We start from the raw sequence: 144,179 nt of genomic DNA, 5'->3' as shown, positions 1-144,179 counted from the left end.
GTTCTTCTGGTGGTTAAGTGACCAAATGTTAAAGTTTTAAAATAATTGCAGTTACTTAATAGAAAAATGCCTTTTAGTGATTTAAAAATATTTATAGTTTTTTTTTTTTTTTTTTTTGCCAGTGGGTAACGGGTTTAACAGGTTTTTATGCAAGATGACTGTTTATATATTTTTATTTAGATTTTGAAGAATGTCACCCATTACTGAAACTGTCCTAAAACAAAACAATTTATTTAAAATGCAATATATTTAAAAGCAAATTTTTATGAGGATTTTCGTGCATACAAAAAAGAGAAACTATAATTTTCTTTGTTCTGTTTAAGACAAAAAAAATCACACATTTATGAATATAGGGCCCTTCATATGTGGATTATTTATTATTGTTTGTTTTAAATTTTATTCCAGAAAATCCATTCTTTTCTCATTAATTACGTCACATGCTACAGTTGTATTTTCGTTTTCTTTTACTCAAAAATCCTCTCAACATGATGCGGCTAAATGATATTTTTGCTGAAAATGTTGTGTCGGCTGCTTTAGAGAATCAGGACCAAAAGCCGGAGTAGATCAGGCCCTCTTCCCCCCCACAGCTCTGCATCAACGTGAAGAATGGTTGCCAAAGCACTACTTTTGCTCAAACCAGAGTATTGTTTTATGTATTTATTTCATGTTCGTAGAAACCTAACTTGCTCAGGCAGCCTGTATGGTAAAGGTTACCACGACTCGGTTCGGCTCTGAGTGCTGCTTGATCCCCTCTCTCCTCATGACCCGTGTGACCCAGCAGGATAAACTGCTAACTGGGCCTCAGTCATGCTCAAGAAGGCTGATGACCACATGATCATGTTGGGCCGCCTTTTATTTACCCAAGGCCTTCACTGCATATGCCCTCCAGCATCCACCGGTTCCTGTTTATGCACACCTTTCAGTTACACAGTCACAGAAATGTATACATTTTTGTTTTTTTTTTTATTGTTGTTCTTATCAAACTCTGCAGCCACTGCGTCGTATCTGTGCGTGAAGCACTTCCCACACACCCTCGCTGAAATTGTAACCACAAATAAGCGGAAAGAAAAAAAGCAAGAAGAACGAACTTTTGATGCACATAACCACCAACTTTTTAAAATAAATCAACGTATTAATCAAAGGGAAATCAGTGTGTACAGAGACTGTCGCGTTATGGTTGACGAGATTTTATACTTAATTTGCGGCTTCCTGTTTCTATATTTTGCGTCTTTCTTTTTCATTTTCTTTTTACCGCCTCTCCCCTCCGGACCGTTTTGCATTTTAAAAAAAACTCTTGCTCCTGGGTCGCAGGTCATTAGACCGATGGCTGAAAATTCTGGATTCGTGGAAATTTTCAAGTCATTTACGGGAGAGAAGTTTTTTTTTTTAAATTATTGTTATTATTAAGCTAATTTCACCGTTAGATGCCTGGGTTATAATAGACAAAAAAAAAAATGCAAACATGCAAGACCGAATTATTGCTCCAGTAATGCTTTACATGTCATGGAAATGCAGTTAAAACTGCCCAACGCACATTTCATACAAGAAATTAGACAACATGTAGGCTACTGCACTGCGTAACGTTCCCCCAAGTAATGCAGAAAAATATGGGATATTAAATACCGCAAAGAATTGCACAAACTCTGTTTTCTGCGTTTATTCTTGCCTTTTCTCTGCTCTGCTATTTGTAGCTAAACAAGCCTCTGACTGACCTCGTTCCCCGCTGCTCTCTCCCCCTCTCTCTCTCCTCGGCGTGTGTGTTTTCTGTGAGTGTGTGTATAAATGTGTGTGTGTGTGTTTTCTGTATGTGTGTGCGTGTGCACGTCTGTCTCTCATTGCGTGTTACATCATCACGCAATAGCTGTCCTCTCGTGGCCCACTGAACTGGCTCTAAGTGCTGGCTCTAACCAATTGGGCCATCTACTACGCGGTGCACGTTTCCGTGGATCAGCGCAGGCAGACACACGCAGGCGGCGGGCGCGCTGCACGTTCAGTCACGGAAGCGCTCTGACTGTAGCTACAGTAAAAAAAAAAAAAAAAAAAAAAAGGAAAAAAAAAAACAGGACAGCGCTGGGGGCTGATGAAAAATTTAAAGAAAGAAGTCTACCACACGCATGCATCATCTCAGGATGCTCCAGGACTTAGATGCTGAAGAACATGCTTTCAGATCATTCAAAGCTACTGACTCTATGCGTAAAAATGGCACAACTGGGTGACTTTTTGTGCAACTAAAAGAGCACACGGGAGCAGCTGACACGGGGCAGAGAACATCTAAAACAACCGTGAGCATAATATAATTTTCAAGCGGATTAAGGTGGTTCTAACCCCTGACACACCCATTTCTACGCGCTGAGCACGCTGCGGCTGTAGAGCCATTTATTCTTTCTGCGGGATTGGCACAGTAAGAGGGAATTTTGGAGGCCACTGAAACTACATCTCACATCAGTACCCCTATTACCCTGATTTAAACAAACATTTTATCAAATTATTGAACGAAGAAAATATCTGAAATCCATCAAAAGCGATATACACTGCAAAGTGTTTTAAGACGGTATTAAAAAGGATCCATTATTGACATTTTGCAAATGCATATTAGTTTGTACATTTAATGTTCAGTTAATGTTCAGTTAATGTTCAAATGTAACATCATTAAACACAAATTATGTAGGGAAAAAAATCTTATCACGTGTTGATTATGTCAGTGAACTTTAAGCTATTCTCATTCAGCAGAAAACAGTATAAAAAAGTTTACATTGTAGCTTTTGTGGATAAAGCAACTTGGTGAAAGTTTACAGTTGTGGTAAGGATTCTGGTTGAGAAAGCGTCTGCGCTAGCTCAGGACATTACGTTTGTCTCCAGTTGGACCTCATTTAGAGACAGAACCTTTGCCAAAGTTAAACTTACTGACAAGCTGCACTGTAAAACCGAGTTTTACAGAGTATTAAATATTTCACTAATAAATTTAAATGAAAAAATTCACTAGAAATTTCAGCAAGCACATAATGATATTGACACACACACACACACACACACAAAATTGACCAAAACATTTGGATGACAATTTAACTGAACATATTGTTTCAGTCAACTGCTAGCCTGACTGTTAGCTGTGCCTTTCCACCCAGTGGGACGTTTAGGAGAGACTGCTGAGCCTGAGGTGCTTATATGGGGTTTATTATGAATCAATAGATTTGTAAAAGCTTAAAAAATAGATATATATATAAAAACTATTTAGTTACAGCAAAGTTGTGCCTTTACTTGTGGTAAAGAAATGTTCTGTGATGGAAGAAGAATTTGAGTTTGTATTCAGCTTAAAAAGACTACAATTGTACTGCAGGGCGCTTCCAGACTTGCTTCCAGTACAGAAGCACTTCGGAGCATAAGCCCTACAACAGTTTTTAATATTTTACTTATAGTTTAGGGTTATTCCTTCCTAATACAACCTATATTAACGTATCAATCTGACTGTTTCCTGCTGGACGCCACACGTGATAAATGGGAACAGCAAAGGTTTGGACAAATCACGATTTTTTTTTTGTTAAATTCCAATCAAAATAGTTAGGTTTAATCAAAACAACACAAGTTAATATTATGTTATGTTATTATGTTATTCAGACAATCTACCATGCTTTAATAAAACTAAAAAATAAATAAAATAATGTCTAACATTTAATGCTCTCCATAATATATTTTTTAATAGTATAGGCATATAAGGTGTGAAGGGACTATTTAGAAGAAAACAGCAGGAACCTGCACAACCAATCAACTTCATTATTGTGAGTAAAATTATATTAAAAGCAGTTGAACTGTTACTGTTTGTCGAGGAAGTAGTGTTAAAATGTGGTTAGAATTGGCACACTTCCTGTAAAGTCTCGTCCGTCTGCCGCACAAATTTTTATCAGTCAATTTCGAACAGTTTGTTTTATTGAGGTGTGTCTAATGGGAGCAGATAATAAAAAAAAAATATGATTTACTTTTTTTTTCCCTCTCTCTCTCTTTCTCTCAAGTAGCTACCCAACTGTGGCCATCATGTGTAAATCTGTGACCCGGCGCAGGGAGAATGCAGCCCCCCTGCCTCACCCGGCTGACACCCTCCTGTCCGCTCACTGCAATTACGACGATGAGTGTGAGAGAGGTCAGATGGACACGCAAGGCCCGTTTGCGCATGTTCCACAGAGGAGTGCGCAGCATCTGAGCGTTTACACTTGGGCTGATACGCGCACACCAGCCACATATTCACCTTCCTGGTTTCAGGGCTCCGCCACAACTGCCCGATAAAAGGTTATTCTTGCTCTTTTGAGTTTCCACTTAAAGGCTACAGAGGCTCGAAAGCAATAAATACATTTAATTAAAAAAAGCTACGTTTCTTTCTTTTTTTTGTTTCTTTTGTTTTGCAAAAAGAAATTTATTCTTCTTAATAAACAACTCGTGTAAAAAATATCACAGCTCAGTTACACCATGATTGCCCCGCAAAACAAATTTACAATTCTTTTATCACTTCAAATAAAATAAAAAATAAAAAAACACACTGCAATATAATTAGAAATGTAATGACTTTGCTGCTTGCCTGTTGTTGTTTTTTTTCTTTCCTTTATTACAAACTTCATCAAATCAAAATCTTTAAAGTTTGCTCTGATTTGATCATATAATAAAAAAATAAAAAATAAAACATGGATGTGTTTGACACAATTTAAAACGTGTGATCGTTTAGAACCTGTCCTGAGACGCTCCTACAGAAAAAAAAAAACAGTGACTGAAATCACGTCTTGGAAAAAAATACAAGAAAAATTCCTGGTAAAAGAGAATATCCTTTTGATTCTCATGGAAATAAAACAAACGTACCATAAATATATAGATTCGTAAACAGCATGAATATAGGCACAAATAGTGTTTTTTTGTTATGTCCGTCATTCTGCCGCAAACAAACGTACAAAAATAATCCTACCTTCAAAGAGGGGCGTTTGTTTCTGTTTTTGATAAGTTTTTTTTTTTTTTTTTTTTTTTTGCAGTTTAGGACATTTCTGTTTAACAGGCGCTAGTGCCGCCGATAATTCTGCTCGGAAAGTTTTCGACTAAAACGGCCTCCGGGTGGACGGACGGCGGCTGGCCGGGCAGCCCCAGCGAGGTCGGTAAGACCGGGACAATGACGGGAGGAGTCCTGGAGGGGCTCAGCGACCCTCCGATGATGCTCTCTATGGAGAAGGGAGAGCGCTGCTGCTGCTGCTGCTGCTGCGGCTGCTGCTGCTGCGGCTGCTGCTGAGGCGGGGAGCTCGGTTTCGGCGCCGGGGACGCGGTGCCCATACCGGAACCGAGCTGCGCGTAAAACCTGCTCCTGCTAAGATCCGTGCTGGTGGGCATCAGCGACGGCGAGGGGATGTGCGTGTGAGAGTGTCTGGGCGGCTGCTGCTGCTGCTGCTGCTGCTGCTGGAAGGCGAACAGCGCGGAGTGCGTGTGGTAGGACTGCAGCTGGATGCCGTAGCCGCCGCAGCCGTACGGTCCGTATCCGTACGCGGCGGCCGCGGGGATGAAGCCGCCGTGCTCCCGCAGCAGGTCCTGCGTCTGCTGCCGCTTGAAGCGCTTCCTCCGCCTCAGAAAGCTCCCGTTGTCGAACATGTCGGCCGACTCCGGGTCCAGGGTCCAGTAGTTGCCCTTGCCCGGGTTGCCGGGCTCCCGCGGGATCTTCACGAAGCAGTCGTTCAGAGACAAGTTGTGCCGGATGGAGTTCTGCCAGGCCGGGAACTTCTCCCTGTAGTACGGGAAGCGGTTGCTGATGAAGTCGCAGATCTCGCTGAGGGTCAGCCTCTTCTTGGGGCTCTGCAGGATGGCCATGGTGATTAAGGCGATGTAGGAGTAAGGAGGCTTCACCAGGGCGTTCTTGCCCGCCGGCTTGAAGGCATCCCTGGAGGAGGAGGAGGTGGCCGTGGAGCCGTCCTGCAGGCACGGAGGTGGCGGAGGAGAGCCGGCCAGGAGGATGCCGTCGCGCATCTGCGCCACCTCGTCCACGTAGGAGCGCGTGTGGCCGTCCCCGTCCTCGCCCTCGCCGACCACGTCGATGTCAGTCTCTTCCGAAAGGAGGGAGGCATCCGACATCTCCGAGCTCAGAGTCATGGCTCAGTCTGCGCGGCTCCGAGCTGCCCCTGAACCTCCCACGTCAAAAACTCATATGATGAGAGGGAGAGGAGAGGCGCGGAGAAAATGCCCTCTGCTTTTGCGCTATTTCCATAGGGTTTGGGGTTATGTTGTGCTCAGAGCGAAGCGCGACCCCCGGGAGTTATAAGACGGAGTGTGTGTGTGGGGGGGGGGAACATGCAAAACGGGCAAACCTGGATCTCACAGGGGGCGGGTCCTCTCTCTGAATTTATCCCTTCGCCCTGATCACATGGGGAGGAAACGTCACAGAGGCAAACGAGAAGAATGAAAAAAAAGGGAACAATTAAAAATATAAAATGTAATGTTTCTTTTTCTTTTTTTATCTGCTGACGATAAAGAGGTTTTCTATTGCATTTTGATTAGTTTCAAACTATAGTCGAAAGTGTTTATCCCGTCCAATTCGGCAAATTATGATGTGACCTACAAGGGAACACATGCATTGTTTTTTTTTATTAGTACTATTTTATTTAAATACTAAATAAAAGTGCCATGAATACCTACCTAGATTTTATTGTTTACATACAATTTCGTGGAAGCTCTGTGATTGGCCATGTATTTCCCTTGTGCGCGCTTCCTGGGAGTGGCGCTGGGTTTGCGTGATCCCGCACTTCTCCAGATTATCCTGCGAGCCATTTGTAGTGAGAAAGAGTCAGCTGTTAACTCGAATCAGTCACGGGTCACGCAGAGCGTTGCAAGCCGCACACACACACATGCAGCCAGGGCCTGTGCCGTGCAGCCTCTGCAGCCATGGTGCATGGGGGAGAGTGGGGTGGACCTACCCCGCTGCTAGTTTTTATGGCGTAATCAATATTTTATTGTGTTTGTCTGGTTTATTAGAACAAGAAAAAATAATAATAATGACCCCAAAAATTATATAATAAGCACAGATAAATTACGGGAATTGTAGCCTGGCTTTTAATGAATGTCTGGCAAAGACTGCGAAAATGCCTGTTGTGTTGTATGATTTATATTCGCTTGTTTACGAGTCCCTTTAGCTATTCCCTTGAGGTGTGAGCTGTTGAGCGATAAAAACAAATAAATGAATAAATAAAGTAAGCAAGTAAATTTAAATAGTGACGTGTTCTCTCCTTTTAGTTGGGTCAGCTCGATTGGAAACACTTTCGACCCTTTTCCCCGTTCAGGACAGAACAAAGGGCCGTTTTAGCTGCTAAATAATTTTTTCCAAAGCAATATAAACACATCATAATTCCAAAGAGGATTAATAAATAATAAATAAATAAAAAAGTATGTGCAGTTAATTGCGTTTTGTTTTAATTAAGTTATTTGTTAAAAAGAAAAGTGAGGCGTTGTTAGTATTTTTTTGCGTATTTTTTATGCGCCCTTAAATGCGCCCTAAAACGCGCTTAGAATTTGACAGCTTCCTTTTCAAAGGCAACCTGTTTTGTTTGTTGTGTGGGCCCCTTACTTTTGAGACGTTCCCTTGTTGACACCGCCATCTAGCGGTGAGGGCGTGCGGGAACAGACGCCACCGGACGCAAAGATTTCACTACCAGTTTATTTCACAGTAAGAAACAGGCCACACAGTGCCTGACTAAAACTTTCACGCCTTCTTGAAAAATGCATAATGCTGGACTCATTATTTCGGCTGGGTAAATAATATTCTTAGGATGCCAGTATTTTCACATAGAGGAAACCATTAGTTATTACCTTCAATCATCCCTTTTTTAAAGGAAGAAGTCACCACATATCAGTGCAAACATGATAAAAACATAAAACAGTACATTTTTTATTTTATTTTTCAGGCCTGTAGTTAATAAAGACATATTGAGCAATCAGTGTTTAATAATTGAGTGAGCAGGTAGATTTTTAAACATATTTCAGTTCATCCTAAATATGTATAAATTCACTAAACTTAACACTTCATCCTAAAGCATAAACAAACTGGCCAATAATCAACTTTGTCGGGAGCAGACTCTGTAAATGATTTACAACAGCTAGATCTCTGTTCATCTTAAAATTTTGTGGATTGTGTTTCAGAGATCAAACAAAAATATTTGTTATTTTATTGATTTATTTGATTTGACTCAATTGATTAAAAATAAACTAAATATGTAGAAAAACACAACACAAGAAAAAGAAACCCAGTCACATTTGAACAAACTCTTGCTTCTAAGTCCTTTCCACCAAGTGGCATTCATCTAATTTTACCGATTTGTGCTATAATGTTTTGTTCTTTCTCTTAATAAATAGGGTACTGTCTATGGAGCCTGTCTGTCGCAGGTGAGCATCAGTTGCTAAAAAGCAAACCAGTGTGTGATTATAATGTCAATTAATCAGCTCAATGTATAAGAAACATCAAATACAACTCACGTTAAAATTTCTAAAATTACAAACTTCTAAAAATGAAGTTTGTAATTACGTTTGCAAAAGAAAAGTAGCAATAAAAAATAAGTAAAAAATAAAACAAGACCCAGAAAAATACATTTTGCAGGCCTTGTGCACCTGCCCACCTACCCGCCCCACTCTGCAAAGATAAAGCATAATAGATCCATTTTAGCCCTTATCTGCTTCTCAGGACATTTTACCTAAATAAAAGCGACAGGAAAAGGGGTTTTGTCTCATCACTTATAGGCGGACTTAAAAAGCAAGTGGAGGTTTTGTGATATAAGGCCTTTTGCCCATGGCAAAAAAAAAATATATATATATATAAGATCCACCATGTCATTACATTCAGATTTTTTCACATTGTCACATTACAACCGTAGACTTCAATTTAGGGCTGTTTGGTCCTGGTAAAGCACATTACAGGTCAAGTGAAAATTATTCATACCTGTGGCAGATTTTGGTTTAACCAAAATGTCACTTCAAACTCATGGTAGCGTTAATATGTTGGAGGGGCCCAGCCAGAGTCCTGAATTAAATCTGATGTAGAATCTGTGAAGGGAGCTAAAGATTAGGGTGATGGCCAGTTGGCCTTCCAACCTCAAAGAATGGGAGCTCATCGTTAAAGATGCAAATCTTCCAAATACCAACAGAAATATGTAAAAGCTGGTCACCAATCATAAGTTGGGGTGTAAATCACCAGCTTTATCACAATATGTTAAATTGATTAATTTGGATGACGATACGATATTTGCAGATATCACAAAGTCTGTTGTCATTTTTCATTGATGCTATCAATAAGATACAATATCATCTGGCTTTATTATTTACATTGATATCAACTCACAAAATAACAAAACGAAATGTGATTAGACCATTTTATTTCTAAACTGTTATATGTATCATGCATTTAAATCAAAACCAGCATTCTTCAAATGTATTATTATTATTATTATTATTAATAATAATAATAATAATAATAATAATAATAATAATAATAATAATAATAATAATAATAATAATAATAAAACATCACCTATTCTTCACCTATTATCTCAAGTCTGAATTTCAAAATTAAAGTGTATCTTAAAAATTATGATATGGATTTTCATTTTGCATGGATTGATTGGATCGTTGCTCTTTAAATCGATATATTAACGTGGATTGATTTATTGTTAGACCCGTAATCATAAGAGTGGCTTGATTGATAAAATTCTAATAAAGACTTTTCCATAAATAGTTTGAAACTATTAAATACTTCTGATTTGATATAAATGTGGAAATAAACAGATAAATACAGTTGTCAAAACTGGTAGGCCTACTCCTTTACTTTTTATTATTACCTATCTAATTTTCCAACTATAACAAAGTTATACTGCGATAGACTGGCGACCTGTCCAAAAAAAATGGCCCTGGCAAGGAAGCAGGACTTTGTTGGATGGACCCTGAACTAGGGGTGGGGCTTTGCAGTGGGAGGACCCCAAAGATTACTCACTAGCTGAATAGCTTTATTTCAGTCATCACCTTCTGTTCTGGTCAAAATTTTTGTTAAGTTAGAATTACACACAGGAACTCTGTATTTTTATTTGCAAACATATCATTTAGACCCAGCCACCCATGCTTAATACCAATGTGTCTGCATTCAAATACAGTGACGAAATCCATCGTCCATTATTGAATAAATATTTAATTAAAGAAAACGTGGACACTCAGCATCTCCACAGAGACGGAAAGAGTGAGCTATCCTCACATCAGTCTTAAAAAAAGGAATTTAACCAGAAATGAGAAATTATTATTTTCTGTGTTTATATCCTTAGATCCAGATTAGAGCAATAATAACTCAGATGACTGTCTATCATTAATAGATTTTAAAAAGAACTTGGTATGCAAAATTCACTTTTTGCCCTTTCTTGTCCTTCCATTCGGGTCCTGTAGAAGGAAAGTCAAACTGTAACTGACCTCCAAGACCTAAAGAATAAGGGAACGGTGGAGTGGTCAAGTTTCAGCACTTTATTTGAGAAACTGAGCAGAGATTACAAAGATGGAAGTAATCACACCCAACGGTCCGGCCGCAGCCTTTCTGCCCTGTTTCTGTCTCTCCTCTGCTTTCGCCTCTCACTAATACGTAACAAAACTGTGCTGCTGTGTGACAAAACAAAGGCGGTCATATCACTATCCCGCACAGCGAATACGGCGACATTGTACGCCAGCACGCTAGAGCGACCACATAAGGACGTATATCTGAGGAAATGTTCCGTGATCGACCATATGGACCCGTATGCCCTCCACGGTGCCTTGTTTAGCCGTAATCCAGATGATTGGCCAAATGTAGAGCACGGCGACATAGTGCATTACCTGGTGTTCGGTGAAAACCCTCTGCACACTCTTGAGGAAATGAGAGCTTACAAGGGTCTAGAGGCTCACAACCAGTTCACATCTGGTTATGTACATCAAGGAAATCGCCATCAAACGTGGACGGGTGAGTTTTAATAAGATGGTAAAAATGTAAACAATCCGACGCAAATGTGTCGCATGCTTCTGCGGTGGCTGACGGCCGGCGGCCGGCGGTGCGCGAAGGCGCTTGGCTGCAGGGCCGATCGACGCCGCTCGCGGCTTTAATTATTTAAGCAGAACAATGACCAGTGCAAAATTAAGTTGTATTTACCGTATTGGCGCCGGTAGGAGCTGCAGATCATAAAGCCAGCAAACAGTGGGAACACAGTAACTCGTTCAAAGGTAAGCTGCGCTCAGCCGGGCTCTGGCTCATGCTAACCGTTAGCGCTAACAACCACTCGCGCATGTAATGTACTTTTAACTAGCTGCTATGTGTTTCAAAGGTTTAGAACACACTCTCATTGACATTGGGATACTGTGGAAAGTTATGTTCGGTCGACTTACAGCCGCGATCCAAGCGAGCCGACGACTCTTTGTTATCTTATCTCTTGTTCTCCGTGGTTGCGCCTCCAGGCAGGAAAGCGGTGGAAAATTAATCTGTTTCTATGTTTTTCCCATGGCGATCATGTGTTGCGCTGTTACAGCCCACAATACAGCAACGGTTTACCATGGTTGAAATCAAGTTAAGGTGAAATTAATCAAATTAAAACATGGCTGAGAGAGGGAGTATAGTATGCGGTAGTAATAGGCAGTAGAGGCGGCGGAGGCAGTCAACATGACAGCCGCGGAAAGTAATAAGTCATAACGCCCAAGCCCTATTATTAATATATTCTTCTTACATGTTTTAAATACTTAACAGTTAATTACAAAGTGAGCACGCAGACTCTGGCGTATTCCAGCTTAACACCGTCCAAATCGGACCTGGATATCCGTGTCAGCCATAGGTGACGGCGTTGTTCAGAGAGCTGTTTTGTTTTTTCACACTGATTCACTATTACGGCTGGTAGGCGATAGAAAGAGCGTTGATCTCCACCTCCACGGGCCGTGCAACCAACCATTAAACACGTTTTCCCCATTGTTCACTTCCAATACTGCCTAAGGCGTCATACAATGCAGGTCAACGGTGCGAAACGACTGCCACCCAATATGGCGGATGCGCTGAGTAGTCACGTGAGCATGACGTCAGCTGAAAACCCCCTATTGGCGGGCACTGCCCTTCCCCTAGCAACCCCAGCCCAGACCAGCCCCTCGCATAGCAACCCAAGCAAAGCTGCGCCCACTTCATCAGCTGGTTTTACAGCTGTATGTGCTGTACAACACATGAACATGATCTGCCATGTAGCATAAGGTAATGCTACAAATAGCCCTGTGTCGGATTATAAGATAAGAATTCCTTTATTGTCCCTCAATTGAAAAATTTGGGTGCGTCAGTGGCAAACACACAGACAGTTACACGCAATTATTAGCAATGAAAAAGAGAAGAAAAAAGAACAAATCAGTCTAATCTAAAAATATCTCTAAAGAGACACCAAGAGTAGAAGATAAAACTAAATACCAGAATAAATATTGCAGTCTCATCATCTGAGAATGATTTTGTGCAAAAAGCACAATAAACACATTTTGCATAGACCTATCCTAACTTGTTTAAAAGGAAACATTATAGGTCCCTTTTAGTATAAATAAGAACCTGTGTGTGTGTGTGTGTGTGTGTGTGTGTGTGTGTGTGCGTGTGTGTGATTATTCTTCCTATGAGATTGGACAAGTTGGCTTAAAATCAAATAGCTACACAACATGTAAGCACTCTCACTGTGACAAACCATATAGGTGTCTACCAGTGTCTGGTGCATTTATGGTTAAAATTCATTTGGTCGTCACTCTGTCAACTAACTTGCGGTGGGTTGGGTACCAGACATTGTACATAAGTAAGAGTAGCGTTACTTCAAAAAGTTATTACACGAGTAAAAGTAAAAACAACGGTGTAGTAAAACTACTCATTTAAGAACTTTTTTCCCTCTAAAAGTCACTAAAAGTAAATGTAACTGGGCAAATGTAATTAGTAACTATCCGTCCCTGTGTGTAACATCATTTACATATCTCTCCCTTATTGTGTAACGATCAAAGGCAGGAGACCCAGAATTCAACCAGACCAGCAGAGGTTCAAAACAGGCTTTATATTAACAAAAATCTAAATTGGCAAAAAGCGAACATGACCATCGCACCAAAAAAGAAGACAGAAAAACAAACAGTCCAACAGGGCAGGAAAAAGCAGGTAACAGGCAAAACAGGATGGCTCAGATCACTGGAGGGAACAGGGTCAAAATCCATAAGCAAAAACAGAAGCAGAATATTTGCTGGAGAAGACATACCCGTAAACTCAACAAGACGACCTGGCACTGATGTCTGGTCTGAACGCAGCTTATATGGTGGTGGGAGCAGGTGAAACCGGAGAGAGGTGATTGCAGGTGGAGTTAGGCGGGTGTGCGGAGTAAGTAATCAGACCAGGCATCAGTGCCGAGACCCAAACAAACTCAGGAGCAGGCCAGAGACAGAATATACACAATAACTGGAACAAACAGGAAAAGAACTGAAAACAAGGAAAACTAAACAGTGGGCAGAACACAAGCTATTACATATTGTTGGGAATTTTAATTGTAGTAGATATTGGTATGAGATTCTGGATTCAATGGCACTATTAAGTCTCCGCTTTTAAGATCTACTGTATATAAAGCTATATGCAGTGTGAGATGCCAATGCTTGTCCCCACAGGGTAAGGATTACCAGAGTTCACCTACATAATTTTGGAGTGGGGAGGGCTGTAGTCCTGACCTCCACCCCACTGAACCTATAAAGGATCATCTTGAGCATGCTGTTTGTCCCAAAATAATCAGCTCAACCCATTCTGGTCGAGGAACCGAATGGCATCCAACATCAGTGCGTGACTAAGCTGGTGACCAGCATACAGAGGAGGTTTCAGGCAGGCACTACTGAGACCGCTGTTTGTAAGAATGGATAAATTCTTCAATTGCCAATACGTCTTTTTTCCACATACTTCAATCATCCACTTTATTTAACAACACCAAACAAGAGTCAAAAGTAAAAGAAGCTGTTTGGAGCTGGCAGAGATGATTTGGCAAGTTTTTCATGGGAACGCGCTTACTCACCCCAGCTACTCAAACCGCACATGCATTTCACTACAATTTCTAATGGGCTCGCTAGGAAGGCTTCCAGGCTTTATTTAGGGAAAGATAAACAAGCTTTCCAACAGTGTACAATTTAGTGCCAGGGTCTGTTACAACATAAACAACAAAAATTCTACCAAATGCAAATTCCTTTACTTCTTTATTTCTGTTTACTTTTTTTCATTTCAGTATTTATTTACTTCATGGGTCCTTTGCTGCAGTGCACATCTCATCTCAATATCTCCTATGTTGACAAGCTTTTTTTTTTCCAGTGAGGGAGATGTTTCCCCACACAATCATATTGCATCCACCAAATACTGTTTTGTATTTGCAGGAAGGATTTGGCAAGTGTTTCAGCAGCACAGCTGACTTACTCAACATTGTTGCTCAACCCACAAATGCATTTTCCTTAGAAGTGTGGCATAATTTAAAGGACAATAAACAGGCATTCCAACTGTTCAAGATATGTTGCAAGGAGGCATTGCAACAATAGAAAAAGATTTGACCAAATACAACTCACTTTTTCACAATAGAATCAGAATCAGAATCAAGTTTTTTGCCAATAAAGTAGGTTTGCACTTACAAGGAATTTGACTTGGTGTTGATAGTGCAGACAAAACACAATAAAATAGAATAGATATATATACAGAATATATATACACAGTAGACTGTGCGTTAATGTAACACAGAAGCTTGTTAGTACTGAACAGGGGAGAGGCAGTGTCCAGTGTCACAGGCGGCTCTTGGCCTTGTTAATAAGGCCGGTAGCAGATGGGAAGAAACTGTTCTTGTGGCGTGAGGTTTTGGTCCTGATGGACCGCAGCCTCCTGCCAGAGGGAAGTGTCTGAAATAGTCCATGACTGGGGTGTGAGGGATCAGCCACAATCTTCCCTGCATGCCTCAGAGTCGTGGAGGCGTACAGGTCCTGGAGATATGAAAGATTGCAGCCAATCACCTTCTCTGCAGACCGGATGACACGCTGCAGTCTGCTCTTGTCCTTGGCGGTGGCACCAGCGTACCAGATGGTGATGGAGGAGGTGAGGATGGACTCAGTGATGGAGGAGTAGAACTGCACCATCATAGTCCTTGGCAGGTTGAATTTCTTCGGTTGTTGCAGGAAATACATAACCTGACTCTAGCCATATGGATTTCGCTCCGCCTTGCTCCACTCACATCCATCTGGGACATCTCCCATAGAGAGTGATTTCTCCAACCAATTTTGTTGTCTAGCCAATCAGGACGCAGGGCTGGAGTTTCATAGATGTGACGTAGTGGAGAAGCGACCGTGACGTGAGACTGTTTTGATTCAGATAGCAATGGCGGCTCGCATCGAGGAAGCAAGCGTTAACATTGATGCTGCTATTTTTTCCGTGTTGTCCAATCTACCTAATATTGTTTCATTAAAAGAACATCAGGAAACACCTCTGAAGGCTTTTGTTGGTGGAAACAATGTTTTTGCCCTTCTCCCGACCGGATTTGGCAAGTTTTGTTTTCTGGGGCACGCCCGTGGCGGGCGCATCCACAGTGCAGACGTGCCCGCGGCGGAGCGGTTAGCGCAAACCATATTAGGAGGCCTTTAGTCCTTAACGCGGTCGGCCCGGGATCGACTCCGACCCGCGGCGCTTTGCCGCCTGTCTTCCCCCCTCTTCCTGTCAGCTCACTGTCAATAAAACGCGTGCCACTAGAGCTGCAAACACATTTTTTTTTTCCTGCGTCGCTCTCATCAGCGTCACGGGTTAGCTTCGGTGTGAGGGGTTGAAATAGCATGTCGATAAAGATGACAGACAAGTGGCTTATCCAATCATATGCAAGGATTTTTGATAAGGCCAAGCCTTCAAAACAGGCAATTCCTATGGAGAGGTCCCAGATGGATGTGAGTCAAGCTAGGCGGAGCGAAATACATCTGGCTAGAGTCAGGTTAGGAAGTACATCCTCTGTTTGTCTTTCTTGGTGAGGGAGTTGATGTTCAGCTCCCACTTTAGGTCCTGGGAGATGATAGTTCCCAGGAAGCGGAAAGACTCCACAGTGTCGATGGTGGAGTCACAGAGGGTGATGGGGGTAGCTGGGGCTGAGCTCTTCCTGAAGTCCACAACCATCTCCACTGTTTTTACAGCGTTGAGCTCCAGGTCTTTCTACCTGCACCAGGTCACCAGATGGTCAGCCTCCCACCTGGAGGCGGAGTCGTCACCATCAGAGATAAGTCCAATGAGAGTGGTATCGTCCGTGAACTTCAGGAGCTTGACAGACTGATGACTGGAGGTGCAGCTGTTGGTGTACAGGAAGAAGAGCAGAGGAGAAAGAACACAGCCCTGGGGGGAACCAGTGCTGATGAGCTGTGAGTTAGAGTCATGTTTTCCCAGCTTCACGTGCTGCTTCCTGTCAGACAGGAAGTCTGTGATCCACCTGCAGGTGAAGTCAGGCACATTCAGCTGAGAGAGCTTCTCCTGAAGCAGAGCTGGGATGATGTATTGAATCATTCTTACAATAATTATAATATATGTTATTATTTGTCACTTTTATAAATCATTTACTATATACAGTGCACAGTTGGTAGTATATTTGGTTTGCAGCAAAAAGGTGCTTGGGTCAAATCCCAGCCTGGTGTCTTTCTGTACAGTTTGCATGTTCTCCCTGGTCATGTCTGGGTTCTCTCCAGGTACTCCAGCTTCTTCCAACAGTGAACAACCATGACTGTTATGTTGATTGGTCTCTCCAGCTTGCCCTTAGTACGTGTAAATGGTCATTTGATCTATGTGTCTCTATTACCCCGCTTACACTACCCTTTTTTAACCGTGCCGAGACCAGTCTGAGCTCGGTAACTGAGATAACTTAAATCTAAACTATAAATGGATCGCAAACTGAACTGGATCGTGCCAGACACAACCGGACCGCGTTAAATCTAGACCAGTTCGATGAGTGGGCTCGGCCCGGTTTTTCCCTGGCTTGGTTCTAATAACAAAGAACGCATGAGCAGACCGCGTCATCTCCTTGCAGTCAGCTGACTAATTTTGCGGTTTCAGACATTCATAAATATACTAGCTTCCTTACCGTGCCACACGGTTTCCAGTGATGATTCTGCTTAGCAGTGTGATGAACCTCAACGTCTGTCGTTGTTTCCTGCGTTGAGCAGGCCAACGCGCTCAAGAGCACATTGGCACGGTATGTTTGTTAGTCACAGCTGGGTATATGAAGCATGGGCTGTAATTCTTTTTCATTCACCCTTTCTCACTCTTTGCACTTTCTTAATTCTCTGTCTTCATTTATCTTATTCCTCTGTTTCTTTCCTGCGGATCATACAATCAAAAGCACTTTATATGATGGCACCTGGGTCTATGTATCCATTTCTATAGGGACTTGCATTTTCCAGCTTCAGCTTCTCACTCACACCTATGGTGAATCTAAGGTTTGTGACATGGAATGTGGATGGATCTGGCACCAGAGAGAAAAGTTGAAGATTTTTAATCATCTTTAAAGATTAAAGGCAGATGCCTTATTGCAAGAAACCCATAAATCAGCTACAAGTGTAAACAACCTTAACTCACCTCAGTTGCCTTATGTTTTTGCTGCCTGCAATAAATCTAGACAGGGGAGTAGCAATTTTAATCCACTGTTATGCCATAATATGCCATGATGAATAATTGATCTCGGGTTTGATTCTGAACAGTGGAAGAGTTTAACAAAGGAATTCCACTCTGGCCACAACATGACACCCTCAAGGCTTGGACGGCCCCTTCTTCCCAGCAGGAGGTCAGCTGTGACCCCTGCTTGCTATAAAACCTTTTTTCCACAGACACAGAGCTCTCTTCTTCTTCTGTGACTCTTCTTCTCACCTCAAAACCCTCTGAGGACCAGCACTCAAGGAGAGGGGGGAGCCATGTGACTGAAGGCCTCCAGGAACCATTCATGGGGCCTGGAAGAGGCTGCGAGCTGAGTGAGAATGAGCCTTTCTGAAACGCAGTTCCTCCCTGGCATAGGGAGAAACTGCCAGCCGATTCAAAGATAAGTCTCTCACTTCTGCTTAAAACAGATGCTGAAGTGAAGGAATCCGTCTATGCCAGCTTTGTTCCGCTTTCTCAGCGCACCACAGACGGAGCTGGTTCCAGGCAACGCAGAGCTGAAAAGCCGGCACAGAAGCCAACTCCCCATGCCGAGGTGAAATCTGCTTAAATCGTGACTGCAACCAGGGTCAGAGAACGCGGCAGGGACAAGGCCTCCGACCCCGACAACACTGTTAGCTCATGCTACAGAGCTAACGCTAGCCTGCCAACAACTTCCCTCCTTCAATGCTCCTCCCGTGAATGGCCAAAGCTGGACAGAACTGACACGAGACAGAGGTTTGGGCAGCGGGCTGAGGGTGAAGTAAAAGGTTTATTGGGAAACGATTTGTAAACCGTTGTATACCTGGTGTTTTGAACAAAAGGCTAACAATATAGCATTGCTAGCATTTGGTACCATGTTAGCGCCGAGCGTCCGCTAGCCAACATGCTATTAGCCTTGCTAACATCCGGTTCCGGACATTTCAAAAGGAGTTTGTTTTAAAGCATAAAGCGTAACTGTTCTGCTCCGCCATCCTCCGATGGTGTTATATGCCTTATTGCCGCATCAATATGGTATATTAATGCCGGTTTTCAAGGCAATTTTGGCAACTTTATGTTATAACCTCTTAGCCACCGAGTTGCTGCAGCGACCCCATGCGCCCGGAGGGAGAATCGCATTAACAAACTCGGTTGTAAGGGTTTAAATGATTTTATAGGACAAACCGGTCCTCAGAATATTATTTCAACAAATAATGTTTTGTTTAACTTGGGCTTTGCATTGTGAATGGATTGAAATACATGGCAAGTGTTTTAACTCCATTCCATGTTTTTGTTAATCAGATCTGCAGTGAACCAGGATTCACTTAACTAAACTTAGTAGTTTAGTTAAGTTTCACTAGCCTAATGAAACTTAACTAGTGGTAAACAGCATTACATAGTGATGTTCTCTGGATGTTCATTTTATTTCTGTTATTAAATTCTTGGACTTGAAAAGAAGTTGTCACTCCTTTTATTCTATGTGTGTGCAGGTTTTGCTGTTAAAAAGATCGCTAGTGCTTGAATTCATCCCTTTCAAACATTGTCTTGATATCAGCTTAAGAGCTGATCATCATCAGACAATACTTAACAGACAGAGAGTTATTTATGAAACATTAAATAACTTTAAACAGTGTATAATTGCACAACACCACAAAATGTTAGTTTTACAATATTAGACACAATTATAGATCCTCAAGGTAGAATTCATAATAATAAAAACATCTATTCATAACCAAAAGTTATGTATTGTGGCCCAAATGTTGATGACCCCTCATTTTTCTACAAACTTTTCCATGCACTTTCAAAACACAGGGATTGTTCTCTATTTATTGGGGGCGACCTCAACTTTGGTCTAAATGAGGAAATAGACCAGTTGAATACAACAGGTACTCTGCGCAGTTGCCAATCATTAAATGTAGTCAAACAATACATGAGTAATTATGGTCTTTGTGATGAGAGGTAAAATAATTTCATTCTCATCTCATAAAAAGAAGATAGAAAACAAAAAGATTCAGGAATTAGAGGAAAATTTTTAAGTTAATAGAAACTTCTCAAGAAGAGGAAAAGTAAAATTAGAATGAAATTAATATATTGAAAAGCAAAATAAATTTTAAATTCAAAGACTTTGAATAGAAAACTTTGAACATGGCAATAAACCAGGAAGCTTCTTAGCTAATGAGCTAAAAATAGACAAAAAAAACAACTATATTTGCAATTACAGACTCAACTGTTAATACATTATATGATCCTGAAAGTATAAACAACACCTTTCTGTGTATAAAGATTTCTACAAATCTATTTATAAATTGCAGATAAATCCATCAAATAATGACATCAAGCAATTTCTGGATAAAATAGTACTTGCTAAATGATCAGATAGTCAAACAATGACCCTGGATTCACAGCTGACAACAGTTGAAATTCAAGAAGCTCTAAAAAGCATGTCCAATAAAAAGTTCCAGGTACAGATGGATTCCCAGCTGAGTTTTCTAAATAATTCTGGAATATTCTGGCACCAACATTCCACAGAATGTTGCAGGAAACTCAAGAAAATAGCAGATTCTCTGCAAATCTGAATTCTGCTACCATTAGTCTTTTGCTTAAGCCAGGCAAAGATTCTATGTTTCCTACCAGCTATTGTCCCATTTCCCTTATCAAAGTGGATAAGAAAATAATATGTAAAGCTCTTGCAAAACAATTAGATAAAGTCACTCCTCTCATAATACACCCTGATCAAACTGGTTTCATTAGAGGGGGCAGTCATCCACAAATTACTTAACTGAATAGATTATTCCTATAGTAAAAATATTGAATACAGTATATTCAGTATATACAGTCTTTAGATGCAGAACAAGCATTTGATAGAGTTAATTGGACATTTTTATTTGCTATTCTACATAATCTTTTTTATAAATTGGTTCAAATGTTTATATAGCTTCCCAACAGCATGTGTCAGGACAAATAACCAAATATCTTCCATCTTTTGTCTCCAGAGGGGCACTAGGCAAGGATGCCCGCTTTCCCCCTCCCTGTTTCCCATTTTTATTGAAACACTAGCAACAACAATCAAACAAACTAATGTTGTTAAAGGTATAAAATTAATGAAAATAGAGCATAAAATTTGTCTTTATGAAGATGATGTATTACTCTACCTCCAGCACTCAAACACATCTCTCTCTCAAGTAATTAGATTACTAGAATCTTTCTGAAAAGTCTCAGATTACTCTATAAATTGGTCTAAATCTACAGTACTTCCAATTAACTGCTCCGTACAGAACCCCCTAGATTTACAACTGTAATCAGGGAACATTAAATGTTTGGGTATTACTGTGTCGTCTAAACTGGCAGATCTACCAAAACTTAACCACGTCCCTCTTTTAAAAAAGATAGAAGAGCACCTTGACAGATGGAACTCACTACCAATTTTTACGTATGGGTAGGGTTGTTTCAATTAAAATTATGGTTTTACCTAGAATAAATTACTTGTTCTCAAATATCCCCAATAAACCATCATTTGATTGGTTTAAATCTATGGACTCCTCCATCTCAAAATTTATTTGGAAAGATACCCGCCGTATCATCTTCAAGATGCTACAGAAGTCTAAAGATAGAGGGGGACTAGATCTGTCTAACTTCCTTCACTACAACTTAGCAAATAGGCTACAACACATCTCCACATGGATAAAACATAAACCCTTAGATGAGCACTGGCTCGACAGAAAATATGTAATAATATCAATATTTTGGATTTGCCGTTTATTAGCTAAAATATAAAACAGCATACTCGCTTTAAAAATATTAACATCAGCTCTTCTCTGAAAGCATGGCGGGAGTTCCTTAAAATGACAGAGTCGTCACTTATCCCATGCAGTCGTAAACCCATCTGGAATAATCCTGACATCCTACAAAAAAAATAATATGATAAACTTTTCACACTGGAAGAATAAAGGTATTGAATACCTGGAACATGTATATGAAGGAACTGAATTTATCACATTTGATAGATTAAATATACTATATGGTATTATTAAAAATAAATTCTTAGAATATCAAAGAAGAATCAAAGAATATCAAAGAATTAAATCTATAATTAAGAAGTATATAAAAGTATATAAAAGGTGGTTTATAAATTCCAATAAATATACTAGTTCCTGGATCTAAACACCCCAAAACTACTGTCTAAATTATACAGGACACTGTCTAAAATAGATGATTCAATATATCTTCCTATTATGAAATGGGAAGATAATTTATCAGTCAGCTTTGAACAAAACATCTTGGCTCAGATATGTCTAAGAACTTTCAAAATGACTAGAAACCCAAATTTACAACTAATACAATACAAAACCCTTCACAGAGCACACTATACAGGTCAAAGATTACAGGATGGGTTTTGCACAATCTAATATCTGTTCAAGGTGCACAGGCAATAATCCTGACAGTTATATTCATGCACTATGGTTATGTACATCTGTTCAGGGTCCAGATATGTAAGGACTTATCAAAGTGCCCAAGTTGTAAAACTTCACCTTCCCCTTCAATTTGCTTGCTGGGTAACTTTCATGAAAGCACTTTGGAAAAAAAATCTGTTTGCATGCCGTTCTGCCTTATGTATCGCAAAGAAAACTATCCTCATGAATTGGAAAAGCAAAGAAATTCTCAGTATCAGTCAGTATAGAGATCTTTTGTTAGATCATATCAGTCTTGAGACAGCATCTGCATCCGTATCAGACCAAGCTCTCTGGGCTTCTTTGATCGGCTCAATCACTTAGTGGGGGTGGGGGACTGTGGGATGTGTGGTGTCTGGTAGGTCCGACTCCAGGGTCTGTGGCCCCCACCTGAGCAGGGCTTAGGGGGCCTCAGGGCCTTGCAATGCTCTTGGGGGGGGGGGGGTTCTGTGCTGGCGGACATGGGTTACTGGCCTCGTAGCTGTGCCGCTGCTGGGTGGGTCTAGGGTGTGTCCAGGGCCTTGGGTTCCTGGGGTGTGTCGTCCCTGGGCGGGTGTCCTGGCAGGGCCTCGAGGGCTTGGGTTCTGTGGAGTATATCGCTTGGGCTTTTGGCCGGTGTATGCCTGGGTATCTGGCCCCACTGGGGCCTCTTGTGTGCTGGGGGGCCTTGGGACCTGTTGAGCTGGAATGGGGGTATAGACATTAACATCTCATGGCAGATGCTCTCCCCTTCAGAGGGTGCGTTTTGCCAGTGGAGGGAGGGGGAGTGGGGGTGTTGGTCCTGGTTTGCGGTTGGCCCTCCGGCCCTGCCACCTGTCTATGGCTCCTCGGGCTATGGTGGTGCGGCTGGCAGAGCCTCCATCTCCGGGTGGGTTTTTGGAGAACCGGGGTGCCTATTGGAGTCAGCAGGGGAGCTGGTTTCCTGGGAGAGAATGATGCTCCCCAGTCATTTCCTCCCCATCCCCAGACACCTCCCTCTGCCTGCTCCATCATGCTGCCACACATGTAGGACCTTGGGGTGTGGGGGTGTCGCTGAGGAGAAGGTCCCGCTGTCTGGTGACATCCCTGACCCCAGTTTTATTATGCATCTTAGACACTTTAATTTATAACATTCTCATAACACACATATCTAGGTCATTAATTGGGGGGTAGGACATTTCGGGTGGGGCTTATTGTCTAGGTCTCACACCTGGTGGGTCCCTTTGCCCCGACTCACATTTAGACATTGAGGGTTCTGGGTAGGTTGCTTGGAGGGGGGGGGGGGGGGGGGGGTAGCACCTTCTACTTTCCGGAGGGAGGGTAGACTGTGCCAGGCACCCCATTTGGCACTCCCAGTTTTAAACACTGGCACTTCTACTCTCCCCTGGAATATGTGTGTGTGTGTGTGTGTGTGGGGGGGCGGCTAGGGTATAGACGGGGAGGCTTTGGCGGAGGTAGCACTTCAGGGTTTGTTAGGGGGGGTGCTCTGGTTGATTGGCCCATTCGGTTCATGTTGGCCCCATCTCCGGGTCTGGGGCCGGGATAGGGCGTCAGGACCGAAGCATTGAGCCGGGTAGGTCCGGTCGTGGTGGTGCCCCCATCTTGATTTTAGGGTTCACCTACTGGGTCCAGGCGCAGGGATCCCATTTGGGGTGCCGGCGCCTGGACCTGGGAATATAGGTTATGTGTGGTAAGTGAGAGTGTGTACTGCGTCCTTTTTTTTTCTTTTTTTTTTTCCAAGTGTCCTGTCTAGCAATGTGGCATAAGAATTGATATCTTAATGCCAAATAGAGCTCGACAGATTTTGCTTTCACAAGTGGAGCAAACAGCTTTCGCCATAATGCTCCGCTTGATTTGTGCATGTAAATAGCTTTATTGTGATTCTTGCAGGGAGAATTTCAAATTATATGGACACTACAATGGGAAAGTAGGAGAGTAAAAGAAAAACAAGAAGAGAAAAAAAAGAAAGAGAAGAGGTGAAAGAAAGAAGAGATAAAAGGAAGAGAATGATAAAACGTCCTCTGTCTGCTCCATCACCTGGAAAGAGACACAAAAAGAACAGCACAACCAACAGACATAAAGCAACAGATACAATCGAGTAACACCTTGATACCATTGCTAAATCATATGTATTATTATTTAAGCTGACATGTGTAATGTGATACCTAAAAAAGAAAGTAAAAGAAAATAAATAAATAAATTATAGCCTTTCTGTATATAATTGAACATTTAATACCTGGGACCCAGCACCTGTTGGAGTTTGTGAGAGTGCACTAGTTTAGGTAAAAAATTATCCAGAAGGAAATAGCTTGATAGTGGTTGTGGAGAACCGAAGACCCACCTTCCCCGAGTGTGTCCTTTTTTTTGTAGGCATTTGTGTGTGGGGGAAAGAGGGTGGGAACGAGTGAATGTGACTGTGTGTGACTGTGTAGTTTTCTGTTTATTTGCCAGGCTGGGTTTGCGCTGCCCCCTCTCCTAGAACATCTCAGGTCTCCACTAAGTGTGGAGCCCCCCCATCCTGCTCCCCTCCGCTGGCTGGCACCTTGGCCTTGTGGTGCATTGGTGGTACCCCCCGTGACTGATATCAAGGCGTTACTTGTCATACTTTATCGACTGGTTGTGCTGTTCTTTTTACATCTCTCTTTGCAGGTGGAGAAGCAGACTGAGGATGTATCACTCTCTCCCTTTTCTCTCCTCTTTCTCTTTCGCCTTTTCTCCTTTTTTCCCTCTTCTACCTTCTTGTTTCAGTGTCCATATAACATGAAATATTCCATGCATAAATTATAATAGAGCTTCTTGCATGTATAAATAAAGCGGAACACTATGGCGAATGCGGTAAGGCACTGCTTGTGAAAGTAAAGTCTGTTGAGCTCTTTTTGGCATTAAGACAACAATTATTATTGCCACATTGCCAGACAGGACACTATTAAAAAAGAAAAAGAAAAAAAAGGATGTCAGTCATAGAGTTAAGACATATCTCACCACTACAACACCACATCCATTGCAACAACCGGTGCTTTAACCACTGTTGCTGCAGAAACAGCTTTTGAATCTTTAATGTCATTGTGAATGTTCTGTGCTCATTAATTTGTCCATGTCCAGAGCAGAAGGCTTTTGGGGGTATTTTGAATGAATATTAATAAGATGGGAAGTGGATTAAATACATTTACTTTAGTGATCAAAGCTCCTTGACCACTAATGTTGTTGGACTGGTCCACAAGAAAAACTACACTTTTATTTGGCCATAAAGGCACTGTTTAGTTTTGTTGTGTGATGTCTGCAATAATAATGCAATAATTTTGATGGATCCATTTTCTACACCACCTGATGTAGCGCTTTTCTGAAGCTACAGGTCAGACAATTGAATTGAAGCAGAGACTAATGGAAATGCTGGTGAAAGCGACTGGTTTTGGGATGAATCCAAATCTAAAAAAATGGAGGACCTTATCAAGGAAAAGCAAGATTTGCTGCAATCTTGGCAGTAATTCGGATTTTCATGTCGAAATGTTGAATCCTGGCCATCTTGACACAAATGTGGAAAAGAATGCCTGATGCTTTGGATTTGAAGACTACTATTGAATTAGTCAATATGGACTTGATCTCTGAATTTATCTCCCCATCCTCGGTCCAATACTCAAGTCCAAGGAACAGTGGAGGACCCGTTGTGAAAAATCTCTAATAAAACTGTGCTAGTCCAAAAGTAACCTCCTGCAGTGACAAACCCTAACCTTTAACTGATAAGTGAGAATACCGGTCATCCTGTTTTTTGTTTTTTTTTTTCATTTTTTGATTCATCAAGTAGGATTTTTGTTTTGGGGTTAGGGTGAAGAGTGAATCCAATGGTTAACTACTGGCTGGTTTGATTACTGGCTGGTTTGATTACTTCATTCTCCTTTACTAAGTTGGGCCAGAGCAGAAACTTAAATCTTTTCTGAAATCTTAAACTGATTCAAATTGTCCAAAGTATTTGCATTTCTAATGTTAATTAGAAATTTAATTAAATATCTGGTAGGCTCGACAGTGATGGTATTGATCTAAAGTCACTTGCTATCATTGCCTTCATTTATTTACGTCTAAAGCTATTCCCACTGAAATGAAACACTTGCATATGCTTTGAGTTGTATTTCACTTTTTACATTTTATCTACCTTACTTTTAGCTATTGCACATTTCATTTAAAATATTCAAATCCCCAAACATCCCTGTTGAGATTGGCGCAAAAAGGCCCACAAAAGCATTGGCTTCTGTCGGAATGAGCATTCTAAGTCGTTCATTCCATTTTCCTTTTTGGCTCTTCCCAAAGTGTGTTTCTAAAGTTTTAGTAGTCATTTTTGAGAAGTCTTATTTGAGGTGTCATAATAGGTATGCATGTCTTTAAGCACCCAGAAAGTAGGTAATTCAGATGATTACATTCTGCAGACCTGCCTGTCTAATCCTGTTTAGTACTGTATTTAAACTAATTTGTTAAAATCCTAATAATCTTAATAATCTGTGTCTTTGTTAATATTATATCTGTTATATGTTGGATCAGACCTAACAACTCCAGGAACTAGTGTTGTGACCTTGACTTGACTAAAGTCAGAATCAACAATCTTTAATTGTCACTGCGTGTTACCGTTGTGAAGTTTTTTCTGGGACATACTCCGCCTTAGGGTACACACAATAAACAATAAGCAACAAATAACACAGCAAACAATGTGTACAGATTTTTATTTTTAAAAGAGTTTAAAGCATGCAAAACAAAACAGTCTTTAGTGCCTGCTAGAACTCGCACCGAGTTCTTAGTTAATGTGCAATCTACTTAAACCTTAATATACCGAACTGTGCATGAACCTGGGCAGTGAAACATTTCTGATGGTTAAGATTTTGCAAAAAATATGCATTCACAGTAGCGATATTGTAACGTGTACAGACTCAGTCTGTTCAGCAGGGGGCGATAACTCTTACAGCTTTTGTAAAGAAGCTGTTTCTAAGTCTGTTCGTTTTGGATTTGGATGTTCCTGAAACGTTTCCCTGATGGGAGAGAGGCAAACAGTGCATAGTCCGGGTTGGGTAGGATCTGTGGCAATGCGTCTGGCCCTTCTCTGGACTCGTGCAGCATAAACCGAGTCCAGTTCTTGCAGACGGCATCCCACAATTCCCTGTGCTGTCCTCATCACCCGAGCTAAGTCCCTCTTCTCCTTCATTGTGCAGCTCCCATACCACACAGTTATTCCTCCCATACCACACAGACACAAAACACTTTCTATTCTAGCAATGTAAACGTTTTTTAGCGGTTCAGGGGAAAGCCCAGTCCGTTTCAGTTTCCTGAGGACGAAGAGCCGTTGTTGGGCCCTCTTCAGCAGGTAGGAGGTGCAGGGTTGAAAAAAGTCTAAGTTGTTTAGATTGCTTTGTGACATTTAAACAAACAAATTTTTATTTTTATTAAACGTGTTAATGACTTAAAATTAAAAAACAATAGAACTTAGACCAGTTTGTCTTGGCTTTTTGACTTGACTTGAAACTTACTTGTGACTTGGGAAGTGATGACCCGGTCCATCCTCCCCTGAGTTCTTTGTAAACGTGGTGTAAATGCATATAGGCTATATGTATACCTATCATCTACATTAATTTCAAGATTAACAATCTCATAGAGCAACAACTGTCAAACTTAAAAAAAAAATGGTTATTGGCATTTCAGACCAATTTTTTTTTTAACCCTGCTAATGCAATTAAGTTTTTGAAGTGTTTGTCTTCTTTCAACCTGGCAATGGACTGCTGACTTGTTAATGGTGTAGCCTAGAGCTGGACGACACAGGAATAAAAAGCAAATCGATAAAGTAGAAATCATGTTGATCCATATCGATAATTATCAACAAATTCAAAACATATATTTTAAGTGCAGCCCTGGCCATTTTATGCTGTGGTTTAGTGACCCATTTTTAGATACAGAAGACACAAACACTGAATTCAAACTCAACCCCTTTATTCAACCAACTTTTTTTTATCAAAACTGAAAGTTTAAAAAAAAAAATTAAAAAGGACACCTGCCCTCTGAACTCTTTGAAGGGGACGGAGCTTGATCGACTTAAGGAGAAGACCCCCACCTCACTCACCAGTGAACATCCAGGGGCAGGACATAGAAACTGTGGAGAGTTTCAAATACCTGTGTGTTCACGTCAACAATAAGCTGGACTGGACTCATAACACCGATGCTCTATACAAGAAGGGCCAGAGCCGCCTCCACCTCCTCAGGAGGCTGAGGTCTGTATATATATATATATATATATATATATATATGTAGATATATATATAGATAGATAGATAGATAGATAGATATACACATATACATATATATATGTTTTAAATTGACATTTTCAGTTTAAAGTTCTTCCAGCAACGATTATGACAGAAACAAGTTAGTTGTAACCACTGCCATGTTAAACTTTCTTATCACCATAGCACCTTGAGCTCAACTTATCACTTAAATGCCAAACACACTGTAGACATCACCAAATATTTCAATGACTCAGAGAAGCTAACCAATGTAATGGCGAAGTGGATAGCTGCTGTAACCTTTTTTGTGCTTCACACTTTGGTATTGAACATAAAATGGTAATGCTGCTCCCGCTTACCTCAGAAATTGCCGTTTTTGATAGATTCTTTTCCCCATAGAGATACTTTCCTGTCAGTGGCAAGAAGCCTTAATGTTATATTATTGCTACTTTTTGTTTAACATGTTTAAGTTGCAGCTTTAATACACTATATATATATATATATCTATATCTATATATATATCTATCTATCTATCTATCTATCTATCTATATATATATATATATATATATATATATATATATATATATATATATATATATATATATTACCGTGAATGTAAATAACACATCATCTGCCCATTCCTATTTCTTTTGTATTTTTATTCTTATTTTTCTCTTTCTCTTTGATCCACTTTATATATGAAGATTCACTGTATATAACTGATGCACCTTTCCTACTTTTGCACCTTCTCTTATGAGCCGATGTGGCAAGTAAATTTCTCCAATGTGAGATCAATAAAGCCTATCTTATCTTGGTGACGGTGCGCTTCTGGGTCTTTTTGTGATTGGTTGGGAGGATTTAATGACTGTAATATTAACCTACGTGATAGGCTAGAATGCAAAAAGAAGGAAAACTGTTATTCTATTGAACTTTTTATTGACCCTTTTTTTCTATCATCAATAAACGTCTATTGGTCGATATATGTTGTTATTGAATTATCATCCAGCACTAGTGTAGCATATCCTGCCTTTTACTTGTTTGACATAAGTTCCCTAACCAGAGTGTTACAAAGCTCTATTCATTTTTTTAAATATATATATTTTTTTGTCAACATTACCAAAACATTTGGCCCTAATTTAGCTCCATAGCCCGTTGCCTCGATACCTGCGGAACTCAACTCAGGGCATAAAAGACCCAATCGCGCGTCGCTTCTTTGTTGGACGTCACGTCCTCCCTCCTCTCTCTCGCTTCCATCTTGCTCCCCGCATGTGTCTGCTGTTAGTTTACAGGTCAGTGAGGAGCTTTAAATACCATCTTCCCTGCTCTGTTATCCCCTGATCTGACGGCAAGAGGTAAACGAAAGCCTTCCCCACCCGGGTGGCTGCAATCCGCCGCGGCGTGACGCTAACCTTACTCACGGATCTGTGCGGCGGCGGTGACAGGCCGTGCTGCTAGCAGCGGAGCTAAGTCCAAGTTAGCTTCGGGGCTCCTCACCTGAAAGCCGCCGAGCCTCGTTTGGGCTGAACGCAGGCCAGCTAAGGTCGCCCCTGGCGTTAAATCGTGTGCCTCAGGGTGGCTTTGTCCGAGCAGACCCGCTTCCTTGTGACTCGCCTGGCTTGGCTCGTTCGCGGATCCTCACGGAAATGCGGACAGCCGCAGGAGTTTTTGTAGCTCTTTCCCTGCAGGTTGGGCTGTCGGAGCGCTTGTGCGGGGCTTTTTGTTCAGCGTCGCTCCTGCAGGCTCGTCCTAATGCGTCCATGTGCTCCTGTTGACGTTTCAAACTTTTACCCGGAGCGCTTACAGTGTGTTTGCCACACCCACGCCGAGGGCGCTGCTCCCAGCGCATCGCGTGCGTGTTTGTACGTGCGCCGCGTTTGCCTCAGTCCGACTCGTTCGTCCAATCGGATTGCGCTCGGGACATCCCACGGTTTTAGCTGGCCTCCGCAAATGCTACAGCCTGTATTAAGCGGAAATTATGAAAATAAGGTTAGGGAGGTCGGACCAAGAAAAAGTAAAAAAAAAAAAAAAAAAAAAAAAAAGTTGCACGTGTTTAAATCTGCACTGTTGCCTTTCAGCAAGAACGTCCTGGGTTCAAATCCCGGTCTGGGGTCTTTTCCCTGTGCATGCGTGTGTTGTCTCCGGGTACTCCCACTTCCTCCTACAGTCTAAAAGCATGACTGCTAGGTGTGTGTGTGTCTATATTGTCCTGCCATGGACTGGTTACCTGTCCAGGGTCTACCCTGGTTCTAATAGTCGCTGTAGATGTCGGCACCAGCCTCCCCGTGGTCCTGAAAGGAGAAGCGATTTATAAAACTGAAGCAGAAAAGCAATGTCAGCGTTGTGGTCGCTACCGCCACTCCCATGGTGTTAAAAGGATAGGAAAATGTGTAAGATTTCTGTTATCAGCCATAATGGCAGTATTAATATTGACTATTGATACCGACCCAACTTTGCTTATGCGTGCATCCCTGCTAATTGGCCATGATGTAGGTGAACCTTTTATATAGCACCTTTCACAGATGAAGTGCTTTAAAGAGTGCAGGTAACATACATTCAAATATAAAATAATTTTTAAAGCAAAGAAAGAACAGTTAATAAAAACCACAAGTAAAACTTAAAGTTTGACTCAATAAAAGTGTGTTAAGCTATACTTTAAAGGACTCGACGGTCGGCCACATGGAGAAAGAGGGGCAGGTTGTTCCACAGCCTGGCAGCTACTGCCTGAAAGGACAGGTCGTCACGAGTTTTAAACCGGGTCTTAAGGAGGTTCTGAGCTGAGGATTGAAGAGTGCGGCCAGAAGAATAAGAAATTAACATTTAATTTATGTAATGGGGGGGGGGGGGTACATGTTGAGGGCGATGGAGGCCAGGTTGCAGACAGCCACCTCGTCCTTACTGGTGAACTCCGCCACCTCCGTGCAGAGGTTGCTGCACTTGATGGTGCCCAGGTTCTGCTTAAAAGGTTTTGGAGCTTTTAAAAGCTCTAAAAGTCGAGACTAAAATTTTCAGATCAGTTCTAAATTCGTCGGCTAGCCAATGTAGTGAGGATAAAAGCAGTGTGATGCGGGCCCTTCTGTTGGTTCCTGTTAAAAGCCTTGCCGCGGTGTTCTGGACTGGCTGGAGACGTGTGACGGTGGTTTTGTCAAAACAAGTAAAAAAGAGAGTTTACAATAATCTAAACGAGAGGAAATAAAAGCATGAATAATCACCTCCTGGTCCGAGTTGGATAAAATTGCACTCAACTAGAAATATTTCTAAGATGATTTTAAAAACAGTTCCGTCACGGTAATGATGGCAGGAAACTTAACAAAACCTGACGTGTGAAAATAATCGTTGAGGCTGAAATTCTTTACATTTTGATGTCGGACCTCTGACCAAAAAGCTGAAATCTTTCATTGACCTCCAGCAAAATTAAATTCTGCTTTAGGTTCTAACAGATTTTAGTAACTTTGATTTCAAAATACTGCTGCATGATAACTTGTGCACAATTGTCGCTGCAGTAATGTCAGTTTGAGCAATCTTGCCATTGCAAACGTCTGATTGGATGGGTTTTGGTGGAGTATAATATCAAAGGTGCCATGTATAAACACTCTGTTAATTTGATATTAAGCTAGTTAGATGGATGGATTTTCACTTCCCTCTTTATGTCCACGCTTGACTTGATGGATCTTATTAAGATCCTAAAGCTCAGGTAGAGTAGTGGGGACACTGATGATGGAAGAGAAAATTACAATGTTGGGTTTTGGTACCGTTGCACAGCGTACGAATCGGCATTGTAGCATTTTACTTCCTGTTTGGCTACATACATTTGTCTAATCTCCTAAATTTTTGGCACCCTTCAAGTAAACATGCCATTTGCACAGAGTATTTGACCTTCTTGGTGCTCTGCTCCTTTAATAGATTTATGTATTTCTTATTAGCTGGTTATTTAGTCAGCAGCCGAACAGACGTGTTGACTGCTAGCTGACATTTTAGGAGTGATGCCTCAGTAGGAGCCAGGTTTGTCTGCCAGCAACAGGTGTGGGAGGGGCAGGTTGCAGACCTCTGTTCCCACAATACTGGCCAAAAGTGTGAAAGATCAGATTTGTGCCCCACAAAAAAGCCCTTAGTTTTATTGGTCAGCAGTAAAGAAGCATTATTAATAGAGAGTACCTTATTTTATTTTTTTTAGCCCAACCGTCAGGTGTTTGTTTTTCTACTTTCTTCAAAGTGACCTCCTCGTGTTTTAACAGTAGGGCATAAATGTGATAACGTTCATTTAGCATCGGTCGGGTCAGTGTATACCTGAAGGTAAACTCAGCCGACGGCCGTTAGGAGCAAAATCCGGTCAAGTAAGTTAAGCTGTCCCAGGATCCATAGTAGTGGTGCAGAGTTTCAGAAATGTGTTATGAACGGGAAGTTGCTTCCAAACATCCGGCCTGTCGTGTATCTGAAAGTATCATTTCCCTCCCTACTACATTCGTTTCAGGGTGGAACCCTTTTACACACTAATGTTTCTAATCGTGGTGTGTGCTGTGTCGATTTGCTGCATCATGTTGTGTTTGTTGCGTGTTGTTTTTATCCTTTTATTTCAGCTCCCTTGTTCTGAAATCTTTAGTTTGGCTGAAATCTAGCTGCAGCACTGACGCCATGTAACGATATATTCATGTTTTTATTTTTTGCAGATGAAAGAAGCAATTATGAATCAAGAAAAACTCGCTAAACTACAAGCGCAAGTCCGCATCGGCGGAAAGGTAACTTGAATCCGGACGTTTCACCAAAAACAATTTCTCATTTCAAGTCTGTTGCAAAAGAAATGTCCTGCTGGTACCATCTGCTCCTTTTTAAAGAGTTCTTTTTTTTGGGGGGGGGGGTTTGCTTCACCAGAATCTGTGAAATCAAACAAGTTTTGACACTATATCAGTGAGCCTGGGTAAATACAGAAAGGGGTTTTCAAATGGTTTTATTTATATAGAACAAAGGGTATCCAGCAGGGTCCGTGGGAAAAACTATAATTGCTCGTTAATCGGTGATTAGCTACACATTTTTGGTTCAGTTTCAAAAAGCTGCACTCAATTAGAACCCGTCTGACAACATGAAGTAGGCTCGACTGATCTACAGAAGTCCAGCAATGGATGACAAACGGGGCTGCGTTGATGCTTCAAGACTCCAGAGGGACGGCTTCACCAATCTCTGGCTGTCAGTTCGGGACCGTAACTCAAAGCAGCCTTGGGTTCTGCAGCCGGACGATGGTCTAAAACAATCTTGAGTGGCCCCGAAAGACAAAACAAAATGAAGATTTGGGAGGGGCCTAGTCAAAGTCTGGGATTCTACAGAGAAGAGGGGGACAAGGTGTCTCATGGAAAAGACTCGCAGACTGTAGGCCCAACGGTAGGACCACCAGTTATCTGGTTTAGGGGGGAGATGGTTCTTCATTAGGCCCAGGTTTAGCTGCATCGTCCCTACAGCTTAATAGATTAAACTGGTATTATCTGAAGTTGTGTGTGATAAAGTAAAAACGGCAACAACAAAAGATGCATGACGGTGCAAATACTCCTACCTGCCCCTGTCGCACCGAAGGTCTTCACTCTTTACAGAGAAGCATGCGTCCGTGTGTCTCCGCAGGGAAGCGCTCGCAGAAAGAAGAAGGTAGTGCACAGAACGGCAACCGCCGACGACAAGAAGCTCCAGTTCTCCCTAAAGAAGCTCGGCGTCAACAACATCTCCGGTATCGAAGAGGTAGGGCCTCCTTAGGCGAAGCCGCCACGTGCCAGCCAGCCAGCCAGCTGACGCTTCGCCGTCTCCTTCCAGGTGAACATGTTCACAAACCAGGGCACGGTCATCCACTTCAACAACCCCAAAGTGCAGGCGTCCCTCGCCGCCAACACCTTCACCATCACGGGCCACGCCGAGACCAAGCAGCTGACCGAGATGCTGCCCGGCATCCTCAACCAGCTGGGAGCCGACAGCCTGACGAGCCTGAGGAGACTCGCCGAGGCTCTCCCCAAACAGGGTCTGTAACCTTTACGTTGGTGCACATTTTACCAGCCTTTAGCCCCCAAAACAAGTTTTTTTTTTTTTTAGTTCTTGTCGTAACTTGGATTGTTTTCTCTGTCTGCAGCTGCAGATGGAAAAGCGCCGATTGCGACAGTAGAAGAGGAAGACGATGACGTTCCAGGTGAGGGCATGCACGTCTTTTTATTTCTGCTAATTAGAAATAAAATATTCCCCTAGTCGAGTCGTTGCACCGAGGTGTTTCTCCTCTGCCTTAAATAAATAAATAAAAATTGCTGCGGGTTTGTTTTCCTTTCAGCGTAGGGAGCTGAAAGGTTTGACGTCGTCTCTGTTTGACGCTGTCCAACTCGGTTTGCTTTTCTCTGAGGGGAAAGTGGACCAGACACACGAGGTTGCCATTAGGATGAGCCCGGCTTTTCCCAGGACTCCTCGGGTCCTCGCTAATGGAGCAAACGATTACGTAGCCGCTCCGCCATGGAAGCGGGGGGGGATGTTTGCCCAGACCTTGTAAATTGTTTCCCTTTTTAACCTTTGACCCTCTGAGACGGGACCTGACCAGGGAGGTTTCTCACGTTTGGCGGAGGTGGGAGGAGCCAACCCGTTGATGCTCTTCACCACCGGTCCTGCAGCGGCGCTCCGCCTTGTTAAACGGCTCCTGACTCCGTCGCTGCTTTTCACATTTTAGGCTCATGTTTGTTTTTACTCAGATTTTTTTTAAACCCCTAGCCCTCAAGTTTCCCTTTTCCTTCCTCCATTACAAATAATGGAGAACATATTGAAATCATACTTTCTTTGTCACTTTGGGAATCAGGACATTTTGTCTATCAATTTTTGATTATTTGTCATCGCGCTCACTTGCTGCGTTGCTCATTCAAGAATCAGACATGCGGTTCCTTTTTTTTTTTTTTTTTCCCCTCTCTCTTTTTAACTTTGTTTCCCTTAGGAAATCAGACACACTTCTTGGTTGCGTAAAAGTTTTTCGACCCATACATACTCATCTTCCAACAGTGACTCGGGATCAGTCAGAAATGTTTAACTGTGCTCGCTGGAGGCTGTTACCAGCTTCTGAACGTCGTTTTTTCTTTTTTACTTGCCAAAACTCATTGAAAGTCAAGTCCCGTTAGAGGGACAGCATCTGTGAACAGCAATCTTGCAGGTTTGCCCAGGGGCTGTGATTATGGGCTAACGTCTGGACCAGGTCCTGCTAACTCAGTCGCTTGCTTTGATCCAAACCGTCCTGCTGTCTTTGCCTTGGATTTTATTGACACATCGACACAAATGCACTCCTCCACTCCTTTTTTTTCTTCTTTTTTTTTAATTGGCTAAATATTGAAAAACCAAAGATAATTTTCCTTCCTTTGGTTTTCAGTCTGCCACATAAAACCCATTAAATCTGACAACGCGGGAAAAGCGCAAAGTGGTGGGAATGGTTTCATGAGGCACTGCATTGCAGTCCGTGCAGGAGTCGTGTTTCAGATAAGCGCGCTCTTCCTGAGCCGTGTCTGCGTTTAGCACGGACCAATGGAACTCAAATCGCTTCAGACCCCCCTGTGTTTTGTTTGGTTTCAGATCTGGTGGAGAATTTCGACGAAGCGTCCAAGGATGAGGCCAATTAGAGGAAACGGGACACGGCAGAACTCCAAAGGACCATGCGGGGCACGAGATACTGTTTCTGTGGGAAGAAGGGGAGAGCCGACAGCGGAGGCATTCTGTCAAAGAACTCGATAAATCACCGGCATACGTTTCAGTCATTTTTGTAGAGTAGTGCTCTGTATGAAAACCGGGGTCACAGTATTTTTGGTGTAAGGTATGCTATTACTCATTCCACCTCTCCGCCACCAGGCGCTCCACACGCTTGATGAGCTCACACGGTCTAAATGTCCAGTTAGAGCCAGGGACTGTGTGAAAAGACGAGTCCGATGCCCCCGGCTCTGCATCTGTTTTCTGGGTTACTGAACTGTGGCCTCCCTAAAATCATCATATCTGGAATAAACCTTTGCTACTGTCACTAAACTGAACGGTGTCTATTTTTTTTGTTGTTTTTAAGTATACAAGGGGGAAAAAAAAAGTTATCGTGTTTTCATTGAAGATGTAGGGAACTGTTATGCCACTCTTCATCAAGTGGGATTCCACGCGTTTGGCTTGTACTGTCAATTTAATGGATCAATACTAAATTAAAGGGTTTCCTGCTTTCCAGTTGGTTTGGACTAAAATGAAAACACTCAATGCTGACAAAATTAAGTCAGTGATATTTTTTTTCTATGTTTTTGCACCTGTGACATCTCGTTGACAGCATGGTCACTCTGATTCAACTTTCATAGGGGATTGCAGGGGATTGCAACCACACGTGGCTCAATGCTGAATTTATAAAGTTCTAAAATGTGTTTTTTGCTTTAGTGCTTTTGCCAGGCATTTTTTCATTTACACAAAGTTTTACACTAATGGTGTAAGAATGTTGTTTCTTTTTGTCAATAGGTTGCTGTCTTTTTTCATATATATATAAAAACCCTTTGACATGTAATGAAGCTAAAAACAGATGTTTCTTTTAATTTAAAATCTGATTTCCTGTAGTGGGTTTTATAAAGAGATGCACTTTGTTCAGTTGTTTTTGTGGTTCAACAGTTTTTGTTTAACTAGAGACCAAAGGGTAAAAATGGCTCCCCTGGTTGTAAAGGTTGCTGACCCCTGCCATATTTAGATGTTCAGACTGGATGGTGGGAGTCACCCTTATTATGGGACTTTTATACAGTTTACACTTTTTTTTTTTTTTTTTTTTTTTTTTACATTAGAATAAGATTGGGTCTGTCTGCCAGCACTACTGACATTACCTACCTTTCCTGAGGGAAGTTTTAACCTTAGGTTTGGTGTAATCAATGCTCTGATAAATTCTGTAATCTTCACTAAACCTGCCTTTTAGTTGATTGAGAAAATAAAAATTTCACCAGGACTTTCCTAAAGTTGATGCTCTCTTTAACCTGATATACAGCCCCAAAAATATGGAGAGCTGGAATGGCCACAAACCAGTTGATTTAAAAATATTTGCGAATTTGAACATTAGACTAAAGTACATTAAAATATTTGGTAATGTAACTTTGAAACACAAATGCATATTGAATTGACATAATTTAGGTTTAAATGCATTAAGAACTAATGAATAATTTAACTCCTTGTAAAGTTAAACTAGTTTCTATTTAATTTTACTTGGATTTAATGATTTGTTTATAACAAAGGAGACTTGACTTTTTTGATTGTGGCCCTTTTCTGTACATGAAACCCATTCCAAACACATGACTGTTGTGTTTGTTACGCAACTGCAATGTTTTATTTCAGCCTTTCTTTAAGAAATGCATATTAAAGGGTCCCTTAGGATTTTACCACTAATGGAAAAAAAAACTACTAATCAGCTTTTAGATATTTTATTTAGCCAAGTTTTACAAAAATCACATCACATGGTGGCAAATCTATATTTTGAAATCAGCAGAATTTTCTCACATCTGATTTTGGCCAGAGGTTAGACAACCCTTTGTTTTCTAGTTTCAAACTGCTTCTAAAATAAATAAAAACGCCATTTTAAAGTGGAAAGACGGCTAATGAATTTGGACAGACAGCTTAATAACTGTTTTAATGCACGAGTCATTTGAGCCAAAAGCACCACAATACCACTTTTGGCTGTTGGATTGCAGTGTACCGTCTTTACAACTTCACCAAAAACATCTAAGCATCACTGTTCACAAACACAAATTGACCCTACAATGGCCACAATAAATCCAAATAAATAAAAACCACACAGATTCAGTAAATTCACAGACATGTTGGCAGCTTCGTGGCCTCCCAGTTCAATGTGCTTCCTGTAAAGACCAGACCAACAGACTTTTTTTAACCTTAAACAGTTTCATTACAGTTAATTTTCAAACAAGTGAAAAGGGGTACTAATATTTCAGAACATGACAAAACCTACCATACCCCCTTGCTCAACTTTAGCAAAAATCAAACTGACCCTGCAGCGCACTTTTCGCAGCACAAACCTCCACGAGCATCAGGTGCACCAGATTCAATAAATAATATTTTACAACACAGCTTAAATATCTTTCAGAGACCAAAAATCCTCCTGCAGGCTGAAATCCAAGGCGTGCTACATGATTGTCCAGCACTAAAACGACGTCCTGTAAGGGTCTGTTCACCGGGAGTTCACTCTCTGATTCCCATCAGTAGCTTCAATAGGTGGGCCTCCATTACCTGTTGAACTGAACACACACAAAGGCAGATATTAAGGTTTTTATTCATACGCTAAAATTAGGGGGAGACTTAAAAATCAACCCAATAGGGAAACTATAGGTTTAAAGTGGAGGGAACAGAAAAAAACACCACCGGACCGTTTGGCATCACTTCAAGAGATCACCTTGACGACAGAAACACGGACACAAGCTGGGGGTTGTAACTGGGCAGTGCAAAAAAAGTAAAAAAAACAAAGCAACTGGACTTGGTTTTCGTAGTTGAAGACGTTTCGCTTCCTCTCCAGGAAGCTTTCTCAATTCAAAAAGTCTGGAGTAATGTAGAGTAATGTGGAGTAACAAGATTTATTCTACTGCCCAACAAAGGCCTTTGTTTGGACAGTAGTATAAAGCTTGGTACTGCACATTACTCCAGACTTTTTGAATTGAGAAAGCTTCCTGGAGAGGAAGCGAAACGTCTTCAACTACGGAAAACCAGTCCAGTTGTTTTGTATTTTTTACTTTTTTTGGAAAGATCCCAGTTATTGTTTCAAAAAACCAAACAAAACGTACTTCAAGCTTCATGCTGAATACGTTTTGACCAGCACTATATTAGAGCTAAATGCAGCGAGAGGACACGTTTATTCCACACACACACACCGTTTCGATGGCCCATAGCCACAGCCATGTCCATCGCGTTGAATCCTGAATCCGACTCCACAGTTGGATCAGCGCCGCTGTCTGGAAGAAACAAACCACAATTAACATACATGTTACACTGCAAAAACGGAACCTAAAATAAGTAAAATGTTCATAAAGTTAGTGTATTTGTCCTTGATTTGAGCAGGTAAATAAGATTATTTGCCAATGGAATAAGATTTTTGCACTTTAAATAGGAACAACTCATCTCCATCACCTTATTTCAAGTGCAGGATGTCTAATTATCTTATTTTGGGGGTCAAAATACTTATTCCATTGGCAAATAGTCTTTTTTACCTGCTCAAATCAAGGACAAATACACTAACTTTAAGAACATTTTACTTATTTTTAGACCCGTTTTTGCAGTGTAGTGCTGGATCAAGCAAGTAAAACAGCACATATTTATCCTTCTAAAAGGATACTAACCCGCATATTTGCCCTCATTTAACCCCCCTCCACCTTACCTAGCAAAATCTCAACACAGCGCACATGGTTGCCATGGACAGCATACAGCAGAGGGGCTCCTCCATTCTGAAGATCAAGAGATTATCAAAAGGTTTAAACAGTGATGCACAGAAGCAAACCCAGGATTAACACAATCACAGCCTTTACACTACTACCCCCATCCAAATCTATGCTAACGCCATGTCAGTCCCGACGTGCTGTATGTGAATTAAACTATGGCTGGTACCCAGTCGTACTCGTTGACGTCCACGCCGCAGTCGATGAGCATCTTCACGATATCTGTGTATCCCTTACTGCAGGCCAGGGACAGCGCGCTCTCCCTCCCTTTGGCCAGCAGGTTTGGGTCGGCCCCCTGCAGCCGAGAAAAGACGCAGAGTCAGCGCGAGTCACTGAAAACAACACCGTCCGTTTTAGCTCCTCGTACGTTTTGGAGCAGAAACTCAACCACGGCGATCTGTCCGTGCGCCGCCGCCCACATGAGAGGGGTGAAACCTTCCTCGTCTTGGAGATTGATCACCGTCTCTGTGCAAAGGAATACATTTAGGGATTAACGACTTTTGGGAGTTTGCTGAGTTGCACAGGAAAGGGCAGTATGGGTACAAGGACTGTTGTTTCTAAAGCTCATGATTAGGAGTTATAGTAGAATGATTGCATAAAGCAGAGCCAGGCAAGGAGAACGGTTCATTTATAGGTGGAGGGAAGTGGCATTTATAAATGGTGACGATAAGAGGAATAGAAAGGGGCAAAAAAGTTTATTATTTATGTTTTTGGAAATAGTTTTCTTCATATTCTAAAGGATTAAAAGTGATATGAGCCAAGTTGCACAAACTAGAGACGCAACAATCAGGCGCTTTCTGGAAAAATGCTGATTTCAGTATTGACAACCATCTGCTCCTGTGTAAATAATGAGGCCTTTTTATTTGGAAGTGCCTTTCGAGACACACAAGGTCACAATAAAAAAAGCAAGGTAAAGCTTTAATGCAAACGGTTTGAAAGAAAAATGTTTTTTGTCGCCATAACTGGAGGTTATAAGCAAACCTAAACATGTACTTTTCAGAGTGACTTGAAAAACTTTAGGGGTTCGTATTATAGATGCGTAACAAAAGCGAGTTCTAAGACCCTCCTGAGAGCCTTCGCACGACGCGTTACTGGGGGCGAGCGGTTTTAGAATGACAAATTGATGCTGAATTTGCCGAAGACCGTGCAAATAAAGGAGATGGCATAGACTGAACCACGGGGAACAAGTCAGTGAATAAAAATGGTTTTGCTGTTGCGGTTTTAATGGGCAAAGCGCAGCCAGAGAGATGAGAGTAGGGCTGAACAATTAATTGCATTTGCAATATAATAATAGAAATTTTAAAAGACGCTATTTCCAAATTGCACAGGTCTGTATTTTTTTGGCTATAACAATTAATGGTCAGACGCGTCCTTTAGGTGTCAGTAACGTGTTTAAAGTGGGTTTTCCTCCGCGTGGAGGGGAAGAGATCTGCAGCAGTGCGATAATCTAATTTTATTACTTGTTTTAGAGTTTATATAATCATACTTTCTTTACCAGAAACCTTCAGGAATCTCACGATCAAACCGTGGTTGCACTTTATGTTCAACAAGGACCCTTTTTGATGCCTGTGGTCAATGCAGAGATAAGTCCAAAATGAAGTCCCAGTTATGGTCGAAATATATCGCAATTTTCGATTTTTGGCAAAATCGTACAGCCCTTGATGAGATTAGAGCCAGTCGAGTTCTGTGCCAGTGATGCCGGCAGACGACAATCGGTCCAGTAGGATGCTGTGGGAACTGGTGACACAGTTAAGTCCAGAATGATGAAAGTTAAACGTCCGGAATGAGCTGCCACAGCGAGCCCCTCGCCCGTCTGTATCTCACCATTCTTGCTGTGGTGATGATCCGTGTCCCATGACCACAGGCACATCCGCAGACCAATAAATGAAGAGCTAGTTATTTTTTCCCTCTCACGCCTCATTCTACCATCTCTCGTGATCAAGACGAATAGAGAACTTAGCTCCTCCTTAGTGCAGAGACTGATCCCCGACCTGAAGGGGAGCAGTCGCCCCTTTTCTTGTTAAAGGCAGAAATTAAAGACTGTGAAATTACAACTACTTTTAATGAGAATAATAACAACAAACACTAGCCTAAATTTAAAGCACTCATTTGGGTCAAACGCTGGCATGCCTATTTCACATATTTAATCACGAAGGACAAAAATCAATGTTCTGAAAAAAAAAAAAATAAGAAAAAAAAAAGACCTGCCCACCTTGTTCAATTCTACTGGCCAAAAACACCATTTCCCCCTGGGCTGCCAGCTGATGAATGGATAAAGCTGGAAACAGGAGGGAAGAAAAAAACAGGAATGCATCACAGCAGGAACTTTGATGCTTGCATCGAAACCAAGCTGAAAGCAAAAACACGTAAAAGGAAGAAGACAGCCGGCACTCTTACAGTGGACCAGAAGCGGCGTGGAGGAAACCTCGTTGCCGCGGTGCTTGTTGGTCAGCGTGGTGGACTGTTTGATTGGCGAGAAATGCTTGGTGGTGGACGGCGTGTACACGTGTCGGACCTGTATGCCTGGCGACGGCGACGTCTGGATGTTACACTCGGCTGAAAGGAAGACATGAATAAAAAAAAAAAATATATCTTTTGGTTTAAAAACAGGACAGGTCAGAGAGTTGATGCTCTAATTTCCATCTGAGAGAGAGAGAGGGCCCACTTTACCTTTAAATAGAACAGAGGCCACCTCCAGGTCAGAGTTCACCTGGTCCTGGATGTTCTTGCTGTCCTCCTCGTTGAGGGACTTCACAAACCGGGAGCAAACGTTCATGTCAAAGCGGTTGGGGAGGATGAACTTGATGCCCATGGCCACGTTTTGAGGGCTCGGTTCGTCGGGGGTCGGACCCACCGACTGCTCAGTCTTGATGGCCCTGAGATCGGGCATCACGCAGATCCCCTCCATGTCCTCGGAGACCAGGGGACAGCCAGCGGTCCCCTCTGCAGCCGACACGGCGACGTTTTCCATCCTCTAACCGGTCACACAGCTGCAACACACGAACACAAATCAGGACGAGTCCCAGCTTTACCGAGCGCTGGGAGTGCCGATATACAGTTATTAAACGAAAATAACTTTTTTTTTCTGTACAGCCAAATGCCCACAGACTCAACTGTCAGTTAGCTCCACGTTAGCATGGTAGCTTTTGTTGCCGCTGCCTTCTGGCTGTCATACTTACTTGTCGGGAAATAAAACATCCTGACTTGTTCAAAGTTGGAGCTTAACTGTTGCTAAAGTCCGAGTTGCTGAAACGACATAAAAATCCCAGTTGACGCCGCATTTCTTGTTTAGAAAATCGTCATAAAACCATTGCTGCTGCATCGGTGTTTTGATCAATCTGAACATGCGCAAAGCGCAATATGATTCCGGGTGCACTCCCTTATTTGGTTCTCCTAGGACTTCCGGTGTTTCCGACCTTTGATGTTCTTCGTTAACAACGTTTTTTGTTTGTTTGTTTGTTCGTTTGTTTGCACTAATCTTTGCAAAAAGCAATTAAATAAATTAGGTTTGGAGGATTTTATTGGTGAAAAACAGTTCTGATTTTTACCAGGAATAAAATATAAGTAGCAGTATACTGTTAATATTACATTATGGTGGATTACAGTTACATTGTGCTGGATAGTTTTATTCTTTTGATTTTTAAAAAGCATTTGCTATTAAAAAAAAATCATTGTACTCTGGAATACAACAAGGGATACAACTTTTCTATCTCTACTAGTCAAATATATATATATATTTTATTTAAAAAGAAAGAAAGAAAAAGGCCACTCATCAAAAAGCCCAGTTTAAGGGTGCAGTGACTTTGGGAAGAGAGTTTATATATATGTGTGTACTATCTATCTATCTATCTATCTATCTATCTATCTATCTATCTATCTATCTATCTATCTATCTATCTATCTATCTATCTATATATATATATATATATATATATATATATATATATATATATATATATATATATATATATATACATAGTACACACCTTCTCATTCAAAGAGTTTTCTTTATTTTCATAACTATGAAAATTGTTGATTCACACTGAATGCATCAAAACTATGAATTAACACATGTGGAATTATATACTCAACAAAACAGCTGAAAATATGTCTTATATTCTATATATATATATATATATATATATATATATATATATATATATATATATATATACCCATCCCACTCAGGAATATTGTTAAATCATACTCCTGAGTGGGATGGGTGGCTCTTAATCTCAAGCTCAGGTCCTCTACAAGGCTGAGCTTCAGTGTTTTATCTTAGTATCTTAGTTGTTTTAAGATTGTGACAGGCAGATTTGTTACTGAATGGAAGGACGTTACTGTCTAAAACTGAAGGGGCAGAGATGTTTAGACATGTTTGTGTCAACTAATTTGATTGTATTTTTCTCCTACTAACATAAGTATTCAATATGAAAAAAAGAGTATATTCTGTAAGAATCGGGTGGAGGATGTTATTTTGTTGGTTAAATTACTTCTGATCACTGATGGCCAGTTACTCACTTGTGATGAAGTCCTCTCCAGATTCAAGATGCCTGTGGGCTAAAAAGAATATGATACAGTAGCCTTTTTTCACGCTGTGCCTGAAAATATGCTGCAAATCTTCAAAAACTGAAACCACATAGCTGAGTTAATGATATTATATTTGACAAAACTGATAGGCCTATATATCAAAGAAAGAAATTGCTCAAATAAATGAATCAGGAATCTCATTACTCAGTCATATGCAAGGTTTTGAACTGGAAACAGATGTTGTAAATTAGTGATAAATCAGGGAAATAAAAGAGGTATTCTATAAAATGATATATCACATTTACCCTGTAAATATAAATATTTGATTTTGATATTGATAGTACGTAGCATGGTAGCACTGTTGCCTTGCAGCTAGAAGCTCCTGTCTTCTAGTGCCAGCCTGGGGTCAATCTACATAGAGATTGCGTTTTTCCCTGTGCATGCCAATGAGCGCTGCAAAAGAGCAAAACAGGTGGAGAAACACACCTCGACACAGGAACTCGACTTAACACAAGATCTGTTCTCTCAGGACAAATATGTCTCCTTTGTTTTGACCAAAACAGTCAGCTATAAATTATGTTGCAATTTCAGTTGTTTCTAATATGAGCTGCATCTTGCTGTCTCCTATCAAAATAATATTTGATCAATATGAGAAAGAATATGTCAAGAAGCTTTGAACAAAGCACTAACATTGAAGATTATGTGAAAAGTGTTTATTACTATTATTATTATTTGGATTTTTACTAAAATAAATCTCATTTACTTTTTTGTTTTACACTGCTACCAACAGATGGCGCCAATGTCTTTTGAATTCTAACGAAAGTAATACAGGCTGTGTTTCCCCAAATGACCTGTTAAAGGTTTTTTAATCTCTTTAATGGAACAAAAACACTACATTTTTAACTGTATTCTTGCTTCATGTGAGTTGTAGGTTAATCCCCCCCGTAGTTTGTCGGATAAACCTTAAGACAGGAACGGTGATTAGATCTGTGTGAAAGATTGACCTGCGTGTGTGCATCTCAGAATCCAAATGAGAACTCTGCAGGACTATTGTCTAGTTCAGACAATACAAGAAGTTAACAGCTTTTTTAGTAAATTTGCACACTTATATGCAAAAAATGAAGCACGTGGTGTTTTTTTGTTTTGTTTTTTGTAAGTCTAAATCCTCTTTGTTCTCTTCTTTTGTTCATCCAAAAATAAATTAAGCAGAGGCATGGTGAAAGGTAAGGTAATGTTAATAAAATAAAATAAAAACTTGACTTACTCATAAGCATGGTAGTGTAAAGTAAAATAAATTACAAGTTGCACCACAGTATATCGCATTATTTCAACAAAGATTTAGAATATAAATCCATTTCTGATCTGACTGCTTTTACTTCAAACAGAAAACAAACAATTGTTCCTCTTGCGACTTAAGAAACATATATTTTAGTTTATGTTTAATGTATGTTTAATATATAAAAACATACTTTTTTTTACTACATGTATTTATTATTTGGATTTTGAGATTAAAATGTGTGGTTACCTTCTTTCAGCCAGCTGACCGTGAGTGCCCAGCAGCATGTGAGGTAGGGGCACTGCTGCATTACTTTAGGCTCTATTCTCTTGGAGGAAAATCATTAAAATGCAATAAATTCATGGTTTTGAAACCATAACATACAGTATGATGATTGATGACAAAGTTGAAAAGACAGAAACGAACGAAAGGAAATACATTTTTGTTTCTTATCAGCTTTAGAGGAGGATTTTCAGATTACTGCCAGTCGATAAATGTGCTGTAAGAAATCTCTTTGCAGATTAAGAAAAGACAACTTTTCAGACTGGGGCAGTGGGTGGGTGAGAGGGTAGTGGGGAGTGAATCATAGCAGCTTTTTACTCAGTAAAACTGTAATTCTTAGAGGAACAGAGCCAACAAGCACATTGTAAACTATACAAAACTATAAAAACAAAAACATTCATATCATAAAATAGCAAGAAGAACACTAAATGAGAAAAACTTGTGTGAAAGGATTGCCGGGAGAGGGTCTCTTCCCTGTAAAAAGGATGTTGCAAAATTTTAAACTTAGAAATTAGACCAGAGTGAAACAAGAAGGCCCCATGGGAAGTCTGAGAAAGCTGCCGAGGCCCAAAACTCCAGTGGGAGAATGTGTCAACAGGACACTCCACAGATTTAGTTTTCATGGAAGAGTAGCAGGAAGAAAATCTTTACTGAAAGAACCAAAAGAAGTTTTATTTAGAGTTTGTCACCAAGCTTATGTTGTTCATCAACTTGAGCAATAATTGGACTGAATGGCCCAGTCAAAGTCCAGACCTAAATGCGAATGAGAATCTGACCTTCTCTATCTAATCTGACTGAACTTTAGATATATTGTGAAAACTGTTTTATCTCTAGACATGCAAAGCTGAAAGAAGCCCACCCTGGCAGAGCGCTAATTGCAGCGACATGTTCAGCAAAGAAATGACTCAGGCAGGCCTGAGCGCAAAGCCAAGCCACACTTTTCAAATGGACAATCTTTGTGTTTTTCCAAACGCATTGAAGTTTGCAGCTGGAGCGTGACGGAATGTGAACAACTGAAATGATTGTGGATTTTGTTTATTTCCAGCTGCTTAATTCACAGGACTCAATGTGAGGTCAAATCTGTCAAAGTGCCCCTATCATTATCCTTTTCATGTTGATCGTTGGTAATCAAAGGTCTGTTAGACACATTTTTGGTAGTTTAATTAATTAACTTTACGTTCGGTCTAAAACGTTCTACTTTAGCTCTAGTCCTCTTGCTGGTTATTCAGTTGTTTAATTGAGCTAAGCTGTAAGTAGCACATGAAGACTAAACCTGTTTCTAGGAATGATAATGGCATAACTGGCATATTTGGTAGTCCAGGAGCAGTTTTGTCTGAGCAAGCATTCCTCTTTTGTGGAAGAGTCTTTGGTAAGATGTCTTAGCAGATCTTAACCCCCAACACCTAAGAGGCACGTTTCCTCTAAAATGAAGGGCATGACTTCAGTGCGCCTCTTCTCTAATGGCCGCTGTCAAGAGTTGACTATGTTCGGGGAATGGGAGACAACCTTTGCAGATACCATTATGAAGGAACGTGGTACATAACTTCGGTCAACCTTTCCAGTTCCATCTGCAAAACATGTAACCCCAGACCAATATACCGCCACCACCATGCATCCCTGTGGGCATCCTTCTTTTTTGTTGCTGTAACGTTGTTTACGGGTCAAACACGCCTTCTGGAAATGTGAAAAAATGACATCTCTGAAGGCTTCCCTCTTGGTCTTATTTGCTGTCATGGGGTCCTTTTTTTTTGGGAGGGGTTGAAAAAATCCCTGAGCATTAGAACATAATAAGGAATCTGTCTGAAACAAACAAACAAAAAAAAAAAACCTTTGTTGAAATTTATTACGGACTGGATTGGTCCTCTGCTGAAAACACTATATTACATCCAACATCTCATATATTCTTACTTTCAGGTTGTCATGCCTTTTTTAGCGGCGGTGTCATTCATCTCTTGTCAAATGAGCGGTGAAATACGTCCCGATGACATATTGTTAATTTTAAAGCGTAGCCTTTTGTTACACAGAGGGTGCGCTGTAACGTGAAAGAGAGGATTACCTCATTATGCTGCCTTTGTTAATCTTTGCTTGTTCCCACTGACCAAACCGGTTCCGATGTGCCCTTCCAGCATGCCCCGTTGAATTAAAAGTTGAAGAGCAGCACAGATGTGAAGAGTATGTTGCTGCCTCAGCCTTTGCGCCACTGACGCCCTAAGGACTTCTGTAGAGGACTTATTTTTGTTGAGGCGAAGACGTACAGGGCATCTGAAAAGTAACTGGCTGCACAGGTGTGTACACCCTTAATCTGATATGTTGTTGAAACATCTCCTACTGTAGTTATTGCATTTTGTCTTCTTGCTATTATTCATGGTAAATCCAGAGTGCAAATAGGCATTTGCTAGCTTTCACTTGTATAGCTAAAAGCTTTAAAAGGATCCTACTGGTCTGAAGTATCAGTCAAGGCAAGGGGACTGAATACATGGCAAAGTGAGAACAGTCATACAATTTGGGAGGAAAACAGGTGATACCAAGACTACAGTGAACTGGATGTTTATCTGAGAGGGCTGGATTTTCTTCTACTTGTGACAGCAACCTTCTGTATTTTTCCATACACCTGGACTGAGGATGGACAGTCCAGGGTTGGTCTGATGAAGCCAAACTTGTTTTTGTTTGCGGTTCCAAAAGGTTGGTGTTTGTCCCTCAAAACAACGCTGTGCGTCATCAAAAGAATGGCCTCAGTAAAAGTTGGTGGTGGCTGCATCATGCTCTGGGGTTACTTTTTATGGCGGGATCTTGGGTTCCCTCCATAAAAAGTCAAGTGCCGCTATGACAAGGCAATGATTCCAGGGACGCATCCAGATTAAAAGGGGAATGGCTTCCCCTGCAGAGACGGAAAGGTCTTGAGGGCCTAACAAACGTGTTCATGGTCACTTTAGCCTTTTCATACTTTATGTTACCACAACCAACTTCTATGTGTTTTATTAGGATGCACATACAAAATAGCTTATGGCGGTGAAAAAGAAAATTAGTTTTAAATGTTTTCTAAACATGAAAATCCAAAAAAGCTTGAGATGTTTTTGTATTCTGCTCCTTTCACGTTCTCGCAGAACGTGAAAGGAGCATACGCTGCGCTGACTCTGTGGATTTCATAAAACTCCAAAGACAAACACCAGCACAAGGAAGGCCTACCTTAACCGCCGCTCACTGTTAAAACATCACAAAAGACTTCAAACAGCTTGTAGTGAGTGCTTTTGCACTCTTTGTCCAGACTCTTAACCCTTTGTTTGGAAAATCTACTTTTATCTGAAAAGAGAAATTTGGAACACGGAGGAACAATCCAGTATTTTTCTTCTTAAAATGCTTTTGATGTAGCCTTTGATTCAGGTGTGGCTTAGCTCAAGCAATGGGGCAGTGGTAGCCCATGTCTTGGATACATCTGTGTGTGGTGACTCTTGAAAGTGTATCGCAGCTGCTCTACATTTTCTGAGTGCTCCCAAATATTTTGAATCAACATTGCTCCCCAGTCCTCTCAAGGCTTCAGTTGTCACTTGTGCTTTTGGCATGTTTTCCACCCCCACGTTTTCCTTCCACTTAACTTTCCATTGCTATACTTGGATACAGCATTCTATAAGCAGCCAGCTTCTTTAGCAGTGAACTTTTGTGACACACTTTCCTTGCACGTGGATTATTACATTTAATTTAAAATACAAATATTACATTGAAATTAGGCGTTTTTATCCTTTTTTGGGGTTCAGAAACCGGGAACTAGATTTTTGCATTTAGTTTGATGTTCTTTAATATTTAAAATAATTACCACATAAACCCTCTGGCAATGACAGCATAGCAAATATTAATATATCTAAGAATTTGGGAACGTTAGGGAACGTCTGGCGGAGTCCCCTGTGAGGCGGAGCTTTAACTCCTACCTCCGGGAGAACTTTAAACACGTCCCGAGGGAGGCGGGGGACATTGAGTCTGAATGGACCATGTTCCGCGCCTCTATTGTTGAGGCGGCTAGTTGGAGCTGTGGCCGCAAGGTTGTCGGTGCATGTCGTGGCGGCAACCCTCGAACCCGCTGGTGGACACCAGCGGTGAGGGAAGCCGTCAAGCTGAAGAAGGAGTCCTACCGGGCTTTTTTGGCCTGTGGGACTCCGGAAGCAGCTGATGTGTACCGGCAGTCGAAGCGGCAGGCGGCTCGGCTGGTCGCCGAGGCAAAAACTCGGGCGTGGGAAGAGTTCGGAGAGGCCATGGAGAAAGACTTCCGTACGGCTTCGAAGCGATTCTGGTCCACCATCCGGCGTCTCAGGAGGGGGAAGCAGTGCAGTACCAACACTGTTTATAGTGGGGGTGGTGTGCTGCTGACCTCGACTCGGGACGTCGTGCGTCGGTGGGCGGAATACTTCGAAGACCTCCTTAATCCCACCAACACGTCTTCCATTGAGGAAGCAGAGCCTGAGGACTCTGGGTCGGGTTCTCCCATCTCTGGTGCTGAGGTTGCCGAGGTTGTTAAAAAGCTCCTCGGTGGCAAGGCTCCAGGGGTGGATGAGATTCGCCCTGAGTACCTTAAGGCTCTGGATGTTGTGGGGCTGTGTTGGTTAACGCGGCTCTGCAACATTGCGTGGACATCGGGGGCAGTTCCCCTGGATTGGCAGACTGGGGTGGTGGTTCCCCTATTTAAAAAGGGGGACCGGAGGGTGTGTTCCAACTACAGAGGAATCACACTCTTAAGCCTCCCTGGTAAGGTCTATTCAGGGGTTCTGGAAAGGAGGGTCCGTCGGATAGTCGAATCTCTGATTCAGGAAGAGCAGTGTGGTTTTCGTCCTGGCCGTGGAACACTGGACCAGCTCTATACCCTCAGCAGGATTCTTGAGGGGGCATGGGAGTTTGCCCAACCAGTCTACATGTGCTTTGTGGATCTGGAGAAGGCATTTGACCGTGTCCCCCGGGGGATCCTGTGGGGGGTACTCCGGGAGTATGGAGTACCGGACCCTTTAATAAGGGCTGTCAGGTCTCTGTACGACCGGTGTCAGAGTCTGGTCCGCATTGCCGGCAGTAAGTCGGACTCGTTTCCGGTGAGAGTTGGACTCCGCCAAGGCTGCCCTTTGTCACCGATTCTGTTCATAACTTTTATGGACAGAATTTCTAGGCGCAGCCAAGGTGTTGAGGGGATCCGCTTTGGTGGCCTTAGGATTGCGTCTCTGCTATTCGCGGATGACGTGGTCCTATTGGCTTCATCAGGGCGTGATCTACAGCTCTCACTGGAGCGGTTCGCAGCCGAGTGCGAAGCGGCCGGGATGAAAATCAGTGCCTCCAAATCCGAGACCATGGTCTTGAACCGGTAAAGGGTAGAGTGCCTCCTCCAGGTTGGGGAGGATGTCCTGCCCCTAGTGGAGGAGTTCAAGTATCTTGGGGTCTTGTTCACGAATGGGGTGAAGATGGAGCGGGAGATCGACAGGCGGATTGGTGCAGCGTCTGCTGTGAAGCGGGCGCTGTACCGATCCGTTGTGGTGAAGAGAGAGCTGAGCCAAAAGGCGAAGCTCTCGATTTACCGGTCGATCTACGTTCCTACCCTCATCCATGGTCACGAGCTTTGGGTCGTGACCGAAAGAACGAGATCCCGGATACAAGCGGCTGAAATGAGTTTTCTCCGTAGTGTGTCTGGGCTCTCCCTTAGAGATAGGGTGAGGAGCTCAGTCATCCGGGGAGGACTCAGAGTAGAGCCGCTGCTCCTCCACGTCGAGAGGAGCCAGTTGAGGTGGCTCGGGCATCTGGTCAGGATGCCTCCTGGACGCCTCCCTGGAGAGGTGTTCCGGGCACGTCCCTCCGGGAGGAGACCCAGGGGAAGACCCAGGACACGCTGGAGGGACTATGTCTCCCGGCTGGCCTGGGAACGCCTTGGGATTCCTCCTGAGGAGCTGGCCCAAGTGGCTGGGGAGAGGGACGTCTGGGCCTCCCTACTGAAGCTGCTACCCCCGCGACCCGACCCCGGATAAGCGGAAGACAACGGACGGACGGAAGAATTTGGTTCCCTGAAAAAAGGGTATTTAAAAAATTTTGATCACATTGTGAAATCAAACATGAAAACAATTTCACCCTCAGTGACGTCACCAGGTGAAGCATATCCTTTGCAAGCACAAGATGAGGTGCAGATGGTTTCAGAATATAAGAGAATAGGCCAATTTTCAGCACTATGACTGTGGGTTTATGATTTTTATCATGCAAATTCAAATAGAACACATTTTTATTTATTTTAATTATGTACTATTTCAAATTGATAATTCATATTTTTAAAATAAAGATCAAATGACCTTGTTTGAATTATTTCTTTACCGGTTTATGATGAGGTAATCCAACTGCCAAATGAATACGCAGCTGCTCTACTTGGACATGACAGCAAACAGTTTTTGTTCTGTTTTGTGTACAAACCGACGCATCAGTACTAAGCGTGACACCACAGCCGGCGCTCTCTGACTGGATGATATTTACAACATTGCTGAGGTCTGAAAACAGAATCAGAGGCCGCGGTAAGAACCAAATATTGTCATTAAGCAAGAGTAGCATTACTACAACATTTTAGCAGAATTTAATGTTTGACCATAACATCTGATCTGATTTATACAAAATGATTTAAGGGGACTGAAATATAAAAGCAGTGGAAGAATATGAAGTTATGTGCAAATTGTAGTAAAGAATGAAAAAAAAGTTAAAAAATAAGTGAGATCATCCATCCCTCCATCCAGCCATCCATCTCCACTTCCTGGACATAAGCAATGTCTTTGTGGAGCCAATGGGCGAGCAGAGGCTGGGCACCCTGGACAGCTCATGCATGCATACGCATATATATATTTAAACATTTGTGTGTGTTTGTGTGTGTGTGTGTGTGTGTGTGTGTGTGTGTCTGTCTGTCTGTCTGTGTGTCTGTCTGTCTGTCTGTCTGTCTGTCTGTCTGTCTGTCTGTCTGTCTATCTATCTATCTATCTATCTATCTATCTATCTATCTATCTATCTATCTATATAGATAGATGTATATATCAATGATAAACATTATAGGGATGTTATATACGATTAACTGTGTAGTCACCTGATTTCTAAAGGGTACAGCTGGCTCAGCAGATAGAAAATAGCCTCAGAACAATGAAACTTGTGTTACAAACAAGAAGTCTCCCTTTAAGACGAACTGTAACTGCGTGTCTGTGTCTGATGCATTTTTTTAAACATGCGTGTTCTTCATTTAGTGAAATGATCAGAGAAGGGGATGCTGCAAGCCCGCGACTCGATGCAATCTACATTCCCTTAACTTGTTTCTGACCTATTTGAGCAATAAACTGTAACTGCAATGTTTAATAACTATAGGATCTGTCTACATGATCGGATTGAAAGTATTTTTTTTAAATGCAAATGGAATTTGTTAAAAAGAGGCGCTATTTAGTTCGTGGGGGAGGAGGAGGGGGGAGTAGTAGGCTAGGAGTAGGACATAAAATTTTTATTTTGCCTAAAAAAAATAAAAGTGAGCTGCAGTTAAAACTATCTGGGAGGGTTATTATTTCCAAAAAAAAAAAAAAAAAAGCGACTTCATATCCACCTCTGAACATAACTGACGAGGTTTATATAAGAGCAGACAAAACAAGCGGAGTAGAACTGGGTGACAGACGTCATGTGACGGGACTGTGGGAGTCCTCCTGCGGCGGCCCGGTGACGGACGGGACCGACAGACAGAGAGGGAGAGAGAGAGAGAGGGAGAGAGACACAGAGAGAGAGAGAGAGGGGGGGGGGGGGGGGGGGGGGCTGGACCAGAGAGAACACCAGCAAACCCTGTACGGCGACACCTGCAGACCGAACTCCCTGCGCTGACTTGAGCTTTTTTTTCTCCCAGGAACAAAAGCCTCGGATGAGACCGAGGCAGCTTGGAGCGGGATAAGGGCGTGGAAGTTGTGGGAATGTACCGAGAGGCAAGAGGCTGACAGAGCTGACAGAAAGTTGTGCGACAGACAGATCGGGCCGGACAAAGTCGGAGACGGACGGGCAGCAGGTAATGGCAGACTGACTCATCCTCACTGAGGGGGTGCAAACAATGCTGATTTGTACAGCTTTACAGCCAGGAAGCTGCGCGTTTTTGTGTCATAATGTGAATTAACTGTATAGCCAGCGCTTGTTTAGTCGATCTATTTAAAATGGTGCGTTCACAGGTAAAAAAAAAAAAATGGAGCTGGGTTTGCTCCCTCTCCTACTTCTCTCACAAGCCACTCTTTGTTGTGATCCTGCACACATCGTTAGTTTGTTCTTGTGCATTTAGTTAGAGGGCTGCTGCATGCGTGGCTTTCACTTCTCAATGAGGGCAGCAGACGTCATTTGCTGTAATTCTCAATGCCGCTGATGCGCTACAGGCTCTATTGTCTGAACAGCCGCCGTCTGAAGATATTTTAAAACTTCAAGTCGGATCTTCCCGTGAAAATCCATCAGACTTACTTTAGGCATACGTTGCTAATCTGATCCGTTCATTGTCAGTTTTTTCTATTTAAACTGCTTTTCAGTTGAAAACAAGTTTTAAAGATACCCCCCATTATATATTTTATTCTAACAAATGTACAGTAACAATAAAAAACAACAGCAACAACCCTGCTGGGTAATGAAGTATTGATTTCCGCTGCATGACTGAACCAAAAACAAAGTTTTAAAAAAAGCCCACTGAAAAACAAACTCCCTTATTCTGTTTTGAGTCTATTGGTGTCAGTGACATCACAAGAGGCAGAGGGATTGACCTATCACCTGGCATTAGTAAGCCCTATTGGAGAAGAGCACGTTTTGAAAGATTTTAACATGGATTCTGTTCTTTCCCAGTCCGCCGTGCAGGCAGAACTCCGAAAATACTGCTTCTGGCAGCGCTTTGTTTTTGTCAAGTTTACCTGAAATTCACGTAATGTTCTCACTATATAGTTAAAATCTTGACAACAAAGAGGAAATCATAGCAAGAAAAATACAAATAGAGACTCTGAAAAGAACTTTAATCAGTTGCCTTATGTGATGTGACCAGAGGCACTTGTGCTGGTAGGTCTTGTGTGTGTGTGTGTGTGTGTGTGTGTGTGTGTGTGTGTGTGTGTGTGAGTTTAGCCATTATTACAAAACAATTGGAATATTAAACAAACATCAGGAACAACTGATCTGAATGTATTTTTCTGCAGCTGTGAAAATATGCTTAGATTTTGACTGATTTTCACAGAAAAGCCTCTCAGGTTTCATCAGGACAAAAAGCTATACCCTCCCAAAAACAGGTTTCAATGTGTACACGCCTCTGGGGACATCACATAACGGCAGAGTTGGTCCAAGGCATAAGACAACTGACAGCCCCCCCCCCCCCCCACACACACACACACACACAAACAATATATAGATAATATTTAAAAGGATTTCAAATTATATCAATTATAAAACTGAGCTTATTAATGATTACAAAGAACTGTTCTAGAGTCAATCACATATAGGAACACATTCATAATTTCAGGTTGTTAGTTTAATAATTTTTGCTGCTTGTGTTGGGACTGGAGCCACATTTTATGGAGAAGGTAATTGCAAAGTCAGTAAAAAAAAAAAAAAAAAAAAAAAAAAAAGAATTAGAACTTTCCTTGCAGACAAAATGCAGTCGGCACTGAAATCTATACTCTGGGCACCAGACAGACTTAATGAGTCAGATCCCACCTGTAAGCCGTACCCTGCATGCATCTGTCGAACGCCGTCTCCATCTTTCCAGTCAACACCAGAGGGAAGAAATAAGGAAAATCCCAAAACTTGAAAGTCAAAAACAAAAAAAAACAAAAAAAGGAAAAAAAGTTGGTTGTGTGAGCTCAAGATCCTGGTGTATGTATTTCCCCTGTCCTGACAGGTCATTTAACATAGCGATGACACAAAATGAATATAGCAGTAATAAATTTCACAAGTAGCAAATATACATGAAACCTAATCATAGGGAGCGCTTCCAATGGGAATATAAACAGATTCTATCACTATCACAGTCCTTAGCCACGAAATCGATGATCAACTGCGACGCTAATGCAACTCAGATCTCTCTCAAAATCTGCATAAAGTCAGTCATCCGTCATAGTCTTCATCGGTGCCTGCTGATCATCGATTCTTGTCCGACATGTGATGTCAGCGACAGGGCTAGCAGCTTTTCTCCTCAGTCTATTGAGAAATGGTGCAGACGTGTTTGTATCGTCACTGTACATTTGGTAGTGGTAAAAAAAAATACATTAGTGGATAGCATGTTTAAAATAACATCTGTCGTTGGTCGTTGACATTCTAAAGTAGTGCCAACAACTGTTTGCAAGCCTGCATGTGACCGTACGGTTCACGGTCAACCAGGAAGAAAGCCCTGACACATTAACATCATTTGTTTTTAATGATCCCGTTAGTGCTCATTAGTTCTGTGTTCGTTACCTCCTCGCATTGCGCATCTGCGTGTCAAATGAGCGGCACATTAAGGTACAACTGCATCAGGCAACCGCTTTGAAGCTCCTTCTTTTCATGCAGAGTGGCAGCTTGTCATGTGAGAGGAATTATACTATCCAACCGTGCTTCACCTGACCAAAAACTCCAAAGAACTGCAGGGCGTGCTCGCTTATGTCAAAAAAAAAAAACATTTGCATGGCATTCTTAGACGTCAGAGACTCTCGCCGAATGCTTTCTGACAACATGCAATCTCCTAGTACTTGTAATCTCTTTTCCCACGCTCTGATCAGGGGAGCATGGCCCTAAGCCAGGTCAGGTTTCGGAGTTACTGTTAGCTCAGGGTCAGGACAGCGACTCTCACCAATTCTTTGCACAATGAATGAGAATGCGTGTAAAGCTCGTCTTTACAGCTCATCCTCTAAGGTGATGTTTGTCTTGTTTTGGTTACCTGATCGCATGGTTGTTTGACGTTATTATAGCTGTTGGTGAACTCTAAGATCAGAGGCAGACAGCTCTGTATTGTTTGAATGGGTGCATTCAGGTCATGCCTTTAAAGCTTTTGTAAAGAAAAGCAGACTGGAGCGTTCGCAGTTGTTAGCCTAACGGGGCGGAGCCTGCCAACCTGCGCCAATGTTTACGCTACAATAGCCGACGTGCACTCACCTCCAGTCACAATAGTCTCAGCCACTGATATGTGTGGGGTTAAAAACACAGACGCCCACGCCTGTGGTGTCTCCTCTTGGAAATCCTGTACACCTTTAGGACATTTTATAGTGTGCAAACCTGGTAGAGACCTTATTGTTGGATAACACTTTAGGATGTTGTTTCCCAGATTTTCCAGCTTTAGACCTGCAAAATAACAGTGGAATAAACTCCAAATATGCATTGAGCTTAGAAGCATTGTGACCAGGTTATTAATTAAGGGTATAAAGACAACACAGATTCAAAATCAGAATCAACTTTATTTGCCAAGTTTGTGGGTACAAACAAGGAATTTGACTTTGGATTCCACCGCTTGCATCATGTAAAAAAAAAAAAAAAAAAAACAGGCAGACTAGCACAGCAAGTACTGCAGTAAACTACATCTATAACAGAAAAACATTATTCAGGGAAAAGGTAAGAACAGGGACATCATGTACAGGAGAGTCTTTTTTTCTCTCTCTCTCAGCATATTAGCTGGCCACCCTGACTGTAAGGTGTTCATCACAGACACAGCCTGGGGGTAGAAACTGGCTCTGGCTCTGTGGCTCATTTTAGCCGTCTGTGCTCTGTAGGACCGACCTGAAGCTCTGAATAACCTGGAATCATTTAAGCTGCAGTTTTACTGGCACTGGACCTGTATGGATGGGAGGTCAGTCCTGATGATCCTGCATCCTGATGATGCATTTCTAATTGTTCGTTGCAGTTTGGACCTGTCAGGTTTTGTGGATGAACTGAATGATTGTGGATGAGGTCAAGACAGGCTGAATGATGGCCGTGTAGAAGATGATCTGTAGCTCCCGCAGAATGTTGCACTTCTTAAGTTGCCGCAGGACGTACTGTCCCGGCTGGGCCCTCTTGCGGATGGTGTCGCTGTGTGAGGACCATCTCAGAGTGGGTGGTTCCTCAGAACCGGAAGTGATCCACGGTAGACACAGTGTTGTTGAGGAGTGTGAGGAGGAGGAAGAGTGAGGGGGGGGGGTATCTCCTGAAGTCCACCGTCATCTCCACAGTGTTTAGCGGGTTTAGCTCCAGGTGGTTCTGGGTGCACCGGGGGACCAGCCCATCCAACTCCTGTCTTTATGCAGACTCACCACCGTCCTGGATCAGCCCAATGACAACGGTGTCATCTGCAAACTTCATGATTTTCACAGCTGGGTCCACAGATGTGCAGTTAGTTTATAGAGAGAAGAGGAGAGGGGAGAGAACACACTCCTGGGGGGGCACCAGTGTTGATTGTTCTTGGGCGGGAGAAGATGCTCCTCAGCCTCACCTGCTGCTGGCGGTCAGTCCGGAAGCTGGCTAGCCACTGACAGGTGGGGGGGCGGCACTGGGAGCAAGGCGAGCTTCTGATGGAGGGCATCAGTCTACAAGCAGAACCCTGGCATATGTTCCTGGATAATCAAGGTGGTCTAGGATGAAATGTAGACCCAGGTTGACAGCAAACTGCCTCCTGTGATGTCTTTCAGAGGCTTCAGCGCCAGGTGCTCAAAGGATTTCATGACAACAGATGTCCCGGCAATATAGTCATTTAATCCTGTGATGGTCTGTTTCTTGGGGGCAGGGTTGATTGGTAGAGCGTTTTAAACAGGTGTGAACTTCACAACACTAGAGACTTCTTAAACAGGTGAAGACAGGGGTCAGTTGGTCAGGTCATGTTTTGAAGCAGAGGCGAAAGACGCCCTTGGGGCCCAGTGCTTTTATAAAGCTTTTTTTCATTTTTGTCACATTACAATGCCGTGTGCCTAAAAAGTGTTAAGCTTGACTCACAGGCCAGGCAAGGGGACCATTGACCAGACAAGCAGCCAAGGAGGATATTGTAACTCTGGAGGAATTGCAGAGGATCAAAGCTCAGTTGTGGGAATCTGCTGAACCGACCCAAACGCAAATCAGACCAGTTGCTCTGTGTTTGTTTATGAAGCAAAGTGTTTGCTTCTGTGCTTTTTTGTCTCTCTTGTTGTGTCTCTGCTCTGTCTTCTGTAACCACCAGTCGGTTGAGGCAGATGACCGTTCGTACTGAGCCCGGTTCTGCCGGAGGTTTTTCCTTCCCGTTAATGTGGAGTTTTTCTTCCCACTGTCGTTTCATGCTTGCTCAGTATGAGGGATTGCAGCAAAGCCATGTACAATGCAGACGACTCTCCCTGTGGCTCTACGCTTCCCCAGGAGTGAATGCTGCTTAATGCAATCAACTGGTTCCCTTATATAGAACATTTTTGACCAATATGATTGATGATTGATAATATGATTGAACTTGACTTTGTAAAGTGCCTTGAGATGACATGTTTCATGATTTGGCGCAATATAAATAAAATTGAATTGAATTGAATTGAATTCACCTCTCTCAGATAAACATGTCAGTTATATAGAAAGTCACTGTTTGAGAAGGTACAATATTTGAGGAGACTAACTTTAGGTTTTTTTTAAGGGTTTTGGAGCCAAACCTAGATTAGCTGTTTGAGGAAGTGATAATGTATTTACATTCACTCTGTGGACGGACTTTCACTTGATTATCACAAAGACACAAGGAGAGACGACAATCCATGCTCTCACAAAACACCAACATATAGTCTAAGTCAGCTTGTATCCACTTGGTCTGGTTAAACAAAACCTGTTCAGTTGAAGTCAGCATTCATTTAGGTTTGGAGCTTCAATTATCTTCTGAACTTTACTCGGGTATACACTTACTGAAAATAAGGAACACGATGTGACTAATGATATACTTATGTCCTACACAGGTTAGAGTAACATTTGAGCTTTAGACACGCTATGTGATGTTTTGCTTGTCTCTTTACCACTGATTCCATGTCGGGTAAAGTCTGTGCCAATCTCCAGTAGTTAGTGTGAAATTGGGTGAGGACTGAAGTCTCCAAATGTGTGAGGCAAACTGAGTTAACCCAACATCAGTCGCAGTCGGGTAGTGTTAGCTGGCTGTTGGCAACAACTGCAAACACGTGTTGTCAACAGCCAATGAAAGAGAGAGGCTGGGACACAACATCAGCTGTGAACCAACTTTTGAGAAAAAACTTTATTTGTACCTATACAACATCATAAACATAAAGACGAAACTAACTAATTTCAATCATGCAGAGGAGAAAAACAAAATAAATAAAAGGCAAACAGAAATACTTGGAGATCCCAGAATAAAATTCAGAAAATAAAGAAGGGTGTTGATAAAACAAACCAGAACATTTCAAATATTGGACTTAATCTTGAAAAATGGCTCTTACATTAAACTATAATTAGCATTTCTGGAAAAAGAAAACAACTGTAAATGTAGTTATTTATCCATCACAATCAGAATCATAATGGGCATTTTTTCCAAGTAGTGTTTTCTGCATATGAGGAATTTCCTTTGGGGACAAGGTGCTACATATGGATAAACATACCGTGGACGCAGACACACGTGCAGTCCCTTAAGAGAAGGAATATTGCAGCCAAACACCTTCTCTGCTGAGCGAAGGATTCGCTGCAGCCTGTCTTTGTCCCATCCATCCATTATCTGTACCCATATCTGTGCAGAGTGGCAGGGAGCTTCAGTGGTGTAGTCATTTATAGTTAATCCAAAATGTTTTCTTCATGCAATTTTCTCTTACCTTTATCTATACAGGTTATGTCATTGAAACCTAAGATCTCCTTTACAAGAGAGGCTTTTTACGATCTGTTAAGATAGAAATAATACACTTTTTTCAAAATATTGCCAAGTCATTCCAAAATTTACTATTAACTTCACATAAAAATGAATAAATGTTCCAAACTCTCACCGTGGGCATAGAAAGCACACACTCAGCGCTATACAAACCGCATTTTCATTTGAGAAATTCTCATTGGAGTTAAACAAAATATTCTTTCTAATGGTATCACTTTCAGTTTGGGGGGAGAGTGGAACAGAAAATGGTCTGTCCAGACTAAGGATAGCTTCTATTACTGCCACCTACTGATGTGTTTGTTTAACCTTTGAGATGCTGCCCTCGCAGGTTAGATGTGTGTAGTTGCCTTCAGTTGGTTTGAACAATCACACCGCCTGTGACCCTGAGCACGTGCAGTTGTTAAGTGTGCGATCCTGAGTCTTTCAGTCGTGAAACAAAATCCAGTCTGTTGGTGTGAGCCGACATCAAAAAACCTTTCTGACATTTCTGACGACTGTGAAAGTCGTGTAGTGTGTCCCCAGCTTTACCGTAAAAAACAACACAGCGCAAACTCTTGAATGAATATTTCAGAGACAAATATTTAGTGCATAGTTGATCATAAAACACAGGAAGACACGACAGTGCAAAGTTAGACAAAAGTTGTGTAAAAAGCCTGAAAGCACTGAAGTATTGGGTAAAAAATTCAACCTTTATAACACTATTATAACCACTATTTAAACTGGGAAATACCAAGGAACATTGCAATTGGGTAATCCAGATGGGTTTGTGTTCATAAGTCAGGAAATGGGTACAAAAAGCAGCAACCTAAACTTACCCACATCTGCTGTCAGAGGAATAATCGGTAAAAGTTTAGAATAGGCGGGCCTTTGGCAAATAAAGCTGGATGAGAGGCCATATGCATCTTGCCATCACTGCAGCAAACACTCGTGTCAAGCAGATGTTTTAGGAGGCATGCCAGGAGAAGATGGGCTCTTTGGCGCCAACACTCCTTTTTAAGTCTGGTAGGAAATACAACATAAATAAGTGGAAAAGCACCTCATGCTCGCTTTGAACCTTGTTATAGGGTATGGCCCCATGTCTGATCAAAAAGATAAGGCCATATCTACACAGGAATGGTTCGCCAGATGCAAAATCCACCTCATCCCATGGCCGTATTGGTCCCCACACCTGAATCCTGCACAACGCCTGCGGGGTGAACTTAGGAGAAAACTGACCCTCACATCATAGTTTGACACTAAACACGCAACCATCCATTATAGATCACATTACACAGGTCATCCTGGCCAGATCACAGCACTCGACAAAGCATGCTGGGTAATTATGGAGCCCAAGGGGTGTGGTTCACAACTCACAGCATTGACCTGGACACCTCATGAGACGTGTGTTGAATTTCCTGAGGGGTAATCCTCAAACATTATTGTCCTGATACTCATGAACGCTTTTCAGATCTATGCAGTGCTTTGCCCACGAGTAAAGTTGTGCACCATCCTCAATGTTTTATGATCTGTATCAGATTCTGCTGAGCAGCATACTTCTCAGCTCAGACAGTCTCTGGAAGATCTTGAGGTGCCCCTGCTCTCAGTGCAGACCATGGACTACTGCTGCTTCTACAAAACTGTTCTCACCTTGTATCAAACTGCTACTTCACACTCATCCAGCAATACCGAATTATCCCTCACAGTTCATAGTGCTTGCAGGTATGTGACCACCTCCCATGGTGGATCGGGGAAGTAAATGGTGACTTCAAACCCCGCATCCGGTACCCTACAGCTAGTCACCAGGCATAAAGAGACAAACGGAAAAGATCTGAAAGGAGCTCTGGATAGCACCAAGGTATCTTGAGGATCTAGAGAGACTGGGAATACATTTAATTTGTTTCAAATACATTTAGTATAGTATGTATATACCGAATGTATTTACCGCTAATTCACGACACAATTAAAAAAGGAAAAAAGTTAATCCAGATGAATCAAACATACAGATTCCAAGTCAATGACATGGGTTCCAATTAACCCTAGTTATCAAAGAACAGTCAAGTCCAGGTTATGATTCAAACTGGTCAAAATGTTTTCTGTCTAAGGAAACCCAGCAGATAGCATTGAGTCATCGACTTGCAGCATTCACTCCTCCTGGTTGAGCACGTAGTGATAGTGGACAGTTGCTTAGATTGTGTCGTTGACTTTGCAGCAATCCCTCATACCGAGCATGCATGTGGCGAGAGTAGAGAAGAACATTCCGTTTTGGCAAGAAGAAACCTCCAGCAGAACCAAAAACAGGTTCAGTGTGAATGGCTACGACCAAGTTTTGAGAAGGCAGAGCAGAGAAAAAGAATACAGCAGCAGCAGCAGCAGTACTGATCCAGGAGTACTTTCTTTGTGAGAGAGAAAAAAATGAATAATGTTAGTACTAGCTCCTTTAGTGGCTTCGTCTAGGAGAGAAACTACCTCAGATGAGCTCTGAGGTAGTTTCTAGTTCTTGACCTGAAAGCTAGTCCAAAGGAATTTGGGTTGTCTAAGGTGTGCCAAAGCATAGGGTATTTTCTAAAAAATATGCAGTATTTCCTTAAGGTATTTTTTTCCTCCTCTTCATAGTGAACTCTATCAACAAAACATCAAACTATATGATGTTGCACATAATGAGCTAGTTAGAATTAGACCCTAAAAGTGTTTCTATTTGAATAAAATCCAGTTTGTTCTGTTTATACCCTGCAGAATAACTCCAGTGTTTTTATTTCTGCCTGTGTGACGCATGTTAACAGCTGGACAACAGCAGACGAACATTACAGATTGTCATGCATTAGCCCCGTGAACAGAGCTGGTTTATAACATACAGGTGAAAACAAATACAAAAAGCTAAACTAATTAGCTTCTAATCTGCAGATAAGTGTCAGCTGATGGCGGTGCGGCGCAGCTTCGAAGTCATGCACAACACAGAGTGAGAGTGAAGTAATGACGGCGTACGTGTGAGCGTCAAGCGGTGGACGTTAATGCCATGCATTCCCTGAAGCATGGTTTTTGAAAAATAATTAAGAGGAGCTTGACTTTGCTTCAATATGACTTTTTTATGCTACTCTGTGTTTCTACCTCATGAACGCAACAGCCTTGTAAATCAAAAAGAGAGCTGCTTGATATTAGAAAAACCTGCAATTTGAAATTTTGTGTTAAATACTGCAGCGACAATTACCAATTATGGGTGGATTTCAAGTTAATCTTTTGAGATCTTGCAAAAGTTGTACCAGATCCAGGTTACTTTGAGATTCCTCAAAAGATCCCTGCAAGCATCCTGCTGCAGACACCAGTGAGGATCTCATGGTCTTATTCTTATTATGTGATAATTATGGTAGGGAAGAACATTTAGTAAGATTCTGAAGTTTCTTCTGCAAAATAATGCAATGTTGTGTTATTATTTAATTTTTTTGCAAACATCTAGCTTTAGAAAATCAAATGAATCTACACTTGAAACATGTTAGAGTAAAGAATGGAGGGAAAACTTTTCTTTTGCCAGAGCTCTCAAAAGTTTTGCAAAAAAACATCTGCAAGATATTGATGTTTTTTATGTTTTTTTTTTTTAAATGAATTTCACATTTGCAGAAAGAATTTAGCTAAATTTGGGATCTTGCGAAACTTTTTCCAGATCTCACAAAAGCTACAGAGAATTTCTCTCAAAATTTACCAGATTTCATAAAAGTAACTCAGGGTGAAGCACTTTTCTCCCTTTCTTTTTCCTTGAGTCTATTTAAATGGGCCAAAAATAAACAGCGCAAGCAGAATGGTCCTTGTTTTGCCGACATTTCGTATATGATTAAAGTTGTTAAATGTTAAACTGATCAAATAACATCAAATTGTTATTTTAGGATTTATTCTTATATCAAGGCCTAGTTTTTTTTTTTTTTATGATCCTTGACAAAAGAACCCCAGACAACTGAAGACAAATGAGTGTGGCCTGAAGAAAACCTGGGTTATATATTAGACCAGGTTCAGGCCACCCACAGCTTCGTGGTTTCTGGTGTTATTATTAACCTGAAGTCAAAGTAACACGACTCTTTCCTCCGCAGGTGTCTGGTAAATGGGAGGAGAATGGAGGTGAACAGAAAAGAGGTCCCTTTATATGTAAGTAGCAGCACACTTTGCTAATCTTTTGCCACATGTGTTAGCCTCACATACGTACAGGTCTGTTGGATGCTTTTTTTTTCCTCTTTAGAAGTAGAGCACTTTTCAGCTACTTCTTTGTCTTCTTAGTCCCCAACAACCCTTCTGAGCACTAGTTGACTGGTGAGCCTTGTGTCGCTGGTGAAACACAACCCAGAGGGTTTCAGTCCCAAGGGTGAGCGGGGGCCTTTCACAAGCTGTTCACCGAATGAACAGGACCTCTAAAAGCACGGCTTCTCCTCAACACGAAGGCCATGAGGCAGGAATAACAAGCCTGAGTGGGACTTTGTTATTTTAAGGGTCCCCGCGCTTCCTTTTTCATTTTATTTTTTGCAGGTAGTGAAAGATGTACAGGATGTACATTAAATGCTGGGCGTGTTTGGTTATTTGTGGGACAGAGCGTTTGCTTTGTCTGATACTTTTATTTCGGCAACCCGCCTTCCTTTTCCCCTTCAGTCTTCCCAAATCCGGCACCTCTCTTTCCTTGTGGCTCCCTCGCCCTGGTGCTCCCGTGTCCCCGCGTGCGTGTGGAAACGTGGGTGGGCCAGTTGTTGAAGCGTTGCCAGATTTCTTGTTAGCTGTGTCTGCTTGTTTTGCTTTGTCACCGCTTTCAGGAGGCAAAAAAAAAGAAAAGAAAAAAAAAAAAAACCCTTCGCCTCGGCTCAAAGGAGTCTGAAGGCCAGGCATGTAAACCATTACGGGCTCCGGCACTTACACGCACGCACACCTTTCCATCAGGAGGAAGCCACGTCTCCGCCCTTCTAAGGTCACGGCTCAACAGGAGCAACTCCCGCGGCTCAATGAGATCCAGATTTCAATGGCGGGCTTTGTGCCGCGGCGCACCGCTGCGGTATAAAGGCCGCCATTGTAAGACGGCCAGTAAAGTTTTATGGGGCACCTTCGCACATGTAGCATGCTTTAAGGCCAGTTGCAGAGATCAATGGACAAAGTGGACGCGCTGACTTGTAGGCTGGAGGCGTTTGGCGTGGAAGCGGGTTTTTATTGAGGCGACTGCTCGACCTGCTCCACAGTCCACCTCTAAAAGTAATGGAACTGACGACACATGTAATTATGTTTCAGATCCGCATTGGCTTTGACAACAACATTAAATGTAAGACAAGAGATTGATGTCAGGCTTTCATTTCCAGGTATATTTTGAAGAGCCAAGATAACAGCCAGGCATAGTTTTTTAAACTGCCAAAGAGCAGATTAAAAGAAATTCCACAGAAAAAAAATATATAAATGATGTTTTGGCTGCACAGAAAAATAAATTATAGAGGAAAATTCAAACCAAGGAGTTCAAGGAGACCATGAATTTGGACTAAATAGGGTGTTTTCCTCACTTTTCATCTCGGGCGCTCCTCTAGAGCTGCTCCTCCCCTTTTTGGCAATTTCTCTGATTAATGCTCACCTTGCGATACTCTTTATACTTTGAGATGACAGTTTGAACAGTGCTCTGTGCGATCTGTAAGCATGGGATTTTGTTTCTATGACATAACCCTGCTTTGATGCAATCAACTGGTTTCCTTATATAGGACATTTTTGACCAATCTGTATAATCTGACCCAATCTGTATAATATGATTGAACTTGATTTTGTAAAGTGTCTTGAGATGACATGTTTCATGATTTGGCGCTATATAAATAAAATTGAATTGAATTGAATTGAATTGAATTGTATTGAATTGAATTGAACTTTAGACTTCTCCCCAACCTTCTCCCAGACCTGTCTGCTATGTCCATTGGTCTTCATGATGTTATTTCTTCTCCAGTGTTCTCTGGAAAACCTCAGGGACCTTCCCGGAACAGTTGGTCTGAGATAACAGATGGCCAGATTTTCTAACTCGCTGTCGTGTGAAGGACTTCTTTTCCAACTATCATGGTGAAGGGGGCTGATTACCATCCCCCCTTTTTGGATTTTTTATGGAAGAAAAATTTTGGAGACCATGAATGTGTTTACAACTATTCACAACATTGTGTCGGTCTAGGAAATAAAAACCCGATAAAGTATGTTAAGAGTTGTAAATGCTGTTTTGTTTATTGTTGTTTATGCGCTGTATATTCAGACCAGTTGGAATAGTATTAAAGTGGCCCTCAGTTTGCCCACATGGGCTTCAGAAACGTGATGACTGTAAATATTATGCCTCTGGTGGTTTCCCGGTCCTTCTCTGTACCCAGTTTCTTTCAAATGGAATTAAATAGCAGGTATTATCGTTATCATCCGAACATCATTGACTATCGCAGATATGATGATAGAATAGCATAGTGAGGATAATGGTGATGCAGTTTAAATAATTAATGGAGTTTGAATGGTTAAGAATGCTTAAAGACTGAGTTTAAAAATATAGCTTATCTGAAGCATAAATTATTTCTTTGAGATTTCGACAGGTTTCCTATATCAGATAATCAAAAGCACATTAGAAACATCTATAGTATATTAATGCTTATCCCTGAAATGTTGCTTCTAATTAAACTGATAGAGTTGCTGTCGACTTTGGTGTTATTTATGTAATCATAGCACTTGTTTTTGAATGAGATTCCAGTCACATTTTCATAAAAAGACAGATTATGTGAGATTTGCTCAAGTCCCAGCGTGTCAGGGTAGTGTCAGCTATCTCTCTAAAGCTTTATGTCTCTGTGTGACGGCTTCTTTGTCGCGCTTCGCAATTTTAAACTAGCAGATGTGGCGAACACATGCATTTGGCAATAAACCACGCAGAAAAGCCAGCGGCCATTCGCTCCTACTACAGCGAGGGTTGCATACCTGAAACACCAACGTAAGGCTTTGTGATGATCCATTTCATGAAATATTCGCCTTTTACTGCAGTAGCAGGATTTCATACTGACAATACGAAACAGGAGGTGTTCAGTTAATTGACTTTGATTATTTTTCGCCATATGGATTGTCCAACAGGAGACCCAAGAACAGTCGTCCCAAACAGAAAGCCGTTTCAGAGACGATTTGTCGTATTCTTCCTGTAATAGTTTTGCTATTATTGATTATTGATGCCGATCCTGGAAGAGAGCACGCTTGACTGTTTACTGTTGCAATGGGTACATTTCCACAAGGCGAGTTTGTTCAGCACGATGGTAAAACTGTCTTGAAGGCCCTGACTAGGGGAGTGGTGGCCTAGTGGTTAGAGCATTGTGCTTGTGTCATGGAGGTTCTGGGTTCAACTCCTACAGACTGCCACTCTGGGTCCCAGATTTCTCCCTGGGCACTGCACAATGGCAGCCCACGGCTCCCGAAGGGGATGGGTTAAATGCAGAGAACCAGTTTCATTGGAATGTGCGTTGCGATGACAATAAAGGTTATTGTTATTCCCTCACTTTGCCCTAGACCTGAGGCTCTTTTGAGCTCCCTAACTTTACATGCACCGCGCTTGACCTTGTAGGCCCAAAAAAAGCGGCTAACAATAATCCAAACTGATTATGGACAAAAGGAGACAGGTCACCACTCTGAGGTTGAGCCGGTTGCCTTTCTGTCAGACACTTTTCTTAGTGATCAGTCGGCTCAGCCCACTTCCGACACCAGCCGTTAAAGCAGCTCTGGACAGATAATTACCAAGATGCCCCGATGTACGGTGAGAGACACTAAAATGTTTCACTGTTTGAATTTCTGTACAGCTGTACAGTAGATGGCCGTATCAAGGGATGCCCTGGAGAGAGCTGGACAGGGCACTGTACTCCTGGGTTATTATTTTTTCAGCCGTCACGACAGTGTTCTTTGAGCTGTAAAATGTGTGGCACCTTCACCGGTTGTACTGACAGCCCCTTTTGTTTCCACGGCAGATTAAATCAGCTGAGTTTGAGAAAAGGATGTTCGCCGTCGCCCTCAGCGCTCCAAAAGAGATCCTGGCGTTTATTTTGGGTCAGGACGAATTCTCCGAATTGTCCCTCTCAACGTCAGGCTCCTAAAAGACAAGTCCATTGTGATGTGGCTTAACTTGGGAATTTGGGAATTTGTAAGGGGCATTTATCAGAAAAACGGTCCAGGAAGCAGCGTTTTCTTCCCTTTTAGATCAGGATGTTTTTGTTTCAATCAGTCATATTTAGTGTTGTGTGCATCTTCTTGAAATGCAGTAGGGGAAACGTAAGACACTTGACGGTGCGGCTCAACCTTTCTCTATGAGACAAAATACCATTTGTGTCATTTTTTTTCTCCCCCTGTGCTGTAACACTATACGGAGAAAAACTGACGTCAGGCTGCTTCTCGCTAAGGAGAACTGCTTGTTATCGGAGCTGTTTTTGTTGATGCGCCGGTGCTGATCTCGCTCGCCTGACGTCACGCATGTGTCGCACTCAGGGGATCACAGCAAAGAGCTCCACTGGATAACTGCTGGTTTCCTGGAAACCGGGCCGCAGATCTGATGTTGTTTTGCTGCTGAATAGACAACATCAAGATTCAAAGAGCTTGTCTCCGACATGTTTGGATGCAACGCTAGGACTGAAACAGTGAAAGCATATTAAACAGCTATGTCAATTTAAAGCAGGCTTTGGTCTTGGAGCTTGCTCTGATTGCATTTACGATCAACCTGCCTTTTTCTTTTTTTTTTTAATATATCATTCTGCCTGACCTTTGAATCTGGCCATATGGGAAGCTAGAGGTAGAGCCACAAGGTGTTGAATAATTCAATGTTCTTGGATCAGGTTGTGTCATGATAACACAGCGGAGAATAGGCCTTAGATCACATCAGTCGGGAGTCTTATTAACACCTCCCGGGACCAACTGTCTTATTCTTCCAACAAACCACAGGAGTTATAATAGTTATTACAGAGTAGAAAAAGGTCTCCAATATTTTACCTGTGTCTTATAATAAGTTTAAAAAACAGCAAAAACATGTAGTAATCTTTATGAATTTGTTTAAATAAGAGTCGTACACAAAGAAAGACTGTAGTTTAGAGCTTAATTATGTGAATGCATTCATTTAGGACAGGCATGATTTGCCCAATGCAAACACACAGCCAAATAATATAAAGTTATTCTGCGATGAACAGCTCCTCACCCTGTCTCTCTGTAGAAAATAATCCATCACAGCACAGAGTTTAATAACAGAGATACTATAGACCACCTCATGCGGTAGATTTTCTGCTCTTTCTTCCCCTCTTTCTACCCCCTGCACAGCTGTTGGCTGAGCTCAAGAAACAACTCCTAATACCTCGACTAGAAAAGGATGAGTCTGATGCGACATGATGTTTTATTGAGAGACCCCATCTTTTGGATATCTGAAGGCCAGCATGAGACTTCTGCGTTTTGGGATTTCTGGATATATGTTTTTCACAGGGACTTTCCTGGTCATCCTCTAGATGACCAGGTAAGTTCCTCTAGAATTGCATAAATTCCCTTGGTCCATACGGATACATATATTGAGTAAGGACTCTTTAGCCAAAGCGGAAGTTTGTCAGCGGTCGCCATGATAGGCGCTATCCGAATAGTGTAGTCAGTAAGGAAGGAGTTAGGAAAAGGAGCCTGTATGCTTCCTCCTGTGGCTAGTTTTGCCTAGGAACCCTGCGTCGTCCCTTACTGGCGCTAGGAACCCTTAAGGTATCCCACAATCCTTTGTGTGACTTGATGTATAAGCACAGCCCCCTCATGGAAATCAATGCAAATGTCTGGAGAGAGGAGAGCGCACACTTTGTCGTTCATTTTTGGAAGGCTGTAGGCCCGGATTTGACTAGAATCATCCATGTGCGTTTCCGTCACGTAATGACGTTAAAGGCTGTCCGAAATCTGCACAGCAGTCCGAAGCTCCTTTCCTATCCGCGATAATTCTTACCGTTGAGCTAGGAGCTATTATTAAGAGTATCCGGAAGGCACATTTTCCAAAGGTAGTTCAATAAACCAAATGTGGACATTAGGTGAAGTTATAGTTTAGTCATTATATTACAGATTTGCAGAACTTGAATGCATGTGACTTGAAATATCATTCCCTACTAAACATTATATCCAAGCAGTCCTTTGCCAGCGCATCATTGCGCACGCTGATATTGTGGTGACAGTATCTCCATGGAGGTTTTTATGCATTCTCAGAACAGTCAGAGAACTCTCACTCTCCTTTACCCAAACTCAAAGATCCTGCAAAGAGCGTTCTGAAACTCTGGCAGATTCTTCATGTGTTGTTGCTGATGTGGAGTCATTGCAGTGTTAAGGGGACCTACAAAAACAGAAGAGTGACACATATGAAGAAAATAACTGCGTTCTTTTTCACTGTAAATTTTTTATGTGATAAACATAAAAATAATTAAAGGAAACACGCATGTGATCAAAAAAGAAGAACTGAACAGCAGAAATTGGACGATAATGGTGTTGATAATGGTGTTTTGCTAGATGTATCAAACTCACCCACAGATAAGGGTCAATCTGTGGTGAAAAATAACGCAGGAGCTTACTTTGACCTTGGGATAAATTTTTTTAATGCAGTCTTTCTGAAGTCTTTCTTTCAACTTTTTTTTATAACTAGATGACTTGGTTGTGCTTGCTTGCATGTGAACTTTTGAGGTGCAAGGGATAGGAACTCCTTTGTTAAGGATGTGTTTGTGTATGCACAGTATGAAGCTCTGCCAAGTAATTTTATAACTTTATAGGGCTTCCCTAGCGATAACAGTAATACTGGTAAATATTGTGATGATGATATCCATCCATCCATCCATCCATCCATCCATCCATCCATCCATCCATCCATCCATCCATCCATCCATCCATCCATCCATCCATCCATCCATCCATCCATCCATCGTCTTCCGCCTATCCTGGGTCGTGTCGTGGGGGTAGCAGCTTCAGTAGGGAGGCCCAGACGTCCCTCTCCCCGGCCACTTGGGCCAGCTCCTCAGGAGGAATCCCAAGGCGTTCCCAGGCCAGCCAGGAGACATAGTCCCTCCAGCGTGTCCTGGGTCTCCCTCTGGGCCTCCTCCCGGTGGGACGTGCCCGGAACACCTCACCAGGGAGGCGTCCAGGAGGCATCCTGACCAGATGCCCGAGCCACCTCAACTGGCTCCTCTCGACGTGGAGGAGCAGCGGCTCTACTCTGAGTCCCCCCCGGATGACTGAGCTCCTCACCCTATCTCTAAGGGAGAGCCCAGACACACTACGGAGAAAACTCATTTCAGCCGCTTGTATCCGGGATCTCCTTCTTTCGGTCACAACCCAAAGCTCGTGACTATAGATGAGGGTAGGAACGTAGATCGAGCGGTAAATCGAGAGCTTCGCCATTTGGCTCACCTCTATCTTCACCACAACGGATCGGTACAGCGCCCGCTTTATTCTAAGTGTTTGTGGGGGTGTTGAGTAACTGGTGCCTGTCTTTACCCTTCTCCCCTCTGCTGCAATTTCTTCCTCTTACTATAGTGAGTTTGCTGAGGTTATCTCAACCACATTTGATTATTTTTCCTGCAGTTTGACAGCCAATTAATATTTTATCTTTTGAAAAACATTCCTGTTAAATAAAGTTATTGGCTGTTATTAGAATCTTGAGTAAAATTATCACAGTTTCACAGTATCTTCAAAAAAAAAAAAATGAAAAGAAAAAAATTATAACATGATCCAGTTATTCATAACTGCAAAAATAACAATTATTCATACTGCCTTACAGTAAGATCAAATGGAATATTACAGATATAATTATACTACTGACACCATTTATTTGTTGCCTTCTTGATGGTGATTCATGACCTTCCTGAACACCCAATGACTTTAGTAGTAGTTTGAAATGTTGCTTTATCGAAATGTTTTTCTGTTTTGCTGTTATAATTTAAACGTATAATAAACTGAGATTAGCTCGTTAATTAGTTGGGCTGTCTGCTCTGACATTCAGCTTGTTAGCAGCTTACTCTATGGAGGTTGGAAGAATATGTAGTTAATTAAAAAAAAAGTCAAGGTCTATATAAGTCCTTCCTTCCTTCCTTCCTTCCTTCCTTCCTTCCTTCCTTCCTTCCTTCCTTCCTTCCTTCCTTCCTTCCTTCGTTCCTTCCTTACTTCCTTCCTTCCTTCCTTGCACCCTTATGACCTCACTCCAATGTATCCTTTCTTCCCACCTTATGTTCTCCTTTCTTTGCTTCCTTTTTTCTTTGTATATGTCCTGCTTTTTTTCTCCTTATGATGTACCTCCACCCTTTCTGTCCCACCCCATTTCCTTTTGTCCTTTCGTTCCTTCTTTGTGTTTTCTTCCTTCTTTTATTATGATTTTTCCTCTTTTTCTTTCCTTGTCTTTTTTCCTTCTACCTTTACGTTGTCATGTGGCCTACCTCTCTTCCTTCCTTGTTTCCTTCATTCTTTCCTTTGCTCTGTCCTCTCTTCTCTCCTCTCTCGTGTCCTTTATTTCTTGCCTTTTTTGTGTCCTTCCTTCCTTCCGTCTGTCTGTCCGTCCTTCTTTCCTTTCTTTGAAAGGACTGTAAAGGACAGAGAACTTTGGATGGTTCAGTCTGGAAAAGTCTGCAATGGCATCACATTTAAATATTTAAACACATTTATAAAACCTTTTTATACATTGATAAAAGAAGCTGACATTTATTTAGTTATACCCATTTATGTTACAGTTATGTATTTTGAGTGCTTTGTAAATATAGGTGGATGTATGTTTTTTTTCTTTTTTTTACCATAGGGACAAGTCGATGGCTGTGTATTGCTGCAGGAAACAGCCCCTAAAGATGCCCAGTTTTATGTTGTTGTCCAAGGCTCCAGACTTACACATGTGACCACAGCAAAAAGAGGCAGCGACGAGCGGACCCTTTGTTTCACTGTTCCAGGTAATAACCTAAATCATCTTTGGGCGACACTCCTTGTTTCTTTACCTGCCATTTTTGTGACGGGATGTTGGATGTTTTTTTTTTCTTCTTCTTTTTTATTTCACAGGTCACGACCGTGTAGAAGTTGTCTCTGTTACAGCATACGTCTCCCTGAATGACGGAGTTTATCCTCACGGCTGTAACGCATCTCTTGAATACGTTAGGGATGCGGCTCAGGATGCAGCCGAGTACCTTAGTGGAGCCTGGGACCATTCTGGTCCTCAGAGCTACCAGGAGCTCGGGAGGAAGTTTCCTGCGCTAGCGCAGGCAGCTGATGAAGAGTTCAGCAGAGGACTGCTAGAGTGCAGAGAGCGAGAGACGCCGCTCAGAGGAAGTTCAGGTGATGACCCTGACCTGAGGCATCTGGACCAGGAGATCACTCTGGCCCTGGCTAACATGGATTACCCTCAGCAGTGGAAAAACACAGACTGGGAGCCCAGACAAGGTAAACTAACAAGTATATATCAGGAACTGGGGTCATGAGGCTAGGTTTACAGACACCTCAGTAGCTAGCTGCTGGCTGTTGATGCTCTTTGACATCTCTGAAGCCCAGAGGGGTTTGCACGCTGTGTGGTGAAGATCATTTTAACTTCACAAAAATTTAAAATCCCATTCAGTAAGGTTGATGTGTGGCTGGAATCATTTCCAGATGTCAGAGTCAAGGGTGTTTAGCCTTGAATTCGGGAAGCTATACATGGACTCATGCACCAAATGTCCCTTTCCATTTGGAAACAATAATTTATTCTTTGCTGTTCAAGAGCCAAATTTGTTATTCAGTTTCAACAAAGATTTGTGTTTAAATTCTTCAGTTGGGAGGACATCCATCATGATTTTATTGAGTCATCCAACAGAAAGAGTGCGTGTTGTAAATCACTGAGGAACAGTTTCAAAAAATTATGTCAGATATGTTTGAGTTTAGTGCCCTGATCAAGGATGGTCAAGGATTACCTCTGTCTAGACGAGCTACTTTCACCAGCAGTTCATCGATATCTCCACATGGGCTGTGCTAAATAGGAGCTTCAATTCAACCAGAAAGCTGTATAAAAATATATAAAGTTTAAATAAAACACAATTCTTACCATACATGGATATATGTATTGATGTGTGTATTGTGTGTTAAAATTTAACAAGATCACAGATACATCTTGATAGATATGATTTAGAGATTGGAGATTTGTGGCTGATATCTAATCTCTAGTTAAAACTGTAACATGCCAATGCATGTTTTAGCAGAAATTTTTATTTTCAAATGCCAAAGTGAGAATAATTCAGTATACTGTATGTGTATGTATTTCTAGCCTTTCCGCTGCCCACCAACATTAGTTATTTATATTTGGAGCAGAGGTGACGTCACACTGTGTGTGAGGGAGCAGCTGCTGTTAAAATAGTGTTTTACAATTTTTTAAAAACAATGCAAAATTAGAAAAACTCACATATCAAACGTTTGAGTCCGGCTGTCTGTTGTAGTAACCTGAATAATAAGTTATTTATTTCTAGAAGCTTCTAAGAGCTTCTGTGCTGTTTTGATGGATATTAAAAGCAGTTATTCTTGAGTCTTCTTCTCTCAGTATCAACTTCCTCACTGAAAAGTGTTGTGGACGACGTAACCTGGTAGTGCTTAGATACATAACAGAAAACAATAGGATTTTGAGTTCCCGGGCAGCCACGTACTTACCCGTTAATCAGACCGGCTGATTGGATTGATTCTCAGTGCATCTCTAGTATGATCTATTCCCCAGTCTCAGAATGTAAACCTAACCTGACCAACTACTACAGAAAGATGTACATATGCTTTATTAATCGAAGTTTGGAATATTTAGAAATTTTAGCATTTAACATTCTAACTTGTCTATATTGTGTCCGAACTTGTAGAGAAAAGAAAATGTGCAACAGGCAGACTTCAGCCAACAAACTGAAATGTAGGACACAAAGAGCCCTTGTGTAGATATGGTGATAATTTGTGTAGAAAAAAGCAAATGTCCATGCAAAACACAAGCAAGGTGCAGATGCAAAGTAGCTGTTGCCCCCCCCCCCCCTCCGCCCCAATCGTCCACCCTACCCCTACCCACAGCGTGGCTTCCAGGTTGCGCTGTGTGCACAAACAACAATTTGACAATGACTTTCTTGTTGGTTGACCTTTGCATAAAGTCCAAGCGCTGTATTATCTCCCCACAGTTTGGACGGATCTAGGTCACAATTAACAGCACTATTGTGGAGCTGATGGCACATTTCAGCTTGTTTCTCTTCTCATCTGAGGTTTTGTTTTTTGCTCATTTCTGTGCATCAATTAAAATTTCAAAGACTTACTTGCTATTAATCTTTTAAAAATACACATTTATCTCGAGCTTGAAAATTAAAATATAGATATTTGGATAGGTTGTATTAAAAAGAAGCTGTGATGTGCCTAATATTTACCAGGCTGCCGTTGCTCTTTGCCACTGCAGAATATTAGCCAGCCGAGAGGATATTAAAGCATCTCTGCAGGGTCGAGGGGCCAACATACCCTCTGTTTACAGTCGCTCATACTCCAGTGAGCAGCAGCTGAGGGACTCACACAGCAGGTGTGAGTTTAGTGAAACCATCTAGTTTTTCTGGGTAGTAATGCGGCTGATTTATTGTTTGAACCTGACATCATTCGTTCCTTGTTTTTCCACGTGATATTACTACACATTCCCCACATGCATGGCAAATGATGCGTACACCTGACGCAGCAAAGGTTGCTCATTTTGTTCCGTTACAACCACAAACCTTAACCTATTTTAAGGGCAGTTATGCACTATAGTTAAACAAATTACTGAAAAAACTGTCAAGTTGAAGGAAAAGGATGTATTGTTTATTCAAAATACGTGGAAAATCTTTCATCTTACGATTATGCACTACTCTGTCTTGGTCTGCAAACACAAAACTCCATCCCAGGCTGGCACTGTAAGTGAGAACTAGTTTCCTGTCTGCTTCATCTTGTTAAAGGTTAAATGAAAAGAAAATCCATGAAAGTTGGTTGCAATGTAAAAAAGTTCAAAAAGCAAGAATACTTTGGCAATCATTTGCTGCTGTCGATGTAACATGAATTTGTTTATAGAACGATTTGAAATTTAGCTCAGATTTAAAAAACAAATTATTATTGATTTCAATTTCTATTGTGTTTGTTCTCTGTAGGTTCTGAACATCGCCCCAAAGAAACCCTCATTCACCTCGCTGTCCGCTTGCATTTGGTCCACCTCGCTCGCTTCCTCATTCACCAAACTGGGGGTCAAAGATTACTGAGCCTACCCAATGAGGAAGGAGAAACCCCGCTCCAGCTGGCTCAGAGGGACGGACTTCATTCCACCTTCAGGGACCTGGCAGTGTAAGATTATAATTATCGCGCAGAAATTTCCTAATCTCCGCAACACATGTTTTTACATATGAGAAACGCACATTGTTGAGGTAAACGCTATCATTATGTCGAGCCTCAGTGAAAGAAAACCTGACTTTCTTGGCTAAATCCCTCGGTGCGTCGGCAACAAACAACAGCTGAGAGTCTTCTGAAGCTGCAAAACAAGTACTACAGACGGCAGTGAAAACCTGAGCTGTAATGAGGCAGGGCTTCTCCCCGGAGCAGTAAGACTACCACCAGGGACCTCTGCAGCAATCAGAGTGTAAATAGAAATTAAAGCTCAACTTAATAGAAGAGGACAAAAACTACTTTTCTCTGGACCAGCTGACCTTAGGGCATTTGGGCTGAAAATGTAGCTGCTGAAATCAGTGAATGCAGAAGAAGTAGAAAATGTATAGTCTGCATTTGGGAGGGCAGAATGTAACAAAGCTACATTTTAATTGAGAAGTAAATTGAGAAGTAAAACAACGTAATACAGGGGTCTTCAATCCTGGTTCCCAGGAACCCTGTCCTGGATGTTTTTGGTGTTTTTCTGCCTCCACACACCTGACTTAATTAAATAAATGGGCGACTAACATGCCTCTGGAGGTCATGCATGCGGTCATTTAATTCAGTGCAGAGAAACATCCAAAACATGCTGGACAGGAGATCCTGAGGACCAGGCTAACGACTCCTGCCATAATACAGTGTTTTCTATTGCTAAAGAATACATTAAAATTCAATAGTAGATGTCTTGAACAAAGTTAGATACTGGTAGTTCTTAACTACTCAACACAAGCCTGCCTAAAATAATTCAAAATTTTCTTTATCTTAACATCCCACTAACTTTTTTACTCAATATGTGCTCTTGTTTGCGTTCTTCCTATCTCCCCATCAGCCCCTCAGTGGCTGCCGTCGACCCTCTACCAGGTGTCTTCTGTCTGTGGGCTGACAGCTCCTGCATGTTGAGGTTTTGTCCAGGAACAGAGTCGGTTTTCCTTACTCTGCGACAGGCTCCTGGATGCCCCCAGGATGCTATCACGCTTCTAAAAGAAAGGCTGGAAGACCACGGCGTTTGCAGACAGGTGGGTGGAAACCGAGGGGGAACACCTTACGTTTGATTCGTTGTTCTGACTTTGGATTTTCCTGAATGCGGGACTGCCGTAGATGAAGAATCTGGATGTTGCATTGTTTTGTTGCCATGGAGATAAAGCAAGGTGCAAAAATAGCCTTTTTTTAAATTAAATATTTAAATTTGTTACTTATCTTATTGCGTACCCTAACATGCAGTCGGTGAATTTGACAAGACAAGGATGGGTATTATAGCACCAGCAAGTGGCAAGCATTAGAAGCATAAAAATGATGCAATTTATGGGAGAATCCATCCATCCATGCATCCATCCATCCATCCATCCATCCATCCATCCATCCATCCATCCATCCATCCATTTTCTAACACGTCTATCCCTTGTGGGGTCGCGAGGGGTGCTGGTGCCTATCTCCAGCTGTGTTTATGGGAGTATTAATAAAAAATAAAATGTGTTTCTGTTCAAGATGAACTTTTTGAGAGCTGATGCACGGAAACACAAGTGCCACAAAAAAGAGGCTCCTCTGAATGATGGAGGTAAGTGTTGCTTTTCTTTCCCATTTTGGGTGAATGAATGGTATTGTTTTCTTTGTGGATTTGTTAACCTCAGACTCATTTGCCTCTGACGTGAAGCCTTAGTAATTTTGCATTGATCGAATCAACAACTTTATCAAAACACTCGACAGGGACTTCTGAGTTCTCCAGAATTTCTGAAGACCTAACCTACACCCTATGGGAAAATGCTTCTTGTTCAATCCACTCACGTATGTGTTTACCCATACCACAAGTATGAAAGAAACGGCAGACCTCCTCCCACTGGAGTATAATAAGTGTCGGGATGAATATACTATCTGACACGTAACTCTAGACACAGATTCACGTTGACGTCCGTTCGTTTTCCAAGCGGTTTTTCGGCGCCGCCCTCCTGTGTTTAGAGGATCTCTGATTTGTGTACACGGCGTTTCCTCTCATAGAGCTGTCAGCCCTGGGAAACAGAGCAGAATATTTTCTGTCACTCGGACTAAATATGTGTTTGAGGTGTCATACCTACTAATCAAAGGCTTCCAGAGTAGTCCCGCTAACTATTAGCCTGAGAGCTTGTACCGCCGGCGTCCTGCCCTGCTCTGTGCAGGCACAGACGGCTGCGATGTGAAGCCTCAGCGCGGCCACGTGAGCGCTCAGGCTTCACTGTGGGGCTGCAGGAAATGAACAACCGCGGATTCACTTGTGCAAACACTGGGCTCGTCTGACATCCATCACTTACAATCTAAAGAGACTAGAAAGAAAAATAATAAAACACTTTTAACAAATGCCATAAAAGGAGTTGTCCTCTGCACGTTTGTTTGGTCGTCCTTTTGCGCGTAGACAGAAAACGAGTCGATTGTTTCCCCCCCTTTTTTTTTTTTTTCCACCCTCCCTGGGAGTGACATGTTCAGGCTGGTATGAAAGCCCACACAATGAAAGATTTGGATCGGTTATTCTTCGTTTATCTGTCTAGCAAACATGCTCTGTATCTCTGGCTTTAACTTGGGGGCCACTCTTCTTGGTTACCATAGAGATGGCTGATGGGGGTATCGACTCATGGAGGCAGGCAGGAAGTATACTTCAGTATTGACCTTAACCCTGTCCCGACTTCTGCAGCCCTCCATTAATTCTCTTGAAATAACAACTTCTCAGCAGGGAGTGTGTGTTCTTTCTCAGGACCAGCTGCGTTGGACGAGCAAAACATCTCATTTGTTGCTTTTGGATCTGTGGATTGAGTAGCTAGGAGAGAGCCCTCGTCTCGTCCTCTCTGCACAACTTATTTTTGGGTTTTAAAGGAAAAGGGAGGTGTTTGATGCAACACCTTTTTGTTGAATGTTTTTTTTTTGTCTTTTTGGTTTTTTTGGCACAGGTTTCAGCAAGGAGCTTAATGTAGATGGAAATCCGCTGGCGGACAATGTGAGTATTCAATCAAAAATGTCCCAAAAGGTACAAAAAAAGAGAGATTTAGGCTTTTTTAAATCAAACCTGTTAGTCCATGTTGCCTTTAAAGTGCTTTGCGAGTGGTTTTATGCCCTTAGAACGTTCCCTCATTGCAGCAATTATACTTCAATGTATTTTATGTGAATCATCACAAATGCTTTTAAAAAAATGTTTTACTCTCAAAAATCTGAAAAGTGTGGCATGCATATTCAGCCCCCTGTGTAAATACTTTAAAGAATCACCATGTTCATCATCCTTGCAGATTTAAAGAATGATTTTTTAGCTATGTTTCTACCACTCAGTTATATCTTTCGAAAGCGTCAGTGAATATCAGTTTTTTTATTCTTGCAATTGATTCTTGGTTAGATTTCGATCTGGACTTTAACTAGGCCCTTCTAAGAAACAAATATGTTATGATCGTAATCACTCCATTGCAACATTAGCTGTGTGTTTAGGGTCATTCCCTGCTGGTTGCAGCCTCTAACAGATTTCTTCCAGGATTAGCCCTGTATTTACCTCCGTCCATCCTATCCATCCGTGCCTGTCTACATTAGGCACAGGGGATACTGATGAAAAGTAGCCTGTGCACAAATTCAGAAAATGGTAAATTGGCTGTACTTGTATACCCCCTTATCAAGTCCTGAGGACCCCAAAGCGCTTTAAACTACATTCAGTCATTCACCCCAGCTGCCCTGGGGTAGACTGACAGAAGTGGGGCTTCCAGACGATCGGTACCACCAGGTTCTCTGATCATTAGCAGCAGGCAAAGAGGGTGAAGTGTCCTGCCCAAGGACACAACGACTGAGACGATTGACGCGGGGGTGCAAACCAGCAACCCACCAGTTACAGGACAAACTCCTACCTCCTGCACCACGAGAGGCAATATAAGAAACACTCGTATTTAACTTGTTTATTTAGTTAGAAGTGAGAGCTTTCTCTTTTTGAATAAATTAAAAAAACAGATCTTCCTATCATCTCCAGATCATCATGCTTCAGTACGGTGATGGTGCGTTTAGAGCAATGTGCAATGTCAGCTTTTCGTCCCATTTAAAATTTCGCATTTTGGCCAAAATCGTTTGATTCGAGTCTCCATCAGAACACATTCTTCCCCTAAACAGGACTTCTTACTTCTCTTCCTTAAAGTCCAGATGTATAAGCACAGCTAGATTCTGTTTTCTATTTAGGTGACTAAAAGACATTTGATTGCAGTCAATGCAGTGGGTTTTAGTTGTGAGTGTCGGATTAAAGAACTGTGAATATAAATGCTACAAATGTTGTTGTTTTTTTGGTAACATTTGGTAAAATAATCATTTTCCTTCCACTTTCTAACTATGCACTACTGTGTTTGGGTTTATCCCATAAATCCCTATAAAACACAGTGAAGTTGGAGGTTGTAATGTAGCAAAATGTGGAAATTCAAAGGGAATATTGCAAAGCACTAAAGAGACAATGTGTACTCATCCCTGAACCGCATGTTATGTTATATTTACTATGTTTGCTGTTGTTTCCTTTAAGATTTTTGAGGATCAGCCGACTTTGTTTTTAATCGACACTGATAGCGAAGAGGAAAACTCATCCTCGTTGTCTGGTAATTCTTCTCCTACTACTTCTGAATGATTTATCCGTATTTATCCCTCTCTCTGCCTCATCAAACTCTGTACTTTTTTTTCCCCCCACTCTGTTATTTAAGCACAATATTCTCGTATCTGTCTTAAATGACGAATGGTTTCGCCCTAAAAGAAGACAACAACATTTTTGTGGCAGGAGAAAGCGGCGGGGGTGTAAGAACAGCACACGAGCAGCCAACGGGAATCCTTTTTAGGACTGGCACAACATGCAGGCGGACTGCTGTTTTGAATCACATCATTGGAAATCAATATAGTTGCTGTTTCACAGACGCAGGGAGAGACGCACGCCTGTCTGACTTGCAGGGGCAGTTTTCTTTAAGTCATCTGAGAACTTCGGAGGCCTTTTCTGTTTGCGTCCCACTCGGACTCCATTGCCAGTGCGGGAATCTGCCCTGTCATCTGGACAAAGACGGGAATGGGGTCAGGCTTGTCCCACTCAGAATTTCTGTGACCTGGGTGATGCGCCCCACACTCTCTTCCCCCATTTCCCTGGAGTTGTTGCTGGGCCATCCCATCCCCCAGCGTCCCCGGTTAGGCAGAGGCTTCATGTCTGCATGACAGAGCTGGAATGTTCATAAACTAAAAGGCTTGCAATTGCTGACAGTTTGGACAACGCGCTTTGAGATAACGCGCCTCTTCTGAGTAAAAAACATCGCAGAGTCCCCTTTTCTCTTGCATTAGCTGATCAAACTCAGTGTTTAGTGGAACACTTTAGTTGTTATTGCATCGGCGCGAGGCAGCCAGAGTTATTGTTTTTTTTCCCAGATCTGCTAGGATGATCATAATAGTTTCTCTGGGTTCACCGGCATAACTCAGCGCGTGTCGGTTATTGTTGGAGCAAGGCGGCGTGACGTTCCGTCTACCAGCGGAGACTAATCTGTCACCAGCCTTCGGGTCGGACGGAGTTAGGATTTTTTCATGTCTGTGCATGTGGTTGGATTTAAACACAAAAGCAGGAAGATGAAGACGCGGCGTATGCACAATGCATCGCAAAGGCAGTCAAGCCTTTTTCACATTTTCTCAAGCTACAAGCACGGACGCCATTGTATATGGTGGGATGTTATGTGAAAGACTCAGGCTTTAGGTTAAAAGCTATTCCAGAATAGTGTTGTGATGCACCAACGGTGATGATCAGGTTGCCTTTTGTTTTGACAGCAACCGATATTTAGTCTCTAGTTAGACTGTTTAGTTTATGAACAGTCTTCTCATCCTAACACAGTGTGGTTTTGCCAAGCTGCAATGTTCCTATAATATTCAAGCATAAAACACATCTAACTTAACCCGTTATAAAAAAACTTTGCTGGCAAAGCCGCTGTCCTGCAACATCAGCTAACTGCATTGCAAATCTCTTTGCAAATGTGGAAAATTAACGGAAAATGCAACTTTTAACTCTCTTGCAAAATCTTTTCAAAATTAGCATTTTAGCACATCACCCTAAAAACGGCATTCGTACAGAACGAGGTCGTGACAACATTATTCTGCAGCAATGTTTTTTTTTTTTTGCTGGGTCAGAAAGGCTGCTCAGATTTTCTTAGAAGATGGATGTAGCTACACTGCAAAAAGAGAACTAAAAGTAAGTACAATTGTCTTGAAATGAGTGTATTTGTCCTCGATTTGAGCAGGTAAATAAGATTTGCCACTTGCCAGTGGAATGAGGTTTTTGGACTTAAAATAGGAACAATTGTCTCCATCATCTTATTTCAAGTGTAATATATTTAATTATCTTATTTTAGGGGTAAACATACTCATTCCATTGGCAGATAATCTTATTTAACAGCTCAAATAAAGGAAAAATACACTCATTTCAAGACCATTTTACTTACTTTTAGTTCCCTTTTTGCAGTGTAAATATTTGACAAACCAGACTCACCTTCCAGGGGGACAATTACAGCTAAAACTACAATAGAGTGGTTTGAATTCAGGCATATTCATGTGTTAAAATGGCCCAGTCAAACTTTTTTTTTTGCCCCAAATCAATTGTTGACAGTCAGAAAATATGCCACCAATCTTACTGACTGTATTTTTTCGTTAAGAAGAACGGGCAGCAACCTTTTTCTCTAGCTGTGCAAAGACTGTAACCTAAATGACCTGCAGCTGTGTAGTTGCAGAACGACAGAATGCGTGAAAGGTAAAGGACTGTGAACACGTTTATAGTGCATTGAAAAGAGGAGAAATTAGCGGCCAGCCTGGATATAAACCATCTGCTCTTGTGTGTTTGAACTCCAGTGTCTTTACTGTGTGAGAGCAGCAGAGAGGAAATGCCTCTGAGATGCCCAGGATTTCCTTTACATTAGCGCAGCCTTGGCTGGTTCCGACATCAAAGGCTGGGTGGAAAGTGCACTCATCAAACAGGGCAATTTTCCACACTGTTATTCTACCACTCCTGCAGATATGCTGCCACGGCACACGTAGTTATAAACTGTACAAATACTGGACTACAGGCTTTGTTCAGTCATTGCACATAGATCCACTGAGGCCCTTTAACATTACTTTTTAGAATTTGATAAACATGTCTACCAGTTACTATGATGGTTAGGAATTCGTGTGTAAAACATGAAATTGTTTTTGAGGTACCCACATTTGAATAAATCTTCCATTTGCAAAATGTAAAAAAAAAAATGCATTGCTTTATTAGTTTCATGAGAAAACGCAGTGTGGCTGCTTTCTGTTGCTTTTTCTACATGAGTCACAGGAAAAAAGGCGACTCCCTCAGACGTCTAAGGAAGTCCATTTTTACCAGTTTCTGAAATGGGTAGTTCCACTGCAAATCTGGCAGGAAGTTTTTGTTTTTCAATTAAACTTTTTTTTTTTTTTTTTTTTTTTTTTTTGCTACTGCTTGAGCTTTGGGCCAGCCAGGTTTATACCCGCTGTTTGTGAGTCGGTTTCACCAAGAGACAACAGTTAATATGTTTAAAAAAAGATCATCGTCTTTGTCAAAATGCAAATCTATACAATAGTGACTTCATAAAGAATGCAATAACCTAAAATGCTTCTTAAAGGTTTTTATCCACCCCATGTGTTTGGGTATTACATGGCACCCGCAGATTTAAACTACTTCCAGCATGTTTATCAAAGTCAGGTTGTCTTCGTCAACTAGTTGCACTAAGGTTTAATGTTTTCTGAGCTGAAAAAAATAGTCATGACCGAAAATATTTTTATTATAATCTTTAGTTAGTCAGAAAATCTACTTCTGGATGAAAAGAAGTTGTAAAAAAAAAGTCTGTTTTTATTGGAAGTTAAATTTTCTTTTGTTGAAGTTGGAAGTGCAAAACTGGTGACCTGTCCAGGAGGTACGCCGCTACTAGCATGGCAACCGCTGAAGATAAGCACAAGCCCCCGGCCACCCTGCACGGATAAGCTGGACTAGACAATGGAAGGATGGATGGACAATATTATTGTTAAGCTTTTAATATCCATTAGATGATTTATGAGGTATCATTGTTTAACCATAATAAAGGTCCAGCTGGAGCAGAGACAGAACAAACATCCTATAAACCACTGTCTTAGAGATCTATGGCCTGTGCACCATTACCTTTTGGCATGAAAAATCTTGTGAATCCTAATATTTGTTATTTTAAAAATGTGATCTCAATGAAGCATTCTCTTTGATGCTTATAACAGATGATGCTTCATTTCCAGCATCTCTCCTGGATTCTTCTTTTCATATTATTCTGTTTTGAAAAGGACATGACAGAAGAGTGATTAAAACTGGACCTCAAACATAAAGGTTTACTATACAGACTATTAAACGAATTTAAGGAATGAATCCCCTCTCTCCCTTTTTTTAAGGAATCGATGGGGATTCAAATCTCATATGCTGCTGACATTTTGGTGACTTTTTAACTGTGTTTACTCATTAGGGCCTCAACATCTCCTAATTGCCAGTCAACACTTGTCCATGGGATGAAATCAAAACTAGATTCGAGAAAACTAAACAAAACAAAAAAAATTATCAATATATACATTTGGAAAAAGAAAACTACAGCAAAAATTCATCTGTAGTTCTTAACATATTAAGCTTTTTGTCAATGTCGATTTTACAAAAGTGCTTCTCATTTTAAAGCATCCATTATATTATATAAAACAATTATTAAGTTATATAATTATGCACATTTGGTGACAAAGGTGAGGCAGACACATCAGCTGTTGTATACATCTATTTAGGTTCTAAAGATTAATTTTTAAATATGAGTTTTAAAGTGATAAATTAGATCATATTTATTTTATGTTTTCATGATTAAACTAAAGCTTAATAGGTGAACCTGATATTGATTATATTTTATTAGCATATCACTTATGTACTAATATTTAGTAGACTCTTAGGGATTATATTAAACTTAACAAAAGGCACCAACAACAACAAAGCACAACTCAATTGGTATGTTTTTTTGTAGAGTTTTAGGTCAAAAAGTCTGCTGCTAGTTTTGAGAGATATGCAAGAGACATCATGCTTCATGAGAATGCTAATTGTCATGATAGAAATACTCTTTATGTTAAACTGTGTATATATTTGCATTTTTGCACATATTTGCATTACAATAATGTCATTACTAAGACAACAGCATTAGCTTGACACAACTTTTACAATTTATCACATTTTAAATGTTGAACCCTTTTAATGCATAGTATGTGGTTAGCATGTTAACTGAGCAATATGCCAATATTACCAGGCTTTAAGGGAAGATGATAATCTAACTGTAAAAGTTCACATTATGTCGAGATTAATGAAAAGTTTTACACTAATACCAAGAATGGAGAGGCAACTCAGCACATCTTTTACATTTCATCATTTTTCTAAGCTAAATCCTTAAGATAAAGCGTTCGATTAGCATTTTAGCTTTGAGAACTGTGCTAACGTTAGCTAACTTTCAAAAAATATGCAAATTGTAATAATAAAACCAGCATTGTGTTAAGCTTAAGAAGACATCTACATAGTTAGGATGTCTTCAGAAAAAAACAACAACAAAAAACAGAGGTGTCACAGGCCAATGTTTACTTTTTATCAAGATTTTGTGTTGAAAATGTTTAAGGAAAAGTGTTCGCTAGTACATTAGCTTTGAGAAATACGCTATTATCAGACTCTTACTTAAAAATACCATACTCAGATTCAAAGAAATGTGCAACTGGGTGGGTTAATTTATTAAATGTACAAAATGTGCTTGTAATTTTCGGTGTAAGTACTACGGTTTTTCATTTTTATCACGGAATGTATATCATTTATAGCAAGACAAGCCAGTCATCGTATTTTCAAGATTTAAGACCTGACCGTTTTATCTTAGAAGAACGATCCTAAACATTAAGCAGATGTAGCACAGCAAAGGGCTCTGACTCAGAGCGAGTCAATATAATCCACCTTATTTTTTTCATGAAACACACATGGCCTGTCGGTGAGGATGATGTGTGGAGGTTTTTATGAAAACAATCCTTTAAAGGTCAAACAGGAGCAGGTATGCAGCAGCTCATCACATTTCCCTTTCTTTTCTCTAAGCCTTGTCATTTGTGTAAAGAAAGACAGATGCGTTGTGGTTTGAAAAAAAAAAAAAATTGAAGGAAATGCCGAACCAGAATAAAGCAAGAGCTAACAGGCCAGGAGAAGTAAATATGTCTTAATAGTCCAGTATTGTGACATTTTTGATAATCTGTTATCTGAGTTTGGCATTTGAAAGTTTCTCTGTGTGTTTCTTACAAACTTTTTGCCTGGGTAATTTGTCAAATTATTTTAGGTCACTCCGAAAGCTGCCGTCTCTAAACAGACATCCATGCCTTAGCTAAAGTTGTGATGAATTGGTACTATTTAAAAGTCGTTTCTCACCAAGCACTCCGCTAATAAAGCCCTCTTCTCTATAACAACAAGAATCCGGCATGCCCAGATAGAAAGAGTGAGCATAAATATGTGGAGAAGATATAACAAAGCATACTGAAGGTGTAATGGGATTTTGCTATGTGTTTACCTCAGTAAATGGGCACCTCAGTCAGAACATTGAAGTTCAGAACCAGTTCAGTCCGTGTGCTTCAGACTCGTTACTCTCCATGATCAACGGCAGCAATCAGAGCCTTGCACGGCCGACTCAGGTTGTACATTTTCTTTTTCAATTAAACCTCACCTTTGTTTTTTTTTGTTTTTTGTGTGTTTTTGCTTTGTACCTCTTTTTAAAATGTCTTCATTTACCATCAGAGTTGTGAAGAGGACGTTAAATTCAAAGTGGATGACGTGACAAGTGACAGCACGGGCACCGATGGCAGTTTATGGGACCCAGAGGACCTTCTTCTGGCCACTGACACCCCTCCACCCCATTCCCACTTAGAAGATCTCCTCCCTGCCTCCATACCTGGCTCGCTCTCTCTCTCACCAGTCGATCGGGCCCTCACGAGGCTAAGCCGTCGGCCCTCCACCGAGCCGAACAATCACAGAGACAGCCCGCCGATGGAAACCTGCGACATCAGGTGTTACGTTTGCTTTCATTGCAGTCTCTACATGCCGGAGTTCGTTATGTGCGCGACTCCTGATCTTTTTTTTCTATTATTGTTTTCTCCCCTCTCCTAGTCTGGTGGCCCTGGAAGTGGACAGTGAGGAAGAAGCTCCGGTGCCAAAGTCTCTGCTTTCCCGGCTATTTTCAGATATTGGCAAAAGTGAAGAGAAGAAAGAAACCCCCCGTCCAGCTCCTGACCTCAGCTGCACCCGGAGCCAGTCGGCCTCAGCATGCGAGCCCGTCTCCAAAGTAAATTTAGCAGTACCGCATGCATGGAAATATTTTCACACCTACTGGTGGCATCGTTTTTTTTCTTTTAGTAATTTTTTTTAACCTCGAAGTTATTTTTCACTGCGTAGGACTCGAGTGAGGAAGGTGTTCGACTGCGCTCTTATTCCTATTCGTACTCAAAGTTCTGTCCTAGTCGCAGTCCCCGGGACAACCACCCATCAGAAGGTAGCCCTGGTTGGTAAAACGCAGTCCACACAACACCCAGAGAATTTCAGTCCAGCACATCACTAATAAATTCCGCTCTCATAATTTTCCTGTTTTATTCCTTCACTAATGAAATAACCTTACATATTCTGTTCGTTTTGCAGCTACTGTCTTAGCACTAATTTAAAGTAGAGTCAAGTTCAAGTTCATGTTGGTCTGTGTTCTGTTTGAAAAGATGCATTCCTTTCGTTTCCCAAGAAAAGGAGCACACTTAAAGCTGAGAAATAATTGTAATGTGCTGTGGTTGTTTTCCTGGAGTTACTGTATTTACTGTGATTAGCAATAGGATGTTACTGTACAAAACTCCAGAACATCAATTAGTGCTGTTTGTGAGGACTTGGAAAAATAAATAAAAAGTCCTTCACGTATTTGGCACCCCATATATAGAAGTGTAAAAATGAAAAAGAATATTTTATTGCATTTTGTTTCATATTTAAAAATCCTATCTTTATTTTTCTAGGTTTATGTTTTCAGTGTCGGAAATAATACTGTTAGGATTAAAAAACAATTTCTTGAAAATAAATGTAATTACGACATTTTGCAATTGATGCTTTAGTTTGTCGAGGAAATGTTTCTGATAATCTTTGAAAAAGGTTTTTGATATATTTAATAAGTTACCAAAATGTTCCTCCTTTTTTTCCAGGAGTATAGACGTATAAACCTTTTACCAGGAGATTTTAAGTAAAAATCTGCTGAACTATACTAAAAATGACTAGTTATAGTTATTTTGAAAGAAGAAAGATCCTAAATATATGACCAAATCATCAAAGTGAAATGCTTCACCACCACAGAATTAACCTTTTTTTGTATAACAAAGCCTTATAAACCAGCTTTTTAGAAAACCTGCAGATTGAAGAGAAAAGAGAATATAAGAGGATCTTGGATGGATCTATAAACGCCATCAAAACAGGGACGGCGAAAGATCTCGCTGCATAAGTGGCAAAGGAGATTGCTGCAAAGTGTTTAACAGCAGGGAAACCAGTGTTTGTTCCACTGTTAATTTGGTTCGAAATTGTTTCTTCTTATAAGATTATTTTTCATCAGTGAATAAAATGTTCAAAAGTCAAATTTTGGAATTTATAACATTTGTCAGTATGACATTAAACCACTAAATGAAATGCTGAATTTATTTTCATTTTTGCACGTCTTTACGAGGGGGCTGCCAACATAATTGTCTGCCATCTGTACGTGGAAGAAGTACAGTATCAGCAAGGAAAACGAATAGAAAAGTTAATTTTTCTGAAAAAAAAATACGTTTTTTTCCTATGCTTTCCAAGTGACACAAACACAGCTGCATAATGGCCGACTGCGTAGCGCTGCTCGAACTTGACTGTACTGTACACGCTGATAGCTTGCACGCTCCTCTTGTAGTGGATGTGTTAGCAGCCCTCTGTCCACTGTGCCCTGTAGATGGCGTTCTCCACAGTGTCAGCCACAGCCGATCTCTCCTTCAGGCGCTCTCTCTGTCTAAATCCACCCTGTCTCTGTCTCTGCTCCACCCTGGTAGTAAGTACTGGACACCTGCATCCACCGCACCACACCCAGCCGTCACTGATAGCACTTCTACCTGTGTGTGTGTGTGTGTGTGAGCGTGTGTAAGGGATGCAACACTTGAGGACGGAAGAGTCAGGATTTATATTTAGACTTACCAAACACTGTGCAAAGAGCAAACTGTGATAGACTGTTACTAACCGACAACACCATTCCCTTCAGTAGCTTTTGGGCTTCACATCCTATTTTAGCTCTTTCTTTCACTTCATTGCCTAATTCCTATGTTTTAAAAATCAAAGACATTGTCCTGGTGATAAAAACTACAGGCATTTAGGAGACCATCAAGCCAATATTTAAAAAAACAACCTTAAAAATACATAATTTTAGATCAAAACTGTTCGATTGCCAGAAACAGGGCAGATTATAAATCTGATCTGTTTTTTTTTTTTTTATTATTTCTATAAATTGCTTCGACTCTGTTTTTAGTCAATCAATTGCCTCTTTGTCTTAACTTCCATAAATGACAGCCAAACATGGAAAATAAATGCATGTGAGCAAATGCTTGTCAAAGATGGTAAACTTTTAGGTGTGTTAGGTGAGAGAGGAATTGAAAGATATTGACATAAAACAGTGCCAACATCATTAGTGTGTTTGTGCCTCTCTGGGATTTTTTTTGTAATCTTGGATGTGTACAGTAAAAAAAAAAAAAAAAAAAAAAAAAAAAAATATATATATATATATATATATATATATATATATATATATATTCTGAACAAAATTTATTTGTTCTGTTGATGAAGCTGTCATAGCAGCTTTCAGATCACTTTTCATACGAACAAGTTCAAGCACTTTTTCTTTATTTACAAAGAACTAACCACCATTTTTAACCCATTGCTTTCAAATCTGAACCAGTAGAAGACTCACAGTGACCAAAGCATTAAGTCTTTTTTTTTTATTTTGATGTCTTTTTGGGACTTTCTTGGTTTTCAGTCAATGACTTTAACGGCTTCTTCTGTTGTTTCTCTCCACAGAACAAAGAGCCTCCAGCATATCAGAGCAGTCTAATGATAAAAGGTGCTTATTCTATTTACTGGAATCTTATTTGCTCTGCTGTTCTTTTTCTCAACATACATTGAACTTTTAATTATGCATAACTGTATTTTAATGCGATTTTCTGTGATAGACCAATACAAAGTAGAGCACAACTTTCAAGTACCGCAGATAGAATGTTAGCCATAGCAAAAACTTTTATACAGAAAAAAAGTTTTTGCCTATATTTCCATGCAAAGCAACTCATACTCAGGTTTGATGGAGAACATCCTTGAACAACAGTTTCTTTTTTAAATTTCCACTCATTCTTTAGTAGATTCTATAAAAGCCCTGGATGTATGTTTAGGGTCATTGTTCCGCTGGAAGTTGAACATCTTCCACGGGTCTTTTGGAGCCTCTGACAGGTTTTCTTCAATAATTGCCCTGTATTTCACTCCATCTACCTTCCCATCAACTATGACCGTCTTAGCTGTCTCTTCCCCAGATCATGACGCTGGTTTCTACATTGCAATGTGCAGTTTTAATTTTCCACCGCACAGCGCATTTTAAACATAGTCAGAGAAGGTTCATTTTAGTCTCATCTGACCAAAAACACTTTCTTCCATTGTTTTCCATGTGTCCGTAAAATGACCTGTAAACGGGTCTGTTTGTGGCTTTTGTTTTTATTCAATAATAGCTTACTTTTTGCAACTCGTCCATAAATGTGAAGCAGTTCAAAGGGTGTAAATTCCTTTGCAAGGCTCTATAAATCAAAAAGCTGTAGGAAACCTACTAGATCATGTGTGACTGGTGACAATGAGCTCTCTTTAAACTCGGCTGCTGTTGTTATTGCTGTTTTATTCTTTGGTTTTTAGATAATGCAGACTGTAACATACATATACCTGCGTCTCCCTGTCTTTGTATTTGTGCCACAGAATACCTTCAGTGATCTTTTTGTCATAGGACTGACTTGTGAGCTCAGCTTAGTAGCTGTAAAAACCTCACTTGTTGCTGGAACAAATAAAACCACTTTACTTTATATTCACCTCACTGTTTAGCTCAAATAATTCAAGGTCATCCGTCTCCTCCCTGACAACTAGTTAGTAGTTAGTCCTAGAGGAGGATCCCAGACTGGCTGCAAAAGTTAATAATGATGCTGTGATCACAGATCAACCTCTTTACCTGAGATGCTGGTGTTTTTCTTTTTCTTTCTTTTAGCAGTCAGACCTTGAGCTTAAATGGCTTGCAGTTTAAGCTCATGTTCTTTATGTCTATGGCTTCTCGTGAGCAGTTACAAAGCCTCATTGTGTGTGTCCATGTGTTTTTCAGAGAGGTTAGGTTCCGTAAACGGGCCCAGTCCGCTGATGACGAGGGCAGCGTTGAGCTGGCAGAGTCCTTACAGCATCTCACCCTGTCTGAGTTTCTCAAAGAGTATGTGAACGGGATTGACCTCTGTTGACCTCTCCCTGACTGTCCCGCAGCCAAAGAAACTAACCCCAAAAAACCCACAAAAACAAAACAACTGATAGCATCTTCTCCATCTGGCTTTAGATTTGTTTAAAATAACTTTTTTTTTTCTGTAACATGCACCAGAGACCTTTTGCCATTTTGCACGTTTTTAGCCTTTAACACCTTTACTAATGGTTACTTTCTTTCACTTTGCAGCAATGCAGAGAAGGAACACCATTTTCCTACATTTCACTTACTAACGAAAGGATTCTTGTGAAGCTTAAAGGAGCAATAAGCGAAATGTCATTATTTTAGAAGAACGGCAGCTAAATAACTAAAGAATAGTGACGTGAAGAACTAAATGTAATTTTTCCAGATAGACTGTGGTATGACGTCACACCGCATCTCTCTGTGTTGTCCTCCAGTCTCTGGTTTACATAGCCGGGCCGGCCACCTGGACATGTGAACAGCTGCCACTCAGGGCTTAGCCCCTCCCTGCCCTAAAATACCACCATCAGAGCAGCGCAGCGTTGGAGCAACATGGCGGAGAGCATCCCTAGCATATCAAAATGTTCTCTTGCTAATAGAATTATAAAGTTATCAGTTACTTACTTCTCAACTAGACACGTTCCTCTGAAAAGAGATGCTGTTTTTATCATTTGCAAATGCGCATAGGAGGCGGCGGGTGAGAAGTGGAGGGGAAAAGAGGAGCCGGGTTGCAGCTGGAGTGAAGGTAGAGAGAGGGGAGGCTTGTCATACATCTTGTTTTGGTCTACAGACATTGCTCAAGCATCACCTGGTGGTGAAATATCGCTTATTGCTCCTTTAATGTCGTTGCATTGCCTTTAAGTATTTCCTTGGGAATGCTCTGCGCCAAAAAAACTTCAGATGTTTGGATGAACCTTTGCAGCTTGAACTAACCTGATGCATTTCATATGCATAGGGACTTATCTCAAAAGCAGCCTTTTTTTGCTTGACGTTGTTGTATTCTTTGCTTCCTAGGGAAAAATAAAAATCTGCGACAGTTTTGAGTCTGCCTTGTAACAATTATCTACTTCGAAACTGGGGCTAAGAATCTCTGGCATTTTTGTTATTGTTTTTTTTTTCCCCCGCTGCAGAATTGAAGAGGAAGAGTTGGAAAAGTGTAACATACCGACCAAGGCAGAGTCGGAGAAGTATAAAGTCATTCGTACCTTCAGCTTTCTCAAGAACAGGATGTCCAGCACACGCAACAAGAACAAGGTAAACCCATTGCCCCCAAAGCACAATGTCCTGATCTGATCCAAACTATTAAATTAGAATCCCAATCAAGTTATTCTTAAAATTAGCAGTATTAGAGTCCCTGATAATAGGTACTAGACCCATAATAACTGTTGTTGCTGCACTGTCTGTTATGTTTATGTGCGGAGCTCCTGTGGTTTTAAATAGCAAGCTGTGGTTTACACAGCAAATAATAAAAAAGTGAACCAGATCACCATCTTTTTGTGCATATCTCACTAAACTGTATTATTGGGAATGCACATTATTTTGTTGGTCTACGAGGTTTATGCTTACCCGAACAATTAAGTGTTTAATAATTTTAAATGGAGATCACAGTGAAAGAGAGACTGTATTGGCTGTGTCACCTCCCTGTCTATTTGGGTCATGTGACCTGCTCTGCTCCCTGAGCTCATAGCGCTCTTGGTGTGATAGAGAGCTGCTCTAAAGTCTGCGATGTTAAAAGCAAAGTTTATGAAGAAGTAGAACTGCTTTTTTTTTTTGGATTTGTTTTGCCCCCTCGAGATAAACCGGAATCATCTTGAAATATGACTTATCAACAAGCCATACCAAAACAGATAGCAAAGATGCTACCGTTAGCTTAGCACTTCAGCAAACTGCTACACGTGAAAAACATTGTTAGCAGCAGCAAGAGGTGAGCTCATTGAAGACTGTAGCTGTAGGAAGTGTCTCTACCTCACTTAATAGTCATTACCGGTGAACTGGTGCAGCATTAAGGCTGTCCTTGGGATGAATTACTTGTCACTGTCAATAAAAACAGGTCTGACATACAGCAGTGCCTGGAACAAAGCATTAGCAATAATGATATGGTTTAATTCTTTTGGGTAGAAAAAAAGAAGAAAAAGATTATTATGAGAATTGTGAAAACAGTAAAGTCTAATTGATGATGTCTGCAAACCCCAAAAACTGATGTTGCGGTTCAGATTCTTAATTATGCTGTTTGGATTTTCTTTCCAAGCTTGGTTCTATTTGAACACCAATAAACGTCAATAGATTTAACCCTTTAAAGTCCAATACAGGTAATTGTAAGGAAACTTCACCTTTTTAAAAAAGAAAATCTTATTTGGATGCTTCAAATAATAATAATAATAAAAAAACATCAGGCTTTAAAATTTTCTTTGTATCATAATTGATACACTACACCAAAAAAGTTCATTTTCCTCATGTTTTCTGCATTTTTACATAGGGTGTGTAAAATATATTCTCTTGTATGTCAGACAAATACTGACTTTGTTGAAGAGGTAGAGGTCTCAGAAATATTTGTATCAAAACTTATACATTTTGAGTTATATGGGAAAAATATGAGGTCTGTACATTTAGTGCTGTAGTAACTCGCCCTAATGTAACTGGTGCTGAAGTAGCCTGATGATGATGAGTACTTTGGTTTTTGAGTCCCGTGGGTGTTTGTAGGGCTCTGACTGTATGCCCAAAATTTATCCAAAAGGATTGTGATGAATTTCCAAATCCTTTTTTATCATATTTGTCTTATCTTAAAAAAAAAAAAATCCCATTACATGTACTGTTGAACTCAAGATTGCCCATCCTTTCTGGATATTAACTAGTGATGGAGTTGGGTATGACACTATCATAATACCAACGTAGACAACCTAATAAGGATGAAATAAAGTATGCTGTTTAATGGAACTTCAAAGCTAGAGCTTTCAAGCATATATTTTGCATGGGATTTATTAACTTTATTAAAGTTGTGGATTGGGACTCAATATTGACAAATGTCTCATGTCAAATTTTAAAACAAAACATTGCAAATATTATTCAGACTACCGATGCTGACCAAGAGCACTGTATTTAAAAAATAAATAAATTATGGTTTCAGTATCAGTTTTGTTTTTTAGTATTTAAGCTACATGAAAAAAACGTTGGAACATTGCAATTCCCAGCTCCAGTCTCCGGTATGAGCTGAGTTATTGTCTAGTTGCTTTCTGGGAGACCCAACCAGGAAACAGTTCTGGGAACAACTCAAGGTCAGAACGACAGACCAAACATGGTGTCCAGCCTTGTTCCTTTCAGTGATTATTCTGTGTTGCTGAGTCAGCACAGAGGCTGGAAACCCTTCCCGATTTCAGTGTGTTGTTTACACTTTGCTTTCTTGTGCCTTGGAAAGAGGCGGAGATTGTGTCCGCCCCGCGCCTCTTTTTTTTTTTCTGCGGACACGAGGAATATTCAACTCACCAAGTTGAAACTTTACAAAACGTTCTCTGAAGCTTGTATTTAATCCAACTATTATACTATAGGTGTGCGTATAAATGTCTTTATGGTTTCACTGTTGACACCTATGTCTCTGGCATGGTTTCCGAAGGGGAAAGGGAAGGACAGAGAAGGGAAGGATAGGCATTTGAATGGCCATCGGTTTGGATCGGGCTCCTGTTTAGGGTCGACAACGTGTGTGGTGTGTGACAAACCAGCTTCTGGAAAGGACCTTCTGCACTGCTCAGGTGGGTGAAAGTTAAATTCAAATGCGCAGGATTCATCCAACAGAAAGTTAATGTACCAAAGTTAATGTTCCTCCCTCAGGTTGCACTACTATTGTCCATAAGAGCTGTAAGGAGTCTGTCCCACCGTGCTTGAAGGTTGGTCCGCTCTTCATTATTTGTTTCTGCTTATTCTAAACAATTCATCTGATCAGAGTTTTAAACAGATTTTCTTGTACGTTATTTAGAAACTTCAGGATAGGTATGCCTTGACGGCGGTGAAAAGCAAGACAGCATCGCTTCCACAGAGTGAGCAGATTTCAGCTCTCAAATAAAAATATCACTTGATTTACTGTTGCTGTTTTCATACAGGTTACCGATTTAACTAATTGATGCAGAAAGTTGGTTGTTATCTGTGTTGGTGTTTTTTTTGTGTGTGGATATAACAATAGACCTCTGTTTGTTTTTCACCTCAGACTTCACAGTGAGAGAGAGTTCTCCCCATTCTATGATCCCTGTTTCTGTTTCTCAACCCGTCCTTACTCCAAAGGAGAGGAAGGAGGCTGTGACACAGTCAGGCTCTCTGCCTGGAAGCTTACCCAATAGTGACAGGTCAGTGATCAATCAGCCTTGTACATAAATTCGTGTGATCATAGCTATAATATGTGCACATGTTGTGCTTTCCAATACAGTCTGCTCAGCGAGAATTCAGAGGCAGAATCTGAAGCCCTGAAGCCAAGCAGCCGTTCAGAGGAGCTCCTGCCAACTCCGGGCTCCTCTGCCTCTAATGAGTCAACCTTCGGAGAAGGTATGAGAGCAGTAAGACTTGTAGTTGAAAATATAAAAAAAGCAAAACAAAGATTAGAGATGCACCAGTCAAAGTTCACAGATTTTTTTATCTGCTTTTTTGTAATTTCTTGAGCGGCCAATACAAATGTTGGCGAATTCTGATTTCTCTTAAAAATTTAAATGGACACCAATCAAAATACTAAATACAGTATAGCTATAAGGAGCAGAGGTAAAGCCGTGCTGTTTGTTAGCAAAATCATTTGCTGTAAAACAGGGTTTTACTGTTATTTTAACACGAGGACAGTGCTGACATTTTAATAATTAGCAACTGTAAATAAGCCATCTTTGAATATATTGTTTAGAGATTGTTGATCCGTTCCCTAACTTTAAGATGTCCAAAAGGCGACCCACACTGAACCGCTGTCTGACTGTTTGGAAAATAGCTAACTTTAAGTCCTACTGCTTTAAAAAAACCTTCGACCCCAGAGAGTGTTGTTGTTAGCATAACCTCCTGGCTCTTGGGTTTGGTGCAAACACTGACACATCAAAACAAAGATCCTATTTTGGAGTTTCCTGTCGGCAACTTACCGTCAGGCTGTTCAACCAAAACCTTGGTCAATGTTGGTCAGAAAACCACTACGTTAGAAATAATCAGTTTCTAAAAGTTAATGTAAAAATTTGCGAATTCTCTGGTAATTATTTCTCTGTGGTTGCTTGAATCCTTTGTGGTAACTCAGGGTTTACATCAGAGTCGGGAAAAAAAGTCCAAATATTTTACTGCTTTATGGATGAAGTCCTAATCTATGGAACTCTTAATCTTTATATGAAAAGTTTCCTTATGCACTCTTACGTATCACCTCTTAGGGGAACTTAAACTTTAGTCAATCTCAATGTTCATAAAAGTGAGATTATGGTATTTGGACTTCAAAAATGTATTGACTATCAACACGCTTGGTTGTTTTGGCATATATGTCTGATGGTAAAAAAATCTTTCATTCAGTTTGACATTGCTGTGGAAGCAAGGGGAGCAAGATCCATATTGTTAGGTTTTGCTTATTCCAAACTCACACTAATAAGGATTTGAAAACCAAAACCCAGATTCTTTATAACTTATTGCTATTACTGAATTTCTTTGCATATGCTTGCTCAAAATGCGGCTGTTTGTTTCCGGACAGGGAAGAGTAATAGAGAAAAATAAAGAAATAAAAGCAGAAAACCCTGTCTTTAAGACATTGCGAAGACAGTTAATTAAACTAATTTTTTTTTAATCAAAAGTGATTTTGTTCTTTTGTCTCTCCTCAGACTGTGTGGACTCATATATTCACACTTACAGTGACATATTAGCTGATTCTGCGGAGTATGAGGCAGAGTCATGGAGTCTGACGGTGGAGCACAAGTTCTGCAAGAGGCAAGACAAACGAGCTGTCAAGAGGCAGGACGTTATCTATGGTAAGCAAACGTCAAAGGAATGTTTTGTTTTCTCATTTGGTGTAATCCCATAATTGTTCAGATTGAGTAACATTTGGCACAGGCAGTTTTCTTTTCTTGACACATACAGTGCATTGGGAAAGCCTTCATACACACATAACCTTTACAAACTGTAATGCGTCTTATTGTAATTTCATTTGACAAACCAAGATAAATTTATTTGTGCATCGTTGTGAAATAGAAGAAAATGGAAGGAATGGAAAATATAAAAAGTCTGGCCAGCATTTGCATCCACCCCCCTTTATTCTGATATGTGTATAATTGTGATCTTAGTGACCAATCAGGATCATGAAGACCAAGGAATACAACAGACCAGTCAGGGTTAAACCTATGGAGATGTTCAAAGCAGTATCAGATTTTATAACTATCCCAAGCTATGAACATGTAACAAAGGTGCTCTTAATACGTCATTCGAAAATCTAACAAGTATGGGACAACTGCAAACCTCCCAAGGGATGGCCTACCTAAACTGACAGGGCAGACAAGAAGTGCATTAAGCAGAGAAACAGCCAAAACATCCATAGTTACTCTGGAGGAGCTGCAGAGATTCACATCTTTGGTGGGAAGAGCTATTGACAGTGAGGTTTCTGCTACTCGCTTCCTGTATTTGATAGTGGCGCACCACAACACCAAAATAAAAGCCACCACACTTTCAGAATGAATAGAAAATGTAAAACTATCTAAAGCATATGATATAGTATAACAACTGTATATTTATGCACTTATTCTAATCATAAGCAGAGTTTATAATGAATTTGAATATCGCGAGATGTTAAAATTTACTTTATTTTGAAAAAAAAAAAAACAACAACCCTTTTCCGGCTCCTGTCTGTCTCGATGTGAAACTTCTAGTGTCTACTGGTGGCTAGTACACGCTGCTCTACTCTCAGTCCAGTGTTTCTTACATAGCGACTCATATTTGGGGACTGTTTAGACCCCTCTAAAAACCTTTATTCAAAAAAGCAACTAGAAACAAATTTAGTGACTTTTCTTTGTTTTTGCCAACTTAGCAACATCACGTGAAAGCAGCAATCTGTCTACCGTTGCTAGAGCTGTATGGGGTCTCCCTATTCCCTCAGCACTGTCTCACAGGCACAGGCAGCTGCCTCATCCTGGAAGCCTTGCATGCAGTCAGAGCAAAGAGAGCAGAGAGGAGACCTGCACATTTTTCACTTTGCAAATGTATAACGCAAAGCTGCCAGTGATTCCGTCCTGGATTACAAAGTGGGGTATACATATAATGTAAAAATTGTTTTTAATCTAGTCTCTTTTTTTAAAATACCTAATTACCACACAGCTTGAGTCACCTCGTTCAATGTGAGTTTATTTCATAAAGTAATGTTAACGTATGTTGCATTTCAATGGGACACTGGACGTTTGATCCACCACCACGATTAAAAAACTTAAATCTTTGAAGAAAATTCTCTGGTGAGATATAAGCGAAGCTGAACTTTTTAAGTTATATGTAAATCACACTGTGGGCAGAAAACTAACATTACATGAGTCAGAGCCCAAAGTTTACACTGTGAAGCACGGTGGTGGTAGCATCATGCTGTGGGGCTGGGTTTCTTCAGCAGGGACAGGGAAGCTGGTTAAATTTGATGGGAGGATGGATGGAGCTAAACGTAGGGCAAGGCTTCACTCATTGGCTCTGAATCCAAATACACTCCAATTTCTTTCCTATTTTTACTTTACAACGATGCTCAGCGTTGTGTTGATCAAGTGGTTGATTGTTGACCCTCCGACACAGAGCTGATGCAGACTGAGCTCCACCACCTGCAGACCCTGCACATCATGGCCGAGGTCTTCCGGCGGGGCATGAAGGAAGAAGTGCAGCTCGACAGCGAAGCTGTGGAGCGAGTGTTTCCCTGTCTGGACCAGCTTCTCGGGTTCCACCACGCCTTCTTCGCCGCCATGAAGGAGCGGCGCCAGAGCTCGGGGCAGCCCCAGGGTCACAGGAACTACCTGATACAACAAATCGGAGACATCCTGCTTCAACAGGTTAGCCTGGCTATTGGCAATCGCCTTTGTGCTCATCAAATAAGCAGATTCCAATGCGCAATAATGAAACTTGTCTGTAGTTTTCGGAAGAGAACGGAGAAAAAATGAAGCAGGTGTACGGAGAGTTCTGCAGTCATCACAATGAAGCAGTCAGCTTTTTCAAAGATCTCTTGCTGCATAACAAGAGATTTCAAAGCTTCATTAAGGTATTCTTGTCTTAATCCTCAACTAGCATCATTACAATTCAGGTTAGTTAAATGCTATGTATTAAGATCCGATATTTTTTTAAGCAACAAGGTCATAACTCCTTGGTGCGACGGAGAGAGATCCCAGAGTGCATTTTGCTGGTAACCCAAAGGATCACAAAGTACCCAGTGCTGCTTGAGAGGATCCTACACTATACTCAAGGTTAGGTGTCTACTGCCCTCTGCTGTTACATCCAAGTGACAACAAGGAAACCAAATCTTTCTGTCTGATTAAATGTGGTCTTTCCTGACCTTCCAGAGGACACAGAGGAGCATGGCAACCTTTCCAAAGCTCTGGCCCACATTCGGGAAGTGATAGCAGCTGTGGACCTGAGAGTCAGCGAATACGAGCGCCACCAGAGGTTACAGGAAGTGTGTAACCGCATGGAGAACCGCAGCAGCGCCAAGCTGAAGAGCGGCCTCGCCTTTCGCAAGCAGGACATGATGGGGCCGGGTCAAACCCTCAGATACCAGGGCATGCTGCTGTGGAAGACCGCCACGGGTCGTCTAAAGGGTGAGAACATTCTAATGCCCGGCTGATAGCTGCTGCACAATAATAGGTCTCTGTTACTATAATGAAAATTGAGTTCCATTTGGAAATTGTGACAATGCTTTCTGCATGTCCTAGATGTCCTGGCACTCCTCCTCACAGATGCACTCATCTTCCTCCAAGAAAAAGACCAGAAATATACATTTGCTACTGTGGTGAGCTTGCAGTGCTAGTTATTGTAATGTCATGAGGTCAATAAGCTTGTTGCACTGAGCTATATTATACACTGGAGTGCTAATCGGCGTCTGTTTGAACGAGTCGCTTTGAAGCCACCAGCCGCCATATTGGTACTCCCTATTTCCCCCCAGTAACTAGGGAATATGTGCGCTACAGCATCGAATAACGAGGATTTTCTCATGTTCAGGGGGGGCTTAAGACTTTTAAAATGTCAGATGCCATATACTTTTATGTTATGTTCTAAAAATATCAAGTACTGAGAAAGTCATGTGCTGAAATATTTAGCATTTTAATTTTTCATTTAAATATATATATAACATTTATAAATATATAAATAACAATATACAAAAACATATATTTACATATGTGTATACATAAATATACATATATACATATACACATACTTATATATACATATATATATATATTTAATATGAATAACATGTAAAATATTTCAGCACCTAATTTCCTAGTAGTTGATAGTGTTAGTACATCCACTGACTGTAAAATTACCTGTAAAACGTTTTCACTCAGCCAGAAAACTGCTTGTTGTTGCTACCAAATCCTATGGGATTCTGTGAGAGTAGGGAGTAGCAAGATGGAGGCCAGTGACTTCAGTTTTATGGCAAAATCAGCACTCCAGTGTATTATATAGCTCAGTGGCTTGTTGCCGTTAGCATGCTGAGTAATTTTCCACACTGTCTCTACAGGACCAGAAGCCTCCTGTCATTTCACTGCAGAAGTTAATAGTTCGGGAAGTGGCGAACGAGGAGAAGGGGATGTTTTTAATCAGCGCCTCCTCTGCGGGCCCAGAAATGTACGAGGTCCACACTTCGTCCAAAGAGGAACGAAACACCTGGATGAGGCTCATCAGAGAGGCTGTGGAAAGGTGTGTTTTGGCCGGTAGTTTCCGGTGCCTTGCACTAATAATACGCCCTGATGCTTTTTCGCATTTTGTCATGTTTCAACCATAAACATCAGTTTGTTATATCAAGATTTCCTGGAGACCAGCAAACTAATTTACACATAAGTATGAGTTGGAAGGAACAGGATATATAGTTTTATAGTCCGAAGTGATGACTCTGGGTATGGGATGAGTCAAGGCCTCCGTTCCACAGCTGCAAACAAATTTAGGGTGTCTCACTGCCTAGTGAAAGTCCTGCCTATTTGTCTTCACATTGTTGCTCAAGCTCAGTCATATTGGATGGAGAATATCTATGATCATCGGTTGCCAAGTCTTGCCCCAGATTTTCTGCCTGATATTGGTCCAGACCTTGACTGCGTCACTCCAACACATGAATGGGCTTTGATCACGTTCCGCTGTAGCTCATGCTGTCTGTTCAGGATTGTTTTGCTGCTGGAAGGGGAACCTCCCCAACGGTCCCATCATCCCATCTACTCCATGTCCCCTCTGAACGAGAGCGTCCCCACATCACAATGCTGCCAAGACCGTGTTTCACCAGGGGCGTGGTGTGCTCAGGCTGCTTTTCAGTTTTAGTATTCAGCCACATACAGAGCGGGACATGTGGGCTAAAAAGTTGAGTTTTGAGTCTTACGTCACCAGAGCACGTGACAGAGAACTTTTCCATGTTTACCGGGGTTTTTGTACATGGTTGGTGGCAAACTTGGAATACTTATATCTTACAACAACGTTTTTTTTTCTTGGCTAATACTTGTTCTGTAAACAGAACGTCCCACCTGAGCTATGGCTCTCTGCAGCTCCTCCAGAGTTACAAAGGCCCTCTTGGCTGCTTCACTGATAAGTACTATTTTTGGCTCAATGATTTGTCAAAAGGATTAAGATATCATTTAGAATAGACTAGAATAATCCTTTATTGTACCACATTGAGCAAGAATATAATGTTCTCCAGCTCTGCAACAGCTTCATGCATGGGGTCCCTCAGCGATATTATTTTTGGCAGGGTTCTCCCACCACCTGCGCTGGGTCAAGGCGCCCTATAGGACAGAACCAGCATTTCTGAGGAGCTTACCTATTTTACTATGGAAAACCATTTTAACCTCTGACCCCTGACCCTTCTGCAGTGTTCCTTGCTCTTAACGTGCCTCTTTAATTTTAAACACCTGTAAAAGCCTTTGTATTGTAACAGGCCAAAAAATAAATTTTTAATTTCTGATGCAAATGTGGCTCCCATTTATGCCTTTATGGCATTCCTTACATCTTGGCTGAACAATTGCGCCCCCAGCAGGTTACTAGAGGTAACATAACTAGAGGGGAGCGTTTTTAGTTTTCTGCCAATGGAAATAAACTAAAAGATCCTCTTTTAATGATGCTTTTGGTTCAAAACTATATTATTTATCAATCCTCTGAGGTCTGCAAAGAACAGCTACATTTACACTGCGATTTAATTCCACACAAATATACACAATATACCAATCAAGATACTTGTGAAAGCTACTCAGTGGATTTTATTTAGAGGCTTTACATTTTTGTTTGGAAAAATATTGAAGACTTAATACAAACTTTGTGGTTGTAACGTGACAAAATGTGAAAATGTTTTACACTTCTGTCCTTAAATACTTTTGCAAAGCTCTCTATATGTAAGCAGAAAAAGCATTACAGATGGATATTTATTTGATACTGATTGTTAAAAACATATGTCCTTTCTTCGTGGGCTTTTGCTGCCTCTCAGCTGTCCAGAAGAGCCAGAGGAATGTGCCAGCGAATCCGAGGAGGAGAAGCGCGCTGCTGAGGCTCGTTTCCAGAAGATCCTCAGGTTGCAAGGTGAAGACATGCCTAGCGGATGTAGCGTACGTTTGGCTGCCTGGGCGTAGCCACCTCATACTTCTTTAACTGTCTGAAATTGCGCATCAGAGAGCTTGACGAGTCAGGACCAGCAGATCTGCTCCAGCCTGGAGGAGAAGCTGCAGATCTACACAGAGCTCTCTGCTCTGACAGGGATGAGGGATGCTGCTCTGGTGGAGGCGCGGCTGCTGGTCCAGCCACAGGTGGAGGAGCTGCCGCAGGCTGCTGGGCTGCTGGCTGCCGCCCTACAAGAAGGTAACACTGGAAGCGCAGGAGACTCTGCAACACCAGTTATACATGGGAAATACAACTTCCTTTGACAAAAAACTTGTACTTGCTATTTATTAAATTAATGAGCAAACAGCATATTAATGCTATATTACATTCTGTTTTAAAGTTTCTTTTTAATTGTATATTGCAAATGATATGTGGGTGATAAAGTGCATTACATGAAATGTAATGAGAAATTATTTGGAGGACTACAGCTTCATTTTTTGCCCATATTTTACTTACATGATACTGATACATATTACTGTCTATTGGCAGCCTCACCTCTGTCAGTCTGGCCCAGGGCAGCTGGGGCTACTAACAGCTCACCACCGTTAGGGTGGGAATGGGTGAATGACTGTCTGTAGTGTGAAGCGCTTTGGGGTCATCAGACTAGTTAAAGCGCTATACAAATACAAGCCATTTACCATTTATTTATGTATGTGCTTTAAACATTTACTCTGTAGCTGAAATATATGGCAAAAATGAGTCTGTAAATACAGGGTTTCTATGCTGTCTTGTATAATCTGGAAAAGTAGAACATTTGATTTGATCATCTAAACCCTGGATAAATATGAAACAGTGAACGTTTTCAGACTTTGTTGGTCATTCTGAAAGACACAAATGCACATTTATTTAAATATATATATAATTTTGTCATTTCTTTTTTCACAACCTCAACCAACAATGTAAAAAGCTGCGATCAAAGAAATCTTTAAATAATGCATGCCTATCCAGTCCGGATTAGAAATGCACCTCTCAGGCCTTTTCTGGCCAATACCTGCTGTGCTTGAGGTCCTACATGCCAAATAAAATTTTTACGTTTAATTTTTTTTCTGCAAGTGACACATAAAGGAGAAAATGTGTTGCAGATGCAATATTTTATTGTATTTAATGTGAAAATAGTGCCACAAAGTACATGCTGTTGGCTGATGTGTTCATAGACTAAAAATGCTGATGCATTGAATAAACAGAGAAAAAGATCGGATTTTTCAGTATTTGACTCACCAATCAGAGCTAATTAAAGAAAAAAATAGTAGATTCTGATCTTGGACTGACTGACTGACTCGCCTGGTGAATCTCAAATCCCGATTTAAATCTTAGTGTTATGGAATTTTAAATAGAGTTGATCTAAGTTTCTTTTCACATGCTAAAAAAATCCTTAGCAAAAGAGCCCTTTACCCAGACAGATGTGGTAAAGCTAGACATTATGTTGTTTCATGTTTTGTGGAACATTTAGATGAGAAACCCTTATTAGATAAATGTTTTGTTCTCAAATGGCTAGATTGAGGACAAAATATAGACGTTTGACTCTGGAAAAGTACAGAACTTTGAAAAGCAACATTTGTGGGAACCCGGTACACAAATAACCATTCACTTAAAATGTGGACCTGCTTGCATTTTATGTTTTTCGTTGGCTGCCACTGTTGCAGCAGAACTCTCGTTTCATTTCAGCCACATTTTTAGTTTTTTTTTCTTCTGCTTCTTTCTTTGCTTTCCAGCTGAGAGCCTCAAAGCTGCGCTGTCTTCCAAGGCCCGCTCTCTGTCCAGTCATAGCCAGGACTCGGACTCCGTGTTTCCCGTCAGCCCCTCGGCGCTCTCGGATCCCGCGTATGACTCTTCCGAGGACAACGGGGGGAGCCAGACTGATGCGTTTGTGCTTCAGTCTGTCTTGCAAAAAGACGACAACAGCAGTCTTGACCTTGAGGTAAAAACGAATCTCTTATAGTGGTTATTTTTCTAGCTCATGCAACCAGTTGTTAATAAAACCTGAACTTGTTTTTGAGTAAGGAGTTATTGTAGCTTCAAGGTGAAACACGTCCCATTGCTGTTGTACAGCAGTGCAGGAAAGGTGGTGTTGCAGAGGTAATATGGTCTCTCCCAGGTTGCTTTTTTTCCACCATATTTACAGATGTCAGCCAAGTGTTCCTTTTAATAATGTATCACAGCCTGTTAGAATTACATTTCAGTCCTAATGTTTTGAATTATTGATAAACTCATAATAAAGGGAAGTCCATTTAGCTCTAAAGGTTCTTACAGCATTAAAAATAGATATGGACGCTTATTCCAAAGCCTTTAGTGCAGTTGCGCTGCTCTCTGCAGCTTTTGTGACCTGTGAAGTAAATTACTCGGATAAGAATGAATCGTTTTCTAATCAGCTCCTGTCAGCTAATGTGCTTACATGATGCTGTAGGGATTAGTTTGGCCTGAAGGGGGCGGAATTACTTCATGGATGTATTAGTTTCCACCCCCACCCACCTACAAGACAATAAGTGAAATGTATTCTGAACTCCCTGTGCAGTTTGTTATTGTGAATAATCTTGACAACTATATTAAATAATGCGTTAAGAACATGGTTGATTTATTGACCTGCGTAATTATTTGATTCTTTTTCAGGCTGCTGAGAGTGTCCAAACCCTGACTCAGCTACTCTACAGTTTGCAGGTAGGAGCAGTCCTACAGATGTAGAGCCATGCTAAACTATTCACACCCCCACAACTTCCATCTATCCGCCCGTCTGTAAGGCTTGACTTTACCTGGGCCTTAATAGCACCTAAATCTTCTTTATAAAACATGTAGTGTAGCTCTGGCACTATCTTTAAGGTCACTGTCAAACTGAAAGGTGACATTTTTTTGCTGTTTCCGCCATGTTTCATTGTGGGGATGGTGTGTTCAGGGCGATGTGCAGTTTTTAGTTTTGTGCCACACGTTGCATTTTCCATGTAGGTCATAGGGTAAAATGTTGGTCTCACCTGCCTCTGTGGTTTGTGACCAACTGCAAATAAAACTTTCTGTGGCTGTCTGTCAGCATTGACATTATTCTTGCCTTTCTTTTTTTAATTTTTGGTGACTATCAGGGTATGATTAAAAAAAACTATTTCAGACATAATCACTAAATAGATAGATAGATAGATAGATAGATAGATAGATAGATAGATAGATAGATAGATAGATAGATAGATAGATAGATAGATAGATAGATATTCTTAGTTAAACTCACTGGATTGTGAAATAATTTACTCATTCATTTATTTATTCAGTGTAGGCCAGGTTTATGGAGTAAACTACTAATAGTTGACCCGTTGTCAGAGTCTCCACCTGAGCTGTGGACCTTCGCAGTTCTCCGAGTACCTTGGCCTCTGGGCGGCTGGGCTGATTAATGCTCTCCTTTCACAGCCTGTTAGTTTAGGCGGACAGCGAGCTCTTGATAGGTTTGCTGTTGTGCTATAATCTTTCCAATTTCCAGGCAATGGACTGAATAGTATTCTATGAGGTGTTCCTTTTTTCTCCATGATACTGTTTGGCTGCTCTTGACTTTATTTTAAAATGTATCAAAATAAAGCGGGCTGGATATCCAAGGCCAGCTAGATTTTTATTTATAGATAGAAATTTGTAGAAGTTCAGTCAATATGCATATTTTTTGCAAGGCACTGTGGAACCAATACCCTATTTCATTCTTGGATTCTGACTCCACTCATCTATGTTTAGCCACCAAACAGCTATATTTGATATTAAGTCATCTGGGGAACCAGCCTGAAGTTTTAGCAAACAGAGCAACAGCTCTGTGTTTGACTGTTTGAAGCCAAAAGAGCGCTCCCCCAAAAGATCCTTTTTTCTGCTCAGAGACACAGGAGGGCCTTTTGTTTCATGATGCACACACTCCTCTTTTGCTATAAAAATGTAAATTTTGCAGAGAGGCTGTGTGTGTGTTTGGATTTGCATTTGCTATGTGTGTGTGTGTGTGTGTGTGTGTGTGTGTGTGTGTGTGCGTGTGTGTGTGTGTGTGTGTAGTCTTTCCTGTTTAGATTTGGGGTTTTAATTCCAGTGTGATTTTCATATTCAAAGTGTTGTATTCCTTCATGCGTTGGAAACCAAAACCCGCGATTCTGTCAGTAAGGCGGACGCAAGGACAAATAAACTAGAGCACCAGTTGAACCTGATCGTAATTTCCATCACAATTTGCCATTCAAATTGCCTGCTGCGAGGATGCACATGTGGTGAGGTTAACCATTTTATTTTTTTTTATTTTCCTGCTTCCCTGTGCCAGGCTGCCGTAACCATTCAGGACACTTGCTATGAGGTCCAGAGGCTTCTTCTCCAAGCAAGCGAGCACTCGCCCCGCACTCACTGCCTGCACTTCCACGGCCTTCGCGGCAACACCCTGCAGGAGCAAGAGAAGCAGCGCAACCTGGAGAAGCGCAAGGAGGAGGTGGCCACGGCCAAGCGGCTCGGGGAGCAGCTGCGCCAGGAGAAGGAGCGCTGGGAGCGAGAGTGCCAGCTGAAGGAGATCCAGCAGGTGGAGCAGGAGAGCAGGCTGGAAGAGAGGGAGAGAAAGTGCCAGCTGGCTGCTGAGAAGCTGAGGCAGGAGAGGGAGGAGCTGGTAGAGCAACTGGATGAGTACCAGCAGAGCCTGGAGAGGCTCAGGGAGGGTCAGAGGATTGTGGAGAGGGAGCGGGAGCGTCTGGAAGGCCAGCAAAAGCTGCTCCAGGTCTGGACGCACGGACGGCAGAGCAGCCTGCCTACCATGATACCTCACATGGTCATCCCTCTAGATGGGCATCAGGTAAGACCACACACAAGAGTTGGACCTCCACCTGATGTCAAATCAACCAGCCATCCTCTTTACAGAAACTCTTGACCCTTTGAGTTTAACACAAAGCATGGTTCGTCCAGTGTTCCTACGGTCAACTCACTGATGAGATTGTTCTTCTTCTTCAAAGAGCGATCAGCTTTCTCCAGTTCACTCATTCCTCCAGAGCTTGCTCAGCCAGCCTTGATATACAAGCTGTGATAACAACGAGTAATTTCAGCTCCATTTGTCTTCATGCTCCAGGAGCTCTGCTCACCAATAAACTTCTTAATGATTAATGATAATTTAGCTGCTGCAAATAAAAGCTTCAACAGAAAATAATTAAAACCTGAGGCACGCAGCCCAAGGAACCAATCAATTGTGTCCCAAAGGGCTTGAATTATTGACGCTGTGTTTGAAAGGCGCCTTACTGAAATTCGCCCTGAAGCTGAAAAGGGGCAGAGGATAAAGGGTCAATGTTCTCTGAGCTTCTCAGGGCCCAACAAATGGCCCAGCAGTGAATGATGAAACTAATCTGCCACATGTAGCACATATACTGCGCCTTGCAAAGGGTATTCGATTGTCAGACTGGATGGAGACCAGATATGAACATCAGTTTTCAGGTTTTGTCACAGTTTCTTTATTGAATTCAGGTCTGAACTTTCTCTGGGCCTTATGGAAAATAATACAGATTGTTTTGCTTTGATACAAACCATTCCAGTGTAGGTCTGACGAGGGTTTTTGCTCTGCTAGAAGCTAAGCCTCTACCCAGTCGTAATCTATTTACAGCTTCTAATAGTTTTTTTTCAGGGTTGCCTTTTAACTCCATCCATCCTCCCATCAATTCTGACCCCCTCAGTTCAGTTAATTTATATAACCGCAATTTACAACTCATCATCTCAAGGCATTTCACAAAGTCTATTCTATCCAATCACCCAGACAGATGGCTTAAACATTTTCTATCTAAGGAAACCCAGCAGATTGCTGTGAATCATTGGCAAGCAGCATTCACTCCTCCTGGATGAACACGTCGCAACAGTGGACAGTCGTCTGTATTGCGTCGTTGACTTTGAAGCAATCCCTCAAACTGAGCATGCATGTAGTGACAGTGGAGAGGAAGACTCCCCTTTAACAGGAAGAAACCTCCAGCAGGACCAGGCTCATTGTGAACGGCCATCTGCCTTGATGGACCGGTGGTTTGAGAAGACAGAGCAAAGATACACAACTAAACACAGAAGCACTGATGCAGGAATACTTTCTATATGAGGAAAAGATAAAAGTGTAAACGCATCGCAAATTAAAAAGAACACCAGGCCAGATGTAGCTACTATGAAGAGACAGAACATAAAGTTAAAAGATTTTATAGTATCGACAAATTTGTCAGGCTTACGTGTTTCTCCTATCTGTCTTCTATATGAAGACGTCCTGTCGGTGGAGGAGGGGTATAAAACAAGCAAAGATGACCGTAAATCATTCTAGTTCACCTTTTCTGTTAAAAGGGAGGACCGGTCACACTCTTAGCCCAGCGACAGGTAAAAGAAAGTAAATGAGAAAAATAAGATGTAATAACTGGGAGAAAATTAGTCTATATCGGCGCAGCTATTATTACCAGGTGGAGTGGAGACAATTCTGAGGGAGCAGGGATTAAAAATGGATGCAGAGGTTACAGGCTTTCTGTTGGACGGGTAAGTTAATTCAGTATAAGGGTGAAGTTTGTTCTAGCATTACGTTAGAAACAGGGCAGTATAGTCCAGCAACTACTCTCTCTTCCTGGCAGAGACGGCTAGTTTGTTGGTCTTTGTCTACCTCTCCCTGTCAGGGAGAGGTAGACAAAGCAACTGCACGTTCAGAAATTAGCCAAAAAAACTGCGATTCACAGAATATACAAGTGACTTTAGAAAAAAAAATCAAGCGGGCTTAGTAACAGTGCCAAAAACGATTTCACGCAATGACCATAGCTATTAGCTATTAGCAGTAGCTAATACATGGAGGACATGTATGAACATTGTCACATTTATGATATATCCGCAGCTTCTGTAGTAGTTATTACGCGTTTAATGGCGTGAAAGTTTTACACACTGGGTCTTTAATGTCCTCCGATAGCCTAAGCCTATATCAGCATAACTACAGAGATAGCTCAGGATTACCAAAACCACTCTAACTATAAGCTTTGTCAAAAAGGAAGGTTTTAAGCCTAGTCTTAATAGTAGACAGGGTGTTTGCCTCATGGACTGCCTCATGCCTGATAACTAAAAGATCTGCCTCCCATTCTACTTTTAGAGACTCTAGGAACCACCAGTAGACCTGCAGTCTGAGAGCAAAGTGCCAGTGAAGGGAAGCTCTTTTTTCATTTTCATCAGAACTCTTGCTGCAGGGCTTTGAGCTGCATTTTGTGGACTTCCTGATAGTAAAGTATTACAATAGTCCAGCCTTTAAATAGCAAATGCACGGACTAGTTTTTCAGTGTGGCTCCTGGACAGAATATTTCTAATTTGGGATGTATTCTGGAGACGAAAAAAAGGAAACCCTAGAAATCTGATTTATATGGAATTTAATTTCAGTCTCATGTGACCTGATCACCTTCTATCACATGTTTGCCATGTCAGCTGTTTGGTTTGCTGCAAAGTCCAATGAGACGCCTTGTGGCTTTCTATCAATAAAGGTTTTTTTTCTTGAAATCACTCGAAACATAAAGTCCAGCTTGTGCAGTGAATGACTTAACAGATTTTTTATTGACAGATTCGGCCAATCGAGCTGTGGATTTCTGCAACTCCTCCAGAGTTGATCACCCTCACATAACAGATATTATACCGATATTAAATTAGTTAAACTCTGTTTACCTAATTTGGCCCCGCATTTTATTTTTGGGGCTGACTCAGCTCTCTGATTTTTATTCATAGAAAACATTTTCCTTCATAAATACGCAGATTTTTAGTTTTAACATGACATACTATAAAAACGTTCAATGGGAATTAATGCTGGCAGGTGGATCTGCACCAGAATAGACGGACAAATGAGCATACTCAGGTTACAATATTCCCCTTCTCCCTCATTAATTTACACACACCACCGTGGGCTTCTTTGTGGGCTAGATTTGATAAGGCTCTCGTTGCTTTGAGCAAACTTACTGTATGCATTTCCATTCATCTATTTTTGTCACCACAGAGGCTGCATTAAAAAAAAGCTGTGCTTTAACAAAAGAGAGCGGAGGCAGTGGAGGTCCTAATGTTTCCCTGGTAATGTTTTAGCCTCAGGCAGTAGTTCATAAGGTCATAGACAGATCGAATGACACAAACACACACACACACGTACACACACGCACAAACTCTCAGGTTGTATCTAATTAGCTGGGCTGCTTCCACTCGACAGTGGAAAAGCCCTGTTGAAGTGATCCGTAGACAGGCGTGAGGAGATGGTACTATAGGAGCAGGCCTGCCCATATAGTATGTCACCAAATTAAATACACCCCTCATATTTCTGTAAATATTTTACCATATCTTTTCATAGGACAACACTGAAATCATGACACTTTGATACAATGTAAAGTAGTCAGTGGACAGCTTGGAAATGTGATGTCCCCTTAAAATAACTTAAGACACAACCACTAATGTCTAATGCCAGGTACACACTGTGTGATTTTGGGCCATCGCAGATGAAAAACAATGACTGTAGGAAGATTGTGGATGATTCTTTGGTCGTGGCTCTAAATCTGTGATCTTACGTCGCACAGTGAGTCAGGTTCAAGGACGGCCATTGTTAGCGTCTTGCGACCAAAGATAACCCCCGATAAACATCTGATAGTGTCACAGCTGCTACGACCTACGTCTGCTAATCAGAGCGGTCATGGTACGAGAGGCTCCACAGGTCCCGAACGGTGCTACCCTATAAATAAAGAATCAGTTTGTGTCAGGGATAGCCTGTCCTGTTAGCAAACCGTCACACCGAGCATCCACCAGGTACGTCTCCATCAGCGGTGTGTATGTTAGACTGCACACCAGTAACAACCTGGCATAATAATGAGAGCTTTCATTGTTATTCACTTATTGTGGTAGGCCATACCAAGACCGATGAATAAGTTGGACCCAAATGCATCTTTTCTTCCTGCTTTTTTTTTTTTTTAATTAGCCTGTCGCTGACTCTGATGTACTGAACTAAGGACATTTCAACTGAACTTTTTTTTAAGTTATTAAAGAAAGGGCACTGGCATTTGATTAAACAGATTCATCCAGAGACATCTCTTTAATTTAATGCTTGACGGTTCTTATGGAACTTATTTGATTGTGGTTTTGTTTTGGAAGGGTTTTGGATTAAAGAGTACACTGCAAAAACGGATCTAAAAATCAGTAAAGTATATTTGTCCTTGATTTGTGCAGGTAAATAAAATGATCTGCCAATGGAATAAGTATTTTGACACCTAAAATAAGATAATGAGACATCCTGCACTTGATATAAGATGATGGAGATGAGTTGTTCCTATTTTAAGTGCAAAAATCTTATTCAATTGGCAAATCATCTTATTTACTTGCTCAAATCAAGGACAAATACACTAACTTTAAGAACATTTTACTTATTTTTAGTTCCGTTTTTACAGTGTAGAGCATGCAGTTGAACAGCTGATCTTGTTTGGTTATATTATGTCGAGCCAGTGCTGTAGATGGATGGCATACGCTAATGTGGCACCTGCTGATGAAGTTGCTGATTGTTGCACATCGTAAACGATTTAGTAGTAAACGGTCATTGTACAATGAGAACCCAACAAACTTGATGTCGTACCAAAGTTTTAATTCGATCCAGGCCGTATGGAGTAAAAATTGCTAAAATCACACCGTGTATAGCAGTCATAAACCACTGGCAACAAAAGTGAGTACACTTCTAAGTGAAAATGTCTAAATCAGGCCTAAAGGGTAAGTATTTTGTGTGGCCACCACTGTTTTCCTTTTTCTCTCTTGTAGTTCAGAATCAGAATAAGAATCAGATATACTTTAATAATCCCAGAGGGAAATTACTTCATTAGAGCTTCACAGGTTGCCACTGCAATCCTCTTCCAATCCCCGACGACAACGTCATGGTGCCAGTGGATCTCGGAGACCTTGTTCTCCTCCACCTTCTGCTTGAGAATACCAAACAGATGCTCAGTCGGGTTTAGATCTGAAGACGTGCTGTGGGGAATACCTGAGCTAAAACCCGAAGCATTAATAGAGGTACTGCAGACTACCATCACCCATTGGCCAGGGCAACGGGTAGTTACCATGGAAACTGAACATGACCAAATGGATAGACTTTGCTGACAGGGAGTCACTCTGATTTTATTAGGCCCCTGCTGCTCAAGGTTTGGGGGATGTTGGTTGTTGCTTGCTTCTTAGGTGCTGTTTGATCTAAAGCAAGATTCAACTTCAATGATATTATTAGAACCTTAGAAATGCAATTTCATTTCATAGTAGATTTCTGCTGTGAATATATATTTCTATAGACAATGGCTATAAATTACTTGTTACTACATTAATACTGTGAAGAGTGTGTTCTTATGTTTCTCAAACATATATAGTAACTTTCATCAAGTGTTTAAAGTAGCTGTGGACACAGTTCAAACATCTTTGAATTTTCTTTGAACTGTTGATTTCACGTTCCATTCAACCCTAAATGTTACAGTGGGATTTTTCCTCTGTCTGTCAGGCCTCTCCTCCAAATAACTCCAGACACCACGCCGGTGTCGGCTCTGTGTTTGTGAACGAGGCGGCGTTCGTCGGCGACAGCATCAACAACCGTCACATCCACCACAAAAGGAACGACCCCAACGCACACAACTGTTTCAACAGCCTGTTGGACAGATCCAACAACAGACGGTACCCCGTTGTTACGAGCCCTCTTGGTACCAGCTACATCTACAATCCCTTAGGAAGGCTACAGCACTCAACCAGTGGTAAGAAATACCTAAAATCTGGTTCATAGAAAGGGTGGTTTATTCTGAGGATAACTTTATTAGCACTGACAAAACATTTGACGTTATATAGTTGCCTCCTTTTGTAATGTAGGTTTGAATTCAGACACTGAAGTTAGCATGCAACATGTAAAACAGTAAATTCAACAATGTGACCATTGTTATTAAGATATTATGAGCCATAATGAAATATTTCAATGATCTACCAGGTTTTCCTCTAGGATTTCTTTAAACTGTGGTGCTGTTTTTTTTTTTTTTTTTTTTTTTTTTGTGTTTTTTCTGGGTGGGGGTGGTGGTGATATCATCTAGTTTGCATATTTGTCATACCTTTGTGACCCAGGCTGCAGGAGACCTTTTTTTCCCCAAGACAAAAAGGTTATTAAACATAGTGATTAAGTGTGTTTGGAACCAAAAATTACCTTTACAACATGATTTATGAATTGTATTACCTTGCCTGATTCGACACCACATAAAATAAACTGTACCATAAAGTCATCAGTTATCAGAAGCACACAAAGTGAACGAGGTGAATAAGTGATTGAAGCTGTGAGTGAATCAAATTCAGGGCATTGTTTCTGAAACAAAAAAAAGAGTACTTTAAAAACTATATTTACACGATGAGGCAGCAGCAGCAGCAACTGTGGTTTGCCTGTGAGACAGCGCTGAGGGAAGTGGGAACAACTGATGCTGTTGGTAAAGTCGCCATTAAAACAAAGTCACTAAAAGTTGCTTGTTGCTAGTTGTTTTTTGAAATAAAGTCGCTAGAGGTGTCTAAATAGTCACTAAATATAGCAACAAAGACACTTGATGGGCAACACTGGACTGTCGTCTCTAGTTATCCTTCCCTACTGAAAGCAGCGCGACACACTAGCCACTAGCTTCGCTGCCAGACATGAAGGAGCAAGCGGTGTTTGTTTTTCAAAATAAAGTATATTTTAATGTTCATGATATTTAAATTCATTTCAAACTCAGATTATGATTACTATAAGTGCACAAAAATAGGCTATACACAATATAGGGTAAATACATCTCATATGCTTTACATTGTTTTACCATATATTTTAAAAAAAATTAATTCATAAAGTGTTGCGGCTTTTATTTTGCAGTGGCGGTGCGCCACGATCAATGACTTGTAGCAGAAACCCTGTCTACCTTGACCAAGAAAAATGCAAAACATCTGGAGTCTTGTGATCTGAGTTATGCATCCTTGCTATAGAGTGTGGTGTGTAATGTAGTACAATGCAAAGCTGATCCTCTCCCTTATATATTTATTTTGTAACTATAAAACACATTACTTTGAATCCAACAAAACTTTCCCAAGGGGACTTCAGTTCTTATGCAGTCTGAAAACAAAGTCAGGAAAAGTAGAGGATTTAATCAGAATTTTTTTCATGTCTGGAAAAACACAGAAAAGGAAATTTAAAGAAATGTTTCTGTTTCCAGGCATTATCTCTGGTCATACTGTCTAAATGTTATCTTCTTCCCCTCTTTCTTGTAGACCTCATTGTGTTTTTCCTCCCTCGAATTCTTTCTTCTTTCTTTACTCTCTTATTGTATCTTTTTACCTTCAGTGTCCTATCCCCTTCCTTTCTTTCTTACTTATGTATTTTCTTTGTTCTTTCCTTATGTTCTCCTGTTTGTCCTTCGTGTTTCTTTCTTTTTCTTCCTTATATAATTTTCTTGATTTTTCTCTTTTCTTTTCTTTGTCCTACCTCTCTTTTCTTGTCATCTTCTTCCCGTCTTCACATTTTTTATTTCTTCTTTTCTTATATCTTTCCTTCTTTCTCTTGTTAGCTTATTTTCCTTTTCTCTGTCCTTCCTTCTCTTCTGCCTTGTGTACTTTCTTCAGTTAATCATTAATCACCATTTATTCCTGGTGTCATACTGTCTTTGGTTGCTTCCTTGTGTGCTTCTCTCCTTCTTATATGTGTTTTTATTCAGGTTTCATATTCAAAAATTCTGCCCTGACTGCATGGGGAAACATAGTATTTTGTATTTTAAAATAGATGTAAGGGACTGTGGACTCTGGAAAGTGGGTTCTGGAAAAGTATGCAGTGTTTTGCATGAATAAATGAATAGTAATCGGAGGGGATGATATAGTATAGTGGTTTTATATTCTGGTCCTCGGGATCCAGAGCGGAACACCTAAAATGTGCAGAACAGTGGGTCCCAAGGATCGAAATCAAAAACCACTGATCATATTATGTCATGGTAACTTTGCACCATATCACATTGCACAATATTCTAAGATATTGTGTTGTATAGGATTGTATCATATTGAAAGGAATTATCGTTTAGTGTGTTGCTTTAAATTGTATCGTACCTTACCCCATTATAACATATTGCATCATGTCACTTAGTATCCCATAATAACATACTGTGTGGCATTGGATTGATTCACATAATATTATAACGTATTGTATTTATTAATGGTTTTTATCATTCCACTTTTTGTTTGCCTTCTCTGTTGTATTATCTTTTAGGTGTCTATGCTCATGGTGTTAGGTGACCAGAACTAAAAGTTAAGCATCTAAATTAACATAATAATAACATAGTAGAACTCTCTAGTATTTCAAACTTGTATGCTTTATCGAATAGATTTAGTGAACAGAGAAAAATGGCTCGCATGTGCTTCTCAATCCGTTTGCAGAATTAACTGGATTCTCCTTTCAGCCAGTCCCCACATGCTGTAAAAACCAGCAAAGGATCAGAGCATTTTCACCTTCTTAGTTTTGCAAACCTATTTTTTCTTAGGTTTTCTTCGATCTCCTACATCCTTGAAACTGCAGATGTGAAGTTGATCAAACACAAAGATTTTAAACAGTTAAATCACCCACAGCCATTAAATATGGATCAAATCAGAAGAACAAGACTGGATACATAAGGCTGGAATGAGCTTTCCCCATTGGGTTGCGTGGCTCAGCCTTAGAGATGGGAGCTTGATCTTCCAGAGGAGGATCACGGTACGACTGCTGCTCCTTAACGAAAGCACTTAGCTAAGGTGGTTCCTTTCATTCCATTTCCTCCATTTAACCAAATTTAAATCCTATTGAGCTCTAGATCTTATTTGCAAGGGCCTGGGCAGAAAGCCTGCAGCACACATCTTAAGAGTTATAGCAGTTAAGACAATCAATTAAACCAATACAACAATCAAAAAATGTTGAAAATTAAAAGACAAAATAACAATTTAAGAGCACTAGCAATGATTAATTGATTCACGTGGCTTATTCTTAAGAATGGTTAGAAATGATTTTAAAGAACTAAAATCCGATTCTTTGAGTTCGGATTGGAGATGACTCCATGCTTTAGGAGCCATTACACTAAATGCTGCAAGGAAGGAAGGAAGGAAGGAAGGAAGGAAGGAAGGAAGGAAGGAAGGAAGGAAGGAAGGAAGGAAGGAAGGAAGGAAGGAAGGAATCGTTTTGTGTTTTCACAAGTTATATATGGCTTTTATAACCAAGCTTTTTTAGCCAGCCTTACAGGAAACAGCCACAACTATTTTCTTCTCTCACTGAAACCTAAGTCTAAAACATATCTAAAACTATTTACACTCACTTCACCTTGCAAAAACTGCATGATTTAAAGTAAATACGTTGACGGCCTTTCAATAATGTGAGATCCAGCGGCACAACAAACGGCCTCATTAAAAAAAATTTTCTACAACTTAAAGAACGCTGAACGGCAGAAATCAAGTCTATAAATGAAAGGGTCAGATTACATTTTTAAAACCAAATTTTATTCAAATTATACCTCACAAGACGAGGTGTGCTGGTGTTGAGACACAACAAGGGGTTGTGTTGTCAAACTGTCAACTAAAAGGAGAAATGCTCTGCCGGCGATGACGTGAACAAAAGCAGAGCTTTGTTGGTGTCACCCACGTCCGTGAGAAAACACAGAGCTCTCAAGGCTGTATCCTTGGTGAGGCCATAGTCTGTCCTTCACCCCCCCCCCCCTCTTTCACCCCCACATGCTTTTCTCACCACTTCCACCTGCACCAGAACCCACCCCAACCTCACCCCCCCCCCCCCCCCCACCGTCCTGCCTAGGGCCGAGAAAATCAATGCTTTCTCTATCTATCGCCTGCCGGGGGGATACAACAGTACGTGAATCACAGTTCACAAGCGACGGGTGACTGATTAGGGCATTGATCTAGAGAAAAAAAATCTTTACAAAACTCATTACTGCATGACTTGTCATCACACCAGGTGAATGGAGGGGCTGGAGGTACGAGCTGAGGGAGGGGGGGGCGGGAAAGAGCTGAGAGGTCCAGACACAAATTAATCTCTGTTTCTCTCAGGAGGTGTCAGCAGCGCTCTCATGTTTCCCCATCTCTCATTCTAATATCAGGCACAGAAGATAAGGGGGTAAAAAAAAGCTGTTTGCATCTAACGCGGGTGTCAACCTTCGCAGAAACGCAGTCGGCGCTAACTGCATCCTTCCCGAGTTCCTGGAATTGTTTACCGGGCCGCAGCGGCGGGTAGCGCAGACTCTCGTTCATTGATTAGCTTATTAACCTTTCCCCATTATCGAGCGCGCACAGGCCCTGATGAAACCTGAGTTACTTGTTAACAAGCCAGGGGATATACGGTTGCAGTTTACAGCGCAGGGGTTGTTTCAGATCAAATTTATCTATAATGGATTGGCCAGCGAGTCCCACAAGGGCTTGGGATGAACTAATCCAGACAGGGAATATAATAACTGACCTTCTCTTAATTTCCTGCTTGATTAAACCCCCCCTATTAAGAGCCATCCTCTTATTTTATGTCGATTTAAAGAGCTTCTCTGTGACTTTACTCTGAAGCTCACCCTCCATGGTTTGCGGAGGTATCAGGTACTTTCTGTTTTTAGTGAGGAAAAGGATTCTCTTTCAAATGCAAATTCTTCACCGTGCTGTCGCATGGATCAAAATATGATCTAACATACCCACCTCTACTTAGCATATAACTATTCCTCTCTAAAACACACATTTCAATTCAGTACATTTCCATAATGTAACCCGGGACAATGTAATCTCGGAGAACCAGTTGGTTTGGATTTACCGACACGATACTTGTGAGTCACATCAGGTTTTAGCTCCTCGTGACTTTCGTAAAGGGATAGGAGAAAAGAGTAAAAGGAGCATGAAAAGATGAAACCAGTGCACCTTTGTGGTGGTATGTAGATGAATCGGATCCTCGTGGAATGAGCTGATTGACTCACAAAGCTGCTCGGTCACTTCAGCTACTCAGATAATGTAGACGCTTCTTGTTCCTTGAAGGATGTGAATCTGTGTTATATAGCAAGTGCTTCTGGATGGAATGCAGTAAATTGTTATCTATTTATGTTGCACATGGCAGATAGTGCTATGATCAGGTTGTGTGTATTCAGACTGTGGGAAGATATGTTTTCCAGTTGCACCTATTGCCATATTACAAGCAAAAAAAGTCTGTTAATTTCATTGGGATTTTATATAATAGAATAACACAAGGTATACCGTAATTGTAGTACATGATTATAATTACATTTTGGTTTCGTCTCATCTCACCGTTTACCCCATTTGGTTTTTCCTATACATGACTTGTGGAAAACGACCTATAGCTTCACTTATGTTGTGCCAGTCCTCCGTAAAGGCCAGATTTGTGGGATCCACAATAGGGGTGGCCGATATGGACTTTAAATTTTATCACAATATTTTGTGGTGATGTTGCGATAACAATAAAAGTGATGATTCTCACAAAGCTTCTTACAGTCTTTTTTTGGGTAACTGTGTGGCTGTGACTGCATGTCAATTATAGCCCAATAAGCACGAATACTGTCCTTAAAAATATTAAAAAATGTAACATTTACACTGCTCAAAAAATAAAGGGGACACTAAAATAACACATCCTAGATCTGAATGAATGAAATATTCTTATTTAATATTTGTTTTGTTGTTTTGATGGCTGAAATTGCTGACAACAAAATCACATATAAATTATCAGTGGAAAACAAATGTATTAACCCATGGAGGTCTGGATTTGGAGCCAACCTCAAAATGAAAGTGGAAAAACACCACAGGCAGATTCAACTTTGATGTAATGTCCTTATAACAAGCCAAAATGAGACTCAGTAGTGTGTGGCCTTCACCTGCCTGCAAGACCACCCTATAACTCCTGGGCATGCTCCTGATGAGGTGGTGGATGGTCTCCTGAGGGATCTCCTCCCAGACCTGGACTAATGTATCCGCCAACTCCTGAACAGTCTGTGGTGCAACGTGTCATTGGTGGATGGAGCGAGACATGATGTCCCAGATGTTCTCAATTGGATACAGGTGTGGGGAACGAGCGGGCCGGTCCATAGCATCAATGCCTTCATCTTGCAGGAACTGCTGACACACTCCAGCCACATGAGGTCTAACATTGTCTAGCATTAGGAGGAAGCCAGGGCCAACCACACCAGCATATGGTCTCACAATGGCTCTGAGGATCTCATCTCTGTACCTAATGGCAGTCAGACTACCTCTGATGAGCACATGCAGGGCTGTGGGCCACCCAAAGAAATCCTACCCCACACCATTACTGACCCACTGCCAAACTAGTCATGCTGGAGGATGTTGCAGGCAGCAGAACGTTCTCTACGGCATCTCCAGACTCTGTCACGTCTGTGTGAACCAGCTTTCATCTGTGAAGAGCACAGGGCACCAGTTATGATTTTGCCAATCTTGGTGTTTTCTGTACGGTGTTGGGCTGAAAGCATAACCCCACCTGTGGACATCGGGCCCTCAGACCACCCTCACGGAGTCTGTTGCTGATCCTTTGAGCAGACATGTGCGCATTTGTGGTCTGCTGGGGGTCATTTTGCAGGGCTCTGGCAGTGCTCCTCCTGTTTCTCCTTGCACAAAGGTGGAGGTAGAGATCCTGCTGCAGGGCAACAACCTGCAGCAGGACCTCTACCTCCGCCTGTTGTCTATTCCATTTGCAGGTGAAATTGTCAGTCAGTGTTGCTTCTTAAGTAGACAGTTTGATTTCACAGAAGTGTGATTGACTTGGACTTACATTGTGTTGTTTAAGGGTTACCTTTATTTTTTGAGCAGTATATTGAAACAAAATTCGAAATGGGTTTCATCAGGACTCTAGTTACATAAAGAAGACTACACAGTAACTGCATGTAATTATATCTTTGAATTTATTGATATTTATTGATGCTCTGAATAAACCAACAGTGGATAAAATGGCAAAAATAACAATCCTGACAATACTGGCACTTTTGGGGGGGTTCAGACACCACTAGTTGGAATTTATCAATGCCAAGATAAATCCAAATTCTTATCATGATGAGAACTTTTTCACAAAAATGGAAATAGGCCCAGCCCTAATCTGCAACCCAATACTTTCCCAGTTAACATATTATCCTGCCCCAGCTGTGACTCTCTGCAGGTCCTCCAGAGCTACCATGGGCCTCTTCTCTGTTTCTCTGAATAAATCTAACATCTCCTGGCATCTTATTTCAGGGAGGAGGGGCATGTCTTCATAGGATTGCAATTGAGTCACCCTTGTTCAGTTTGAGGATGATGAATTGTAAACGGCACAGTTAGATTTATTTCTGTTTGTACAGGTTAACTATGTAACTTCTGATGGCAATGGTTGCACTGCAATTTATTTAGGTGTAGTAAAGTAAAGGCAGATTAAGACAACTGTATACCACAGATTTTCAGTTGTTAAAAAAAACAATCATTTTATTTCCATCCAGGCATTATTCACTACTTTGTGTTGGTCTACAACAAATTTAATTATACGGTTTTAAGGTTACATACTCTGCAAAAGGTGAAGATGAACTATTATATTTGTAAGGTATATAATCGTCTTCTTATTTTGGGGTGTTTCGACAGCACCAGCATTTTGCTTCGGCAGGGCTGGATAGGACACTGCACCACAAGCCATTTAGATTTAAGATTCAATTCTCAACATTGCTCTGCACAAGATTGGGTAATAAAATTATACAATCTTGTGTTTTCCCTTTAGTCCCTCTGGCACAAAACAAAACCAAATAAAAAGCACTGCAGCAGAAAGAAAATGCAGCTTGATCAAACTGAGCACATATCTTGTTTGTGCTTGTATGCGATGTGTATCCAGTAAGTGTCTCGGGGTTTATGGAATGGCATGTAATATATGGGTTCTACCAAGTCTCTGTGAATCATAAAAACGTGCACTCCTAACTGAGGCTGGGGTCTGTAACAGAGATGGCTAACGGTTAATGGGCTGCACTTGTCTAAGGCTTTATCCACCATCCACCTGAGCTTTCATGGAAGAGTGATGCAGGTTTCATTTTTGTTCTTTGTCCCGCACATATATGAATAATTATAGCAACAACATAATTATTTGCCTCTTTCACAGTCATTCTGTCCTGAAAAAAACAAGCCCACTTTAAGCTGCCTCTGGGTGCTCATTATTATCACCAACTGAGGGGGTATCATCCTACAACGATGTGAGGTCCCATAAGCCCCCTTTCAAATACTTTAAGCTGAGATTTCACACCTTTCTGTGTCATTTCTGAAATGACTTAGGTGGCAAGTGGGGGGGCGTTAAAGTTGACCTGCCAGTGTTGATATTTTAAGATGCCAAAGAGCCCACAAAGGCCAAATTATTTAATGCCGCTTAGTCAGGCTCCCTCCAATCTGCCTCAACTCATCTCCTGAAACCTCCCAAGACAAAGCTCTGTACAATGGGAGATCGGGCTTTCTGCTCAGCTGCTCCCTGTCTGTGGAATGCTCTCCCCGACCACCTGAGGACACCGCAGACAGTGGATGCTTTTAAATGTGGCCTTAAAACCCATCTTTTTAGGGGAGCTTTTGATTGAACTCTTGGCCCTTTTCCTTATTATTTTTGTTTCTTTTATCTTTTCATTTTCATGCTCTCCATGTATTTTTATTTTTTTAGCACTTACCCGTTTTATCACGTGGCACTTTGGAATTTGCATAAGTGCATTATGTCATGATTTTGTTGTGGATGAACTCGGACACAGCACGCACACACAGAGAAGTTCGTTAAGACAGTTTATTGCAGGTAGATGGTGGTGACATGAGGAACCAGAGTTTACCAGTCGGAGGTGAAGGATGCAAGAGCTGGCTGGCAGGTACAGAGTCCAAAAACATGAGCAATAATCCCAAGGCAAAGTGGAGCTGGGCTGCTGCGGAACAAGGAACGAGACCAAGACGAAGTGATCAAAAGTTAGCAGCGCAGCCAAACAAAACCCAAACCTGACGAGACAGGAACCAAGGCGGGGAAACAGGAGCAGACAGGCATGGTGGTCAGGAACAAACACTACGAGCCAGCGACGAGGAAACAACCGAGGTGAGTTTATAAGGGGAGTCTGACAGGTGACGAGAATGAAGGCTAATTAGTGTCCAAACAAGGTGTGACTAATTGCTGCAGGAGGGTGAGCCGAGTGAACTGCACAAAAATGACAAGAAAAGAAACCAGACAAGACCTAAACCATGACACTACCCCCCCCTCAAGGCCGGACTCCGGACGGCCTAAAAAACAAAACAAACTACAAAATGACCGAACCAGGGTGGGTGGAGGGAAGGCAGGATGGCGGGCAAGAGTCATAACTGAGGGAACAAAGGGCCAGCGAACACAGGGAACCAAAGGGACCAGAGAACACGGGGAACCAAAGGGACCAGAGAACCAAAGGGACCAGAGAACCAAAGGGACCAGAGAACACGGGGAACCAAAGGGACCAGAGAACACTAGGGAACCAAAGGGACCAGAGAAATAGGGAGCCAAAAAGTCAAGAACACGGAGGACCTAAGGCTAGGGAACACGAGGGACCTAGGGCTAGAGGATCCGGGGAACCTAAGGCTAGAGAACAACAGGGAACCAAGGGGCATCTTAACAAACCAGGGAACAAGAACAGAGGGCGCCTAAACATGCCGGGGAACCGAGAACAGAGGGCGTCTAAACATGCCGGGGAACCGAGAACAGAGGGCGTCTAAACACGCCGGGGAACCCTAAATCTAACGCCAGGAATCTAAACACTAGGGAAACAGGAACGAAGGGCGTCCTAACACGCTAGAAAACCAAAATACCAGGAACTAGAGGGTGAGCTAGGCAGCAACAGGTCAGGCGCGCCAGAGGGCACAGACAGCGACTTATAACCACCGGAGGGCTCTGGCGGCGACCTGCGTGCGCTGGGCAGCGACAGGTTGGCGCACCAGAGGGCTCAGCCGGCGACATGGGAGCGCCGGAGGGCTCTGGCGGCGACTTGCATGCACTAGGCAACGACAGGCTGGGCGCGCCAGAGGGCTCAGCCGGTGACTTGGAACGCCGGAGGGCTCTGGCGGCGCCTAAACACAAGAACTTAGAGGGCTAGGAGAACAGAACAGAGACACCGGGGAACTAGAACAGGGAAACTAGGGGAGACCAGAACGAACAGAGAACCTAACAAGCGCAGGGACCTAAATAAGCGCAGGGACCTTTAAGAGCGCTGGAACCCATCCAACGCAGGAACCCAGATGGCGCAGGGACTAGACACAAGACAAAAACTAAGACAGGAACAATAAGAAATCTAAGAAGCACAGAAATACACTAAAACTAAGGAATGTTAAGTAACTCAAAACACAAGGATCAAAAAATAACTCAAAACAAAGACAGAATAATGAACGCTGGCACTAAGACAAAATAACATTACTTTTAACTAGAGAGCTCAGGAACCTTTAATGAGCGCCGGGACCTCTTAATGAGCGCCGGGACCTTTAATGAGCGCCGGGACCTTTAAAGAACGCAGGAACCCGAATAGCGCAGGAACCCGAATAGCGCAGGAACCTATGGAGCACAAGAAAAAAAAGAAATCAGACAGAATAAAGTAAAAACATACCAAACAAACACGAGAACTAAGCACTATAGAACTGAGACAAAACTACAAGTTAAGCTAAATTGGAAAACAAAGTCGAAACAAATACTAAAACTGGAACCAAAACAAAGCAAAAACTAGAAACCAAAGCAGAACCAAAAGCGCTGGGCAGCTAAGTCCTTAGCATACTGGGCAGCGGCAACAGTTAGCGCTGGGCAGCGACGACGAGGAGCGCCGTCCTTAATGCTGAGCAGCGGGGAAGACGAACCAGGAAAACAGAGTCAGAGGCGGGGCGTCGCGGATGCGACCCCGGCAGACGAACCAGAAGCGTGGCGTCGTAACTCAGCGACCCAGGCGAGACGAGACAGGAGCGTGGCATCGCAACTCAGCGACCCAGGCGAGACGAACCAGAGCGTGGCGTCGCAACTCAGCGACCCAGGCGAGACGAGACAGAAGCGAGGCGTCGCAACACGGCGACCCAGGCGAGACGAACCAGAGGTGGAAGCCGCAGAACTGAGTCCGGCGAGACGAAGATTTCCTTGGAGCTCCCGGGTCGAGGCGGAGCATCTCCAGCGGTGGATGGCACCCACGGAGATCCCAGATCGAGGCGGAGCATATCCTTCCCGGAGCAGATCCTGCCAGCTCTTGCATCATGACTCTGTGTGTGCTCGAGTTCATCTGTTGGCTGGCTCGTACTGTCATGATTTTGTTGTGGATGAACTCGGACACAGCACGCACACACAGAGAAGTTCGTTAAGACAGTTTATTGCAGGTAGATGGTGGTGACATGAGGAACCAGAGTTTACCAGTCGGAGGTGAAGGATGCAAGAGCTGGCTGGCAGGTACAGAGTCCAAAAACATGAGCAATAATCCCAAGGCAAAGTGGAGCTGGGCTGCTGCGGAACAAGGAACGAGACCAAGACGAAGTGATCAAAAGTTAGCAGCGCAGCCAAACAAAACCCAAACCTGACGAGACAGGAACCAAGGCGGGGAAACAGGAGCAGACAGGCATGGTGGTCAGGAACAAACACTACGAGCCAGCGACGAGGAAACAACCGAGGTGAGTTTATAAGGGGAGTCTGACAGGTGACGAGAATGAAGGCTAATTAGTGTCCAAACAAGGTGTGACTAATTGCTGCAGGAGGGTGAGCCGAGTGAACTGCACAAAAATGACAAGAAAAGAAACCAGACAAGACCTAAACCATGACACATTACAAATTATTATTATTTATTATTCAGAATTAGAGCAAAACATAGGACATGGTGAAATGTGTCATGCAAAGGTCATCAGCAGTAGCCAACACACATTAGACAGGCCACAACCAATAGATAACCCCACATAACTTGTAGCTGAAAAAAGATTGTGCACTAAACCTTTAATACTCTAAAACCCCTACACAAAATACAAGAACAAACACCTACTACATACAGTACTTTAGTTGCACTAGCAAACATTTTTTTACATTCGGTCAATCATTTAGCATTCTTATCTTGACTGTTTGAAAACAACTTTTATGACTAAAAAAATAGAAAGCTATTGTTTTAGACAATTTTTACTTACAGAAAGCTAGCTGAACAAGTTATACTCTTTACAATCAGGTATAGCATGAGCCTGGCTAATATTTTGAGGATGGAATCAGCATTTCTTGACACAAGGATAACATCTTGACAAGGATAAATAAAAAAAATAAATACAATAAATTGGGAAACAATCAAACATAGATAAAACCTAGTGTTTTGATAATCCTTTTTGAGACGAAAAATAACTTGCTCTCGAGTGGGATTAACAAATATGAACAGACGTGGCGACATCTAGCGACAGTATTACAGAACTACCATAAAAATCAATTGTAAAGAACAAGCCCGACCCTCTGCAATGCCTCGCAATAAAGCGACAGCTCGGCGTGATTGAAGACCAACCGTTATTAATTAAATACACCGATCTACAGTAACTTTAAGCACATTTATCAGAACATTTACTCACATCAATCGACTCTGTGGTCACATCTGAGCAGCTTTAGCCTGTGCTTCAGTGAACACCAACGGTCATACTGTATTCCCAGTGACATTCCAGTCTTTTCTCTCTTGGAATCATATATATATTTATTTTTTCATTGGATCTTTGACCTTTCTTAATTTTTTCGCTAGGAGATGCTAATAGCCATTAGCCGCTTCCTTCTTTTAACCCCTGCTGTGCATGCAAAGTACGTACTTCTGTTAATATCCTAAATAAACAAAAAAGGCTTTATTTGCTAACAAATTTAACAAAACAAAGCATAAAGCATTGAAATAACAACTAATACACCAACAGGACATGATAATGTTTCATAAAAACTTTGTATACAACCAGAGTGAGCTACCAACATATAAATAAATTAAAAAGTAAAATAATGTGGCTATGCACCTTTGAGAACACACTTTCTGTGAGAAGGGTGAAGGGCTCTGTCAGGGACTCTGAAAACCATGCTGTCAATGCTAGGCCGTGGGCCAGAATCTGTAGGACGCTTCCTTAAGAAGTTTCGTATGAACTGTCAGGGGGCAACTTTCTTCCACCAGGATAAGTTGCTACACATAGCAGTGATCTCAAAACACCAATGTTCCCACGTTTTCGCTTGCACATTAATAAGTTATAGCCGATAAAAAATCTAAACTGTGGCGCTCCGGTCCAAGAGGTCACGTGATTCGATTTTTGCTGCTCAGCCAATCAGATCGCTGTATTGTCAGCTGTGCGCGTTCATCAGTTCATCATGGCTGCGCTCGTAAGATGTTTGTATGCATTTGTTTCCAGATGAAGAAAGCCCAATAATAGCATTTTCTGGCGCCAGCTGGCAGAGATCTTGATGGCAAGAAAAAAATAAATAGCCCAGACCATCTGTCCATCCATCCATCCATCCATCCATTTTCTAACAGGCTTATCCCCGCTGGGTTTGCGAGGTGCTGGTGCCGAGCTCCAGCTGTCAATGGGTGAGACGCGTTGTATAAACTCGTTGTGCCAAACGAGTTATCCCCTTCGGAATTTGTAGAATTTTGTATTGTATTTTTGAAATCAATAAAAGTTTTAACCTCCAGCTTTGTGAAGTCTAAATATTTTAAACATCACATTCTAGTAAAATGAAATTTATTTTTTTTAAACTCCTAATACGTTGTTCTATTTTTAAAAGAGACATATCTCGTTTTCTTAATACGGTTAATATCTCGATAAGGTTCTTGGTTGAATTAAAATCTTATTAAATCTGATAATTTTGGCTGTGCCTTTATTCAGTGTTCATTTGATCACACGTGAAATCCGCTTTATATAATCTATTCATGCGGGTTTAGCTACCAAAAAAGAAAAAAAGAGAACCAGCAGACAGCTGTGATGGACTTAGGAAGGTGGATTTTGGTTTCAGCAGACAGACATTCGACAATCTAATAACATAAAGCTAATATTTTCGTGACACATCTGGAAATGACCGTTTTCTTTCTCATAACGTATTATACTGGATGGATGGATGAACGATAATGTAACGACACCATTGCTATATTTCGTTAAGAAAAGTAAAACATCCTCATTTCCACGCCTAATAGGTTGGAAATGAGGCGGAGTTGACTAGATTCATTCTTCCAGCTGAATGCGCTCTTGGCGCAGGGAATACAAATTCTGGCGGGGATAAGTCGTTTGGCACAACGACACCTGTGCTATCCTAGCGCAGCAGGTCTTGGTGATATCACAGTAAATTGGGCAAAAGTCTGGACTATTTCTGCCCTGCGATGGACTGGTGACCTGTCCAGTTTATACAACGCCTCTCGCCCATTGACAGCTGGAGATAGGGACCGGCACCTCGCGAACGCAGGGATAAGCGTGTTAGAAAATGAATGGATGGATGGATGGATGAATGGATGGATGGATGGATGAATGGATGGATGGTCTGGGCTATTTATTTTTTTCTTGCCATCAAGATCTCTGCCAGGTGGCGCCACAAAATGCTATTATTGGGCTTTCTTCGTCTGGAAACAGACACAACAGAAACAACCATCTTACGGGCGCAGCCATGATGACGTGGTAAACTCGCTCAGCTGACAATACAGCGATCGGATTGGCTGAGCAGCAAAAATCGAATCACGTGACTTATTGGACTGGAGCGCCACAGTTTAGATTTTTTATCGGCTATAACTTCTTAATGTGCAAGTGAAAACGTGGGAACATTGGTGTTTTGAGATCACTGCTATGTGTAGCAACTTATCCCGGTGCAAGAAAGTTGCCCCCTGACAGTTCATACGAAAAGTCACCGTACAGATTCTGGCCCACGGCCTATGCAGCTTTTCTGCTGTTGTGGGTCTGAACTGGTACAAGTCTTGTCGGCCCTCTGGGGACCCCTGGTGGCCTGGGGGCCCCAAGTAATTGCCTGCCCTGCCTAATGGCACCCAGCGCCCCTGCGTGGTAGTTACCAGTGATTCTTAAAAACTGAACATTCAGTGTCGGTAGGTTCTCATAAATAAAACATAAACTTGCCTCCATTATGTTTAATCCTTTAGAATGGTAAATGTGTGATATAGTGTTTGGAAAACCTCAAAATTGAATGTCTTCAATCTTGGACTCTTATCATGTTCTTATCCTGGGCACCTGATGGCATCTGGATGTGTGTAATTTTAAAAGTGAACAGAAAATGATTACATTTTGGATTTTTTTTTAATTGACTTCTGTTATTTCATTTTGTCAATATTGTGAAAATTCATATTGAATATCCATCCATCCATTTTCTAACATGCCTATCCCTTGTGGGGTCGCCAGGAGTGCTGGTGCCTAATTCCAAATGTCAATGGGTGGAACCCACTGCACCACTGTGCAGCCTGTATTGAATATCCATGGGTGCAAATATATTAGAAGAACAAAGGCATGTTGTAGAGTCAATTTGTTGTTATTGAAAATTACTTTTTGATTGTGCATGTGGGCTTGGAGCGACACAAACAGAAACACGGTGTCACAAGAGTTAGAACTCTCTGCGTTGCGGTTTCCAGTGTTGATAAGTGAGTCATACGTCCTTCGGTTCGGAAAAAAGAGGGAACAGAATGACAAATTAGACTAAAAACGCAACAAAAGTGAGGTCGCCACTTTATTTTCATTGTCTAATGTTTCCATGGAAGTAAAAAAAATAAATGTTGTTGCCATGGAAATACAAGTACCTAATGTTGCTGTGGAAATTAAACAAATGCATTCTTAAACGGTTAATAAATTGTCTGATCAACAACACATCTTCATGTTTCTTTAACTCATTAAGGTAACATTACTTATGTAACTTTGGAGCTGGAAAACAGATCAAGCTTTCTGCTCCCTTGAAGGCCCATGCTTGTGCTTCAAACTTGTCTTTTAAGGATCCCCTTGTCTGTATTCAGTGTACCTTTGAAAACAGAGGTCAGTCTGCAAAAGTTACATTTTAGAACTTTGTGCATTTGATTTTTTTAAAGTTGGAAAACAGTTATATAAGAAATCCATTTAACTGCAGTAGGAAGCTAGAAATCCATTAAAATAGTTAAATATTTAATATAATATAACAAAAATTGCATGACTTTTAATTGATTTAATTTGTTTTAACTTAGTATTGTGTTCCTTCTGTTAGATTTCCAATCTGTACTTGTCATGTTTTAGGGTTTTGTTTTGGACTATCCCGGATATTTCTTAATCTGCCTTCACCTCTAAACCATCATCCAATCAGCTCAGATCAGCTGCACCTGCTGCTACTGATTAGTCAACTCTGCTCACCTGTGCACCTGTCCTCATTGACCTGCTTCAGCCAACTCCTCCCGGCCAGAATGTCTCTTCTTGTCTGATTTCTGCTGACAGAACAACACAAAGTAGCACATTATTGTAAATTGAAAGGAAAAATGTTCTGTTTTACCAAGACAAAAAAAAAAAATCCCAGTTTTAACCAACCCTTACCATTTGGCTTGTGGCAAACTAAATGGGATGTCTAAAGGTTGCTTGTTTGTCAGTCTTTTTCATAATAGATTTGTGAGGTGCACAAGTAATAGCTGCCACGTCGACAGATTGTCCAGCTGAGCGATCATGGAGGTGATTTACCGTGGAGCTCTTGGCTGCTTCTCTGATTAATGTTCCCCTTGCCGGGCCTGGATTCTATTTTAGGGGGATCAGGGTAAAGGGGAGTGTACACATAAACACACCATAAATTTCAACATTTTACTTGGAAACATTGTGTGACCTTGGTTTTCACTTTATGACTATAGGGTACTTTTACAAGGCACGGTAAGCTGCAAACAGTGACACCAAATAGCAAACAATAGCTGTTTCTATTTTTGTAGCTGCTCAGAGCTCCAAGTTTTGTCATGTGATGTTTTTTTTGGTAGCTTTACTTTATAGTCCACTGGTTCCTTAACTTAAAGTTTGAAGCTTTTATTCTAGTACTTAACTGCTGGTCTTTGGGATCCATAAATCACAAACATATGGCTTACATGGCAGACAACTGTAACACCTGCGCCTATTTGTTATCTCTTAACAATATTATCACTTTATATTTCATTTGAAAAACCATTTACCAAGCAGGAAAGCATTTTTTTCAACTTCTCAAGCATGAAGCTGGGCTATAATCTATTAATATTACTAAATTGGGATCTCTCCATGACAGAGATTGAGTGTTTTTGTCATCTGGCTGCACGCTGATATCTCATCTATCAGCAACCATGTGGTGTCTATGGTGGCTGAGAGGGCTACTCTAACAGACTTATATGATTAATCAAACAGAGACACTTTCCTGCAGGAACACAATGAGGCAATTTATAGTTCATGCCATCTGTTACCATGACAGCACACCTGCCCTAATGCTAGACAGACCCAACCATTAAGACAAACACAAAGATGCAACTCTACCATGAATGCACAGCTACAGGCAACCCACATATAGCCTTTTTTTTTACTGGTTTTTATTTTGAAATAATTATATATTGTTTATTTTTTTAATACCTCATCAGCAAACTGTTCCAAAACACAGATCATTTCTGTATTTTATTTTTGTTTTGTTTTTATGTCTCCCCATCTCAGTTAGCCAAAGATTCGGAGTGAGTCGGTCTCCCTGAATCCAGTCAATTACGTTGGAGGAAATGTTAAATAGATGATAAATTTGACAGTGCTGAGTCACAGGCCAATTATTATGGCTTCAGAATCTGTTTTTATTTCAGTCTCTTGCTACGACCTTGGACACACCGCTGCTGCGGTCGAGCTGTGGGCTTTGGTTTAAAAACAAAACATTGGTTAACCAATTACACAATCGGAACTTGCAAAAGCATGATACTATCCCTTTCATGCATGAAGTGTTTTCAATAGTCTTAAGCATAAACAAGAAAATTAAACACATTTTTGAGAAGCTTACAGAAGGATAGCTGAAATAGTCATAATGATTGGCCTTGAGCAGATAGAAAGAACTGTGCTTATCTTAAAGGGTAACTCACTTTTGCTAAGAACCTGTATGCATGGCTGTTTTATAGTACTGTCTGCATATCCTGGGGATTATTTTTGATAAATTAGTGGATGTTTGTTGTAATCCTGCTTTTGTGTCTAGAATTGTCAGTGTGATGTCCTCCTTGGTTTAAATGGTGGTCTTGCATAGAATTTCAACTCTGTATTGCAATTGGTTCAAAGGTTGTTGTGACATAATTTGGAGAAACTGATGCCGGCAGCTCTGTCGCTGTGGGGTGTAAAAGCAGCTCCGTCTTACAAAACCAAAAACAAAAGCCCAGCTCCATCGTGTGCCTCCATAATGAACATTGTTGCACTTTTGGCTGTTGGCTGAGGAGAGTGGAAACAAATTGTTACTATTTGGTATGGTTCAGCCCTAGATCCCTCGTATTATCATCTGTTTAGTTTCTGTTCTTCATTTATGTATAGTATAGATTCAGGAATTGATTAGATCTGTCCTTTCTTAAGTATTAGATTAGTTAGAGATCCTTATTTGTGATACCTGAATAGTTTTCTGTTAACTTATTATTTTAGTATTCGGTTGCATTCCTATTTGTAGAGGTGCACCGATCCAATTTTTTACGATCCAATCCGGTACCTGGGCTAAGCGTATCGGCCGATACCCGATACTGATCCGATACTACTGTTGAATGAATAAACCGTACACCTTGCCTTGTGAGTGAAGTTATCAGGCTTGAAATAAACATTGTTAAAAAGGTCCTGCATGGTGCTTTTGGAGGTGCTTATTTAAGTTTGTGGTGTTGAATTTAACAACCTTATCACCCGCTCGTGACTTATGCATTGCAGACGCTGCAGGTTGCAGTCGGACTTGTTGGCGTATCAAGTTTGAAATGTTTCCAGATGACAGACTAGGCTCGGTCCGTCACTTGCTCCATGTTGTTCTGTGTTTGCTCATAGCTAGCTGCTGTGCTAATTAGTCAACATTGGAGTTGATATCCGATCCGGGTATCAGATCGGTGCGTCTCTACTTATTTGTACTTGCCTTTCTTTAGCTCAGTTCCTGTGCTGTATTTTATTTGTGTATTTTAGATTCAGCTGCTTTATTTCTGTAGTTCTGTTATATCTGTTCCTTCTTAGTTTGGTTCAATTCTTCCCATGCTTGGCCCATTATCTTGTCCGCTGCACCTACCAGCTCATTACCCCTCATTTCCCTCAGCCCGATTGTATTCCTCAGTTCACCTGTGCTTAATTACCATCCTACTGCTGGTGAAGATTCTGAGTCATCCAGGTCATGGTCATTCCAAAAAAAGTAAAAAAAGAAGCAACTGGACTGTTTTTCGTAGTTAAGAGTACAGTACCATCCTACTGTTTCCCTCCATCTCTTCCCCTTTATGTCTCTCTGTCAGACACATTGTTAGATCCTCCGTCTTCATCAGTGTTTTTACTCAGCGCTGGTCCCACTGTTGGCATTTTCCTGGTTCCTGTTACTCTGCCACTCTGTAAGCTTTGTTGCTTTATCTAATAAACCACCATCATTGAACATGTGACTCCTGAGCTCTTGTCAGGGTCTTGGTCCGGCTCCTAAAATCATGGCACTACACAGCAAAACATTGTTTTGGTTACAAAAGAAATCTATAAGTTGCAATCTAACAACATGAAAAGAGTAATCATTTTCACTGCAGAAATAGTTACTGCTGAACTTTGAAGTGCATGAACTAAAAATATAAGGTAAAATATATAGCAAGTGATGCATGGTGTCCACTTTAACAAAGAAATTATTAATCTAAATTTCCTTTGACCATAAAACCAGTGCTTCAAAACTGTAAAAGTTATATTACTCTTGTTAATCAGTGTTCTATTTTTTTATCGGTAAGGTTCCCATATTAAAGGCGGACTGATTTAATATTTTGTATCAGTCACGCTCTCTTTGTACTGCATTTCAGGCTGTCAACCCTATCTAAAGGATTTTTCTATGCACTTAAACTGAATGATCAGTAGGTTTTAGTGTACATAGAGGTACACTGAAGTCCAGTGAAGTGGGTTTTATGCAAGTCTACTTTCAACACCCACGCATGTAGAAAAAAATGGCTTTTAAATAGGCTCATTTAATGTCCACAGGTTGCTTTGTCACTATATAAAATTGAGTAGTTATTTTCTTTTCTTTTGTGGTCGCTCAGATCCAAGCTACAATGGTGAGACCTGGATGTCGACAGCTGACCCGAATCCCGAGCTCCCACATCCCAGTGAGCATCAGCTGGAGCTGAGCGCTCTGGTTTCCTTGGAGACGGACAGTGATCAGGAGGAAGGAAGGGAGGAAACAATTGTATTCCTCTGAATATTGAAACATGCGAGACTAGAAGGCTGACACGGCAACCAGAAACATTTCAGTTTAATAAAATTATAAATGTAATTTGAAGAAAAAAAAAGTCATTGCTCTTTTTGTTGTTTTTTTTCTCTATGTCCGAAATAAAGCATCGCTGTTTATCCAGAAAGGCACTAAGAAGACAGAGCCAGACTACATATATAAATATGCCTCTTGTTGTTTTTCTCCTGTCCCACACAACTCATCTCTTGGGCACTACATTTAGTACAGTTGAAACTATATCAGTGAAAATAACAGCTGCATGTCTTTTTGTTTTTGTGCCACTTCAGTAAATTATAAAACAGTTTTGCAGAGTTGCAGCCCATGAGCATATGTTATCTCCTATCTTTTAAAAAGAAATAACTGCATTTCATTTTTCTGGACAAAATGTTGCAGTTGTGTTCCTGTGCTTGTCATATCAGGGAAAAAAAACACAACAGAGTGGAAGCAAACATTTCAAGTAGTACAATTGTTATTTAAAGGAATGGTTTGGGGGCTTTTGAAGCGAGGCTGTCTTTGCAGGTTATAAGCATTTCATATTTTACTTACAGTAGATAATTGTCGGTGTCTTCATTTTATATAAAATGGAAATTAGTTGCTCCCGTTGTGATGAAACAAGTTCAGTCTCAAAAATGTCATAGCAGTTTATGAGAATGCTATTTTATAACCCTTAAAGCTGTATTCACATTTGCATTGGGTGGATATTTACTCAGTAGTCTGTTATTTTCACAGGAATTGGAGGAAGGAGACCAGCAATGATCTCTCTGTAGGAAAAACACTTTACGTTCAGAGTAACGACGAGAAAGAAATGTAAGGAAGGTTATAAAGGCTGGCTAGTTAGCCTTCCAATATTCTGAGGATTTATTTCTATAAACCCGCTGATACTGCATTTGGCTGCTACAGGTAGGGAAAGCATAAATGATAATAACTTGGCAAAAACTCAATTCTGAAATCCAGACTAAGCCTTTAAGGTGGCCCTATGCTTATTGGCCTATAGGTACAATTTGTTTTATGGCACTTTGAACATAAACAGAGCTGAGTTGAAATGTCCCCAGAAAGAATACCTTATTTTCTTTAAGCAACTGTAATCCTCTCATAAATGCTTGTAGTAAGAATGTTTTTATCTTGGGTCAAGATCAGGTAAAACATTTAAATAATCGTGAACTTTGGTTTAAAGAAAATGAATACGAAAAGCTACCTTTACTTTGCCTTAAATGCTAATGTAGTCTGTGTCGTTTGAACAATTTTACCACGCATTTAGCTAAAAAACAGAGTTCTGCACCAATAACTCACCCTAACCCTGCATCAATAGAAAATTTCATTTTATTTGTTTTATTTTCTGAAAATTAAAAAAGAAAACCTTTTTGTGAAGGCTTAAAAGTTGGAAGCTATCCTGAGAATACTCTTTCAAGTGCCCAGAACACTACAAAGTTCTCTTCCTGATGCTTGCTGTGCTTTTATTCTGCGGTTGCACTTGACTATTCATGTTGTACATTTGCATATGGTTTCTCCACAACATTTTGTTTTCTTTAAACAGATCTGTGCCAATGCTATAGCTCTGTCCTGATGTTTTACACACACTATTAGAGTTAGGATTATTTGGTTTCTCTGTTTTTTTTTTTTTGTTTTTTTTTTTTGCTCCAAGGGCACTACAGCAGTGGCAGTATTTAATGTGGTATTTAGTAAAATGTACAGACAATATGTTCATTATTCTTATTTATTTATTGCATAACAATCTTGTCTTTCACTGTGTTTTCTAAAAAGGTTGAATTGTACATAGATGTGCAACTGTTTGAAGGTCTTCATGTCATGAATGTATGTGTTAAATAATCACACATATTGATAAAAAATGCCATTTGCGAACTCCAAGATGTGTTTTTGTTTTCCTTTGGCATGTTAAATCCATAATTTGCTTTACGAGTACAATAAAACCGCTGGAGGCATAAATGTGCGGTGTAGCCACAGATATCACCCCATGATTCCTGTAATTGCTTTCCCTGCGCAGTGTCGCCATGGGTGCAAACAGATGTGAGTGCAAGCAGCTGTCGTTCAGCTGCCAGCAGTGACAGGTGGCCCACCAGGTGCATGAATGGCAATGACCCGGGCCTGCGTGCACCTATGAATTGCAGTCAACAGCAGCACTAAAAGAGCACTGCAAATGTTTGAGGCACTAAAGCCTTTTAAACATGCTAATTGCATTATATTTTGTTTAAATAGCTGTAAAAGTCCAGGTGTGTTTTCAGAGGGAAAGCCTAAAATTACTAAAAAAAAGAAAGCTCAACTGGAGCTGCTAGTCTTAGTAAACCGAATCCATCCAGCTCTTTTGTAAAGTCCTTAGAGGGAGGGCTGTTCACTAATTTAGAGCATGTTAGTGAACGTGCGGCATCATGGAAATCAAGGAACACACCAGACAGATCAGGGATAAAGTCGTCACCTAGAGAAGCAGATAATAGGTCCATAGGAGACATGGAGTTTCACACCTCAGGTGAGATAATCTATTAAAAGGACAACTATTAAGAAAAAAAAGAAACCCTTTACGGAAAGAAAGCCATAATAAATCGTGTTTGCACACTACGAGAGGTGAACAAAGAAGGCCTCCTGCTCAGATTGGACTAAAATTCAACTTGTTAGTGTACATCCACAGCTCTATCTGTAGTAGAAAAGAAGCATTGCACCAACCAACTCCTAACAGTGAAACATGGTGGTGGCACTTTTATGCTGTGGTGACCCTTTTTCTACTGTAGGGAAAGGGAAGCTGGTAAGATTTGAAGGGAAGATATATGAGACTTAAATAAAGGGCAGTGAAAATAGATATAACCTTTTTATATTTAACAAGCCTTCTGCAAATTCAAAGCAAAGCTGGCATTATTTTGTGATCTCTACATATTGTTGACGCGTTTTTAAAAATGGGTATGGGACAGTGAACAGAAGCAAACCACCACATCACTGCCTTAAGGACAACAAAGTAAAAGATTTGGAGTTTCCGTCACAAAACTCCCGATCTCTGTCCCATAGAAAGGTTTATGTGAAAAGCTGAAAAGGTATCTGTAAACACATACCTGACCCAGTTACACAGGTTCTGTCAGAAGGAACACAAACCATTGTGGAAGAACACCCAGAAGATTTGAAACCATGTCATCTCAGACATTTGTAGTAATTCTGGCTGACCTAAATCAGGAAACAACTTATCTGCTGTATATCAGACAGTGAAATAAAATATCTTTATCTACAGTATGTAGTACCTGTACCTGGTCTCAACTGGGGATAAAGATACCATATTTGTATTACTTTTTTTAAAACATGCAGCATGGTAAATTAGTTCTTACTTCTTATGCATGCTGCTTTTCTGTATTACTCTGTGGTTAGCCTTGAATTAGATTCTCTATTTTCTTCTAATAGACCATTAGCGATCCATCATCATTACCTCCACTGTTCAAATGAAACTTACTGTCAGTTCCATCAGCTCCAATAGAACCTGGCATGAAGCACGCCACCCTAATCAGCTTTGAAATGATTAGTTAATGTTAAAGGTTGAGGCTCTCCACCAAGGAAACCTGAACAGACGTTTGAATGGGAAACATTAGAGATAAGAGACGAAAGCAGGAGTGCATTTTACTGTACTGAGTGCTTTTGCAAGCAGGAGATGTGCCTTTGCATTTTAATCTGCTTCATTTATAGCTGGTGTTTTTGCTTTTCTACAGCTCCTTGCAGAAGTATGAATACCTATTGGACTGAAACACTGTAACATTATAACCACAAACTTTAATGCATTTTATTGGGATTTTTTTGCAATAGACCAGCACATATTAGTGAATAATTGTGAAGAGGACACAAAAAGTCAGGGTTTTCAACATTTGCATTTATGACTTAAAATCTGAAGCCTGTGACGTTCTTTTGTATTCAGCTTTGTTTATCCCGATTCTTCACGCAAGGTCATGTTAATAAACAATATTCTGAGCTTTGAACATCTCACAAAGCACTGCTCAATGCAACACAACTCATCTGAAAACATAAAGAGGAGGATGTGGTACAACTGCAAACCTACTCAGATATGCCTGTTCACCTAAAAATGACAGGTCCAATTTGCACAACCAATAGTGAACACAATAAGCGTGTAAAAATATAAGGTGTGCTGTTCGGACAAGATCAAAATGTAACATTTTTGCTCTACTTACAAATTACTGTGTCTACCAAAGCTATCTTAACCGTGAAAACACCTCAACATGATCACTGTGGATCATGTTGGTGGCAGCATCATGCTTCTCTTCATTAGGGACAAGAAGGCAGGTTAGAGTTGATGGGGAGATGGACTGAGCTCCTTCTCTAGGTCTGCAAAGCAGGGAGAGAAATATCCCAAATGAATTGTAGCTGGAACTGCAGCTAAAAGAAGAGATCCACAGAAGTATTGACTCAGAGGGGACTAAGTACAAATTTCCACCACTCTTTATTGGTAAAAAAACAAAAAGAAAACCACTTATTGCTTTTCTCTAACTTTACTTGCATGCTTAAGTTTGTGTTAGTTAATCACAAAAACCCATCAGATTCAATGTACTTGTCCCATGATTCTAATTTTTACCCATCTATCTATTTTCGCTGATATTGACTTTATGTTATTATTGTCTGACACAACAGTGATAAAAATAATTATCTTTTCATATCTAGATACCAATATAAAGGCATCGCAGAGTGTTGGATCCAGTAATAAAATATTTCTTTAACTGCTCACTCTGTGCTTAAAAAGTTATAATCTCCTCAGTGTTTCCTCCCTGGCATTGGTGTGTGTGAGTTCAATAATTAAAAGCTGTTCCTTCCTCATTACTGCACAGAGAACCCGGTGTCCGCCGTGTCTCTCTTAGTTGATTTTTAATGACCTCAGTCGAGGGTAACCAATAACACCGAAGGAGAGCCACATTACTGCTGAGTCATCTGCCAAGGTAAAACGTGCATCGCTACATTCATTCCCCAGGGGAAGTGTAATGATTTCTGTTGGTGCACAGAACGAAGCTACCAGGGCCAAATATAAATAACCGCCATTAAAGTGGATCCCAGTGAGGGATGCTTTTATGAGAAAGCTGAACAATAAACAGAATATATACAGGTTATTAGTTTTCTCTTAGGGTGAAAAATGGTGACAGGCGAGGTTCAGTATGAATACAAACTGTTCCAAAGCATGCCCAGAGGGGGAAGAAATCTACAACCTAATCTATATTTGTTTGATCTTCAGTTGTTTTTGGGTTTCCAGTGTGTTCCCTGCGTTAGCTTGTGAAGGAAAAACTTCAAAGAAGCAACTTGCCAAAGTTTATTCACCGTACATGTTTACTTTTAAAGTGGTATTCTTTGACATATTTTCTGATCCTGTTTTACATTTGTGTCTCCCATTATATCTCCTCAAAGTCTCCTGCAGCTGACTGACAGCTGATAGCTTGGTTGTTTACTGTTAAGAAAGATTCTGACTGACTGATGAGCCTGATGGTAAAAGGCAATATGGGTGGTGTTAAGACATGATATACATAATATGGAAAACAAAATCCATCTAGCTATGGCATAAATAAGCTAATTCCATACATTACTTCTAGCATATGCTCCTTTTTAGTACTAAAAGGCAAATATAACCATATTTAAGGACTGCCTTCAAGCAGATACGTCCATTTTAAACACTCTGAAAGAAAAATAACTTTTGGAGCCATAGCAGAAAAGCACTATTGTAAGAAAGGATGATGACGTGTTGCTTGGAACAGAAGAGGAAGACTATTATTGCAGTTTTTTTTTTTTTTTTTGCAAAAAACAAAACTATTTTAATGGTAATGTGCTGAAATAATTTGTGACTGCCTACTGGTAACAAAGAAAAAGATGGAGTGAGCATCTGGCTGGCACCAAAGATCCTGAAAGAATTCACACGGAAATGTATCCCCTGGAGGTCTATAGTTGTCAAAAAGCAATTATGTTTTTTATGTAAATCACACAGACAAAGCATTAGAAAAGAAGTACAAGGTTTATAAGGTAGAAAGTGGGAAGTGTGTTGCTTCTCTGGGATTTGACTACAACATTGAGACACCTATAGTTGTTAAAGGTTTGATTTGGACATGTCCAAATGAGTCTCATTATAATTTGATCAACTTGCACTCCGGTTTGATGCCTTTTTCCTGAAGCAATTAGTCATCTGCATCATTTGATCTACAAGAAAGATTAAGTTTTCATCTGATTTAATAAACAAAATAGATACTGAGATATTTTGAAGATGTCTAAATCATATGCATTGAAACTTAATGAAACTGACAGGAAGTGTCACAACAGAAAAACACTACAGCAATATAATGTGCTGTGATGGAGAGAAGAATAAATCACACATTAAAGTTCTTCCCCAACATTTATTGGTTTTAACATTCTAATTTTTTTACAGTCTTTGTGTGTTGGTCATCGTTTGATTGGAATCACGTGTATTTCACATGTAAAGATTTATTTGACTTGAAATTAACAGCCTATTGGGGTTTGCAGTGACGTGACTCGTTACATTTTAGTTCCACAATGATTGTTCTGTAACATTTCAGGGATTTTATTGTTAAGTTATAAGATTTATTGGCTTTTCCTGGTAAGTAAAAATCCACCTCAGTGCTCATAGCCATTTGATTAATTGTCAGTGATTGAAATTGCAAGAATAACATTATTGGTCCAAATTCATTCATTAATGTATGACTTCTTGGCTACCAAGACATGACCAGACACCTAAACAAATTGAACATTTGTTTCATCATGGGAAGAGTCTGTTCAGGGGCAAATGTTCCGTATGTGCAGAACAGACTCTGCATTTCACCCTGAACAGGCTCCTCACGTGATGAAACATGATGGGGGCAGCATCATGGTGGGGGAAGGTAGATGGAGCGACATGGGCGTCGATTCTGGGTGAAAACCTGTTAGAAGCAGAAAGACTTGAGACTGGGGCAGCGGGTCATCTTCCAGCAGCACAACCCTAAACAAACAGACAAAGCTACGACGGAATGGTTTAGACTAAAAGATGTTCATCCGTTAGAAAGGCCTAGTTGAATCTCAGACCTAAATCTAATGGACTTGAAGCCTGATGCTCACAAATGCTCTTGAATGACTGAGGTGTGGCTGTTGTAGATTTAAGATGTGAAAACCTGGTAGAGAATAGCCCAAAACACACGTATCTGTAATTTAAGTCGTTCTATAAGGTATTGAGTCAGGGGAGGTGTAAGGATGATTCTTTGAGACATGTTAAAGACTCCCTAAAGACACCAGGCTTTGAGTGAAGAACTGTTTAATTAAGCTTGGGTTGAACAAACAACCAAAGTCTAACAAGCTATTCTAGTTCCAGCTGCCTTATTTTCTAACCTTCCACTCATGGACTATATTTGTACCTATTTCTGCAAGGCAAAACCAAACAAGGTCATTGGCTTTCACCTGAAGTATTACAAGAACTTAAACTAAAGAGTTTCTAAAGGGAACACTGCTCCCATTGTTCCTTCAGCTATATCTAAGATTTGACCCTGAATGCATTTTCAAAGCCCTGTAAGCCTTTTCTGCTTGGCAGAGAGCATATTCAATACATTAGAATATTATTGAAAAGGTTTTTTATTTCAGTAGCTCAATTCATTGCACAAAAACCTCATATGGGTTAATTACACACACAGTGATGTTTTCAACACTTTCTGTAATTACGATAGTTTTCCGCTTACTGCTAATGAAAACACAACATTTAAGATTAGAGTGTGATAAAACACCAATAAACTGGTTTTAATACAATGTTGTGCCATATTAAAGCCATGATGAAATAATTAATGTCAGATTGAAATCTGTACCATGGAGGAGGGCCCATAATTAATTCCACCACCCTGCTGTAAAGCCAGACCTCTCCTCACAGCAGGGTCCATGCTACAGACCACTCCCACAGACAGGGGGTCAAAGCGCTTCTGACCAGACCCTAACTTCTCTCAGGCCACTTCTTCTAGACGCTGGGGGCCTCTAGGGCCTCCAAGCTGCCCGACCATGCTGCCGGTTAACCCATAGCTGCATGGCCGCAGTCTGCTGCTGAACAGACCAACGATTTTCCCTGTTTTTCAGTGCTCCTTCCTTGGATGGCCAAAGTGGACTGAACTCACATGAGGCACCGACAGGTAGGACATAGAGATCCAAAGGGAAATTTTACACGGTCATTGAAAAATGTTGGTGTAATGCGCTGTGCATGGTGGTTAAAACAATGAAAGAGCTAACAAAGATAGCTCATTGCTAGTTTTCGGTACCATGTCATTGTCCAGTGTGTTTTTATGGTTATAACAAACATTATCTCCACAAGGGTTTCATACATTGATGGGACATTAATGTTTACATTATCCAGCCCACTCATTATGACTAAAATAAAAGCCGAAGCTGTTAGCGGCAAAAATTCGCTAGCCAAAAATGCTATCTAGCTTCTGGTTACATCCGGTTTCGGACTTTCAAAAGGAGCTTGTTTTAAAGCATAAAACTTATTTGTTTCCCTCCACCGTCGTTCGATAGTGCTCTGAGCCTTATTCTCGCATTAATATTGAATATTAATGTCGATTTAAAGGCGTTTTGTTTAACTTTA

At 41.2% G+C, this 144,179-nt stretch overlaps 4 protein-coding genes across 11 annotated transcripts; 2 read left to right on the top strand and 2 right to left on the bottom strand.

Moving 5' to 3' along the window:
• Positions 1 to 4,890: 4,890 nt before the first annotated feature.
• foxd1 (forkhead box D1) lies at positions 4,891 to 6,343 on the bottom strand. Its single transcript, XM_012871267.3, has one exon. The coding sequence runs from the start codon at positions 6,106 to 6,108 to the stop codon at positions 5,026 to 5,028; it is 1,083 nt and encodes a 360-aa protein (XP_012726721.2). The 5' UTR covers positions 6,109 to 6,343; the 3' UTR covers positions 4,891 to 5,025.
• A 23,160-nt stretch (positions 6,344 to 29,503) lies between these two features.
• Positions 29,504 to 36,335, top strand: btf3 (basic transcription factor 3). Of its 2 annotated transcripts, none has more exons than XM_012871544.3 (6): positions 29,504 to 29,612; positions 32,988 to 33,056; positions 33,928 to 34,041; positions 34,114 to 34,315; positions 34,424 to 34,480; positions 35,887 to 36,335. In XM_012871544.3, exons 2-6 carry the CDS (start codon positions 32,988 to 32,990, stop codon positions 35,931 to 35,933), a joined length of 489 nt encoding a protein of 162 aa, XP_012726998.1. In that variant the 5' UTR covers positions 29,504 to 29,612; the 3' UTR covers positions 35,934 to 36,335. The 2 variants fall into 2 exon arrangements, with proteins under 2 accessions (XP_012726998.1, XP_012726988.1); XM_012871534.3 differs by having other exon boundaries at positions 29,560 to 29,675.
• Positions 36,336 to 37,717: 1,382 nt separating this feature from the next.
• ankra2 (ankyrin repeat, family A (RFXANK-like), 2) lies at positions 37,718 to 43,113 on the bottom strand. Its single transcript, XM_012871520.3, has 9 exons — positions 42,929 to 43,113; positions 42,420 to 42,739; positions 42,147 to 42,305; positions 41,962 to 42,027; positions 40,117 to 40,214; positions 39,919 to 40,044; positions 39,692 to 39,758; positions 39,189 to 39,269; positions 37,718 to 38,561 (listed from the first exon to the last, which is right to left on the bottom strand). The coding sequence occupies exons 2-9, from the start codon at positions 42,718 to 42,720 to the stop codon at positions 38,506 to 38,508; spliced, it is 954 nt and encodes a 317-aa protein (XP_012726974.2). The 5' UTR covers positions 42,721 to 42,739; positions 42,929 to 43,113; the 3' UTR covers positions 37,718 to 38,505.
• Positions 43,114 to 53,847: 10,734 nt separating this feature from the next.
• On the top strand, positions 53,848 to 137,464 carry arhgef28a (Rho guanine nucleotide exchange factor (GEF) 28a). Of its 7 annotated transcripts, none has more exons than XM_021321045.2 (36): positions 53,848 to 53,863; positions 64,678 to 64,732; positions 73,368 to 73,512; positions 73,619 to 73,996; positions 76,708 to 76,897; positions 77,805 to 77,991; positions 78,461 to 78,530; positions 79,888 to 79,934; positions 81,474 to 81,546; positions 87,543 to 87,658; positions 87,762 to 88,030; positions 88,131 to 88,305; positions 88,416 to 88,512; positions 89,962 to 90,057; positions 91,074 to 91,116; positions 92,401 to 92,502; positions 93,639 to 93,762; positions 96,116 to 96,251; positions 96,331 to 96,386; positions 96,476 to 96,536; positions 96,704 to 96,839; positions 96,920 to 97,035; positions 98,319 to 98,465; positions 100,255 to 100,505; positions 100,586 to 100,711; positions 100,796 to 100,913; positions 101,010 to 101,264; positions 101,379 to 101,455; positions 102,188 to 102,366; positions 104,129 to 104,220; positions 104,311 to 104,496; positions 106,011 to 106,216; positions 106,906 to 106,953; positions 108,557 to 109,072; positions 114,752 to 114,998; positions 135,411 to 137,464. In XM_021321045.2, exons 2-36 carry the CDS (start codon positions 64,700 to 64,702, stop codon positions 135,566 to 135,568), a joined length of 5,256 nt encoding a protein of 1,751 aa, XP_021176720.2. In that variant the 5' UTR covers positions 53,848 to 53,863; positions 64,678 to 64,699; the 3' UTR covers positions 135,569 to 137,464. The 7 variants fall into 7 exon arrangements, with proteins under 7 accessions (XP_021176720.2, XP_012726917.2, XP_021176731.2 ...); XM_012871463.3 differs by having other exon boundaries at positions 88,416 to 88,521; XM_021321056.2 differs by lacking the exon at positions 89,962 to 90,057.
• The last annotated feature ends 6,715 nt before the right edge of the window (positions 137,465 to 144,179 follow it).

This window comes from Fundulus heteroclitus, chromosome 8, assembly GCF_011125445.2.
Source record: "Fundulus heteroclitus isolate FHET01 chromosome 8, MU-UCD_Fhet_4.1, whole genome shotgun sequence".
Taxonomy (NCBI): Eukaryota; Metazoa; Chordata; class Actinopteri; order Cyprinodontiformes; family Fundulidae; genus Fundulus; species Fundulus heteroclitus.
This window is presented reverse-complemented; position numbering and strand designations above follow the sequence as displayed.

Excerpts from the sequence above, each read along its gene's own strand:
- foxd1 (XM_012871267.3), bottom strand. The coding sequence starts at position 6,108 with ATGACTCTGAGCTCGGAGATGTCGGATGCCTCCCTCCTTTCGGAAGAG.
- btf3 (XM_012871544.3), top strand. The coding sequence starts at position 32,988 with ATGAAAGAAGCAATTATGAATCAAGAAAAACTCGCTAAACTACAAGCG. Across the intron at positions 34,042-34,113 it reads ACATCTCCGGTATCGAAGAG|GTGAACATGTTCACAAACCA; the intron begins GTAGGGCCTCCT and ends GTCTCCTTCCAG. Across the intron at positions 34,481-35,886 it reads GGAAGACGATGACGTTCCAG|ATCTGGTGGAGAATTTCGAC; the intron begins GTGAGGGCATGC and ends GTTTGGTTTCAG.
- ankra2 (XM_012871520.3), bottom strand. The coding sequence starts at position 42,720 with ATGGAAAACGTCGCCGTGTCGGCTGCAGAGGGGACCGCTGGCTGTCCC. Across the intron at positions 40,045-40,116 it reads TTGAGTTTCTGCTCCAAAAC|GGGGCCGACCCAAACCTGCT; the intron begins GTACGAGGAGCT and ends TCTCGGCTGCAG. Across the intron at positions 39,270-39,691 it reads CTGTGTTGAGATTTTGCTAG|ACAGCGGCGCTGATCCAACT; the intron begins GTAAGGTGGAGG and ends TGTTTCTTCCAG.
- arhgef28a (XM_012871463.3), top strand. The coding sequence starts at position 64,700 with ATGGAGGTGAACAGAAAAGAGGTCCCTTTATAT. Across the intron at positions 96,537-96,703 it reads GACAGCATCGCTTCCACAGA|ACTTCACAGTGAGAGAGAGT; the intron begins GTGAGCAGATTT and ends TTTTCACCTCAG. Across the intron at positions 114,999-135,410 it reads GCTACAGCACTCAACCAGTG|ATCCAAGCTACAATGGTGAG; the intron begins GTAAGAAATACC and ends GTGGTCGCTCAG.